The 144,179-nt window shown below is 45.4% G+C and overlaps 1 protein-coding gene and 1 non-coding gene across 5 annotated transcripts; one reads left to right on the plus strand and one right to left on the minus strand.

Annotated features, from left to right (window-relative positions):
- Window positions 1-7,118: 7,118 nt before the first annotated feature.
- On the minus strand, window positions 7,119-111,041 carry LOC139272708 (bifunctional protein GlmU-like). Of its 4 annotated transcripts, none has more exons than XR_011594947.1 (3): window positions 34,247-34,304; window positions 12,043-12,225; window positions 7,119-7,456 (listed from the first exon to the last, which is right to left on the minus strand). XR_011594947.1 is itself a non-coding variant. In XM_070888801.1 (3 exons), exons 1-3 carry the CDS (start codon window positions 110,690-110,692, stop codon window positions 7,205-7,207), a joined length of 438 nt encoding a protein of 145 aa, XP_070744902.1. In that variant the 5' UTR covers window positions 110,693-111,041; the 3' UTR covers window positions 7,119-7,204. The 4 variants fall into 4 exon arrangements, 3 of the variants coding, with proteins under 3 accessions (XP_070744902.1, XP_070744900.1, XP_070744901.1); XM_070888801.1 differs by lacking the exon at window positions 34,247-34,304 and adding an exon at window positions 110,690-111,041; XM_070888799.1 differs by lacking the exon at window positions 34,247-34,304 and adding an exon at window positions 34,003-34,233.
- On the plus strand, window positions 9,259-9,340 carry trnas-aga (transfer RNA serine (anticodon AGA)). The gene has a single exon. It is a non-coding gene; the product is annotated as a tRNA-Ser (tRNA).
- Window positions 111,042-144,179: the final 33,138 nt, after the last annotated feature.

The raw sequence follows: 144,179 nt of genomic DNA on the forward strand, positions 1-144,179 counted from the left end.
CTACCTCTCTTTCCTCCTTCAAGATGCTCTTTGACCAAGCTTTTGGTCACCTGTGTTAATTTCTACTTATGTGGCTCGATGTCAAATTTCTTATCTCATAATACTCCTGTGAAGCACCTTGGGATGTTTCATTATGTTAAAGGCGTTATATAAATACAACTTGTTGTTGTTGTTGACCCACTTCCAACCCCACCTCCTATCTCCTGCCCACAGTTTCTAGCCCCATCTCACCTCCTGCCCTCTGCAATGGCAGCTCTTGGCTTCGAACCTACCTCCTGCATCCTGCCACTAGCCCTCGGCCACCAGCCCAAATTTCTCTCATCAGCATATTTGTGGCTCTTCATCGACATGGCAGTTATGGGACCCGGCATGAGCAAAGGAGAAATAAAAAGGCAAAGAGAATGCAAGACAATCGGAAAAACAGAGCAAGGAAGACAGAAAGAATCGTGTAGTTGGAGAGAACCAAAAATCTATGTTTCTCTCTTTCTACGAAAGAAAGCTGGAAAGAAAAGGAAAGGAAGAACCTGCATTTATATAGTGCCTTTCACAACGTCCCAATACGCTTTACAGCCAATGAAGTACTTTTTCTGAAGTGTTGTCACTGCTGTAGGAAATGCAGCAGCCAGTTTGCGCAGAGCAAGGTCCCACAAACAGCAATGAGATAATATCCAGATAAGCTGTTTTAGTGATGTTGGTTGAGGAATAAATGTTGCCCAGAACACCAGGGGATCTCTCCTACTCTGCTTCCAAGATGCCATCGGACCTTTTATGCCAATTTAACATCCCATCTGAAAGTTGGCACCTCAAACAGTGCAGCACTCCCTCAGTACTGCAGTGGTGTGTCGGCTTGGATTATGTGCTGAAGTCTTTGAAGTTGGACTCTGGACCCACAATGTTCTGAATCAGAGGCGAGAGTACTACCAACTGAGCCACGACTCACAAAAACGAGAGGGACATAGCTTTTTCTTTTATTTTGTCCATGAGGAAAGCTGCCGGAGATCAACTATTAAATAAAAAACGTTTTAAAAATAAATGCTTCAATCCACCATTATTGGCTCAGTGCACAATCTGGGGTTGCAGTGAGCTGTACAACCAAGGAAGGTCCCAGGTTTGAACCTGTTCTGTGCTGAAATAGCTGATCCCAGCAAAAATGGCCCGAGAAACATTCTAATTGGTCGTAGCACCTCCTGACTGTAGAGGGAAAATGAAGCATGCAGAGTTCCCACCTTAATGGTTGAATAGCCTGCAAACATTCATTGTGTAGTGTCGCATATGAGAATGACTACATGGGTGAGATAAGCAAGGTACCTCTATGGAAACAGCATGTGGAACGAGAACCCACTGTCTTTTGAAGACAAGAGGAGAAAGCTGAGGAAAAGCATTCTTTTTTTAAAAATAGAACTGCACGCAATTTCACACAGCAATCCAGATCACGAGGATCACAATGTTAAACTTATAGGCAACATTTTAATGATTGTCAAATGAAACTGTAGAAGAAAAAAGATGAAATTGTGTCATGGTTAGCACCAGTGATGTGTTGTTACTGGTCAGTTCAAAAATGCTGCTTTCATGCCTCCAGGACTTTTAATGCCAAATTGCTCATTGAGTGTCACTTTTGCTTAGCTGGTAGCACTTTGCCTCTTGAGTCAAGAATTGTGGATTTTAACCCAACTTCAGGATTTGAGCACAGAATCTAAGCTGGCACTGCAATGCACCACTCGTAATTTCTCCTTCATTAACTCGGTGTCTATTTACTCTTGCCTCTGTTTTTCTACATTTCTACTTATAAATGCAAGTTATTGTCGATAAAGCTTTTAATTGACAACCAACTTCGTAGTTAATTAATAGGCCTGTTGAAGTAATTTACCAGAACAGTCCTGGTTCGATCCTCAGTCTGGGTTAAATTAGCTAATCTTAACTAAGGCAATTTTGAGGCTTGGGTTGGGAGAGATTTTTGATTCTTGGCCGTTGGTTCCTTGCCTGAAAAACGACGGCCATTTTGAAAGAATTAGGGGGGAACTTTGAGGCAGATCTTTAAAATGAGCCGGAGGCTATTTGAATCTGCAAATCGGAGTCCCGTGTCTGTTGTAAGGCCCCGACTGCATCTTTCAAAGAGAAATTGGTCAAGCACGCACGGCACCTGCCAGTTCCATTTTCTTCAGGATAAAGGGTAGGTTTAAAAAAAAATGATTTTTGTAGAGTCAGGAGGAGAGGGAGTGGTTTCCAGGCCTGACAGAATTTTTCGGTCCGATTCTAGCGTCCCACACCTTATAAATCCTCTCCCCTCTAACAGGCCTTACCTGCCAGCCAGCTATGATTTCTGCCCCTGAACAGACAGGTGAGCTTCAGCCCACCGCTTGCTGAAAAATTGTTAATGAGAAGCTGAAGCTGAAAGTGGCTCAAGCGTCCCGGTTGACGCATGGCACGGGCACACCGCTGATATCATGCCCGTCTGGTGCCCAACCTGAAAGTCCCCCCTCTATAATGCACCTCTGGATCCCTGGGTTCTCACTCATAAATCAATGTCCACTGACCTCTCACACATGTGTGGACATAAAGGGGAAGGATAGGCTTATGCCCCCTTTGGTAACATAGCTGCTCACACTCCTTGGGCTCACACAAGAATAATGGGCACTTGGTTGGAATGGTAGAAGTTAGCCCTTACCCCTTGAATTGAACACAACATGGAGTCAACACCTTCAGGAGAGCGAGGGGAGATAGTGGGAGATTTTTTTTTAAAAGGGGAAAAAATTAACCACAAATATTAGTACTCAGCTGGGAACATGAATAACTAAAATATGAATTCATCTTCTTTATATTAAATATACACATTTTTATTTCCCTAGTTTCATGTATTTAGGTTTTAAAAATTAACCAAAGGAAAATACTTCATTAATGATTTAAAAATAATGATACAAAACGACAGCTGACTAAAAGTTTAAGTTTAGATTTTGCTTTCTTTTTGAGAGATGTGAATGTTGATGCCACTGCCCTGGCTTGTCACCCCATGTTTCTGAGGTGATGAATGCTATGATGGGAATCTATAAATTTAAATGCACCTTCTTCACAAGTGTTAATGGCATTTCATCAAAATGTGATTAACAATCCGCACTCCTCCAAGCCCTTTCGCATTTGTCATGAAGAAACCATCCTTTTCTTGGTTACAAATCACCCTCTGGGAATTTCATGATTGTGTGCTGGGTACACAGGTCACAGACGCCTTCAACGATTTTATTAAATGAAACTGTACAGCAATCAATGTTTCTGTTATAATCCCTCTGCTGTCTCACTGGCCATTTGGATAATCTCTGAGCAATCTGGAATGGTCCAGTTAGTTTTCCAATGGTGAGAGGCTCTCAATGTGATGGCACAGCTCATTCTAGTAAAGACATATCATTGGGAAATAGCAACTGATAGGAACTTTCGTTTGCACAGAATTGACTCCTAGTTCTTTAAAAAAATTATTTAAAGAACACACATGGTTATATTTATTAAATGCCTCATTACTGGTGACAGGGACAGTTTGTAGAGCTGATGCAATTGGACTCACTGCTCCTAGGCCACGCAGAGGAAAAAATGTTTTAAAAATAAATGCTTCAATCCACCCTTAATGGTTCAGTGCACCATCTGGGGTTGCAGTGAGCTGCACAACCAAGGAAGGTCTCAGGTTTGAACCTGTTCTGTGCTGAAATAGCTGATTTCAGCAATCTTGACTGCTACCCAGTAACTCCTGCTGGAAAATGTACATGTGGATGTTGGGAGTGGACATGATCAGCTTCAGCTGCAACACCCTCCAAGGCTCCAAGGTTGAACATTCACTGTCAACACCCGCAACTTGGGCAAAGCATGAGCGGAAAGTGGGCACATGTGGAACTGTTCCCCAGCATAATTAACTACCTTTCAAAGAAGTGGGGGGAAATTAGGGAGGAGAAAAAATATATATCTATCATTTAGTGAGGAAAGGAAAAGATTCCAGGCCTAGACCAATGCAGTCAGCTTGAATGGTGGGGAATATGGGGTAGAATTTATGCATATCTTCTCTGAATTCCTGCTGTGAGTTAAATGGCAGATCAGCAGAGCTGGCCAAATAACCCCATATAAATTACTGGTGTGTGACTTCTTGTCTGTAATGCCAGACATGAGACTCCCAAAGCAAATGCTCTACTCGGAGTTCCCTCACGGCAAACGAGCCAAAGGGAGGCAGCGGAAACGCTACAAGGACACCCTCAAAGCCTCCCTGATAAAGTGCAACATCCCCACTGACACGTGGGAGTCCCTGGCCCAAACCGCCCTAAGTGGAGGAAGGGCATCCGGGAGGGCGCTGAACACCTCGAGTTTCAACGCCGAGAGCATGCAGAAATCAAATGCAGGCAGCGGAAAGAGCGTGCGGCAAACCAGTCCCACCCACCCCTTCCCTCAACGACTATCTGTCCCACCTGTGACAGAGTCTGTGGCTCTCGCATTGGACTGTTCAGCCACCAAAGAACTCACTTCAGGAGTGGAAGCAAGTTTTCCTCGATTCCAAGGGACTGCCTATGATGATGATGATGATGAAAACAAGAGTGACTACACTTAGAAAGTAATTCATTGGTCCTAAAGTGTTTTGGGACATCTTCAGGACATGAAAGGCACCATATAAGTGCAAGTTCTTTCAGCATTCTAATTTATGACCTCCCAAACTTGAACTTGCATAGAATTCCCAACTATTCTGTCTCATATCTTTTCAGAAAGGATCGGAGTTCCATTATTGTGTATGTTCATCTGCCTTGGTGTCTGCATTGACTTATATGGGCGGAAACTCTCCTGAGACTAAGACAAAGCACAAGGAGATGGATGGTCAAATATCGTTACAGTGATGGCATGTTTACTAACTCAATCTTGTTTACAAACAAGAATATAGACCCAAAAAATGGGTTTTTGAAATGCATTTCTACCGGCTTGTTTATGTAGCATCTTTGGAGACTGGCATCAATGAGCCGGCTTACCTGCATTTGACGACTATTTCTGAAGAACCTTCCTCAAAGATAATAAATAGTCCAGAAACCATAATCTGGTAGATTGTGGAAGGAATACATATGGTGGGTCAAATAATTTCTTCTCATTCCATGCTTTATTTCTTTAATGAAACTAGCTGATCTCAATTGCCATGGGGTAATCTGGGAGCTGGAACATGGTCATCCTGTTTAGCTTCTCAGCTGGTGCTGCGTTTAGGGTGGCCTGTGCCTTTAAGACCACTGCTACGGTACTTCCTGCAAAGAACTGGTTTAAAGAACACATCTTGAACTCAAATCAAGGTTTGTGGCTGGAAGTATTTTCTGCAGATTGGCAACCACTTGTAAATCCCTGGCTACTACCCCTGGGAAGATGCTAAGGTCTCAGGGTTCGAAAAAACCACCAGTGTGATGGACTCACACTGGATACAGGACTACACATAGATATATTTTATTAAAAGTAAAGGATCACCACAAGTAGGAAATATTTGAAGATAATGGGTCCTAATTTGCCCCTATGGGCGTGTATGCGCCGGTATGGGCCGCACAAGTTCCGGGTTAAGGCAGGCGCTGCACATGCGTTAAAACCCAGAACTTGCAATCTGTCAAGAATTCTCTTGTCAGATTCTTTGCATCCCCGGGAAAAGAACCTCCGTGGTGGAGCGTTGGGCTATTTGCCCAGCGAACGCTCGTGAAATTCATACGCCTGGTGGTAAAAACAGGCATAAGGCCTGCTTTTACCAGCGCAAGAGTTTTAAAAAACATTTTAAAAAATGTTTTTCATTCATTTAAACATTAAAACATGTAACAACAAGGTAAGGTTGTTTGCAGCCCCTTTAAAACATTTAGATTTATTTTTCAAAAAATTAATTCAAAAAATGTTTAGTCCTATTGCATTTTAATTAATTTTAAATATGTAATTTAAAAAAAATATTTTTTATGTTAAAGGTGCTTTTTTTTATGTGATCCCCATTCATGCTTATGGGGATTCCATACATGCAGAATCCCCATTAGCAATGAATGAGGATTCCGTTCTTTGAGTTGGTTGGGCTGGCCCACGTGATCCCAGGGGCGCTTGCAAATCGCCTGTGCTCCTGGGATACACGGAACTCTACGCAGGCCTACTGATAGAGGTCCAGGAGCGCAAGTCTCCGTGGATCCCGAGGCAGAAGGTATGTGCATAAATTTTTTGCTGATCGGAAGCCTCTGACCGCAAATTCAGCCCCATTGCTTATTCACAGCTGAAGCGCTGTTGTAAAACTATGCTTTAATCTGATGGACTATACCACATCCTCAGAATTGTAGCTGTGCTATTTTGCACATGCTCGCAACTATTCTAACTCTCACTGCGTCTTGTACAAATTTTTGCCGATTGTCATGGTGATTTTTAGCTTATAGTTGAACTGATACTAATAGTGATTAAAGCTTTCGCTAAATAACAGTTTCGGTCTGTATATATTGAAGAGTATGCAGCACTTCCAGATCAATTCATTCAGATCACATATTTTAAGGCTTTACTGTAACGCTGTTTGGTGCCAAGTGTGTGTCCCACCTTTTCCATCAGCTGTTGAGCACTGGGCATCCCAGCCCAGTTTCAGACAGCTGTAAGTCAGTTTGTAGGTTTCTCAGCTAATTTGCTTTGCTCCGACTTCCTAGTTTTTCTGCTTGTTAATAGGTTTCCTTATCAAAAGTGGCCAATTTGAGCAGGATGTGGGCTTGGCTTCCAGCCAGGCTGCAGCGGGAGAGGGGGCTGGGACAAGGCAGCACAGCCAGTTCCGACTGCTTCTTTAAACCCATGTCACGCTTGTGTGACAACTGCTCCTCTGTGCTTGTTTGAACTGTCCCTCCCAATTAGTGGTAATAAGTGAGTCTGTAAGGATGAGCAAACACAGTGTATTCGTCCCTCCAACCCACTAAATTCCCAAGAGCACAACCCTGCTAATAGATGGAGGAAGCCAACTGCATCTTGTGCTCTGCCAACAAGTGCAAGCAAAGAGGCAAATTAATGACAAGTCATTTGAAGAGTTTGGTGGAAATTATGTTACGCTGTCTATCCACTGTAGAATTGATTAGTTTGTGTGTGATCAAAGTGGCTGAATCAATAAGCTAAAGCAAAGAGCAGGCGAAGCATGCTCCAGCCCAATTTATTCACTGCAATGTTTTTTTTTCAAAAATGGCATATAAATTACAGAGTACAAATTGCTGCTGCAGGGCTAGACCTGTTTAGTACGACTACTAATGACAAGCTCAGGGAAACCTGTACGCTCGTCCATCTCTCTGGTGAATTCAAGCCCGCCGCATTCGCCAATGACTATTTCAGCCGTGGTGAAGACTTCCAAGTCGCCCATAACGTGCCCGCCGATAGTCCTGCCATCCTTGTCAGCCAGTGTTATGTGCAAGTGGGCTACTTCATTCAGAGTTCCAACCAGCGACACAATTTCAAATTTTTCATTCAGGTGTACGATCTGACAAAAAAAAAGATGCATCATAAACATGTTTAAAAGTGAGTGGATGATGGATCCGCTAGTTCACGCAACACTACTAATTTAATGTCCCTACATTTAAGGACTACACTTCAAAAGTACTTAATTGGCTGTAAAGCACTTTGGGAAAGGTGCTATATAAATGCAAGTCCTAATGCAAAGTAATGGTCAACAAAAAAGGCAGATCAAAATTCAATTAACCCCGTCCCCAACCAGAGACATATAAGAAATTATGGCAGATGACCAAAAGCTTGGATAAAGAGGTAGGTTTTAAGAAGCATCTTGAAGGAGGAAAGAGAGGTGGAATTCAGGGAAAGGTGGTCACGGATTTGCGAGGTGACAACACGTTCAAGAACTTTGGAGACTATGCTCTGCATGCCCAAGAATGCTGATAAAATATCTGACGAGATATTGTTGCCAGCAGCTCACCAAGCATATAGAAATGAGGCCTGAGGCCTACATTTTGAAAAAACTGATGCTGGCCCCTGTGTTTGGGGCCGAGGAGAGCGAGTGTGGTATCTGATTGAGGCCACAGCTAGAACAGGAGTTCTCGAGTAAGTGCACGGGCTCGCCCAGCATCAGAAGTCGGCAATAAATCAAAATCCTGAGTGTGGATGCTACTGCTTCTCTGTCCTTCTTTTAGAAGCACAGGTACTAAAGTATTGGGGCAATCATTTCATCTGCTGGTCCGACACGAGGTGAGCCTGTGTGCCCACTTATAGCTGGCTTTCTGTTCGCTCCCGCAGCAAAGGTCTCACGTGGCCAGTGGCAACACAGAGATAGACTTGCTGGATTTTTTAAGACTAGCAATACAGGAGGCCTGTTTTTTACTAGCTCTCCCACTGTTCTTCCTCGATCAGTAAATGTGCTTTTCCAGTTACTATAACACATAGCCCAACCTCGAAAGTAATGGCCGCCATACTATATTGAAGAAAAATAGCTTGGTAACTGTTTGACAGATGTAGAAGAAAAGTCACATGTATGTATCTGCACTGGCCAAACTGTCGAGGGCAGTCTATGCATATACAACTTAATGAGACCAACGGTGAAAGAAAGACTGTGCATTTATATAGCACCTTTCACATCCTAAGTATGTCCCAAAATGTTTCCTAGCAAGTGAACTGATTCTGATGCGTAGGCACTGTTGTAATGTAGGCAAATGTGGCAGCCAATTTACACACAGCAAGCTCCCACAAGTAGCAATGAGACAAATAACCAATTATTTCTGTTCAATTTTCTTTATGGAATTATTGAGGGATAAATGTTAGCCAGGACACTGGGAGAACCTCCCCACTCTTCTTCAAATTGTCCCATGGCATCTTTTACATCCATCTGAACAGGCAGATGTGGCTTCAGTTTAACATCTTAGCTGAAAAACAGTGCAGCACTCCTTCAATACAGCAATGAAATGTCAAACTAGATTGTATAGCTAAGGCCCAGAGTGGGACTTGATACCACAACCTTCTGACTCAGAGGTGAAGTGCTAACACTGAACTATTTTACAGGAAAACAGCTATCACTATCTACCTAGCAGTGTCGGAGAGTGGCACGGTTAGATGGCTCTCCCAAGACCCAGGCTGTGGTATAAAAGCAGCCTAAAACTCAAAGTCTGAAGCTGCACTTTCCCTCCACCTGGCACGTGCCACAGTGACATGGTTAAAATCAGGAACTCAGCATGTGGACATGAATCCATATCCTACTATGCCACGGCACAGTGCTCTGGGCTCCACTATGTGTCACTCACAAGCCACGTGACGCAGCATGACACGTTGTGCTAGCGGGTGGTAGTCGTGGCCGAGTGGTTAAGGCGATGGACTAGAAATCCATTGGGGTTTCCCTGCGCAAGTTTGAATCCTGCCGACTACAGGTGTGATGGTGTCGTCTAAAACGACGCGTTTTCCCCATTTAGAACTGAGATGAGGAGAAATTTCTTCTCAAAGGGTCGTAAATCTGTGGAACTCTCTGCTCCAGAGAGCTGTGGAGACTGAGTCATTGAATATATTTAAGGTAGAGTTAGACAGATTGTTGAGCGATAAGGGAGTGAAGGGTTATGGGGAGCGGGCAGGGAAGTGGAGCTGAGTCCATGATCAGATCAGTCATGATCTTATTAAATGGCGGATCAGGCTCGAGGGGCCAAATGGCCTGCTCCTGCTCCTATTTCTTATGTTCTTATGTAAGCCCTAACTGGCGATCCTGGAATCTGCAAATCCATTAGCCACAGGGAGGTAAGAGGAAACCAGAGTTGGAGCATCCTCATGGCCACCCTCCCAGCAGATGGTTACACAGCCAGAATGACAGAAGCCTGCGAGTCAGTCAATGGTGTGAGAAACCAAGAATTGTGGACAAATTTAACCGGGGAATGGGCCAGCAAGTGGGAAAAAAAACTTTTGGCCCCTCTCTTGGCAGACTTTGGTAAACATCCTTATGTATCAAGCACATAATGTGTACTATTGGCTATCACCTGCAAACAAAACTGCAATAGGCATTCCAGGTTCAGGCAGTGTTTCAATGCACAATATCACCGAGCTTTCAAATGCAGCTGTACTGTGGAGAGACGGCGTGAAGAGGTCAGGTGCTTCGCAATGAGTGGAGGGGGAGGGGAGAGAGGAAAAGTGCGATATTGAGATTGGTGCCTCGCTTGTCTCCTTAACAGCTGGCTTCGAGTTGCACTGGAAAAAGCTTGGGGGCAAATTGCCTGCCCACCCTCAGCCGCAATCAGTATGTGGCAAAGTAGTGAGGGACACCAGAGACCAAATACATACACTGTTTTTGAAGTTCCTCAGAAAAAAAATGTCAGCAAATGGAATTAAAAAATCCACAAGCAATTGAGACCATTATACGTCCTATTTATTTGAATATATGAGGGAGTGAGTTCAAGACAAATCTAATCTTCAGCTTTTGATGACTGTTTAAACCACTTAAGACTTACTTGCATCACTTCTGACATAATCTGAAACCCTCAATTAGATTATATGTCTCATAACTCACTGCCAGAAACGCATTAGTCTCAGTATGTACTGTGGTGAATATAGTTGCAACACACGACACAATCTTAGAATTCAGATAATGTAAATAACCCACTATCAGGTATAGATTCTGTGGCTTAAGATCTCATCTGAGCCCCCCTAACCGTAGCTCAATTCTATCTGGTTGATTGACATCTACACTAGTAGTACTGTAAATATTTTTTTTATTGCGTTTGCTTTTGAAGTCACGTAGCTTAATTTGTTCAAAGTTGTCCTCTGCTCTCCTTAGTCTGGGATAAAATTCCACTGGTGCCAAGTATCCATTCAGGAGTAAGACTGGGCAGGTGAATGTTAGCAGGTGGTTTGACCAAGGTGGTTCAGTCCTTCACCTGTTATCCGCACGAGCACACTCTCCAGTAGAGGTCACTGGACAGCAACTAGGAGTGGGAGCCCGGGCTGGTTTATCTGCCATGGGATGTAACTGCCAAATGCAAGTGTCTCAGTGCCACCCTGACTTGGATCAGCAAATTCAGCATAGGCTTTGGGTCAAATCTAGGACCTGTTCATGGTTTCCAGTGCCACCCTCGGCAGACATTTACCCAACTGAGCCACTTGTTTTTCAGTAAAGGACCCTTAATCCGCTTCATTTAACAAGCAGCAGCTTTGTGCACAAAGAGAAAAACATGTATTTTGTTGAAAAAGAATAAAGTTATGCTTACTTTCATTCACAAGTATAAACTGCTTTAAAACTAAAAGACTGCGGATCTAAATAAACCCATGCTTTCCAAGGCAAAGCAGGCTTGTATTAAACCCAGGTCAACCACTGTGATAACAGGTCATATATAAAGTCACATAATTATGCTTTAGCAATCTGGATATTCAGCTCATGAACTTGTCATCATACAAAAGTGAATGCTGCTTTCTTTGTCAAAAGGTTTTCCATGGTTACCTTTATCAACCTTTCTTAATGCTTAAAAAGCCAAACATCCTTAATGGCCTATTAATTTTTTCCCTTTCATTTAAACTTTGATCCACATTTTTTTTTAATTTGACAATTGCTATTAGGATGTTTAAGTTTAAAATTACATTTTATATTGCAGAGAACAAAAAGCACTTTGGACAGCAGATCTTTACAACGCTGTGTTCGCTTATTAAAGAACTGTCTTTCTATGATTGTACATGGTTCAATAGAAAAGTTAATATAATGCAGAGGTCAAAATAAAAAGGAAACCACCCAATAGAATTTAATTAGACTTTCTCATCGAATTTACAGCTCTGAAAAGCTGCTGTGTATTTTGGCCTAAATTTGCATTTTACTTTATTACCATCATTCTGTTACTCTTACTGAACTTTTTGTTAACGTTTAGCACAGCAGAATAGCATAAATTTGTTTACTAAATGATGTTGCTATGTTGGAGATTACTGTGCCTGTACACGACTGGAAGGATTAAAATGGAACATGTTTTGTTCTTTAAAGGTGTTGTTTAAGATTAGACACACAGTAAAGAAAAACTATCTAAAACATTCAGTTTATCTCCAGCCAGCTTTTCACACCCCAGGCACAACAATCACTGCCAATACCACCAACAGTCTTGCCAGTACCTCATTAGTATTTGAAGCAATGGCATTTGCCAGTCTGAGCGTTGCCTTGGTAACGCTGCCCACACAAGTGATGATAAATGGAGCTTTCAGCTTCTTATCCTTCACAAACGTTATCAAAGAAGTTACGATTTCTTCACCAGGGCTCAAACGCAGTGCATAGGCTGAAAGGGAACTTGGTCCAGCCTACAAGAGTAAAACAAGTGGCATATGAGCTTGGGATTTTAATACAGTTGTCACATTTTTCTTGAACAAAATACAGTAGCTGCCTGCTCTTTCTAACGCTCTGATATGTCACGATATCTGATGTAAACACACATTGTTTATAACTCCTTCACTAATTGAGAAACTGTGTAAAACACCCTTTTTTTCACAAGCTCGTTGCTTGAACACGACTTTCTATGGCTCCTACAAGGCTCCACAGCAAGGATTATTCTAATTCAAACGGATTAAGGCAGCAGTTGTTCTGCAGCTACCAGTCTTGCGGCAGACTCTATGGACTGCACTATGCAGCCGGCAGACCAGAGTTATAAGGTCAGCTGAGCATCCTTACAGGTTGCAGTAAAGCCATCAGTGCTCAGGAGCGTGTGCAAAGCCTCACCTCAGTCGGCTACCATTTAATGTTAGGAAAGCGGGGGTGGGAGCATCAATTTCTCAACATTAAAACGATTCCATGCAAAGTTTTAAAAGTTCCCAGCCGCCCAATGGAGTGATAGAACCAGAATTTGTGTTTATAATTTCACAGAAGTTAAGCTTTTGATTCCAGTAATGATGCCAAGAGAGTAAGCAGCATCCAGGCACATTCCCACGGAAAATTTATTTTTTCTTGATTGCGACTGTTCTTACACACCACCTCTAGCTGACAAATGACACCACCATACTGTGAGTTTGATTGCTGTAAATTGTTCAGAGTGGTGCAGCACCAAGTTATACTTCTAGCTCTGCAACTTTCCATATTCAGGCAAAGACGAGCTCTGTATGTGCTTAAAGCTTCACTTACCAAGTTTGGAATGCTGGTGGAATTTTAAATGTTAGTAAAGAGTTAATCCTATTAGTTCTTAACTGATATTAAACCTGGTATTTTAAAAAAGCTTAAAAAGGTGAACTTACACAGCTATAGTTCAAATTCCTGTATTATCTTTGCACTCAGCTATTTGACGTTTAAATTGTTTATAGAATCATAGAAATTTACAGCACGGAAGGAGCCATTTCAGCCCATCGTATCCGCGCTGGCCGACCAAGAGCTATTCAGCCTAATCCCACTTTCCAGCTCTTGGTCGGTAGCCCTGTAGGTTTACTTTACGTGCACATCCAAGTATTTTTTAAATGTGGTGAGGTTTTCTGCCTATACCACCCTTTCAGGCAATGAGTTCAAGACTCCCACTACCTCTGGGTGAAGACATTTCCACTCATATCGCCTCTAAACCTCCCCCCAATTACTTTAAATCTATGTCCCCTGGTTGTTGACTCCTCTACCAAGAGAAGCAGGTCCTTCCTATCCACTCTATCCAGGCCCCTCATAATTTTATATACCTCAATCAGGTCTCCCCTCAGCCTCCTCTGTTCCAAAGAAAACAGACCCAGCATCTCCAACCTTTCCTCATAGCCAAAATTCTCCAGTCCAGGCAACATTCTTGTAAATCTCCTCTGCACCTTTTCCAGTGCAATCACATCTTTCCTGTAATGTGGTGACCAGAACTGCACACAGTACTCCAGCTGCGGCCTAACCAGTGTTTTATACAGTTGAAGCATAACTTCCTTGCTCGTGTATTCCATGCCTCAACTAAGAAAGGCAAGTATTCCATATGCCTTCTTAACCACCTTATCTACCTGGCCTGCTACCTTTAGGGATCTGTGGACCTGCACTCCAAGGTCCCTTTGTTGCTCTACATTTTTCAGTGTCGTAGTATTTAATATGTATTCCCTTGCCTTGTTAGACCTCCCCAAATGCATTACCTCACACTTATCCGGATTGAATTCCATTTCCACTGTTCCGCCTACCTGACCAGTACATTGATATCTTCCTGCAATCCACAGCTTTCTTCTTCATTATCAAACACCCAGCCTATTTTAGTGTCATCTGCAAACTTCTTAATCATACCCCCAGCATTCAAGTCCAAGTCATTATACCACAAAAAGCAAAGGACCCAACACTGAGCCCTGCAGAACCCCACTGATACAGCCTTCCAGTCACAAAAACATCCATCAACCATTAACCTTTGCTTCCTGCCTCTGTTGTTGCTTCATTACAGAATACTACTCAGATATATATTTGAATAAACCAACCTACTCCAAAAGCTTAGTAATTTCTCACCAATTGTTCTCCCCTCCTCGCCTGAAGATGTTTTTTTTTATTAGTTCCTGGGATGTGGGCGTCACTGGCAAGGCCACATTTATTGCCCATCCCAAAGTATCCTTGAGAAGGTGGTGATGAGCCGCTTTCTTGAACCCCTGCAATCCGTGTGTTGAAGGTACTCCCACAGTGCTGTTAGGGAGGGAGTTCCAGCATTTTGACCCAGCGATGATGAAGGAACAGTGATGTATGTTCAAGTCAGGATGGAGTGTGACTTGGAGGGGAACTTGGAGGTGGTGATGTTCCCATGCTCCTGCTGCCCTTGTCCTTCTAGGTGGTAGAGGTCGCTGGTTTGGGAGCTGCTGAAGAAGAAGCCTTAGTGAGTTGCTGCAGTGCATCTTATAGATGGTACACACTGCAGCTACAATACGCCGGTGGTGGAGGGAGTGAATGTTTAAGGTGGTGGACGGGGTGCCAATCAAGCAGGCTGCTTTGTCCTGGATGGTGTCGAGCTTCTTGAGTGTTGCTGGAGCTGCACTCATACAGGCAAGTGGAGAGTATTCCATCACACTCCTGACTTGTGCCTTGTAGATGGTGGAAAGGCTTTGGGGAGTCAGGAGGTGAGACACATGCCACAGATGCCCAACCTCTGACCCGCTCTTGTTGCCACACTATTTATGTGACAGTTAAGTTTCTGGTCAATGGTGACTCCCAGGATGTTGATGGTCGGGGATTCGGCTATGGTAATGCCGTTGAATGTCAAGGGGTGGTGGTTAGACTCTCTGTTGAGCCCTTCATGGGTTGTGATACTACAGGTGCCAGTTACCCTCTGGTAACACACCCAAGAGGTCACTGTCATCTGTGAACCCAGAACGTTAGTGTCATCCGTGGGGCCATCACAGCTGAATCGATTCTGTCCTCACCCATTTTCCAACCAGTGAATTCGCATTTTCCAGTAAGGTGAGGGCTGGGTGGTGGGGGCGTGGGCGGTCGGTCACTGGATAGTGAACAGTGGGATCCCTGCCTGCTTTTCTATGCAGCCCAGAGGTAATGGAATTCTGATCAAACATTTAGCCTCCAAGCCAAAACTCCCAAAGCATCTGCTTCCCTAATACACCAAACCTTGGCTTTTTCTATGTTTGTTTTTCTTTGGCTGAACAGAATGTGTCACTTGCTGTTGTTTGGCCTCTGACTGCCAAGTGCTGATCTGTTTATATGTACTATACTAACATTATTATGGTAGGATTTGGGATCAGCAATCCTGTGTTTTTCCGATTATTATATCAAACATTTAATCACAATCAACTTTTTGTACAACTAAAGATGAAAAGAAAAACGCAAATGCTGGTAACCCGAAATAAAAATAGAAATTGCAGGAGAAACATGTCAAGTCTGTCTGAATCTGTAAAGAGGAAGGACAGGTTAATGATTCAGGTGAAGACGGGATCTGGTGAAGATGAATTCTCTGCCCACAATGTAAACCTGGTCTCGTCTGTTTTCAGAAGCTGTTGTGTGTTTCCAGCATTTTCTTCCTTTGTTTCAAAATGTTATGCACGCCAGCTCAAATAATTAAAGAAACAGGTCACATGTCAGGTCCTGTTGTAATGAATTAACCTGTTGTGGAAAATGTTCAGCAGCAATAAAATGTCAGACATAACAAATAACCTTTGGATTTGTGCTTACTGCATCAGTAGAACCATCTGGTTTTCAATAAGTCCACTCAACTTAGGTGTATGCCCCTAATCTATATATTGTTCAAAAGCTGAAATGTCCCTATTGTTTTTGTGGGAAACTATTAAGTGAAATGTACGATAAGGAAGCATATCATTTTGCAGTCCATAGCCCCACTCTCACAATTGCAATGTCTAATTTGTTAACTGTTGACCTATGAACTGGAGTCAATGGCCACCATCAATATCATAATTCAGCTCTTTAAGGGCTCTAAATTGACATTTAAAATCAGCAATTTTTCTAAAGTTATTTTTTGCACCACAACATCTGACATATTTTGCTCAAACACATACTCCTGCTCAGTTTATAAAAATGGCACAAATCCAATTTGTCCTCAATTTTCTAACCTCGCACCATGCCTTCCCTCACCCCCACCCGAAAGCATCGACTTCCTACTGCTCCACTCACACAATGCACCCCTTCAATACCTCACCTAAGTGCCCATTATCCATATATCTGGACCTTGACAGCGAGGACTAACAGGATATTCAAGTAAAAACTCCGCCTGATTTTCACTTCCTTAACTCGGGGTAGAAGTCCAATTGTTGTGCCCCGACCACCATCCCAGTTGACATTAGCTAACTCAGTACAGATCAGGGATCGGACCCAAGACCCTTTTGCTCTCTATGGCTCAGCTACTCACTGGGAAAAATAGTCAAGGCAATAGGGCAGGAGAAAATGAACTGCCCTATGCCAACCCAGGGCAACAAAACAGGTGTGAGCAATCAATGCAAACAGGTGATCACAGAATAAATAAGGATTTTTCCTCAAATATTTTTCTGACCTTTTTTGCTGAATAAACAAAACAAACTTATTCTGAGTGGCAGGTATCTTAATTGTCAGTGAAGGTCTGAAAGCAGCAATCCATTTATGATATTTAATAACATATTAACATAAAGTGGATGTACCTACTGGTAATGACCCAGACAACCTATCAGAACAAGGCCGAGGCATCCATGGTCCAGTCCTTCTGACAACATCTGGGGACTCTTGCCCAAGCTGGGAGAGCTGTCCCACAGACTAGTCAATCACCAGCTTAACACAGTTGACTCACAGAATCATGTCTATCAGCCAATATCCCGGACTCCTCCACAATCATTCCTGGGTGTGTCCTATCCCAATGGCAGGATAGACCCACCAAAGGCGGGGACACAATGGTATACAGTCAGGTGGGAGTGGTTCTGACACTCTTCATCATTAATTCTGCACACCATGAATACTTGTTGCTTCAGGCAAAACAAAATTGAGGAAGCCGATTGCTAACCTACTGCCTCCATTCCACCCTCCTCCCAGCTGATGATTCAGTGCTCCTCCATGTTAAACATCACGTGGAGGAAGCTCTGAGGGAAGCAAGGGCACAGAATGTACTCTGTGTGGGGGTCTTCAGTGTCCATCGACAACAGTGACTCAGTAGTATCATCAGTCATGAAGGACATAGGTGCCAAACTAGGCCTGCATTAGGACCAATGCAAAGGAACCAACACAAAGACTTGACCTGGTCCTTACCAACCTATCTAGCATAGACACATCTAACCATGAAAGCATTGGTCGTAGTGAGCAATGCACATTGCTTGTGCAGTCTCATTTCCACAAAGGGGACATTTTCCATCCTGTAGTGTGGCACCCCTACTATGCTTAAGTGGGACAGATTAAGGACTAACAGTCCAAAACTAGACTTCCAGAAGTTGTTGTGGGCTGTCAGCAGCCACAAAATTGTATACCATCACAACCTGTAACATTGTACTCCTCAATCACCATCAAGCTGGGCAACCAACCCTGTTTCAATGGGGAGTATAGCAGTGCGACAGTGAGCAGCACCACCAATCTCAGGAACCTCCTATCAACAAGAGCAGGCATCGACAACGAGATCTAACACCGCCTCCAGTGCGCCAGTGCAGCCTTCGGCCGCCTGAGGAAAAGAGTGTTTGAAGACTAGGCCCTCAAAACTGCCACCAAGCTCATGGTCTACAGGGCTGTAGTAATATCCGCCCTCCTGTATGGCTCAGAGGCATGGACCATGTACAGCAGACACCTCAAGTTGCTGGAGAAATATCACCAACAATGTCTCCGCAAGATCCTACAAATCCCCTGGGAGGACAGGTGCACCAACATCAGCGTCCTCGTCCAGGCTAACATCCCCAGCATTGAAGCACTGACCGCACTTGATCAGCTCCGCTGGGCAGGCCACATAGTCCACATGCCAGACACGAGACTCCCAAAGCAAGTGCTCTACTCGGAGCAAAAGGTGGGCAGCGGAAACGTTACAAAGACACCCTCAAAGCCTCCCTGATAAAATGCAACATCCCCACTGACACCTGGGAGTCCCTGGCCTAAGAACACCCTAAGTGGAGGAAGTGCATCTGAGAGGGCGTTGAGCACCTCGAGTCTCAACGCCGAGAGCATGCAGAAATCAAGCGCAGACAGCGGAAAGAGCGTGCGGCAAACCAGTCCCACCCATCCCTTCCCTCAACTATCTGTCCCACCAGTGACAGAGTCTGTGGCTCTCATATTGAACTGTTCAGCCACCAAAGAACTCACTTCTGGAGTGGAAGCAAGTCTTCCTCGATTCCGAGGGGCTGCCTATGATGATGATGACAACCTGGTGAAGCCACTGCACAGGGATAGCTGCATGCTGAACTAAACGGTCCCACAACCAAAAGATGAGCAAAGGTCTGTAACCCTACCACATCCAGATGAGAAAGGTGATGGACAACCATGCAAGTAACAGGAGTACGCTGTGTGAGCATCCCATCCCCATCCATGGTGAAGCGCAGCACAAGAGTGCAAGAGACAAGGTTGAAATGTTTGTAAACATCTTCAGCTAAAAGTGCCAAGTGGACAATCTTACTTTGTCTCCTCCCAACATCAACACCATCATAAATTCCAGTTTTCACCCAATTCAATTCACTCCACCCAGCATTAAGAAGCGGCTGAATGCAATGGACACAGCAAAGGCTATGGACAACATTCCGATTGTAGTGCTGATGACCTGCACACCAGAACTAGCTGCTCCCCTCGCCAAACTATTCCTATAGAGCTGTGACATCTATCCAACAATGAAAGATTGCCACGGTACATCCTGTCCATGAGAAAACACAATGGAGCCGAAATTGCCCCTTTCCTTATGGCCTGTTACCACCTCAAATCGGCGGTCATCCTGCGGAGTTGAGAGGCCGACGACTTTTGGTGGAATGGCCGCTGCTAGCCCAATTGCCCTCCCGCGTTTTCCCGGCGGTGCCCCGATCCCCCACCGCTCCACTGCTGCCGATCGGTGTTAAGCACATCATCACCGTGCGCACTGCTGATCTAACCCCCCCACCCCGACGGTGACATTCTGCTCCGAAAATCTTCGGCCCGCCCAGTGGTGCCAAGATAAACTTCCCCGGTGGTCCAGTCAGGCTGTGATCTTCTGCAGCGGCGGTGCGGCTTCCCTTAAAGGGGAGGGCTCACTGCCGCTGCCACCATGTTTTTTTTTGTCAGCCGACTGCCATGTCGGCCTGACAATTATGCTCCTGGGATCGGCCAGGCCAGACCACTGGCCCGGCCAAAACTCTCCCTGGTGGCCCAGTGGGCTGAATTTTTGAAAGTGCGGAGGCTCTCCCCTTTAAGTGAAGGGGAGAGCCGTGGTGACGCGGCGCCATGATGACGTAATCACGGCGGTGACTCCACACCGCCCCCTACTTCCGCTCCTCAGGTGTAGTCACCGACTTCCAGATCAAAACAAACAAAAGCAAAGAGCAGAATTTCGCGAAAGAGTCGATCTGAACTGCAGCTGCGGTATAAAACCATCGAAACGGGGTGGGGGGTAATTTCTACCACGATAAGTCTAACCCATCCCATTAACACCCTATCAGCCTCCTCCCAATCAGTACATCTTTGCAAGAGAACCCCGGGGGAAAGCCTTGGCCCAACCATCTTCGGTTGCTTCATCAAGGAGCTTTCCTTCATCATAACAAAAGCAACTTGCATTTATATACCGCCTTTAATGTTGTAAAACATCCCCAAGTCATTTCAATTTGACATTGAGGCTCATAAGGAGATATTAGGGCAGGCAACCATAAGAACATAAGAAATAGGAGCAGGAGTAGGCCATTTGGCCCCTTGAGCCTGCTCCGCCATTCAATAAGACCATGGCTGACCTGATCTTGGCCTCAACTCCACTTCCCTGCCCGCTCCCCATAACCCTTGACTCCCTTAGCTTGGACTCCAAAAGTTTGGTCAAAGAGGCAGGTTTTAAGGAGCATCTTAAAGGAGGAAGGAGAGGCAGAGAGGTTTAGGGAGGGTATCATAAGGTCAGGAGTTTACTTAAATCTCCATAAAGCTAGGGAGGAGCTTTGTGGGACACTGACACTCATTATCAGAGAGTAATAAAAAATGTCCCCTGCCTCCAGCAGTGCATGGCCCATGGAAATTTATGCGCATGCGCGGTGTCTACGATTGAAAAGCCAGTTAGCAGCCTGTGCGGGATCTGGCAGATGACTACACGGCCGCGCAGCTTAGCAGGAACATTGGTCATAAGAAACTGGGGAGGTACCAATCGATTGGAAACAGGTGAGTGTGATACCCATAGCTAAAATGGGTGACAAAACAGACACAAACAACTACAGGCCCATAGATCTTGCTTCCATGCAATGTAAAATAATGGAATTGATTATCAGGAGTAAACTGGAAGACTATTTGTACAACAATAACAGCTGTCAACATGGATTCAGAAGGAGACGCTCCTGCCTCATCAACCTCTTTGAGGAAACAACAACCCAAACGGACTGTGGTATACCTCGACTTGAAAGGTTCTACTCAAAGTTGTGGAAAATTCGGATAAACCTGTGATCTGGGAATTCATTTTTAAAAACTTGACTGAAGAAAAGGAGACTATGAGTTTTTGTTGGAGGAGTTAAATCAGAGTGGCATGAAGTACTGAGTGCATTACCTCAGGGCTCAGGGCTGGGACAACTACTGTTTCTAATTAATATAAATGACCTGGATTCAGAAACTCATTGCAATGTGCTCAAGTTTACAAATGATGTAAAACTCAGAAGGGCAGTGGAAGACGCAGCTCAGAAATTACAAAATAAGTTGGACAAAATATTTTAAGTGCGCAGAGCTCTGACGGACGAAATTTAATGAAGACAAGTGTAAAGTACTGCACGAAAGAAGGAATGATAAATGTCACGCATACTCCATGAATATCTAAAGATTAAGCTGAAAGAGACATAGCTGTCTTTGTAGATTCGACATTCAGCATACTCAACCAATGCAGAGTAGCAATTAACAAACCTAATAGGATGTTGAACTATATAGTCAAACAGCATAAGTTAGAGGATATAATGATCAAACTGAATAGTACTCTGGTTAAACCACACAGTGAATACTGTGTCCAGTTCTGGTCTCCAAGTGCTGGAGAAGGGTCACTTTTAGTAGTTTGAATTTGTGCACCATGTGATAATCCTGCAGTAATATTAGGTTATAAAAAAGTTAATCGAATAATCACATATATCGGAATTCATTGTTGGGTCAATATCCTGAAATTCCTTCCCTAACACCATTGTGACAGCATCTCCTCCACAAGGACTGCAGCAGTTCAAGGAAAAGGTCTCGCACCACCTTCTCAGGGCAACTAGATATGGTGACAGATGAGGAATTGCTGGTGCAGCCCACATCCCGTGAACTGAGGCTGGGATCAGGGAATGCAGAGGCTGGGATTGGTGGGTGGGGTAGCAGAGGCCAGCAGCAGCCCTTGTGGCTTGAATGTGGGGTCAGAAAGAGTCCTCCTCCCGGCTCCAGATTCAGATAAGTATATTTTAAACATTTCCCTTTTTGATGGTGTTGAGCTGGCCCTTTCAGGACTGCCTTCAGGCCACGGGTAGACTTGTTTTTTCTGAGCACATCAATGCTGTGCAACCCAGTATTGCACTGAGGGCTCCAAACAGGCATTAGGCCCCTTATTTGAATATGCAATATTCTACATATATGCCAATGACACTCAGCTCTACCTCTCGTCTACCTTGCTCGATCCCTCGACTACCTCTATAGTATCAGACCGGTTCTCTGATATCCAGTCCTGAATGACTTTGTTAAACAGTGGGAAGACAGTCGCTTTCATCTTCAACCTTTGCCGCAAACTCCATGGCCTGAAATTTAATATGGAGGCGGGTTGGGAGCGAGATGGGGCGGGGGGAAACGGGTTTCCTACAAAATTTAACGCAAGGGCCTGATTAGCATTTAAAAGCTCCGTTTACCACCGTGAGCCAGCAGATGGAGCTGGCTATAGGCGGGCAGGCCTGTGGCACTAGGCCACAGAGTGGAGCGAGGGATCGGGGGGGGGAGACCGGTTGGGGGGGCGGGATTGGTGGTTGGGGGCCAGAGGAGGATCAGAGGGGGGAAAGGATCGGGGCCGTAGCATTGGCGTGGGGAGGATTGGGGCCACAGCATCGGGAATGGGATAGGATTGGGGCTGTAGTATCGGGGGGGGGAGGATCGGGGCTGCAGTATTGGGGGGGGGGGAGGGGGAAATCGGGGCCAGAGGAACATTACAGGTGATGGGGGGGGTCTGGGAAGGGGATCGGTTGCCTCAGTGGGAGAATCGGAGGCCTCGGAGGGGGGTCTCTCTGATCGCAGTGAGTGGGTAAGGCACGGATACTGGATCCATCAGTCCTTGCCTTCCTTTAACTAGCGAGTTCCCCAAAGCCTGAGAAACCCGACCAGCCAGAATTAAATTTGAAATGTTGATTAAATCTGAGGCATGCCAGCCTTATTATAATATTTAAATGGACGACACGCCTCCTACACCTCCTGGGAGCAGGTTGGCTGCCTGCCCCACCACTCCTCCCTCCTCCCGCCCTGCCTCCATTATAGCTTATCCAAATCTCCGCTGCCCGTACTCCTATCCTGCACCATGTCCTGATTGCCTATTGCCCCTGTCCTCAATGATCTACATTGCTTCCCAGTCCTCAGTGCCTCCAAAATAAAATTCTCATCCTCGTGTTTAAATCCCTTCATGGTCTCACCCCTCCCGATCTCCATAAACGTCCTCCAGCATGACCAGGCCTCTCCTAAACTCTCCGTTGCTCCGATTCTGGTCTTTTGTGTATCTCCACCTCACCATCAGCTTTCAGCTATCTGGATCTCGCTTCCCTAGAATTCCTGTCCTAAAACCTCTCACCTTCTCCACCTCCCTCTCTTCCTCTAAAACCCTCCTTTGAACCCGCCTCTTTGACCAAGCATTCGGTCACCCTTCCAAATCTGACCTCCTTTGGCTCGGCCTCCATCATCCTTACACCTCTGTGAGGCACCTTGGGATCTTTGTCTACATTAAAGATGCTACATAAGTTCAAACTGTTCTGAGAACACAGCATGAATGACCTTCAGGAGAGGAGTTGAACAAAAACGTCAAAACAAATTATGATCTCCTATTACAGACTATGATTAATCATTTTAATTGTTTGCAAGATGGTAAAACCAAAAAGCATTATTTTTATGTTTCTTTTAGCCAGAGTTTGCATTTCCGTGCATTTTAAGAACACTTGTAATGCAGGTAATTAAAATTAATATTGCTGTTAATTTGATATTCCTGGATAATCCCGTGCTAAAAAAATTAGTTACAATTCAGTAAAATTTGGAGTAACTGTGATGTTTTGTCAGACGCTTTATAATCCAAGGACAGATGCCAGTATTAGTAATCGAATAATATTTAAATTAAATTAAAACTGGATCTTCTATGCAAAATAATTATAACAAGGATATCAATAGATTAACAAATAACTATTTCAATTGAAGTATTGCAATTGTAAATCGGAAGGTTGGCAGACTCCTTCAAAGCAATAAATCTGAACTTGGCCTTTTTTAAGGTTACTCACTATATCCTATATTTTTCAGACTATGCCACTGAAGAAACAGACCCTTTGATGAAACAGATCAGTTTTAACCTGTTATTAGTGCTGTCAGTCACGGAGGGTACAATTTAGTCACAGTCCAGTTCTTCGCAAACACTGTGAAGTGATTGTCAAATAACATCAGTTTTCAGCTGGGAATCTGAAATTCAACAACAGATAAAGCCTGGATCCTGTCCCATTATAATTCACAGTGCCTTTATTATGTGCCAACTCAAATGGGACAGGTTGTCAAGTATTAAACACAAGCAATGTAAGCCATGTAAGCTCGGTAATAAGCATTCAATTCAGCAGTCATCTGTAATGAGTAAATAAATTAGAGGGGGGTCTTTAAAGTGCTCTCATCAGCTGTCATCTTCCCCACCCCTGAGGAACACACAGAGTCTCCTTAAATCAGCCCTGCACACACACAACAATAATGGTCCCTAATCACAGTGTGAATATCTTTCCCTTTAGCTGTTGGTTAAACAGAGGAGAGACTCATAACACTAAAAATGTGTTAAAACAGTTAAAGGAGATTAAATTAAAAAGGTAGCCAACCATTCTAACTCCATAACAAGAGCCTGATAATGTGATTGTATTATCACTGCTCACTGTAGGGGAAAAGTGAGTCCACAGGTGTTCAGATGGAGTCTAACCTTTCCATTCTGCTCTTCGGTACACTGCAAATTCTCTCCGCACCCACTACAAGTTACTCTATTCCTCCCCTATAATTTACCTTCATTTGTTGTTGACCTATTAGCTTTGCCTCTCATTTCTATACAATTTAAAGACGGTGAAATGGGTAGGTACTTGTTACAAATATAAAACATGGCTAAACACTGTGAAGATTATCTAATATTATTTGAAAGAACAAACGTGGTTTATGTAATTTGATCACAAAGACGACTAATGATCGGATGGTGCATTAGCCCCATAAGTGGTTCTCATTAATGATACATTAATTAATGAACAACAATTTTTAAAAGTTAAAATTTAAACTTTTTCATAACTAAAGCTTTAATAACTTAAATTGCAGGTAATTATTTTGTGCGGCTTAATCTACATTGCTTATGCCAGTAAGTGCAGACTAGCACTCATGTGACAAGGATCTTTATGTATCAAAGATAAATTAATACTTGTTCACCTTTTTAAAAAAAAGATAAAACCCTATCCTTTCACTTTTAGTGCCACCTACACCCATCTTTCGTTACTGTGGTTACCTCTTTAATAAAACATGCAATCTAAGCATAGAATTCCAGCGAGTTCCTCTCGCTTGCTTGTCAAACCTGCTGCTTGTTGCCATCTCAAACATCCAGAACAGAAAGGTGCCAGATTTAATCTCTGCTCTGTTTTTAGCTAGCTGATCTCAGTAGGGTGACAATAGGGGTCACTGGGTTAGGGAAAGGGAAAGTCGGCCAGGATTCTCAATCCTGATTGCTCTACAATGATCCTTGGTAGAATGTGCGTGTGTGTGTGTGTGTGTGTGTGTGTATGTGGACATTGGGTGAGGATAGGAACGAGCTGGGCTGTGATTCCCTCTCATACAAATCCCCTGCTGGCACACACTGTCTAGGCCCGTGAATGAAGACACGTCACTTGGGTCTGGACGATGGATGGCAAGGGAGAAAACTCGAGGGACAATAAAACAATTCGAATGATCTAAAACACCCATCATGTCCTTTCATGGGTGATTGGGGTGTATTGCAAGAAAGTTGGGAAAATATGTCTTTAATGATTGATTAAATTGCTAGTAGCATAATGATCTGGAAATAGTTGCTTTTATCTGCAATTTATACAAGTCCTGAATCAAATACAACTTTTTGTGACAAACCTGTCAGAATTCAGCAGCGAACCGTATCAAGTGCAAAGTGCCTGCTTCCAAAACAGATGGTGGAAGTGTAGTTCCCGGAGCAGCACATTATTCAAACCCATCTGCTACCGACCGGTGAGAGTGAATTTTGATTGCTCTCAGACAGCCCACTAGATTGCAATAGCAGAACACGATCTCTGCTGGAGAGTGTTGGTGGCACTTTTCACAAATGGCTCCTGGACTATGTGGGGAAGCACCCGGTCACTGATAAAGACCTCCCGGATACTGCACCTCTGTTAAAATCAGGAACTCACCACATTGAAAATCACAGGCATGAACGAGCTTGCTACCACCCGTGCTGGAGGAAATCGAACAAGCTACCGCTGCAGTCTAACATGCTGGAGCTGCAAAGTGCTCACCCAATAATAACTATTAGGATGACCTCCCCTTAATTCATTACAGCAAGTTTAGTTTGTATTTCTCTCTTCTTCTCAAGCCATTGACTTGAGGATGGGTGAAGTTCAATTCGCAACTAGCTCTACCAGGTAACTCACTCATGTCTGGACAATGGGATTCATTTTGCTTTTTGACCGTGGGGTCATCAGAGTCAAGCGCATCCCTGTCCGTACAAGCAAATACTCCAGCAGGAGGTCACTGGATAGCATTGAGGATCAGGATCCCTGGCTTCTTTTGGTCAATTGTGTTCCTCTTTCTCTCCAGTTATCCTGATGGGGTAAGACTCCACAGATGCCAGGCACCATCGAGTACCTCACCCGTTCTTCATGGTACGAGTGTAGACAGTGTGTGCTGGGAGGTTATTTAACTACTGGAAGGCGAGACAAGGCATTAAATCTGAGCCCAATCCTGTTCTTACCCGATGACATTATGCAGACATATTTAAGCAGCGGCACTGGATATTGCTCAGTAGCAGAAACTTTGCGGAGCATCTCTGCGCTGGATTTTACCAATCTCGGTGGGTCCGTGGTGGGCAACATCAGTAGTGGGTCCCGGCCTCGCTGCTGGCTCCAGCCAACTGTGCAGAATGATTTTCTCCTGTTTGGGCTTGTTAAGCCCACCCAGCACGTTTCCAGGCCAACTGAAGGAAGCGGCTCTGCTGACGTCAGGTGATGACATGTCATCAGTCGGTTTCCTTTAAGGTGCCGAGCGCAAATTAATTTTGACATTTGTGCTATAAGTGTTCTACAGCATTGAGGTGCTGCAAACACTGACAAGCACTGCACAGAGGTGCATGGCCGCACCCAGGCTCTCCCATCACTCCCTCCATATGCTTATGGAGGGAGTCACAGCACGCAGGGAGGTTCTCATCCCTTCCAATTGGCGGAAGAGACCTCCCCAGGAGACCAATGCAGCCTGGTTGCACATTGCACAGGACACAAGCAGGGATGTGGTCAGGAGGACCAGGCTGCAGTGGCACAAACCTTTCAATCATCTCAGTAGATTCTGAAATGTTACTGCAAAGCCACACTCAACCTTATCCTGCTAAATCACTCATCACAGCCCCATCACTCTGCTTTCCCTGCCCTACTCCTGCACATCCTTACTCACACCAACTAACCTTGCACCTCCACCCATCCCTCTCTATCCACATTATCAAATCCCCATCTCACTAGCTAGCCCTCACACTCACCCTCATCCTTGTCCAATCATACTAACTAACAACATATAAGGTTAACGTGCCTGTTTTATGCAATGTTCATGTAAAATTTCTGTTAAAAGCGGCGTCAAACATTGAAACTTTTATTTTCAACACTTTGCGTTTTGGAAGTGGCTTAGTTAATTGCAGTGAAGGGTGAGACATAACGCTATCCCCCACAATGGTGATGAGTGTGAAAGGAAAGGCTTGGGCATTGTAGGGATGCTTTATGGTGTTGGTGTGGGGTGGTACCAAGCTGGCGCATCATGTAGCAGACAGGGCATACAGCATCAAGTGAAATAAATCTAGCTATGGTGAGGCCATCCCTGGCTTCCCGGGCAGTAATGTAATCAGGTGCTGATGCCCTGTGTCCTGTGCAGTGTCAGGTGACTGTGGAGAAGGCTGGTGTCGTTGTTGGTGTTGCTGGTTGGCCTGGTGCTGCTGGTGTTGGGGCTGATCGTGGTGGGATTTTGAGGACCAAGATGAAAGAGTTTCAAGGGCACTGATGCTGATAGAATAGATGGAAGAAAACTGATTCAGCTGAGAGCTTTGACTTGATATTTGAAGCTGTCAACTCATCAGCTGAAACAATGGTAAGTCAACCCTCGCCTCAGCTTCACAGACGAGGCACAGGCATAGCAGGAAACTGGTAGGGCGACCTGTCCAAATCAAAAAGCTAGGGGAAAAAAAGCATTGTTAAGTGGATGTAAACATGCCACTAATGATTTCAATTGCCTCCCCCACTGCTACGTGTCAGGTCTGCTCAGCACTGGCATACCCAACATTTGAGCCCAACCCGCCACCGATCAGGCCTGTTGACCCCTCCCCCCTCCACCACCTCCCCCACCCCCTCCCCCTGCTCCAGAAAATTCTGCCCTCTGAGTCACAAAGTTGTGGGTTAAAGTACCCCCTCCTGAGCACATGACGAAGGCTAACATTTCAGTGCAGTGCTGAGGGAGTGCTGCATAGTTACAGGTGCTGTTGTTCAAATGAGATGCCAAACTGCAGCCCAGTCTGCCAGTTCACGTGGACATATAAGATTGCAATGCGCTTTTTCAAAAATGAGCAGAGAGTTCTCCTGCTTTCCTGGCCAACATTCATCCCTCAGCCAAAACCACTGAAAGAGATTAATCAGTAGAAATTGGACCATATCACTTCTGTTTTACAATATTGGGTTGGCCCATTTTTCAGGCGTCTCTGGCGACAACCTAAAACAGGCATTAGGCCCAAATGCCAATTTTAGGCCCCCTCTGGGATGAGCAGAGTGTGGGCGTGATCCACTCAGGATTCTTCATCAGTCGCCAAAACCAATACGTTTTCTTTCTTTTTTTAACTTTTAAAAATTATTCTTGTTGAACCAGAAGGAGCAGGAATGCTCCCCTGACTCCACAAGATTGCCCCCCTGCCGCCCCCCCCCCCCCCCACTACCACCTCCCATGACTTACCTCAGAGCCACTGCCAGCAAGGCATTCGGCCCGATATTCGCCTTCTTAAAATGGGCGAGCTGCCTGCAGAGTCACAACAGGTTCCACCAGTGCCCAGATAATATTAATGAGGCCAAATTTTAAGTCAGCCTGGGGCCTTTGGATTGGACCACACACTCCGTGTGCGACACCCATTTCAGACTCGAAAATGGGCCCAAATCAATTTCCACCCCAAAATGGCACTTTACCTCACTGCAGTTTGGTGTATGCAAAATCGTCGTCCTGTTTTCTTGCAAAAATAACACTGAGTGCTCTACAAAAGGCTGCAAAGCACTTTGGAACATCCCGAGGATTTGTAACCAACCATATAAAAGCAAGTCTTGCTTAATTATAGTACCTATACTACCACGCCAGTTGAGATTAGCTAACCCAGCACAGAAGAGAAACTGAACCTGGACCATTTGTGGCCCATATAGTTCAGTTCCACACTTGTCTTAACCAACTCAACCAATGGGACAACCTCACTCTGCAGTTCTAATGTGCATTCATAATCTGCTGAGATCACATCATAGGTTATTAGAAAGTCTTATTTTATCCTCAATCATTTGCTACATTAGCGGAATAAAACAGAATGTTGCCTCAAAGCACCAGTGTATCTTGGCCCAATGATGACATTTTGATGACATTCTGATTATGAATATACTTTCATTTTCACATAGAGGACAGGTCATATCCGGTACTGACACCTATGATTTATGAACCTCCATGAGTGAGGTGGACTAGAGAAAGCAATAAGGTTACCAGTAATTTAAGACCTGATGCACAAGCAACTTCAGATACTTTTTTCCTTTTGCTGTTGCCCATGGTATTTTTAAATTACACATGGTTTTGGGTGGGGTGGAGTGTATATATTGTGATACACAAAGTATCGCAATTGTGTGGAACAGGCTCGATAGACCAGATGGTCTTTACCTGTTCGTCCATGTTCGTATGTTTGTAACACTAAGAGCTCATTTTTAGCAGTAGGAGCACTACATTGGGCCCCAGCATTTCCAGTCGGGAAAAGAGAGAAAAATAATTGCCAGGGTTGACACCCTTGACTGCTATTCGCCCTTGCTGGAGTGCTTCGTGTATGGACTAGGCTGCAATGTTCGTCACTATCGAATGGCCTGCTGATAAGATTTAGGTGGGGCCTGTTATATATTGTCCAGGTACATTTAATGTATAGTTACAATGGTGCGCCACAGGGGGCGCTGTGGTGGGAGACCCGAAAGTAGCTGCAAGACAGAATATAAAAGGCTGCCCACCACACCTGAGAGGCACTCTGGAGTTACACAATAAAGGACTAAGGTCACAGCAGTTACTACAACACCATACTGTGTGGAGTCAGTGATTTGAGTGCTACATACATCACAGGGCCACATGCACCATTTGGTGGCCTGGTATACCTGGTCTCGCCAAGCCTACTGCTGCTGACGATGCATCCACCAACTGAGAGGCCATGGATGCAGGAATTCCTGCCAAAGGGAGATCCAACATCCAATACCTGTCCCCTTTTATACTGTTGGCCTTGTAAAGCGCGGGCAAAGACTCCACTCCATACAATACCCCACAGAATTCCCGAGGTAAAGCTGGGAACCTGGATACACCAACAGATGGGGGCCGTGACGTAATTAGCAGCCCTTTTAGCACACGCCTGCCAGCGGTATGCAGGTGTACTCGAGAAGTGCCGAGGATTTTCAATCGCATACGTTTTCATTCGATCAAGTTCGGCACAAAACATGAACTGTCCCCTTTTCAGAAGCTGACTGGCCTGCTGTGTACTTCCAGTATTTTAATTTTTTTGTTTAATTTTGATGTTAAAACGTATTAGGCAATAAATTGTTTTAAATCAGTACCATTGCAGCAATATCTAGACTATTAGGGACCACTGTGCAAGCTCATTCAATTCAATAAATGTGCTTTCCCTTCCCCCCTCTGAATCTGCACAGATATATTATTGGTATCTTATATATAGATACATTATTGGGTTGCTACAGTTACTGTGGCTCCTCTGTGTCCCACTAACTGCTATTTCTGAACTCGGTGAGTGAAATAAGTTCACAATCATTTGCACCATTGCTCTCTTCATTGCACTGCATCAATAATTAAAAAACAGGTATTTTTTCCCCACTAGATTTAGTAGGCAGGCAAAATCGGACATGATTATAAAATGATATATATCGCTTGCCTGACTATATTTCAGAGATACCTGCAAAAGCATGTGTATTATTCTACGTGCTAATACTGGAAAACATCCGATCATTGTTAACATGCAGCCATAAAAATTCTTGTGAATTCGAAGACAAAAGTATGGAAATTGGAGTTTGCACGTCAAGGGTTACTTGTTCTTTTTAAATGATGTGTTTCACATTTGAAGCTTATCTCTTCTCTCTCCATCTACCAGCCCTCTCATCAACGCCCCCCCCCCCCCCTCACTTTCTTGGCCATTTAATCTCTTCTTTTCCTCTTCTCAATGGCTTCCTCTCACTTGTTGTGCCTGTGTAAGCACAGCCTTTTCTCTCTTCTTTTAAAGCCACCACAACACTGAAAGGCCCAACTTGAGTCGGCCACCTGGAAGCAGCAATGTAGCTTTCTCCCAGGCCTGGCTCCCTGCCAATTGCCAGCTGTGCCATTGTATGCAACCATCTTCCTTAATCTCATGCACTGTGATTGTATGAGCACTGTTTACAACAACCTCCTGCCCCTCCTGTGCCCCACTCCCAATTGTCCTCACCTCCTCTTGTTTAATTCTGTTTTGCAAGTTATTAAGCCCTGGAAGTCCATTAATCACAGTTCATGGCTTGTGTAGGCCCACACAAGGAAGGGAGAGAGGGAGGGGGGGGGGGGGAAGGGAAGCCACGCTCATTGCGTTGAATGAGCTTGGACGGTGGTCCATTCAGATCCCTAACGAGATCATTACCGCTAACTAAATACAAACCTGACCCCTTGACCCACTGGGAAATTATGTCGGCCTGGTGCAAGACATTAATATGCTTCCCCACCCCCATCCCTGATAAACAGAGAACTAAATGTGTGATCAAAAGAGGCTTAATCACTGCTGTGATTGTGGCAAACCAAGCCTGACAGGCATTTCTGCAAAGCTCTCAATAGCTGCATCAGTGCCACCCACCCCCACACCACCGCCTTATCTAAATGCTTTCTGCCAGGCTCGACCACAGCCAGCAGCAGCCCCCACAGTCTATCACTGTGTCTAGTGTGGAGACCACCTGGTATGCTGATTTCAATACGACACCATCCTACTATTGCTACTTTGTCCCTAATACACCCTCTCAGCCTTAGCTGCTAATATGAATTCCACTTAATCCACTGAACCCAGCTGAACATTCCAGTTTTACACCACTCTGAAGAGGCCAGTTTTTACAAGGGATTACACGCTTTTACTCCTGCCCAATAGCACCTGAAAGCAGTCACTGGAAAATAATTATCGTTCCTGCCACCGTCCTCTCACTCTTTGCAGTCGCTCGACCCAATTCGCGGTGATCGACTTAATCCGCACCTGGGTACAGCGCGAAGGCCCTTTCATTGTGGGGAAAGCTGGCATGTCAAATAAGGTAGCTCTCGCCGCAGGGTAAATGGTGGGAATGGTCGCTGCAGAAATTTGTTTGGCGAGCACACACATTTCAGGTGCTGCCACTTTCGCTCCACCAATCCATTTCCGACTGCCCTAGGCCAGATCACTCGCCATAGTTTGAAAAAGGGGCCACAAAAATAAAGGCTTCAGAACTAAAGTAGCAATGCCGCGTGTTTACTTGTTTTTCACCTCACAGCCACCTTTCCTCCTTAGGTAGCAATCTGCTATGTGATCTGATAGGACTAAAGGTCAGAGTGACACGGTGATTAACATTTATCACAGCCTGCTCCAACCTCTCTTTTCTCGACAGGTGAGTATAAACCACCCCCCATTCAGTAATTAAATGGAGCAGAAGTGATGGGAGTATTTGTTTTCCTTGACTTTCCTCAGCCTGCCTGTGAATGTAAAGCTGTGAATATGAAGTGTTAATTTGATGTTCCCACTGAGGATGTCACTGTCAACAAAGGCTTCAAAACAGAAGGGAGGAAAAAGTTAGCTCATGCAGAAAATGACCCTTATAGGTTTGATTGTCTCCGGACTTTGGCTGGCAGTGAGCAAAAGCCAACACTGCTAAACGCATCCTCTGGCAATTAATGAAGCTCACGTACCTCAGTGCACAGAAAGAATCACCTGAAATGCTCACTTATTTACCTTCACAGCACTGCACAAAACCCAGTGAAAAGCTGCTGCTCCTTTCCAATCCGACGATTAATTTGACAAGGGCGAGAAAGTTAAACCCTTTATTTGCCGAAACTTAAACAAAACTCTTTCTCCTCTCAAAAGGATTAAAACACGGCATTAACAAAGGAATGAGTTGTGAAATTGCTTTCCCCACCTGGGTCTTCATAATTCTATCCCTGTTCACGGCACCAAAGCAAAAGCTTATTTATCAGCCACATAGCACTTGAAGTCATACATATTTCTATTAAGCATATATAGACCAACAAGGGCTCTCATGAAAACAATAAAAACAAATTAAAGGATGCTGCTCTTCGTAATTTTATTATACACACATATATAATAGCTGAACAATATAACTAGCTCCATTAAAGTGCATTAGATTCGCTGTGGCAGGTCTCACGTAATTAGTGAACTATTTGTGTAAATCAATAATAAACACTAAAGTGCGAATAAAAGTGGATAAATACCCTGTACCAAAACAACATTTAAAAATACCGGTGGATTATTCCAGATTTTAAGACAAATTGAAGTTCATCTCATTTCATTTTAGCAGAAATTCTGTCAGCCAGTTTCAAAATACCGTTTATGCCATTTCTCCACTGGTTGGACCGCTCTTCTGCCGAAATTAAATGGAAACCCAGTGGAAATTCAACTCCATTATATCATATTTAACTCTAAATTAATTTCCATTTATTTACTTTTAAAATTCGAACCACTGAATAAAACTGAGGCTTGCGCGAATTTAAAAAAAGAAAAAAATGTGAAAACATTTTTAAAAGAAGAATTCTTCTCCACTGCATATTTCAATAATTTACAATATCACCAAATTTCCTCAATATCTACAATGTAGTCAAATGTAGCTCACATCATTGCAACTCAGGACAGAGTTCGCTCCTTTCCACGCAATACATTCTGGGTAAGAGGTCACAGCGACTCCATTTTTACATGTACAACATTGTATAGAATTAAGGCCAGAACCTCCACTATTGAGCTTATCGCCCATAAATGAGCGTTATTTCCGGCGTGGGCAGTATGAAAGGGTTTTCAGATCGCCGACTTCTCGCCCATTCTCAAAACACTTAGCTTACACTTTTGAAAATCGGCATTACCGTGAGTGATATCAAATGGGCGGTAGCGTAAATTTTTTTTCACCTTCTGCCGTAAAGTGTGGCCGTCCTTAGCAACGGCATGGCAACACTCGATTCCCTCATTCAGGAGGTCAAGGGTCACCATGAAATGTGCAGAAGAGGAGACAGAGAGAGAGGGAGCTCAGAGAGACTGAAGGCGTGGCTGGATGTGGTGTGGCTGCTTTGGGAGGAAGAAGGGAAACTTTAGAGCTTCACAGCAAGTAGGGAAAGAAAAATTAGCTGTTAACAGCCACATATTTGACCGAATTTGGCTTATAATGGAGGGAGAGGAGGAGGCATCACAGCACGCTGTAGAGACTGACGCTGGAGAGAGCAGTGAGGTAGGAGCGGAGCACATTGGAGGCCGCAAAAGAGCGAGGAGGTTCTCGGACGAGGCAAATGCCTCCCTCCTGTGTCGAGTCACGCTGGAGTGGTTTGACACAGGGAGGGTGTGGGAAGTACACCACAAAGGTCTACCAGAGGATATGGACTGAGATAGCAGAGGCAGTCTTGTTGGCGACCAACGAGGTGTGTGAGGGCAACCAATGCCACAAACTGTTGTGTATAGAAGAACTCCATGAGGCTGAGTACTGTGAGCTAAACTTAGTGTGACCTTAGTTGTGATATATTCACAGAGCACAAGCACACACAGCTTCCTACATGGCAGGCAGCTCTCTGGGAAGCCGCCGGAATCTGCCTGGTTCTGTTTATTATTAACCCTGCAGTTGCAGTACACAATACGTCCACATCCACAGTGTGGCGCTACAAACATTACAAGCTTACAGACATTACACTTCTCCCTCCTTAATGAAGAAGTTATTATAACAAACATCATACATAACTTTCATGTTTATACATAACACAGGATATAAACTTATTTTTTTCCATATTTACAAATTTAACTTTACCACTTGTTTTCTGTTTCGAAGAGGATGCCTTCACTCTCGAACAGAACCTTCCAAACCTGGTGTCAATTTCACACTCATTCGAGGCTCATCCTGAGGAACGTTTTCCTCCATGGAATTTCCTTGATTTTCACTCTAACTTCAGGCTCTTTGTTTTCCTGACTCGGCTCAGACTTTCATTCTGATTCTCTCCTGGATTTGTTTCCAGTACATTGGATTTAGGATTTGCTCCTAGTGTATCAAAACTATCTGATGAGTCAGAAATAATTGAATCATTCCCACCTGCAACTCCTTCCATGTCTGTAGGTAAAATATGATCAATATGAACAAACCTAACCTGTCCATTATCAAACATCTTTACCAAATATGTGCGAGAACCACATATCTTCACCACTCTTCCTGGTAACCACTTTACCCATTTATGGTGATGGTTCTTCACTCAGACTTCTGGTTTAATTTCACACTTCTCTCTTTTACTCTACCTTTATCATGATTCTCTTACTGTCTTAATTGTGTCTCTTCCACGGACTGTGCCAAATTTGGTTTTAACAACGAGAATCTGGTTCGTGGCTGTCGTTTGATAAACAACTCTGCTGGTGTTCTACCAGTAGTTGTATGAGGAGTATTTCGATATGTAATCAAAAAATTAGCCAATTTGTGATTCAATGACAACTGTCGTTTCCTTGGATTTGGATCTAACATTTGTTTTATGAGGGCACGTTTTACAATTTGTACAGTGCGCTCTGCTGCACCATTCGAAGCAGGGTGGTATGGTGGAACCTTGGTATGTTTCACACCATTTTTGCTCGTGAATTGTGCAAATTCTTCTGAACGAAATTCTGGTCCATTATCCGAAACAATTTCTTCAGGGAGGCCAAATGAAGAAAATAATTTTCGTAAAATGTCCAATGTTTTACTTGTTGTTATTTTCCACATTGGAAACACCTCAACCCACTTCGAATGGCTATCAATCACAATGAACAATTGCTGTCCTTCTAACTCAGCAAAATCAACATGTAGCCTTTGCCACACCCTGGGAGGCCATTTCCGTGGCTGTAATGGTACTGGTGGTGGTTGCTTACTTACCGATTGACATGTCGTACACTGACTCACAATGTATTCTATATCTTTATCCCAGTGGGTCAAGGGGTCATATTTTCTATGTCTATGTTTCTATGACTGATAATTCATTCCTACGAATGAAGAATGGATGTGTATCTTTGCCTGTTACCTGGTTTGGCCATCCATTTGCAATATACTCATACACCTATGACATCACTGGGTCCCGTTTTATTGCTCTACCAATCTCCTCAGCTGTGACTGGCAGTTCATCAATGTATGAAAAATAAAACACTTCTTCCCTATCGGGTGTAACTTGTGATGAGGAAGGCAATCTAGACATTGCATCAGCATTTCTGTGATCAGCTGATCATCTGTATTCAATATCATATGTATATGCTGACAAAATCAAAGCCCATCTCTGCATTCGGGCTGCAGCTAATGTTGGAACTGGGGACTTTGGATGGAGGATTGCTGTTAGGGGCTTATGGTCCGTAACGATGGTAAACTTACGACCATACAAGTATTTGTGAAACTTCTTGACCCCAAAAATTAATGCCAAAGCTTCCCTTTCAATTTGCGCATAATTACTCTCACTGGCACTGAGAGTGCATGAAGCAAAAGCAATTGGTCTCTCCTCCCCACTATGTGATACATGAGAGATCACTGCCCCAACTCCATACGAAGAGGCATCACATGCTAGCTTAATCTCCTTAGAACTAACATGGTGCTCTCTACCAATTTGCTTTCACACTCCTTGAATGCTGTATCGCATTCTTTTGACCACTTCCAATGGACCTGTTTTTTCAAAAGTTCATTCAGTGGATATAATACTGTAGCCAAATTTGGTAGGAACTTCCCATAATAGTTCAAAAGACCCAAGAATGAACGAAGTTCAGTGACATTCCTGGGAGTGGGTGCATTTCTGATTGCATCCAGTTTTTCCTTGGTCGGATGTAAACCATCTTTGTCTACTCTGTACCCTAAGTACTCCACTGAGTTTTTAAATAACTCAAACTTACTCTGTGCTTCTCTAGCCGTTTGAGGACTTAATTCATTATGTTATTATGAATTTGCCTATTTGGTGCTGAAATTAGTATGTCATCCAAATAACATACTACCCCTTCAATACCTTGCAAAATCTGGTTCCTCACCCCTTGGAATATGGCAGGGGCAGAAGACACTCCAAACGGTAGCCTATTAAATTGATATAGGCCTAGATGAGTATTTATAGTCAAACATGACTTGGACTCCTCATCTAGTTCAAGCTGGAAGTAGGCATTCGTAAGATCCAGTTTTGAGAAGATCTGACCACCTGTCAGTGTTATGAACAAATCTTCTATATTCGGCAATGTATTGGGGACATTACACTCTAGAACCTGGTTTACGGTTACTTTATAATCACCACACAATCTTACCTTACCATCAGACTTAGGTACAACAACAATTGGGTATAGCCCAATTACATCGATCTATCTTACAAATAATGTTCTCAGTCTCTAGTCTTTTGAGTTCTTGCTCAACTTTCTCCTTGAGTGCATATGGTACGGAACATAGCTTGTAGTAAACAGATCTAGCATCCTTCTGTACCCTGACACTCGCCTTGAAGCCTTGGATCGGACTGCCCGTTTCGCAGAACACCTTCGGATACTTCTTGATAACCTCATGCGTTGATGATAATCTCGCTTCCTTACAGAAAATCTTACACCAATCCAGCTTCAGTGAGCTCAACCAATTTCTTCCTAGTAAGGCAGGCTTGTCTCCTTTCACTACTATTAGAGGCAAATTCTGAAATTGATCTTTATATTTCACCGGTACGGTGATACGACCTACCACAGGAATTTTCTCTCCCGAGTAGCCTCGCAACTCTTTCTTGGATTTCTCCAGTTGGAAATCACGCAATTTGTCGTGATTATAGTGACTCCGGTACTACACTCACGGATGCACCCGTGTCAATTTCCATTGGTATCTTGAATCCCGCAACATCTATGTGGATTTTGATGCTTTCCGAATCGCTGTCCGTTAACCTCGTGCTCCTGATGACATGTAACTCTAACGTCTCCTCGTCCTGTTGTTGTTCTTCCATGCTATGTAGTCTCTTGGGATTTCTACTCATAGCTTTGAATGCTCGACTCATAGCTTTGAAAGCTGGTTTACCCTTCAGTCGGCATACCTTCGCAAGATGCCCAGTCTTCCTGCAGAAGAAACACTCTGCCTTCACGTATGGACAACTTTGAGCAATGTGTTGTCCCAGGCGCCTATAGCACGACTTCGGCGCTCTGTTAGAATTTCCAGTTTCTGAGACTTTGGGTCCCCACCATCTCGGTTTACCTCGGTTGACTGACGACCGTAATCATTATTTAATTCTCGGGAATATTGTTCGGCCATGCCCATCGACCTCGCTGTCTGACAAGCAATCTCAAAAGTCAAGTCATCCGTCGTCAATAACTTCCTTCTGATCACTTCATTTTTCACCTCACAAACAAAACGATCCCGTAATGCTCGGTTTTGAAAGTTTCCAAAATTACAGTGCATCGATAGCTTTTTTAATGCTACGATGTAATCACTGATACTTTGATCACGCTTTTGATTCCGAATCCCAAAACGATAGCTTTCAGCAATTTCTAACGGTTTGGGGTTATAGTGCTGCTCCAGCTTCATTAAAATCTCTTTAAGCGTTGTGTCCTTTGGCTCGTCAGGCACAAGCAGATTTACAAGAGTGTCATATAATGCTGGACCTGCCTCCAATAAGAAGATCGCTTTCTTACGTTCCAACACAGCCTGGTTCTGGACTGCATTGTCTGGAACTTCGATTATGTTATTTGCAGTGAAATACATTTCTAGCCGATCCACATACACTTTATAACATTCCTGGTCGTGTCTATATTCCCCCAAATGTCCGATTACATCTGCCATTTTAATCACTAGCTGTTCACATCGTGTGCTGTATTTTATCTTGGATTTTTGTAGCTTTTTCCAAAGACAGAAACTTCCAAAGTCTCTCTGTCGGCTGGCTGAATCCTTCACTAACAAAATTTAAGCTTTAAATCATCCAAAAAGTCTCATCTCGCCGCCAAATGTGATATATTCACAGAGCACAAGTACACACAGCTTCCTACATGGCAGGCAGCTCTCTCAGAAGCCTCCGGAATCTACCTGGTTCTGTTTATTATTAACCCTGCAGTTGCATTACACAATATGTCCACATCCACAGTGTGGAGCTACAAACAGTACAAGCTTACAGACATTACATTAGTCTTTTTTATTACAACTCCAGAGTGCCTAAACAACATGGCAACCAACCTTTTATATTGGCCCTGCACGTGTGTGCAGGTGACCATTAGGACTCCAACAGTCGTGCCCTCTGGTGGCAAGTATTACATAATTACATACATAACATCACTCCCCCACCCCCACCAAAGTCTTCGGTACAAGTTAATTACAAGTTGAGGCGATCCGGAGCCCTTCGCTCCCTGCTTGATCATCCAAGTTCAAACCCTGGCATGTGTGAGTTGGTCGGACCATTGCTGCATTGCACCATGGCTGGTCTGACTGGACTGTCAGGAATGGTGGGTTCATCCTCGTGATTGACAGCGAGGTCGATTGCTGGTTGGGTGTGTGTTGGTGAGTTATCGATGGTGTTGTCAGTAAATCGCAATTTGTTCTGATCTAAATGCTTTCTGCACGTTTGGCCATTTAACATTTTGATTATGAACACCCTATTCCCTTCCTTGGCCAAAACAATGCCAGCAACCCACTTGGGACCATGACCGTAATTCAGGACAAACACAGGGTCGTTAACATCAATGTCACGTGAAACAGCCGCGCGATCGTGGTACATGTTCGACCGGTGTCGCTGGGTTTCCACATGATCATTAAGATCCGGGTGGACTAGGGAGAGCTTGGTTTTGAGGGCTCTCTTCATTAACAATTCTGCCAGGGGAACCCCGGTGAGCGAGTGGGATTGTGTCTGGTAACTGAGCAGAATGCGAGACAAGCGGGTCTGCAGGGAGCCGTCCGTCACGAACAACCTTCCGGTTATAAAAGGGGTCGGGGGGTCTAGTAAGGAGGAGGAACTGAGGGAAATCCTTATTAGCCGGGAAATTGTGTTGGGAAATTGATGGGATTGAAGGCCGATAAATCCCCAGGGCCTAATGGACTGCATCCCAGAGTACTTAAGGAGGTGGCCTTGGAAATAGTGGATGCGTTGACAGTCATTTTCCAACATTCCATTGACTCTGGATCAGTTCCTATGGAGTGGAGGGTAGCCAATGTAACCCCACTTTTTAAAAAAGGAGGGAGAGAGAAAACAGGGAATTATAGACCGGTCAGCCTGACATCGGTAGTGGGTAAAATGATGGAATCAATTATTAAGGATGTCATAGCAGTGCATTTGGAAAGAGGTGACATGATAGGTCCAAGTCAGCATGGATTTGTGAAAGGGAAATCATGCTTGACAAATCTTCTGGAATTTTTTGAGGATGTTTCCAGTAGAGTGGATAAGGGAGAACCAGTTGATGTGGTATATTTGGACTTTCAGAAGGCGTTCGACAAGGTCCCACACAAGAGATTGATGTGCAAAGTTAGAGCACATGGGATTGGGGGTAGTGTACTGACATGGATTGAGAACTGGTTGTCAGACAGGAAGCAAAGAGTAGGAGTAAATGGGTACTTTTCAGAATGGCAGGCAGTGACTAGTGGGGTACCGCAAGGTTCTGTGCTGGGGCCCCAGCTGTTTACACTGTACATTAATGATTTAGATGAGGGGATTAAATGTAGTATCTCCAAATTTGCGGATGACACTAAGTTGGGTGGCAGTGTGAGCTGCGAGGAGGATGCTATGAGGCTGCAGAGCGACTTGGATAGGTTAGGTGAGTGGGCAAATGCATGGCAGATGAAGTATAATGTGGATAAATGTGAGGTTATCCACTTTGGTGGTAAAAACAGAGAGACAGACTATTATCTGAATGGTGACAGATTAGGAAAAGGGGAGGTGCAAAGAGACCTGGGTGTCATGGTACATCAGTCATTGAAGGTTGGTATGCAGGTGCAGCAGGCGGTTAAGAAAGCAAATGGCATGTTGGCCTTCATAGCAAGGGGATTTGAGTACAGGGGCAGGGAGGTGTTGCTACAGTTGTACAGGGCATTGGTGAGGCCACACCTGGAGTATTGTGTACAGTTTTGGTCTCTTAACCTGAGGAAGGACATTCTTGCTATTGAGGGAGTGCAGCGAAGGTTCACCAGACTGATTCCTGGGATGGCGGGACTGACCTATCAAGAAAGACTGGATCAACTGGGCTTGTATTCACTGGAGTTCAGAAGAATGAGAGGGGACCTCATAGAAACATTTAAAATTCTGACGGGGTTAGACAGGTTAGATGCAGGAAGAATGTTCCCAATGTTGGGGAAGTCCAGAACCAGAGGTCACAGTCTAAGGATAAGGGGTAAGCCATTTAGGACCGAGATGCGGAGGAACTTCTTCACCCAGAGAGTGGTGAACCTGTGGAATTCTCTACCACAGAAAGTTGTTGAGGCCAATTCACTAAATATATTCAAAAAGGAGTTAGATGAGGTCCTTACTACTAGGGGGATCAAGGGGTATGGCGAGAAAGCAGGAATGGGGTACTGAAGTTGAATGTTCAGCCATGAACTCATTGAATGGCGGTGCAGGCTAGAAGGGCCGAATGGCCTACTCCTGCACCTATTTTCTATGTTTCTATGTTTCTATGTCACGCATTTCAAGCTCTGCTTGATTGTTTGGACTGCCCGCTCCACTTGACCGTTAGACACGGGCTTAAATGGAGCAGACCTGACATGCTTGATGCCATTGCGGGTCATAAACTCGTTGAATTCCGAGCTGGTGAAACACGGTCCATTGGCGCTGACAGGGACGTCGAGCAAGCCATGGGTGGCGAACATGGCCCGGAGGCTTTCATTGGTAGCTGTGGACGTGCTGGATGACATGATTACACATTCAATCCATTTGGAGTAAGCGTCCACAACTACTAAAAACATCTTTCCTAGAAAGGGGCCGGCAAAATCTATGTGGATCCTGGACCACGGTTTGGAGGGCCATGACCACAGACTCAGTGGAGCCTCCCTTGGTGCATTGCTCAGTTGCGAGCAAGTGTTGCACTGATGCACGCATGACTCCAAGTCCGAGTCAATCCCGGGCCACCAAACATGCGACCTGGCAACTGCCTTCATCATGACAATGCCTGGGTGGGTACTGTGTAGGTCGCGTATAAACATTTCCCTGCCTTTTTTTGGCAAAACCACGTGATTACCCCATAAGAGACAATCCGACGGGATGGACATTTCATCTTTGCGTCGGTGCAACGGCTTAATTTTATCTTGCATTTCCCTGGGAATGGCCGACCAGTTCCCATTCAGGACACAACTCTTTACTAATAATAGCACTGGATCCTGGCTGGCCCAGGTCCTGATCTGGCGAGCTGTGATGGGTGACCCCTCGCTCTCAAAAGCATCCATGACCAGTAGCAAGTCTGCGGGCTGCACCATTTCAACCCCAGTGGTAGGTAATGGTAGCCGGCTGAGAGCATCGGCACAGTTTTCAGTGACTGGTCTGTGGCGGATAACATAATCATAGGCGGATAATGTTAGTGTCCATCTTTGGATGCGGGACGAAGCATTGGTATTTATACCTTTGGTCTCTGAAAACAGTGAAATGAGCGGCTTGTGGTCAGTTTCAAGCTCAAACCGGTCCAAATAGGTATTGGTGCATTTTCTTAACCCCCTATACACATGCTAACGCCTCTTTCTCGACCATACTATAGGCTCTCTCAGCCTTAGACAGACTTCTAGACGCGTATGCAATTGGTTGGAGGTTGCCTGATACATTGGCTTGCTGTAACACACAGCCGACCCCGTACGATGAGGCATCACAAGCTAGCATTAAACGTTTACATGGGTCATAATGTACAAGTAACTTATTTGAACATAGCAGGTTGCTGGCCTTCTCAAAGGCTGTGTCTTGAGATTTGCCCCAAACCCAGTCGTCACCTTTACGTAGCAACATGTGCAAAGGCTCTAACAATGTGTCAACCCGGGTACAAAGTTACCAAAATAGTTGAGGAGTCCCAGGAACAAATGCAGCTCCGTCACATTCTGTGGTCTGGGTGCATTCTTGATGGCCTCTGTCTTTGAGTCTGTGGGCCTGATGCCATCTGCTGCAATCTTTCTCCCCAAAAATTCGACTTCTGACATCAGGAAAACACACGGAGCATTTCAGCCTGAGTCTCACTCTGTCTGGGCGACTAATAACCTCTTCCAGGTTGTGTAGATGTTCAATGGTATCACGACCGGTGATCAGGATGTCGTCTTGAAACACAACGGTGCGCGGAACAGATTTCAGCAAACTCTCCATGTTTCTCTGGAAAATGGCTGCAGCCGAGTGAATCCCGAAAGGGCACCAGTGGTATATAAACAGCCCTTTGTGTGTGTTGATGCACGTCAGTTCTTCTCGAAGATTCAGCCAACTCCTGTGTCATGTAGGTGGAGGTTAAGTCCAACTTGGTGAACGACTTGCCCCCCTGCTGCTAACGTTGCAAACAGGCCATCCGCCTTGGGCAGCGGGTACTCGTCCTGTAGTGCGACTCGGTTAATCGTTACCTTGTAGTCTCCGCAGATTCTGACCGTGCCATCGCTTTTCAACACTGGAACAATTGGACTGGCCCACTCGTTGAACTCGACTGGCGATACGATTCCTTCGCGTTGGAATCTGTCCAGTTCGATCTCGACTTTCTCCCTCACCATGTACGGAACCGCCCGAGCCTTGTGATGGACAGGCCGTGCATCGTGGCCTAGATGGATCTGTACCTTGGCGCCTGTGAAGTTGCCGATGCCTGGTTCGAATAGCGAGGGAAACTTGATCAGCACTTGAGCACACGAGGCATCATCCACTGAAGATAGTACTTTGACGTCATTGCAATTCCATCTAATCTTTTCTAGCCAGCTTCTGCTGAACAGTGTTGGGCCATTGCCTGGAACAATCCACAATGCTAGGTCATGCACAGCTCCATCATACGATACCTTCACTGCTGCACTTCCAATGGCTGATATGAGCTCTTTGATGTAGGTACGCAGCTTTGCATTAATCGGGCTCAGTTTGGCCCTTTGTGCTTTATTGTCCCACAGTTTCTCGAAAGCCTTCTGGTTCATTATTGACTGACTCGCACCCGTGTCCAACTCCATGGATACTGGAACTCCATTTAATTTGACTTTCAGCATTATAGGCGGGCTCTTGGTGGTGAAGGTATGTACTCCATACACTTCTTCCTCGGGTTGAGTTGCCTGTGCTGAGTGACCCGCGCCGGATCGATCATCCTCTGCCACGTGGTATGTCGCAGCACGTTTGCACATTCTCTGGAGGTGCCCCATTGTTGCGCAGCCTTTGCACACGTAGTGCTTAAATCGATATTGATGGGCCCGATAATTACCCCCGCACCGCCAACACAGTGCTAATGGATTCACATTCACCCGCGATGGCGGACTCTGAGTTATCATAGGTCTTGCAGCCGCAGACGCATAGGTCCTGCCATATGCAGTTCAGCCTGCTAGCAACGTCATTTTATGCACAGTACTTGCCGGTGAGCTTCAATGTCGAGAAGCTATCTGTTTGGTGTTATCATCCGTAGCCATGCATGCCTGGGCGATCATGATGGCCCTGCTCAGGTCTAGGGTTTCGGCAGCCAGCAGCTTTCGAAGCATGACCTCGTGGCCGATGCCCAGCACAAAAAAGTCCCGCAGCATTTGCTCCAATGCAACTCCAGAATCGCAAAATCCCGCGAAACGTCTCAGATCAACGACATAATCCGCCAAATCCTAGCCCCCGAAACGATGGTGCGTGTAAAAATGATATCTGGCCATGAGGATGCTCTCCTTCAACTTGAGATGGTCCCGAACCAGCATGCACAACTCTGTATATTCCTTCTCCGTTGGCTTTGTCGGTGCGAGCAGATTCTTGATGATGCCGTATATTTTAGGCCCACAGACGGTGAGGAGAACCGCCCTGCGCTTGGCCACATTAGTGTTTCCTTCCAACTCGTTGACCACGAAGTACTGGTTGAGACGCTTGACGAAGTCTTCCCAATCATCACCCTCTACAAATCTCTCCAATATTCCAACGGCAGCCATGGTTGCATGAAGGTACGTATTCTGTTACTCGTCGACAGTTGTTGTGTATAGAAGAACTCCACGAGGCTGAGTACTGTGAGCTAAACTTAGTGTGACCTTAGTCGTCTTTATTACAACTCCAGAATGCCTAAACAACATGGCAGCCAACCTTTTATACTGGCCCTGCACGTGTGTGCAGGTGACCATTAGGACTCCAACAGTTGCGCCCTCTGGTGGCAAGTATTACATAGTTACATACATAACACAAACAATGGAATGACCTTGTGGGATCTGTAAGAGTAAGTATTACATTGATGTACATGTACTTATGTATTTATATAATTTGATTTGGAACAGTCATGAGGGACTATCAGCAGATGTGAGGTCTTGCACTTTTACTGGCAATGTTTTACTCAAAGCTTGCGGTCACGGTGTATGTCTTTAGGTAAAGAATGATAATAATCATAATAATCATGGTTACATCTGTTGGTTATGTGTTGCATCAGTGTCCGTGACAGTAACTAGCAATGATATCACGCAATGATCTCATGCCATGTCGTCCTGTCATCTTTTAGCGAAGAAGCTATTGACGAAGAGGTCTATGCAGAGGCAAATGGGTGGGGGGCCACCAGACCCCAGTGACATCACTGACATGGAGGAGCAAGTGCTAGCACTCGTGGGGAAGCACCCCCGGACAGCCAAGGACGCATCTGCAGACCCTGAAGTGATGCCACGTGAATAAAGCTTACACCATTGAGTGATGTAAAGTCAATAGGTGCCACAGCCACTCATATCCAACCAATCATATATGACAGATGATTTCTAAAAGTGCAATAGAAATAATGCTGGCCTAATGAAAATCATAGCAATCCACAATGTGTTGATGGTCATGAAATGTGATGTCTGCGATGATTTTGAGAGCGGTGGTGCTTTTGTCGTGCATATGCTGCGTGTAGCGCTGGACTCACCTTGTCACCCTCGCACCCGCTTCTCCTCTAACAACTTCATTTGTGTCTTGCAGCTCATCCAGCAGCATACTCTCAGCCAAGGCCACAGAGGCCAGAAGGTGGGGGCGCGGGGCAGGAGTCGGTGGACGCTCCTACTACATCTGGTGCTGAGGAGCTCCGATTGTCGCCCGTCAATCCGCTGGGTCTGTTCTCAACGGATGTGAGCGCGGACTTCGAAGAACCTGCATCGCCACGCTCCAGAACCCATTCCACCCCAAGGCCATCTATTGGTCCTCCGGTCATTCCCACCTCCACTCTGGAGGTGCCGGCCCCAAGCTCTCCACAGGGCACCGCATTTTTCCCCAGGACAGCGCCGACCCCGCGGAGGCCTCGTGGACGTGTTCCATGAGCGTGACATGACAATGGAGAGATGGTTCAGTTGTCCAGGAGGACTGCAGACATTGGTGACCAGCTCATCGAAGCTTTGGGGGGCATATCCCAACACCTGGTCACCATGTCCGAGTACATTCCGCACATGGCGGAGTCACTGGATGCGATAGCCAGGAAAATTGCTGCCACAGCCCTCCCAGTAGTCCCAGAGCGCGGTACTCCACCCCTAGGTTCCGCGCCATCACTGTGAACAACAGATGCGAGCAACGACCAAGATCCTGCTTCTGCATCAGAGAATGTTGCCCCCTCGGCATCCCCCGCTCCCGTACCCATCCAACCAACGAATCTGCCTTCATCCCCCCCCCCCTCCCCAATGAGGCACCGCCTGAGGAGCTCCTTGGTCAGGTGCCGCGGAGCGAGGAGGGGAAGGGATAGAGGTGGGGAGAAGAAAGAGAGGGGGGAAGGAAAGTGAGGTGCATGTGCGCAGGTGATGACTGTGTTATATCTCCATCTGGGTATATGCAATTTTTTGCAATGTATGGGGGCTGGGGACCACGCTCCTGCTTTGCCTTTGTATTCCGTGTTGCTGGACATGCTGACTATGTGATTTATGTCAATGGTGGAAAAAGTGGGAAGTGGGCGGGGTTTGGGCGTTATTGGCTGTGTTACTTATGATTTCAGACTAATATTGGTATTAAACTTTTGTTATTGAACATAACCTTGTTGCGCATTGTCTCAGATAGCTGGACTGTTGCACACTGGTGATTTCTTACCGTGAAAAGGTTAAATACAATTTAACATCAATCATCGTAAACTTTAACTGTCACCAAGGTGATGGGCACCATTGATGTCTGAGCTGCACACACACAGCAGTGTGTCAGCGTTGTCACTCACATCAGCGCTCTTTCAGGCAAATCTTTCCGATGTCAGCTCCTCACATAAGAGTGGGATTTAACAAATGCCAACCACATCGCTGGCGTCCGTCCCGGTTAGTTCCACTTTTTGTGGGCGGTTTTTTGAGCGGGCGATATTCTGGGTGATATGTGTGCGAGGTGGTGAAATTGACGGTGGGTGATCTCCATGGCCGCTAGTTTGAGTAAATATGCCCTTTACAACAAAAAATAGTCACCGGACGTTATTATTGAACTTCGGCGTTAAGTCCGTGAGGAAAGTAACGCTGGGTGATAATATGGGCGTTGAAATCGCCCATTCTGCTGATTCCGCCCAAAAAAGTAGGCGGGTGGTAATATTTTTTCTCGGCGTTAAGCACATGGGGAAAATAACGCTTGCCGATAAGTCTCCTAAAAAAGCAGGTCAGTTTCCATTTTGTGTGGTTAAATGGGCATTAAGAGGCCATTAAGCAGGCAGGAAAAGTGGAGGTTCTAGCCCCATGTATCATAGGGAAATAGGTTTTACATAAACCAAAAGATATGATATAAAGTTCATATTTTTTCTACAAATTGCAAATGCATAGGATATACTTGGCCACGTGTAGTGCTCAGTATAGAATTACATTGAACAACTTCTCCTTTGACTCCACTCACTTCCTCCAAATAAAGGATGTGTTATTTTGCAACACCTAAAGCTCTGATTGGGTCCCTTTGATCACACGACCTGATTGCTGATTGGTCCCCTTGGAGGATAAGACACACCCAGCAGTTTCTCTGAAATGTGTAATTAGAACCTCCCTGCCTACGTAATCAGTGACTTTGCAAAGTGTAATTCGAGCCATTCTGACTGCCGACTCCAGACAGAGGAGAGCTCATCCTCAGGGTTTAAGACCTTCACCACCGCCCAAACAAGTTCTTACGATACCGCCCAAGTTCCTGAACTAACCCCACGCTTACCCCACCCAAGTTCCTGACCTACTCACCCACCCCCCTGCCCAAGTTCCTGAGTTACTCACCCCCCAGCCTAAGTTCTTGACCTATTCCCCTGACACCACCCCCACCACCGCCCTCCCCCCCACCCCCCGCTCACGTTCCTGACCTACTCCCCCACCCCAGCCCAAGTTCCTGACCTACTTCCCACCCAAACGATAGATGGGGCATTGTGTGTGGGTCACAGATTGTTAACAGGTTTATTGGGTATGACGTGAATAATGTCAGTGTCGAGACTTCCGGATTTCGTCCAGTCTCACCATTTGTTCTCGCTCTCAACCCCCCTCCCCTTTAGACCTGGATCACGTTCTTCCGTCATCCCCACTGTGCTCTCCATATTCTTTACTGCCCCCCACCCCCGCCATGAGTTCCTGACCTCCACTCTCCCTCCCCCTCCACTTCCCCGATCTCCCCCTCTCCCTCCCCCTTTCTCTCCCTCCCGTCTCTCCCCTCTTATCTCTTCCGCCTCTCTCACCTTCCCCCTCACTCTCTCCCTCCAATCTCTCCCCTCTCTCTCCCCCCCTCTCTCCCTCCGATCTCTCTCCCCCTCTCAAACCAATCTTCTCTGGCGCCTTCTCCCACGGACCCAGTGAGGGGTCCTCTCCCACAGACCCAGTGAGGGGCCCTCTCCCACGGACCCAGTGAAGGTCCTTCTCCCAGGGTCCCAGTGAGGGGCCTTTTCCCACGGACCTAGTGAGGGGCCCTATCCCACAGACCCAGTGAAGGGCCTTCTCCCACGGTCCCAGTGAGGGGCCTTCTCCCACAGACCCAGTGAAGGGCCCTCTCCCACGGACCCAGTGAAGGTCCTTCTCCCAGGGTCCCAGTGAGGGGCCTTTTTCCACGGACCTAGTGAGGGTCTTTCTCCCACGGACCCAGTGAGGGGCCTTCTCCCACGGACCCAGTGAGGGGCCTTCTCCCACGGACCCAGTGAGGGGCTTTCTCCCATGGACCCAGTGAGGGGCCTTCTCCCACGGACCCAGTGAGGGCCCTTCTCCCACGGACCAAGTGAGGGGCCTTCTCCCACAGACCCAGTGAAGGGCCTTCTCCCACAGACCCAGTGAAGCGCCTTCTCCCACAGACCCAGTGAAGCGCCTTCTCCCACAGACCCAGTGAGGGGCCCTCTCCCACAGACCCAGTGAAGGGCCTTCTCCCACAGACCCAGTGAAGGGCCTTCTCCCATGGACCCAGTGAGGGGCCTTCTCCCAGGGTCCCAGTGAGGGGCCTTCTCCCACGGACCCAGTGAGGGGCCTTCTCCCATGGAGCTGAGGAAAGCCAGGCCCACGCTGTACGGCAGCTGCAACTGTGAAGTACTGCGCATGTGCGACTGGACCTCAGTGGCAGCGTGCATGCACAGAAGGAGATGGTGTGCGCATGTGCAAAATGGGGCAGACTGGCAGCGAACATGTGCAGAAGGACACAGAAATGTTCGTGCAGATAATCACTTCGCCAAATAAAGAGTGTTGCTATGGGTACCCGCATGGGTCATAGCTATGCTTGCTCTTCCGTGAGATATGTGGAACAATCTCTGTTCCAGTACTATTCAGGTCCCCTCCCTCACCTCTTTTTCTGGTACATTGATAATTGTAGCGATGCTGTTTCCTGTTCTCACCCTGAACTGGAAAATGTCGTTCATTTTGCTTCCAATTTTCTTCTTTCCTTCACATGGTCCATCTCTGACTCTTCCCTTCCCTTCCTCAAATTCCCGGGGGATAGGCTATTGACTAACATCCACTATAAGCCCACTTCCTTCCACCCCACTTCCTGTAAGGACTCTATTCCATTCTCCCAGTTTCTCCATCTCCGTCGTGTCTGTTCTGACAATGCCACCTTCCCTACTAATGCTTCCGATATGTCTTTCTTGTTCCTCAATCGAGGATGCCCCTCTACCGTAGTTGACATGGTCCTCGACTGTGTCTGTTCCATTTCCCGCACTTCTGCTCTCACCCCTTCCCCTCCCTCCCAGAACCACGATAGGGTTTCTGTTGTCAACAACAATAACTTGGATTTAAATAGCGTCTTTAACATAGTGAAACATCCCAAGACTCTTCACAGCAGTATTATAAGACAAAAGATTTGATACTGAGCCACATAAGGAGAAATTAGAGCAGATGGCCAAAACTTTGGTCTAAAAGGTAGGTTTTAAGGAGGATCTTAAAGGAGGAAAGAAAGGTAGAGAGGCGGAGAGGTTTAGGGAGAAAATTCCAGAGCTTAGGGCCTAGGCAACAGAACGCATGGCCATCAATGGTTGAGCAATTATAATCAGGGATGCTCAAGAGGGCAGAATTAGAGGAGCGCAGCTATCTCGGGGGGTTGTGGGGCTGGAGGAGATTACAGAGATAGGGAGGGGCGAGGTCATAGAGGGATTTGAAAACAAGAATGAAAATTTTGAAATCGAGGCATTGCTTAACTGGGAGTCAATGTAGGTCAGCAAGTAGGTGATGGGTGAACGGGACTTGGTGCGAGTTAGGACATGGGCAGCCGAGTTTTGGATCACCTCTAGTTTACGTAGGGTAGAACTTGGGAGGCCATCCAGCAGTGCGTTGGAATAGTCAAGTCCAGAGGTACAAAGGCATGGATGATGGTTTCAGCAGCGGATGAGCTGAGGCAAGGGCTGAGACGGGTGATGTTACGTTGGTGGAAATAGGCAGTCTTAGTTATGCCACGGATATGTGGGCTGAAGCTCATTTCAAGGTCAAATCTGACACTAAGGTTGCGAACAGTCTGGGTCAGCCTCAGATAGGAGTTGGGGAGAGGGATGGAGTCAGTGGCTAGGGAACGGAGTTTGTGGTGGATTCTTCCCAATATTTCACTGGAGAAAATTTCTGCTCATCCAGAATTGGATGTCGGACAAGCAATCTGACAATTTAGAGACCGTGGAGGGGTTGAGAGAAGTCTTGGTGAGGTAGAGCTGGGTGTCGTCAAGGTATATCGAAACTGTACGTGTGGAAACTGACGCCGTGTTTTTGGATGATGTCACCAAGGAGCAGCATGTAGATCAGAGATAGGAGGGAGCCAAGGATAGATCCTTGGGGGACACCAGAGGTAACGCTGCGGGGGCGGGAAGAGAAGTCATTGCAGGTGATTCTCCGGCTACAATTAGATAGATAAGAATGGAACCAGGCGAGTGCAGTCCCACCCAGCTGGACGATGGTAGAGAGGCGTTAGAGTGGTCAACCATGTCAAAGGTTGCAGACAAGTCAAGAAAGACGAGGAGTGATAGTTTACCTTTGTTACATTCACAAAGATGTACTTTTGTGACTTTAATGCGAGCCGTTTCGGTACTATGGCAGGGGCGAAAACCTGATTGGAGGGATTCAAACATGGGGTTGCAGGAAAGGTGGACACGGATTTAGGAGGCGACAACACGTTCAAGGAGTTTGGAGAGGAAAGGGAGGTTGGAGATGAGGCGCTAGTTTGCAAGGATTGAGGGGTCAAGGGTTGTTTTTTTGAGGAGAGGTGTGATGACGGCAGATTTGAAGGAGAGGGGGACAGTAGCTGAGGAGAGAGAGCCGTTAACAATGTCATCTAACATGGGGGCCAGAAAAGGAAGTTAGGTGGTCAGCAGTTTGGTGGGAATAGGGTTGAGGGAGCAGGAAGTGGGTCTCATGGACAGGATGAGCGTGGAGAGGTCAAGAGGGGAGATCGGAGAGAAACTGGAGATGTGGCTAGGGCAGGGGCAGAACCTTAGAGGAAATTTAGCCCGGTGGGCTAAGGGAAGGAAGGGAAGTTCTCACCTGTCACCCCACCAGCCTCCACATTCCTTAGGATGTTTTACTACGTTAAAGCCGCTACATGAATATAAGTTGTTGTTGTTGTTGCTACACAGGGTCAGCTTCCACATGTATGCCAATGACATCCAGTTCTGGCTCCTCTAATAACCAAAAGGTTATTACCACACTTTCAAATTGCCTGATATCAAGACCTGGGTGAGCCAAAACCTTCTCCAGCTAAATGCCATCCACTTCGGCAAGTCCATCAACTTCCAACTGCAACCTCAAGTTGACCCAAGATATGAGGAACATTGATCGTACTGCTTGACTCTGAGCTAAGCTTACTCTCCCACATCCGTTGTTACTAAAACTAATTTCTTCAACTTCTGCAATGTTGCCTTTCTCCGCCCCTATCTCTCCCCTTCTGCTGCTACCACTCTAGTCTTGCCTGCATCACCACAAGGTTTGACTTCTCTAATGTCCTGCTAGCTGCTTTCCCGTCTTCAACCCTCTGCAAGATTCAATTCATTCAAAATGCCACAGCTTACTTCTCATCCGCACTAAATCCCACACTCCAGTCACCTTTCTGAACATCGCTGGCTCCAAATGCCCCAGCAAGTGGATTTCAAAATTCCTGTCCTGTTTCAAATCACTCTGACTTTCACAGAAATGAAAATCGGGAGAGATGTATAATTGACAGCTGATTTAATATCGGTCACTTTACACTATCACCTAAAGTCAAAGCCCAAGTTGTTGTTGAGGCCTGACAGAAATTTTGTGAGCTATTAACTGTGGAGGAAGATGGAGGAGAGTTGGGGGGTGGGGGGGGGCTGTCAACAAGGATGAGCCCAATTCTGTCCTCCAACAGAGGTCACTGAAAGCACTCTGGGACAGGAACCATGGCTGAATTTTCCACCATCTACAGTCCACAGCACTGAGACTAATTGTAACACCTAAACTTTTGGCATAGCTGAGATCAGCTAACTTTACCTAAAAAGGGCTCAAAATTGACCCACCCCTTTTTTCGGCGCACTCACCAGAGATGCGCGCTTTTCTGCGTTGTAAAGTGGTCCGAAAAAAATCGGTCCCCACTTTGGCTGTTGTCCAGCCTCTCCCGGGTCTTCGCGTAGTGTGGCCAGTCGGATCGGGAGCGGAGCCAGCGTCCCGCGCTGAAAACAGTGCCGGGACATCTGCACATGTGCGTTGGATGCGCAGTAGCTCCTCGCCCCCAGCCTCTCTGTGTACGTGCCGCAGCGTGGGACCCGATCATCATCATTATCATCATACCGGCTACTGATGCATCCCGCCCCTATCCCAGGCCAAGTGGTCTACCGCATAGGCCGGCCCGCTGCCTTCCCGGGCTGAATTTGAAGGTAGGCTAGGACTTACTTACTTCTAGTTTTTATTTGGATATTTTGAAAAAATTATGTAAATATGTTTTGTCTCTTGTGAATAGTGGTGACCATTTGTCAAGCCTCTTTACCTGGTGCTATTGTGAAAGAAGAACATAAGTGATGGAGGAACACTGAGAGAATATCTTATTTATTGAAGTAGACTTTATTTAGATAATATGGGCTCAATTTTGGCCCAGTATAATCGTTGCAAACAAATAGTTGTTTAAATTAGTTGTGAGATTAGGGTAATTTAATTCAACTATCTTTTACTTCTTTTACTTTTGTAGTTTAAGCTTCCATGAATGCCTCTGTTGTATAGTAAATTAACTTTGCGAAGTTAGTCATATGATGTCCTGTATAACTGTTTGATCCTATTCACATTCCTTAGTCAAGTCATTAAGTTCTGCTGGCCTCCGATGTACCTACCTGCGCTGATTTCTTAACTCTCCGCAAGGGGTTTGTGAAGTGGCCACATCAGCTGGCCTAAGTAGATTTGAAAGAAATATTAGCTGGCCAAAGTGGCCTAAATGGCCAAAACTGGCGTATGTGGCTGCTAATGCCCCCTTTTGAGAAAAAATAAACTAAACTTAAAAAATCCTAACTAACTCACTTACACTGGCGCAAACTGAATGTGCAAAATGGGGGTTTTTAAGATACTCCAGAAAAATCAAGTTGCTCCAAAAAAACCAGAGCAATTCCTGGCCAATTTTGAGCCCAAAGGAACTAACTGTCAGTGGCTAACTGCACTGCCCGAGGTGGTACTTAAACCATCCAGACTACAACGGTTCCTCTAGCTTAGACTTTTTGTGCCGAGTTAGTTGATCCCAAAAGTGGATGTACAAGCACGCAGCAATTGGTCTCATTGCTCCAAGGTTGATTCCCAATCCCGATCACTACAGAAAGGTCTCTGCTGGAAAGTGCAATGGTGTGGAGGATGGGTAAGGGCAGAATTGGCATCTTTTGTGTTGGCACCCCTGCCCCTTCCCCCAGTTAAACAACTTTTCAACACTAACTAGCCATGAAGTTCCTCCCCAGCCAGATCCAAGGTATATGTATGGCAGGCCAGGCTTAGTGCCTGCCTGAATGACTTGCCACCGACACTGCCAAAGTTGCTGGAGTCAGCCTTCTATTAACTTTTTCAATGGGATTCCAGTCTACACATCACAGGGGGTGGAGGCTAGAAATGACTGACACTGCAAGAGATGGATGCCTACACCAGCTTATAGGAGCAGATAGTCTGGCAGGTAGAACGTTATTTGCTGGTCCCCAGTGAATTGGGACAATCTACTGATGTAGGACTGCAGATCCATTGTGCCTAAATCCATTTTTCATCCTGCTTTCACCTTTTACATGTTTTGTGTCACTCTGCCTCTCTTATCAATGCTGGGCAGCTTTTGGGTGAAGCTGCAAGTAATGTGCAGTGTTGCCAAGGCAGTAATGAGGGAAAATGTGTTGCCAGTCCATCAATACCAACTCATTAGAATACAACTGCTCACATTTGGATGTGCACACCCATTGTGCAGGAGTGTCAATGGAAAATACAACAGGACCAAAATGGTTAGGAATTTGGTGTAACGGGTCCCAACCAAATTTTCTACCCTCACCTGTCACATTGCCAACACTAAACCAGCAGAAAAAACACCTGAAGGAAGGAACTCAGATGAGGCACTAAAGAGCTGCTTAGTCCTATGCCTTCGACATTTCTTTAAAAAGAACACAACAATGATGTGTCCCAGTTTCGACAATGTTTGCTTAGGACTCCTTGGTTCATACAGGATTCCCTGACCAAAGGGGAAGGCAAAACGGGTCTTTGGCTTCTCCCAATACTGCCCCTCAACTAACTGCTAGATGGTTCACCCAATCAAGCAGCCCAGGTATCGTTCATGCACATTTACCTAAATGTGGAGGGAAATACCCAACTTTTGTTTGACACCTCTTAATAACAGAAAGTTGGATACAGAGAAAATGTTTCCACTTGTGGGGAAGAGCATAACTAGAGGCCATCAATATAAGCTAGTCACCAAGAAATCCAATAGAGAATTCAGAAGAAACTTCTTTACCCAAAGAGTGGAGAGAATGTGGAACTCACTACCACGGAGAGTGGTTGAAGTGAATAACATAGATGCATTTAAGGGGAGGCTAGATAAGCATATGAGGGAGATGGGAATAGAGGGTTATGCTGATAGATTTGACGGGAGGAGACTCGAGTGGAGCATAAACGCCGGCATGGACTGGTTGGGCCGAATGGCCTGTTTCTGTGCTGTAGTCCTATGTAAAGTTATTAAATGGTGAATTCCTGGCACAAACCTGTCTGTTACAACACTGTAGTATGGAATGTTGAGCACTAATCTTTAACATAAAAAAAAATCAGTATTACTAAGCCCCCTCTTATTGTTGATTATTAAAGCAAACAATCTGCCGCCACGACATCCTACAGCAGATTTGTACACTTACTGGACTACAAATTTGCATAAAAGTCCCAGAGGCTGTGAAAAGGCAGTTTGAATGGATGCAAGCAATCACAAATCATTTGCATCACTGATTAAGTCCTGAAAATCGTCCATTACTGTGAATTTAGCACAGGTGTGGTGCATGTTCAGTATTAGCATGAAAGATTGTGGTGCAGCTATACTAAAGATGCAGTACAACTGCTGCACACACAAAAAGGTCACTTTACTGTAGTAGCACCAATAATACTGCTTCATAAACCTTACATCAATTCTTAAGCAAACAGAAACAGGCTCACTGGTATTCATGCAATAGTTTCATTTGCCTTAGTCTCACGTGTTTTTCAGAAGGGAGAACTGCTGGAGAGATAAATATTGATTCAACATAATTTCATTTACAAAAACAATAATTAAGCTTGCAAATCTTCACTCAACAGAAAGCTTATTCAGCAGACTTGGTAAATAATATCACTTCTCTCCCTCAACCAACCATTCAATCATCAGGTGGTGTTAAAACACCATGGATGCAGAGCTTAAAGAAACAAAGACTGCGCCAACTTAAGTTTAGATGATCACATGTCACTGGTCATTTTTGAGATTGGAATGCGCAATGAATAAAATACCAATGATATATGAATAAGTGGGAAAAATGGACAAATATTTTTAGTGAAGGGAATTGCTCATTTTTAGGTATAATATTTTCGTTCTTCATAAGTTGTCGCTCTGATCAATCAAATCCAGTGTGAAAAGTCATAGCGGTAGGTTAATCAATCAGAATTGTTTAATGCACCAAGGAATTTAGATGTCTTATATAAAGGAACAAATAAAGACACCCTTCTGTACGTTTTCTTTTTAAATTGGAAACAACAGCTTGTTCAATGACCAGATTTAAACTAAATGTAACCAACTAATAAACTGTTGTTTTGTTTGGTCAATTTAAACCTTTACACATATACAAGACTGGGAGATCTCTCATGACATTGCTCCTGAGCAGTCTGAGATCTTAAGTGTGCTATTTTTCTTTATTCATTCCGGATGTGTGCGTCGCTGGCAAGGCCAGCATTTATTGCCCATCCCTAATTGCCCTCGAGAAGGTGGTGGTGAGCCGCCTTCTTGAACCGCTGCAGTCCGTGTGGTGAAGGAACTCTCACAGTGCTGTTAGGGAGGGAGTTCCAGGATTTTGACCCAGCGACGATGAAGGAATAGCAATATATTTCTAAGTCAGGATGGTGTGTGTAACTTGGAGGGGAACATGCAGGTGATGATGTTCCCATGCGCCTGCTGCCCTTGTCCTTCTAGGTGGCAGGGGTCGTGGTTTGGGAGGTGCTGCCGAAGAAGCCTTGGCGAGTTGCTGCAGTGCATCTTATAGATGGTACACAATGCAGCCACGGTGCACCGGTGGTGGAGGGAGTGAATGTATAAGGTGGTGGACGGGATGCTTTGTCCTGGATGGTATCGAACGTCTTGAGTGTTCTTGGAGCTGCACCATACAGAATCCTACACGGCAAGCGAGCCCCAGGTGGGCAGGGGAAACATTTCAAGGACACCATCAAAGCCTTCTTGATAAGGTGCAACATCCCCAACGGCACCTGAGAATCCCTGGCCCAAGACCACCCAAAGTGGAGGAAGAGCATCCGGGAGGGCACTGAGCACCTCGTGTTTCGTCGCCGAGAGCACGCAGAAATCAAGCGCAGACAGTGGAAGGAGCGTGCAGTAAACCCCTTTCCTTCAACCACTGTCTGCCCCACCTGTTACAGAGACTGTAATTCCCATATTGGACTGTAAAGCCACCTGTGAACTCACTTTTAGAGTGGAAGCAACTCTTCTTCGATTCCGAGGGACTGCCTATGATGATTCATCCAGGCAAGTGGAGAGTATTCCATCACATTCCAGACTTGTGCCTTGTAGATGGTGGAAAGGTTTTTGAGGAGTCAGAAGGTGAGTCACTCACCGCAGAATACCCAGCCTCTGACCTGCATGGTCCAACTGGTGGGGGTGTTTCGCGGCAGCATGGCCAGACCCATCCTTCGCAACACCGGGGACAGGTAGAGCCTCAGCACGTAGTGACACTTGGTGTTTGCGTACTGGAGGTCTGTGCAAAGCTTGATGCAGCCGCACACAAAGGTGGCCATCAGGATGAGGGCCACGTTCGGAACGTCCTTTCCTCCACTGTCCAGAGATTTGTACATTGTGTCTCTGCGGACACGGTCCATTTTGGACCTCCAGACAAAGTGGAAGACGGCCCGGGTGACTGCCACGGACAGGAGCGAGGGATGAGCCAGACCTGTGCCACATGCAGCAAACCCGAGAGCACCTCACTCCTGATGACCAGGTTCTATCCTGCCATGGAGAGGAAGCGCATCTTCCACCATCCCAGTTTTTGTTTGACCTTGGCGATACGCTCGTCCCAGTTTTTGGCGCACGCCCCGTCCGCTCCGAACCATATTCCCAACACCTTCAGGAAATCTGGCTTGACGGTGAAGGGAATGGAGGCTCGGTCGGTCCAGTTGCCAAAGAGCATGGCCTCGCTCTTGCTGCAATTGACCTTTGCTCCCGAGGCCAGTTCAAACTGGTCGCAGATTGTGAGCAATCTGCGGACCGACTGCGGATCCGAGCAAAAAACGGCGACGTCGTCCATGTACAGGGAGGTCTTGACCTGATCACCTCCGCTGCCTGGGATCGTCACCCACTTGCACCTGTTTGGAGGCCGCTACACCTTGTGGTGAAATTGGTCTTGAGCTCTAGCATCAAATGGGCAACAGGGAATCCGCAGCCCATTTTAAACTACAACTGATATCCTTTTTTATTGAGAAAAGTCAATTTTACGGGTAAATTTACAGCTCATTTATCCATATGTTATTTCTAGCTGTATAAACTGACCTCAATGAAAAAGGAACACAGCATCTGAAAATAGCATAAAGAAATGACTTGAGTAATTTAACTGATGAGTCTGTGATGCTTACTGATTTGTCAGAGGTTGCTTTGAAAAAAATTGAAGGATTTGATTGAGGATCGATCCTGGGCCCTCTCCTATTTCTCATCTGCATGCTGCCCCTTTGTGACACAGCGTCAGTTTCCACATGTTTGCTGACGAACCCCAGCTCTACCTCATCACCACTACTCTTGATCCCTCCACTCTCTCTCAATTGTCAGACTGCTTGTCCAACATCCAATACTGGATGAGCAGAAATTTCCTCTAACAAATTATTGGGAAGATTGAAGCCATTGTCTTCAGTCCCCGCCACAAACTCAGTTCCTTAACCACCGACACCAACCCCCTCCCGAGTATCTGTCTGAAGTTGAGCCAGAATTGTTCGCAACCTTGGTGTCAGATTTGACCCTGAAATGAACTTCTGACCACATATCCACGCCATCACTAAGACCACCTATTTCCACCTCTGGGATATCACCAGACTCCGCCCCTGCCTCAGCTCATCCGCTGCTGAAACCCTCATCCATGCCTTTGTTACTTGACTATTCCAATGTACTCCTGGCCGGCCTCTCACATTCTACCCTCCATAAACTTGAGGTCATACAAAACTCTGCTGCCCGTGTCCTAACTCGCACCAAGACCCATTCACCCATCACCCCTGTGCTCGCTGAGCTACATTGGCTCCGGTTAAACAACGCTTTGGTTTCAAAATTCTCATCCTTGTTTACAAATCTCTCCATGACCTCGCCCTTCCCTATCTCTGTAATCTCCTGCAGCCTCACAACCTCACGAGATCTCTACACTCCTCTAATTCTGTCCTCCTGAGCATCCCAGATTTGAATCGCTCCACCTATGGAGGCCGTACCTTCAGCTACAAAGGCCCTACGCACTGGAATTCCCGCCCTAAACCTCTCCGTTACTCTACCACTCTTTCCTCTTTTAAGACGCTCCTTAAAACCTACCGCTTTGACCATCTGCCCTAATTTCTCCTTGTGTGGCTCGGTGTAAAATTTTGTGTCTTTTAACACTCCTGTGAAGCCCCTTGCAGTGTTTTACTATGTTAAATACAACTTCTTGTTGTAGTAGGAGGGAAGAACAACTTCCATGTCATTACGATGAACTAATTTGCTATTAAAAAGCTTGGCTCAGTTAATAACACTTTTGTCTCCAAGACATCAGCAGTGGATTCAAGCTCCTCTCTTGGACTTGAGTACGTAATTTAAACTGACAATTTAGAACAGTTCTGAGGGTGCGGCCATTGCATTAAATGCTCAGCTGGTCTTTAAGGATCCCGTGGATATTATACAAAGAAGACAGGGTGTTCTACTACTGGCCCCCACCCATACCGCAAAAACTGGTTGTAAGGGGGGTTTTATTGCAGTTGTGGGAAGTCTGTGTGTAAAATGGCCAGACGTTTGCCTATATAACAGTCTTTACACTTCAAAAAATATATCAAGACACTTGGGCCCAGATCACACTAAAATGGACTAAAGCTGGAGTCCATTATTAAGGAAGCAGTAGCAGGACATTTGGAAAAGCGTGATTCAATCAAGCAGAATCAACGTGGTTTTATGAAAGGGAAATCATGTTTGACAAATTTGCTGGAGTTCTTCGAGGATGTAACGAGCAGGGTGGATAAGAGGGAACCAGTGGATGTGGTGTATTTGGATTTCCAGAAGGCATTCGATAAGATGCCACATAAGAGGTTACTCCACAAGATAAAAGCTCACGGGTTTGGGGGTAATATATTAGCATGGATAGAGGATTGGCTAACTAACAGAAAACAGAGAGTCGGGATAAATGGGTCATTTTCCAGTTGGCAAACAGTAACTAGTGGGGTGCTGCAGGGATCGGTGCTGGGCCCTCAACTGTTTACAATCTATATTAATGACTTGGATGAAGGGACCGAGTGTAATGTAGCCAAGTTTGCTAATGATAAAACGATGGGTGGGAAAACAAGCTGTGAGGAGGACACAAGAAATCTGCAAAGGGATAAAAAAAGGCTAAGTGAGTGGGCAAAAAATTGGCAGATGGAGTATAATATGGGAAAATGTGAGGTTATCCACCTTGGCAGAAAAAATAGAAAAGCAAATTATAATTTAAATGGAGAAAATTTGCAAAGTGCTGCAGTATAGAGGGACCTGGGGGTCCTTGTGCATGAAACACAAAAGGCTAATATGCAGGTACAACAAGTGATCAGGAAGGCCAGTGGAATGTTGGCCTTTATTGCAAAGGGGATAGAGTATAAAAGCAGAGAAGTTCTGCTGCAACTGTACAGGGTATTGGTGAGGCCACACCTAGAGTACGTACAGTTTTGGTCACCATATTTAAGGAAGGAGATACTTGCATTGGAGGCTGTTCAGAGAAAGTTCACTGGGTTGATTTCGGAGATGAGGGGGTTGAGTAGGTTGGGCCCATACTCATTAGAGTTCAGAAAAATGAGAGGTGATCGTATCAAAACATAAAAGACAATGAGGGGGCTCGACAAGGAAGATGCAGAGAGGATATTTTCACTCATAGGGTAAACTAAAACTAGGAGACTTGGGCTAGATTTTCCATTATTTTTGCATGCATAACGCCCACTTAATATCCATTTTAACGCTGAAATGAGGTCTAATGCCCATATACCGCCCACTTAGCCACAAAATGGAAACTGATAGCCATTTTTTGGACACTTATCGCCGAGCGTTACTTTCGCCATGTACGTAATGCTGGGAAAAAATACCGCCCGCCCACTTTTTTGGGGCGTAATCAATGAGAATGGGCGAAACCAACGCTCATAACATCGCCCAGCGTTACTTTTGGCACATAATTAACGCCGAGATTTAATCATACCAATACATTTTTTTGTCGTAAAGATCACATTTGCCGAAACTAGCACCCTGTATATCGCCCAGCGTCTATTTCAGCACCTCGCACACATCTCTCCCACAATATCACTCGCCGAAAACATCACTCTGAAAAAGTTGAACTGTTCTGAACTAATCACAGACATCTTTTCATACTGTGGACGATTGGGTTTTACTGTAGGTGTCTTTTAGTGCGGAAATTTATTGCTTGTGAACAATCGGCATTATACTTTTATTGGAATGGGGCCAGCCATTTCTCAGCCTGCATCGATTACAACGCAGATGCTGCAGAGTGCAAATGGCATAACGTTTAATGCACAGCATTATGTGCCCAGTCTCAGACGTGGCAGACTGAGGAGGAGGTCCAGACCATACATACCCTGCACTTACAGGGAGAACGGTCTTACCTCGACTTAGCTGAGAACACCTGCCTTCGGAGACTGCGCTTCCACAAAGTGGTTATCAGTGAAATATGCCAGCTCATCAGGGCAGATCTGCAGCCTGCCAGCACCTTCAGGACATCACTGTCCGTCGAGGTCAAGATCACCGCGGCACTGTCGTTCTACGCTTCGGTTCCTTTCAGGCCTCCGTGGTCGACAGTTGCCCTATGTCTCAGCATGCCACACATTGCTGCATTAGACAGGTCACGGAGGCCCTGTATGCGCGTAGGATGGACTTTATCAGCTTCCCTATGACCACGGAGGCTCAGACTGACAGGGATGGAGCATTCTACCGCATTGCTAAGTTCCCCAAGCAGCAGGGAGCAATAAAGTGTACTCATATCGCCATGCTGGCACCTTCTCAGGACCCAGAGGTTTTTCGCAACAGAAAAGGATTTCACTCCCTGAAGGTCCAACTAGTTGTCGACCACAACCAGATAATTATGGCAGAGAAGGCCAAATATCCGGGCAGCTTTGATGAGGCTCACATCCTGCGTGAGAGCGCTGTCTCTGACATGTTTACCAGTCAGCCACAAGGACAATGCTGTATGCTTGGTGACAAATGATGTGGCCTAGCCACCTGGCTGATGACCCGCCTGCGTGTCACCACACCGAGGCCGAGAAGCGATGCAACGAGAGCCACAGAGCCACACGCAATGTGGTCCAGAAAACAATTGGAGTGCTGAAGCAGCACTTTGGATGCCTGGACCACTCAGGAGGCAAGCTCCAATACCACCCTAAGCAGGTAGCTCAATTCGTGGTTGTGTGCTTCATGCTGCACAACCTGGCTATCAGGAGGGGACAAGAATTGCCAGAAGACACTGATGATCCACCTCAGAAGAGAGAGGAAGAGGAGGAAGAGGGGCTGGACGCTGACCTCGGGCCAGACAATCAGGCTGACTATACAACCATGCCCACTCCCCCCTCCAGACTGCAGGAAAGGGCCCGTGGTGTCTACATAGCTGCAAGACTCCTACGTCAGGAGCTTATAAATGAGCGATTTGCCTGAAAGAACGTTGCTGTTATTGACAAAGCTGACACACTGGCATCACCTTGGTGCCAGTTAAAGTTTAAATTGATTCAAGTTAGGTGTAATTATTCCCTTTCATGTTAAGGAATCACCAGTGTGTAACGGTCCAGCTATCTGAGACAATGCGCAACAAGGTTACGTTGAATAAAAAAAATTTAATATGACCATTGGTCTGAAATCATAAGTATCATGGGCAAAAACACCCCACCCCCACTTTTTCGAACATTGACATCAATCAAATGGTCAACATGTCCAACAACACAGAACACAAATGCAAACCAACAGGGTGGCCCCCTCCCCCATACATTACAACAAATTGCATACACCGAGATGGAGATATAACAAAGCCATCACCTGCGGACATGTACCTCACTTTCCTTCCCCCCCTCCCCTTCTTCTCCCCACCTCTACCCCTTCCCCTCCTCACTCCACGCCGCCTGGCAGAGGCGCTCCTCAGGCGGTGCCTCATTGGGGGGGGATGAAGGCAGAGATTGCATGGATATGGGAGCGAGGGGTACCGAGGTGGGAACATTCTCGGATCCAGAAGCAGGAACTTGCTCCTGCCTCTCATATGTCGTTGGCACTGGGGGTGCGGAACCTAGGGGTGGAGTGCCGCGCTCTGGGACCACTGGGAGGCCTGTGCCATGAGTGTTCCTGGCTGTCGCCTCCAGGGCCTCCGCCATCCGCGGAACGTACTCAGTCATGGTGCCGGAGATGCTGGCCAGTTGTCGGGATATGCCCCCCAATGCATTTTGGATCTGGTCACCTATATCCTCCTGGACAACTTTACCATCTCTCCGCTCTCATCTGGCACTCGTGGACCAGGCCTGCCGCGTCGACGAAACCTCCGCGGTGTCGGCACCGTCCTGGGGACACCTGGGGTGCCCTGTGGCGAGGTGCTTGGACCCGGTACCTCGAGAGCGGAGGTGGGAATGGCCGGAGGAGCACTAGATGGCCTTGGGGTGGAATACCTTCTGGAGCCTGGCGATTCAGACTCCTCAAAGTCCGCGCTCTCATCCGTGGAGAACAGACCCAGCTGTTTGACGGGCGAGAATCGGAGCTCCTCTGCACCAGATGCAGGATCGTCCGGAGAGTCCGGTCCCGCGTGCCCCATCTTCTGGCCTCTGTGGTCTTGCCTTGTGACGCGCTGCTGGCTGAGCTGCAAAACACAACTGAGGTTATTAGAGGAGAAGCGGGTGCTAGGGTCACAAGGTGAGTCCAGCGCTACACACAGCATATGCACGACAAAAGTACCACCACTATCAAAATCATCACAGACATCACATTTCATGACCATCAACACATTCTGCCTTGCAATGATTCTCATGAGGCCAGCATTATTTATAGGCAATTTTAGAAATCATCCATTATATATTACTGTTCGGATATGAGTGGGTGTGGCAGCTATTGACTTTACATCATGCAATGGTGTATACTTTACTCACATGGCATCACTTCAGAAACTGCAGCTGCCTGCGTGGCCGTCCAGGGGTGCCTCCCCACGAGTGCGAGCACCCGCTCCTCGATGTCAGTGAGGTCGCTAGTGACTGATGGCCCCCCACCCATTCGCCTCCGCTCGGACCTATTGGTCGAGAGCTTCTTCTGTAAAAGGTAACAGGACGACATGGCATGAGATCATTGTGTGATACCATTGCTAGGTACTGTCACAGAGACTGATACAACACATAACCGACAGATGTAATCATGATTATTATGATTATTATCATTCTTTACCTAAAGCCGTGCACCGTGACCGCAGGCTTTGAGTACAACATTCCCGGTAAAAGTGAAAGACCTCACATCTCATGACTCTTACAAATCAAATTATATAAGTACATGTAAATAAATGTAATACTTACTCTTGCGTATTCGACAAGGTCGTTCCATCGTTTTCGGCATTGGTTGCCTCACGCACCTCGTTGGTTGCCGACGAGACCACCTCTGCTATCTCGGCCCATATCTTCTGGTAGGCCTTTGGGGTGGGCTTCCCACGCCCTCCCGTGTCAAATCACCCCAGCGTAACTGGACCTCCTGCATGAGGGAGCCTCGTCCGAGAACCTCCTTGCTCTTTTGCGCACTCCAATGTGTTCCTCTCCCAGATCACTGCTCTCGCCAGCGTCAGTCTCCACAGCGTGCTGTGTCACCTCCTCCAATCTCTCCATTATAGGGACCAAATTCGGGAAAATATCTAATTGGCAACAGCAAAGTTTTTTTGCACAATTTGTTATAAAGCTCGAAATTCCCCCTCCTTCCTCCCAAACAAGCACATGCCACACCCACACACGCCTTCACTCCCTCTCAGCTCCCTCTCTCTCTGTCTCCTCTTATGCGCATGTCATGATGACCCTTGACCTCCTGAATCGCGGGAATTGAGCGTTGCCATGCCATTGCTAAGGATGGAGACACTTTATGGTCGAAGGTTAGAGAGATTTAACGCTAACGCCCATTTCAGATCGCTCGCCTAATTTTGAAAATGAACGACAAGCCGGCAATCTGAAAACCCATTTTTACCGCCCACGCCGGAAGTAACACCCATTTTTGGGCGATCTGCACAAAAGTGTAAAATCTAGTCCATAGTCTCAGAATAAGGGGCTGCCCATTTAAAACAGATGCGGAGGAATTTCTTCTCTCAGAGGGTTATAATCTGTGGAATTCTCTGCCCCAGAGAGCTGTGGAGGCTGGGTCATTGAATATATTTAAGGTGGAAATAGACATATTTTTGAGCGACAAGGGAATAAAGGGTTATGGGGAGCGGGCAGGGAAGTGGAGCTGAGTCCATGATCAGATCAGCCATGATCTTATTAAATGGTGGAGCAGGCTCAAGGCTTGCTGCTGTGCCTATTTCTTATGCTCTTATGTTCTTAAATGAGGTAGAATTTCCGCAGGGATTCTCCCAATTTCCCACTTTAGCAGAAGATCAGCAGTAAATCCTGAGAGGACACATTAACATTAACAGGAGCAAAAGAACACTGCTAAAAATAGAGTTTTTGTCCATTAAAATAGAGGATATCCATTGATATGTCTCAAATAAAGCAATGTGACTGAGTACTGAAGACTTGAGTAAGTATGACCTTAGTCTCTTTATTCTGACTCCAGAGTGCTGGCATAGCATGGAAGGCCTGCTGATATGCAGTTCTCCCAAGGGATGCTGGTATCCCTTGGGACTCCAACAGATGTGCCCTCTGGTGGCAGTAGAATGCTGGTTACAAGGTGTTGCATACATAACATCACTCCCCTCCCGCCCTCCCCCCCACCGCCCCCCACCAAAGTCAATAGTACACTTATTTACAGGGTGAGACGATCTGGGGCTTTCTGCTCCCTAGTCGATCGTCTCGGTACAAACACAGGTGCAGGTAAGTTGGTTGGTTCTTCGCTGGGCTGCTGCGCAGTTGGCCTCGCTGGGCTGCTGGGGATGATGAGTTCTGCTTCGTGGTCAACCGTGATGTCGGTTGCCACTTGTATGTGTATCGGAGGGTCAAAGTTGGTGGTGTCCTCTTCAAGTTGCTCGTGGCTGTCTGTAAATCGCAGTTTGGTTTGGTCCAAATGCTTCCTGCAAGTTAGTCCATTTGCAAGTTTGACTCAAACACTCTACTCCCTTCTTTGGCTATGACAGTGCCAGCAACCCATTTGGGACCATGTCCATAGTTGAGTACAAATACAGGGTCATTGACTTCAATATCGCATGACAAATTTGCGCGATCATGGTACATGCTTTGTTGATGCCACCTGGCCTCAACATGATCATGGAGATGAGGGTGGACTAGAGAGAGCCTTGTTTTGAGTGCCCTTTTCATGAGCAGTTCGGCAGGGGGATGTTATGTATGAAGAAAGAGTCTGACTGGATACTGTGAGCTCAAAGTAAAGTGTGACCTTAGTCTTTTATTGCAGGTCTCCAGAGTGCCTCTCCAACCTGTGAGGCCTCCTTAAGTACCTGTGCTCCCAAGGGATTATGGGATCCCTTGGGACTCCAGAGGATGAGCCCTCTGGTGGCTGTACAGGGTATATACAAGTTTACATATATAACAACACTCCCCCCGCAAAAGTCAACAGTGTAACTATTTACAAGGTGAGTCGATCTGGGGCCCTTCTTTCCCTGGTTGATCGTCTCGGGGCAAATGCTGGTGTTGGCAAATCATCTGTTGGGCCCTCGCTGGGCTGCTGTGCAGCTGGCCTTGCTGGGCTGCCTGGTGTGTTGGGCCCTGCTGGGCTGCCGTGGATGATGGATTCTGCTTCGTGGCCAACCGCGGTGTCGGTTGCCACTGATGCGTATGTTGAGGGGTCAAAGAAGGTAGGGTCCAAGGTGGGTTGCTAAGGATAGTCCGTGAATCTGAGTTTGATTTGGTCCAAGTGTTTCCGGTGAATGAGTCCATTTGAAAGTTTGACCCAAAACACCCTGCTCCCCTCTTTGGCCACTACAGTGCCGGGAAGCCACTTGGGACCTTGTCCATAATTCAATACAAATACAGAATCATTGATTTCAATCTCGCGTGACACATTTGCGCTATCATGGTATGTACTTTGTTGAAGTGCCTGCTCTCTACCTGTTCATGTAGATCAGGGTGAACTAACAAGAGCTTTGTCTTAAATGCTCTTTTCATGAGCAGTTCAGCAGGCGGGATCCCAGTGAGCAAATGTTTTTTTTTGTGGTAGTTAAGCAGGACTCGGGATAGGCGAGTCTGCAGTGAGCCTTCCGTTACCCTCTTCAAGCCTTGCTTGATGGTTTGCACTGCTCTCTCTGCCTGACCATTGGATGCTGGTTTAAATGGGGCAGATGTGACATGTTTGATCCCGTTGCGCGTCATGAATTTTTTGCACTCGGCACTGGTAAAACATGACCCATTGTCGCTCACCAGGACATCGGGTAGCCCGGTGCATGGCAAACATGGCCCGCAGGCTTTCAGTGGTGGCAGTAGATGTGCTTGCCGACATGATCTCACATTCAATCCATTTGGCGTATGCATCGACAACCACAAGAAACATTTTACCCAAGAACGGGCCTGCATAGTCGACATGGACCCTAGATCACGGTTTGGAGGGCCAAGACCATAAACTTAGTGGCGCCTCCCTGGGTACATTACTCAACTGCGAGCATGTGTTACATCTGTGCACGCAGGACTCTAAGTTCGCATCGATACCGGGCCACCATACGTGGGATCTGGCTATCGCTTTCATCAGTACAATGCCTGGGTGGGTGCTGTGGAGGTCACTGATGAAGGTGTATCTGCCCTTCTTGGGAACTACTACTCGATTTCCCCACAGAAGGCAGTCTGCCTGTGTAGACTCATCTCTGCGCCACTGGAACGGCTTTATCTCTTCCTGCATTTCCACTGGGACACTGGACCAGCTCCTGTGAAGCACACAGTTTTTAACTCGGGACAGTAAGGGGTCCTAGCTCGTCCAGGTTCTAATCTGTCGGGCTGTGACGGGTGATTGCTCATTCTCAAATGCTTCCATAACCATGACTAAATCTGCGGGCTGCGCCATTTCCACCCCCGTGGTGGGTAATGGCAGCCTACTGAGAGCATCGGCACAGTTTTCTGTGCCAGGCCTGTGGCGGATGGCGTAGTTGTATGCGGATAACGTGAGTGCCCATCTCTGGATGCGGGCCGATGTATTAGTATTTATCCCCTTACTCTCGGAAAACAGGGATATAAGTGGCTTATGGTCAGTTTCCAATTCAAATTTTAGCCCAACATGTATTGATGCATTTTCTTTACCTATAGACACGCGCTAACGCTTCTTTTTCAATCATGCTGTAGGCTCTCTCAGCCTTAGACAGACTTCTGGATGCATAAGCAACCGTTGCAATTTCCCCAAATCATTAGCTTGTTGCAATACACACCCGACGCCATATGACGACGCATCACATGCGAGTACCAAACGCTTACATGGATCATACAACACAAGCAATTTGTTTGAGCATAACAATTTTCTAGCTTTTACAAAGGCATTTTCTTGGCATTTGCCCCATACCCATTCGTCTCCTTTACGCAGTAAGGCGTGCAGTGGTTCTAACAGTGTGCTGAGACCCGTTAAGAAGTTACCAAAATAGTTCAGGAGTCTTAGAAACGACCGCAGCTCCGTCACGTCCTGTGGCTTCAGTGCATTCTCGATTGCCTCCGTCTTCGAATCGGTGGGCTTGATGCCGTCTGCCGCGATTCTTCTCCCCAAGAACTGCACTTCAGGCGCCAGGAAAATGCACTTTGAGCGTTTTAACCTGAGCCCCACGCGGTTGAGTCGACTAAGAACCTCCTCCAGGTTCTGCATTGCTCGCTTGTGTCCTCTCAAGAAAGAATGGATCAACTGGGCTTGTATTCACTGGAGTTCAGAAGAATGAGAGGGGACCTCATAGAAACGTTTAAAATTCTGACGGGGTTAGACAGGTTAGATGCAGGAAGAATGTTCCCAATGTTGGGGAAGTCCAGAAGCAGAGGACACAGTCTAAGGATAAGGGGTAAGCCATTTAGGACCGAGATGAGGAGGAATTTCTTCACCCAGAGAGTGGTGAACCTGTGGAATTCTCTACCATAGAAAGTTGTTGAGGCCAATTCACTAAATATATTCAAAAGGGAGTTAGATGAAGTCCTTACTACTAGGGGGATCAAGGGGTGTGGCGAGAAAGCAGGAATGGGGTACTGAAGTTGCATGTTCAGCCATGAAGTCATTGCATGGCGGTGCAGGCTAGAAGGGCCGAATGGCCTACTCCTGCACCTATTTTCTATGTTTCTATGTTTCTATGTCATCCTAGAAGACCACAGTGCACAGGATCGACTTCAATAAGCTTTCCATGTTTCTCTGGAATATCGCTGCCACTGATCAAATTCCAAACGGGCATCTGTTATAAATGAAGAGACCTTTGTGCGTGTTGATGTAGGTGAGGGCCTTCGAAGATTCCTCCAGCTCCTGCGTCATGTAGGCTGAGGTCAAGTCCAGCTTCGTGAATGTCTTTCCGCCCGCCAGCGTAGCAAAAAGGTCGTCGGTCTTTGGTACTGGGTATTGGTCCTGCAGGGAGAAATGATTGATAGTTACTTTGTAATCACCACAGATTCTGACGGTGCCGTCTCCATTCGATCGGCGAAATGATGCCCACTCGTTGCAGCCGGTCTAGCTCGATCTCTACCCTTTCTCTCATCATGTACGGTACTGCTCTCGCCTTGTGATGGATGGGTCGCGCTCCTGGAATTAGGTGTATCTGCACTTTTGCTCCTTGGAACTTCCCGATGTCTGGTTCGAACAGCGAAGGAACTTGATTAAAACCTGGGTACACGAAGTGTCGTCAGCGAGCGATAGCGCTCGAACGTCGTCCAAGTTCCAGCATATCTTTCACAGCCAGCTCTTGCCGAGCAGCGTGGGGCCATCGCCCGGTACCACCCAGAGTGGTAGCTTGTGCACCGCTCCATTGTAGGAGACTTTTACAGTAGCACTGTCGATTACAGGAATCAGTTCCTTTGTGTAAGTTCTCAGTTTCGTACGAATTGGAGTCAAGACTGGCCTTGAGGCCTTGCTACACCACAATTTTTCGAAAGTCTTTTTGCTCATAATGGACTGGCTCGCGCCCGTGTCCAACTCCATTGACACCAGGAGTCCATTTAGTTCAATCTTCAGCATTATCGGGGGACACTACGTGGTAAATGTATGCATCCCATAGACCTCTGCCTCCTCGGTGTCAGGTTCTGCTTCGTCGTGATCCGCCGTGGATCTGTCCTCCTCTGCAACATGGTGGTTTGCAGGATTAACAGGATTAACAGCTCGCCTGCACATACATTGGAGGTGTCCCACTGTTCCACAGCCCTTGCAAATGTTCCCTTTGAAGCAGCATGAATGGAAACGATGATCACCCCCGCAACACCAACAAGGTGTTAATGGCCTTGCATTCATCACCCTTGATGGTGGACTCTTGAGTCATCTGCGGGTGTGCAGTTGCAGGCATGTTGGACCTGCCCTGTACATTGTGATTTTAAAACACACTTTATTCACAGTATTTGTAGCAGCACTCGTGTGCCGAGAGATTTGCTTAGTATTGTCACTGGTGGCAATGAACGCCTGGGCGATCGCTATGGCCTTACTCAAGGTTGGGGTCTCCACAGTCAAAAGCTTGCAAAGTATCATTTCATGGCCAATGCAAAGTACGAAAAAGTCTCTGAGCATATGCTCCAAATGTCCTGCAAGGCGTCTTAGCCCGGCGACATAACTCGCCACTTCCTGGCCTTTAGACCTTTTGTAGGTGTAGAATCGGTACCTCATCATCAGAACGCTTTCCTTCGGGTTCAGATGCTCCCGGACCAGTGTGCACAAATCATCGTACGATTTCTCTGTGGGTTTCGCTGGCGCAAGCATGTTTTTCATGAGGCCATATGTTGGTGCCCCGCAGACGGTGAGGAGAATAGGCCTTCGTTTGGCAGTATTCGCTTCTCCTTCCAGCTCGTTGGCCACGAAGTATTGGTCGAGTCGCTCCACGAAGGTTTCCCAATCACCTCCCTCTGAAAATTTCTCCAGGATGCCCACTGTTCTCTGCATCATTGCAGTCGAGTTCGTTATCTATATCTCGTCGCCAGTTATTATGTATGAAGAAAGAATCTGACTGGATACTGTGAAATCAAAGTAAAGTGTGACCGTAGTCTTTTATTGAAAGTCTCCAGAGTGCCTCTCCAACCTGTGAGGCTCCCTTCAGTACCTGTTCTCCCAAGGGATTATAGGATCCCTTGGGACTCCAGGGGATGAGCCCTATGGTGGCTGTACAGGGTATATACAAGTTTACAAATATAATAGATGAACCCCATTGAGCATGTGGGGTCTTGTGCGGTAGCTGAGCAGGACTTGGGACAGACGGGTCTGCAGGGAGCCTTCTGACACGCGTTTCAAGCTTTGCTTGATGGTTTGGACTGCCCGTTCTGCCTGGCCGTTAGATGCGGGCTTGAACGGGGCAGATGTGCGTGCTTGATCCCATTGCGGGTCATGAATTCCTTGAATTCAGTGCTGGTGAAGCACAGTCCATTGTCGCTGACAAGGACATCAGGCAGGCCGAGTGTGGCAAACATGGCTGGTAGGCGTTTGATGGTAGCAGTGGACATGCTTACAGATATTATTACACACTCAATCCATTTTGAATAAGCATCCACAGCAAAGTCAAGGTGGATCCTAGACCACGGTTTGGAGGGCCATGACCACAAACTTAGCTGTGCCTCCCTGGGTGCATTGCTCAGTTGAGAGCAAGTCTTGCATTGGCGCACGCAAGATTCCAAATCTGAGTCGATGCCGGGCCACCACACATGGCTATAGCTTTCATCATTACTATGCCTGTGTGGGTACTGTGGGTACCACGTAAGAACGTTTTCCTGCCTTTCTTAGGCAAAACCACGCGATTACCCCACAAAAGACAGTACGCCTGTATAGACATTTCGTCTTTGTGCTGCTGGAACAGCTTGATCTCTTCATGCATCTCCGCTGGGACGCTGGACCAGCTTCCATGGAAGACACAGTTTTTTATAAGGGACAGTAAAGGATCCTGGCAGGTCCAAGTCCTGATCTGGCGGGCCGTAAGGGGTGACTTTTCGTTTTCAAATGCATCCATCACCAAGAGCAAGTCTGCAGGCTGTGCCATTTCCACCCCAGTGGTGGGCAATGGTAGCCGACTGAGAGCATCAGCGCAGTTCTCTGTGCCTGGCCTGTGGCGAATTACATAGTTATATGCAGACAGCGTGAGCGCCCATCTTTTGATACGAGCAGAAGCATTGGCATTAATACCTTTGTTCTCTGAGAATAACGATATGAGCGGCTTATGGTCAGTTTCTAACTTGAACTTAAGCCCAAAAAGATACTGATGCATTTTTTTCACCCCGTAAACGAGCTTCTTTTTCAATCATGCTGTAGACCCTTTCGGCCTTGGATAAACTCCTGGATGCATAAACGACCGGTTGCAATGTTCCCAATTTGTTTGCTTGTTGTAACACACACCCGACCCCGTATGAAGACGCATCGCAAGCTAGCACTAAACATTTACATGGATCATACAGAACAAGCAGTTTGTTGGAACATAACAGATTTCTGGCTTTCTCAAAAGCAGTCTCTTGTGATTTCCCCCATACCCAGTCATCTCCCTTGCGTAGCAACATGTGTAGAGGTTCTAGCAAGGTGCTTGATGCTTAACCCGGGTAGGAAATTACCAAAATAATTGTGGAGTCCCAGGAACGACTGCAGCTCCATCACATTCTGTGGTCTCAGCACGTTCTTGATGGCCTCTGTCTTGGCGTCGGTGGGTCTGATGCCGTCTGCCACGATTCTTCTCCCGAAGAACTCGACCTCTGGCGCCAGGAAAACACACTTTGAGCGTTCCTTTGAACAATAGCCACGGCTGATCGAATCCCAAACGGTGATCTATTGTAGATGAACAGACCTTTGTGCGTGTTGATGCAGGTGAGGCCTTTCGAAGATTCCGCCAGCTCCTGTGCCATGTAGGCCGAGGTCAGGTCCAACTTGGTGAACGTCTTCCCTCCTGCCAGCGTCACAAATAGGTCGCCTGCTTTGGGTAGCAGGTACTGGTCCTACAGCAAAAAACGGTTAATTGTTACTTTGTAGTCCCCACAAATTCTGATCGTGCCATCGCCCTTGAGAACCGGAACAATCGGACTGGCCCACTCATTGAACTCAACCAGCACGATGATGCCCTCTCATTGCAGCTTGTCTAGCTCGATCTCCACTTTCTCTCGCATCATGTATGGCACCATACGTGCCTTGTGGTGGATGCGTCGTGTACCGGGAACTAAGTGGATCAGCACCTTCGCCCCAGAGAAATTTCCGATGCCTGGCTCAAACAACGACGGGAACTTGCTCAAAACCTGGGCACGAGACATCGTCGATGGACGAAAGCGCTCGGATGTCATCCCAGTTCAACGGATTTTTCCCAGCCAGCTTCTGCCAAACAGTATGGGGCCATCTCCTGGTACAATCCATAGTGGTAGTTTGTGCACCGCTCCATCATAGGAGACTTTCACTGCTGCACTGCCAATTATAGGGATAATCTCTTTAGTGTACGTTCTCAGCTTGGTATGCATAGGGCTCAGCTTGGGCCTTGGTGCCTTGTTGCACCACAGCCTCTTGAAGGCCTTTTTGCTCATGATAGACTGACTCACACCTGTGTCCAATTCCATGGATACTGGAATTTCGTTCAGCTCAACTTTTAACATGATCGGTGGACATTTCGTGGTGAAGGTGTGTACCCCGTACACTTCTGCTTCCTCGGTTCGAGTCTCTAGTTCAGTTTGATCCACCATGGATCGGTCTTCCTCTGCAACGTGGTGGTTTGCAGGGCTTGCAGCTCATCTGCACATTTGCTGGAGGTGTCCCATTGTTCTACAGCCTTTGCACGCATAGTGTTTGAAGTGGCATTGATGGACTCGATGACCACCTCCGCAGCGCCAACAAGGTGTTAATTGTCTCGCATTAACGCTTGATGGCAGACTCTGAGTCATCTGAGGTCGTGCCATATGCATTCCTGCCTAAAAACGACATTACTTTGTGTACAGTACAGTATCTTTATGCTGCGAAATTTGTTTGGTGTTATTGTTGGTGGATATAAATGTCTGGGCTATCGTTATGGCTTTGCTCAGATTTGGTGTTTCAACAGTCAATAGTTTGAGAAGGATTACCTCATGGCCAATGCCAAGCACAAAAAAGTCTCTTAGCATTTGCTCCAGGAATCCACCAAATTCGCAATGTCCTGCAAGGCGCCTTAGTTCGACGATGTAGCTCGCCACTTCCTGGCGTTCAGACCGTTGACATGTATAAAATCGATACCTTGCCATCAGAACGCTCTTCTTTGGATTTAGGTGCTCCCGGACCAGCGTACACAGGTCTTCATACGATTTGGCTGTTGGTTTGACCGGAGCAAGAAGATTCTTCATGAGGCCATAAGTTGTTGCCCCGCAGACGGTGAGGAGGATCGCCCTTCGTTTGGCAGCGTTTTCATTCCCTTCCAGCTCGTTGGCCACAAAGTATTGGTCGAATCGCTCCACGAAGGCTTCCCAATCGTAACCTTCTGAGAATTTCTCTAGGATATCAACAATTCTCTGCATTTTTGCTTGATGGTTCGTTATCTATTACTCGTCGCCAGTTGTTATGTCTCAAATAAAGCAACGTGACTGATTAATGTAGACTTTAGTAAGTGTGACCTTAGTCTCTTTATTCTGACTCCAGAGTGCTGACACAGCATGGGAGGCCTGCTTATATGCAGTGCTCCCAAGGGATCCTTGGGACTCGAACAGATGCGCCCTCTGGTGGTGGTAGAATGCTGGTTACAAGGTGTTGCATACATAACATCCGTCATTGCCCAAAACTAAAATGGAGGCTGGGAGGTGAGGTGTCTACATGACCAGGCCTGGTTGATTTCTCCAGAAATCAGTGCTTTATTCTAGGTGCTAATTTACTTATACATTGTATTAGCAGGTATGAGAGACCTGGCGGAGGTGTGAACACATGCTGTTTGGTGTAGTATTCAATATGACCTACCATCGTGTCGTGACTATTGACAGGTCTGTCTTAGAATCATAGGGGCCGAAGGTGCCCACCGCTGGAAACGCGGTGCACTTACCCTGTTTCAGTTGTCTTTACCGGCGCAGTGGATGCGGCGGCCTCTTGAGCGAGATTCCGCTCTTTGGCTTTTTTTTCAGTGGACCGGAAGTTGATCATAATGGGGGCAGGTGTGCGGCGGCGAGCGGAACACTAGAGGGGTGGAAGTTGGGGGCGGGTGGAGTGTCCTCCGCTGTCAGTCATCAGCGCAGCACTGATGACATCATCACGGTGCCACGTCACCGCGTTTCTCGCCTGCAATTAAAGGTGAGAGACGCTGAGATTCTTTAGGTTAGGTCCATTGGGCCATCAGGGAGGGTTTCGGCCAGGCCAGTGGCCTGGCATCCAAGAGGGATCGTCAGACTGCATGATGGCGGCCCGGCCGAACCTAGGGGTATAATTGTCGGCCCGACACAGCAGTCAGCCGACAAAAAAAGATGCCGGCCACGGCAATAGATCCTCCCCTTTAATGGTAGCCACACTGCCATTTTGCAAGTACTCCAAGCACTGTGCACCGGCAGGAAAAGCTGCCGGTTGTATTGAGCGGCGGCAGCAGGATTTTCTCGGCTGAATTTCGCGATCGAGGGGGAACATCGGCAGTGCGCGTTCTGATGACGCACTTAGGACGGATCGGCAGTAGCAGAGCGGTAGTCATGGAGAGCAGGTCATCGCCGGGATACCACAGGAGCAGAATTTTCAAAATGGCGGCCATTCCACGAAAAATCGGCAGCTATTGCACTCTGCAGCGTGGTCGCCTTTTCCCGGCAGTAACAGGCCTTAAGGGAGGGGACTATTTTGGACCTATAGAATCATAGAATGGTTACAGCACGGTAGAAGATCATTCGGCCCGTCGAGCCTGTGCCAACTCTCAGCTAGTCCCACTCCTTGCCCTTTCCCCGTAACCTTGCAATTATTTTTCCTTCAGGTACTTACTAAATCCCTTTTGAAAGATAATATTGAGTCTGCCTTACAGGCAGTGCATTCCAGATCTTAACCACTCGCTGCGTAAAAAAGTTTTTCCTTACGTTGCCTTTGGTTCTTTTATGAATCACCTTAAATCTGTGTCCTCTGGTTCTCGACCTTTCTGCCAATGGGAACAGTTTCTCTCTATCTACTCTGTCCAGACCCCTCATGATTTTGAACACCTCTATCAAATCTTCTCTCAATCTTCTCTGCTCCAAGGAGAACAACCCCAGCTTCTCCAGTCTCTCCATGTAACTGAAGACCCTCATTCCTGGAATCATTCTTGTAAATCTTTTCTGCACCTTCTCCAAGGCCTTTACATCCTTCCTAAAGTGCAGTGCCCAGAATTGGACACAATACTCCAGTTGGGGCCGAACCAGTGTTTTATACAAGTTCGTCATAATTTCCACATTTTTGTACTCTATACCTCTATTTATGAAGCCCAGGACCCCGTAAGCCATTTTAACCGCTTTCTCAACCTGTCCTGCCTCCTTCAATGATTTATGCACACATACCCCCAGGTCTCTCTGTTTATGCACACCATTTAGGATTGTACCATTTAGTTTATATGTTCTCTCCTCATTCTGTCTACCAAAATGCTTTCTGTCTACACTTCACACTATTCTGCGTTCGCCCATTTCACCAGCCTGTCTATGTCTTCCAGAAGTCTATCCCTCTCCTTCTCACTGTTCACTATACTTCCAAGTTTTGTGTCATCTGAAAATTTTGAAATTTTGCCCTGTACACCCAAGTCCAAATCATTAATATATATCAAGAAAAGCAGTGGTCCCAGAACCAACCCCTGGGGAACACCACTGTATACCTTCCTCCAGTCAGATAATCAACCATTCACCACTACTCTTTGTTTCCCATCACTTAGCCAATTTCATATCCAGGCCGCCACTGTCCATTTTATTTCATGGGCTTCAATTTTGCTGGCAAGCCTATTATGTGGCACTTTGTCCAACGCTTTTTGGAAATCTATGTACAATACGTCAACCACATTACCCTCATCAACCCTCTCTGTTACCTTATCAAAATACTCGATCAAGTTGCAGACTCGATACAGACACTGCTGTTGCGGAGGAGGAGTGTGAAATATTAGATGAAATAAACATAGTGAGAGAGGAGGTATTAAGGAGTTTAACATCTTTGAAAGTGGATAAGTCCGCAGGCCCGGATGAACTGTATACCAGGCTGTTAAGCGAAGCAAAAGAGGAAATAGCAGAGGCTTTGACCATCATTTTCAATCCTCTCTGGTTTTATGTGTGGTACCAGAGGACTGGAGGACTACTAATGTGGTTCCTTTATTTAAAAAGGGAGAAAGGGATAGACTGAGTAATTACAGGCCAGTCTGCCTAATCTCAGTGGTGGGAAAATTGGAAAAAATTGGAAAAAATTATGAAGGACAGGATTAATCTTCATTTAGAAAGACAAAGATTAATCAAGGACAGTCAGCACAGATTTATTAAGGAAAGGTCATGTTTGACTAACTTGATTGAATTTTTTGAGAAGGTAACAAGGAGGGTCGATGAGGGTAGTGCATTTGATGTAGTATATATGGATTTCAGCAAGGCTTCTGATAAGGTCCCACATGGCAGACTGGTCACGAAAATAAAAGTCCATGGGATACAGGGCAAAATGGCAAGTTGGATCCAAAATTGGCTCAAAGGCAGGAAGCAGAGGGTAATGGTTGATGGGTGTTTTGTGACCAGAAGGCTGTTTCCAGTGGGGTTCCGCAGAGCTTAGTGCTAGGTCCCTTGCTTTCTGTGATATATTTCAGTGATCTAGACTTGAATATAGGGGGTATGATTAAGAAGTTTGCAGATTATACTAAAATCGGCTGTGTGGTTGATAATGAAGAAGAAAGCTGTAGACTGCAGGAAGATATCAATCAACTGGTCGGGTGGGCAGAACAGCAGCAAATGGAAATTAATCCGGAGAAGTGTGAAGTAATGCATTTGTGGAGGGCTAACAAGGCAAGGGAATACATGTTAAATGGTAGAACACTGAGAATGGTGGAGAAACAAAGGGACCTTGGAATGCATGTCCACAGATCTCTGAAGGTAGCAGGCGAGGTAGATAAGGTGGTTAAGAAGGCATACAGAATGCTTGCCTTTATTAGCCGAGGCATAGAGCAGCGGGGTTATGCTTGAACTGCATAAAACACTGGTTAGGCCACAGCTGGAGTACTGTGTGCAGTTCTGGTCAACGCATTACAGGAAGGATGTGATTGTACCGGAGAGGGTACAGAGGAGATTTACGAGGATGTTGCCGGGAGTAGAGAAATCTTAGCTACGAGGACAGATTGGATAGGCTGGGTTTGTTTTCCTTGGAACAGAGGAGGCTGAGGGGAGACCTGATTGAGGTGTATAAAATTATGAGGGGCCTAGATATAGTAGATAGAAAGGGCCTATTTCCCTTAGCAGAGGGGTCAACAACCAGGCGGCATAAATTTAAAGTAATTGGTCGAAGGTTTAGAGGGGATTTGAGGGAAAATCTCTTCACCCAGAGTGTTGTGGAGGTCTGGAACTCACTTCCTGTAATAGTGGTAGAGGCAGAAACCCTCACATTTAAAAAGTACCTGGATATGCACCTGAAGTGCTGTAACCTGCAGAGTTACGGACCGAGAGCTGGAAAGTGGGATTAGGCTGGATAACCGCTTGTTGACCAGCATGGACATGATGGGCCGAAATGGCCTCCTTCTGTGCTGTAAATTTCTATGATTCTAAGTACATTAAACATGATTTGCCTTTAACAAATCCGTGCTGGCTTTCCTTAATTAATCCACACATATCCAAGTGACTGTTAATTTTGTCCCTGATTACTGTTTCTAAAAGCTTCCCCAGTACCGAGGTTAAACTGACTGGCCTACAATTGCTGGGTTTATTTTTACACCCTTTCTTGAACAAGGGTGTAACATTTGCAATTCTCCAGTCCTCTGGCAACATCCCCGCATCTAAGGAGGATTGGAAGATTTTGGCCAGTACCTCCGCGATTTCTGCCCTCAATTCCCTCAGCATCTTAGGATGCATCCTGGTGCTTAAGCTACTTTTAGACAGTTTGACCTCGATATTAACATTCGTGTAACAGGCAGGAAAGGGAGAGGAGGGGGGTTAAAAAATTTAAACCAGGGAACGCATCCCCAACCCGCAACATATGCGGCAGTGACATGCCGTGCGAATGTCCCGCCTTGGAGAGATGGGGCAATTTATTAACATATTTGAATCAGACGCCCACGCATAATTGGGAGCCTGGTTTAAATTTAGCAGTTGCTGCACATGTTTCCCGGAGCTCGGGAAGCCTGGCTGTGTGAGGGAGGCAGGAGCTGTCGACTCAGGAAGGCAAGTGCCTTTTACTGCAGTCTTGGTGGGGCAGGAGGAGCAGCAATGCTCCCCACCCCCCCCCCCATTCCCCCCACCCGCCGGCTGCTCAAGGAAGTCTTCGGCCTCCCCTCAGCTGGACGCGGACTCTCTTTCCTTCCTGCCCCACACCCCTCCAGCCCTGATCTCCAGCTCCCTCCCTCCCTCCCTCCCTCCCAATTTCCGCTCTCATTCCCCCCCCCTATCCTCAATCTCTGGCCCTCTGTCTTCCATTTACCGCGGCCTCCTGCGGCTGGTTTTTCCACTGGCCAGCCTGACAATTTGGCTAGCTGTCAATCAGGAAACGGAAGAAAAAAATTATAATGCGGCCCTGCCTTTAAATTCGGCAAGACCTCGGTATCCCCAGCTTTGTCAGTATCTCCCCTGCACTCCCCCACAGCCTCCCCGTAAATATTCAGGCCTTTAAGTATGGAGACTACTTCCACTGGCTTTAGTTCTGGCTGGGGATCCAAACTCCGTGGATCTACTGGAAATTTGCATCATCTATATACAACGTTACGCAGGTCTCCAAAAAGGCTGTTTCACCCAAGAAATACTTTCTGAGAGAGGTACTTTGTGGACTGATTCTATTTTTATTGCTTTTAAAATATTGTACTATGCCTTTTGCTTATATTAGTACTTCTACGTATGATTGAACCAGAAGACTCAAGATGGCACTTGTGATGGCAGTACCCTCTTGAGCTTCCCTCTGACTAGAAATCCATTCATGGCCATCCTTTGCTATCCCCATCTATTCCTTTCCCAGCCTGCTTTCAATCATTTCCCAGTGAAATTTTAAAGTTTTCCTCGATTTAAGTTCAAGTTTGTTGACCCTGCTTCCCGACCTCATTGTCCGTCTACCCGCAGACCTCGGATGGGGTTTCCATGGCATTACTGGCTCCACCACCAGGTCTTGCTTGCTCATTATTTGGCTTCTCTTTCATCTCAACACTTATAAGAATATAAGAATTAGGAACAGGAGTAGGCCATCTAGACCCCTCGAGCCTGTGCCGCCATTCAACAAGATCAACACTTCTTACTGCTTTGGTTGCTGCTCCTTCTTCATGCTAGTTCTGCCAATGCCAATGTTCTGCCTTCACCTGGAAGGCTGGCCGGGGGGGGAGGGGGGGAGGGGGATGGGGGGGGAGGGGGGTCACTGGCCCATTTAACCTGCTGCCATTTCCCAATTCTGGACATGTGCTCCAGTTCACTGGGCTCCTGCTGCTGCCGATCCTCAGATTCTAGACTCCATTGCCTGCAAACTCTTTGGTGGGATAACTGCCCCACCTCCAACAATTCTTACTGTGGTCTTCTTGTGCTCTACTCTATTCCTACATTCCTACCAACCTTGATCTGGCCAATAATCCCCTGCCTCTAAACTGCAATCTTCATCAGCACAGAAGAAAACATAGAAGCTTAAAGAAAACACAAAAATTCTTCTGAGCAACACAGAAACAAACAACTAATTCTCTCCTAGTTCAGATTTATGGAGTCCAATGCTCCACTGGCCTCAAAGCTGAACAACACTGATCCAATGGCTTCTAGGCTCATCAATTCGGACTGTGTTGGTCTGCTGGGTTGAAGTGCACTACCTCGCTTACTCCTGGGCTGATCACCATCTTGGTCTTCACTCCACTGTTACATTGGGCGCCATTCCAAGTCCACTGTTCCATTGGTTTCCTCGGGTTACCTCAATTTGACCACTGGCTCCTGGATTGGCCCACGTATTCCCCCACTATTTTCCTGGGCCAGTCCCCACTCTTTCCAAAAGGACATGGAGGGAAACCTCAGATTACATGAGTTATTGGTGGGGATCTCAGCATAGCAAGGAGGGAACTTGTGGCTAAGCGAGATAACTCGTCCACATGAAAGGACATTACTTGAGGGGAGAGGAGCTTCTACACAGGAAGCAGAGGTGGAGTAACTCCTGGATCCATACCATTCCTTCCACAGTTTATTGGGCTGTGCACCACTTCTCTATCAGCAGTATGCTTCCTAAACATCACTTTGCTCCCCCGTTACACTCCTGAATCACTGTACACTTCTCCATTGGCCTCCTGAATCAACCTGCTCCTCAAAGGTTGACTTGGATCAAGCTGCACCTCCCCACCAGCTTCCGGGTGCAATCTCTGCTGGCTCCTGGCCAGTTACCCTGGCCGAACACTTCAATTCTCTTCACCGGGAGAACGCGGAAGCTAAGTACAGTGGAAGAAGCGTACGACAAATAAAGCACCCCACCCACCCGTCCCTCCAACCACCACCTGTGACAGAGACTGTAGATCCCGCATTGGTCTCATCAGTCACCTTAGAACTTATTCCAGTGTGGAAACAAGTCATCTTCGACTCAGGGGGACTGCCTGAGAAGAAGAAGAAAATGTACTCTTTTGACGGCTGATCCTCTGGATCAACCACCAATCCTCTGCTCTGGTTCCTGAACTGGCTTCATGCCTGGAGGAGCGGTGACTGATGTCGCCGGCTTCAAATTGTGCCGGCATTTGTCCTCAAATTGGATTTACTCCACTGCTGGCTCCTGCTCAGAAGCTCCTACCTGGGCCGGGTCTCTGTGACTCTTCCGCCAAAGTTACAGCAAGTGAGCGTGAGGCCCCCATGGAACTTGGATAGGTTAGGTGAGTGGGCAAATGCATGGCAGATGAAGTATAATGTGGATAAATGTCAGGTTATCCACTTTGGTGGGAACAGAGAGACAGACTATTATCTGAATGGTGACAGATTAGGAAAAGGGGAGGTGCAACGAGACCTAGGTGTCATGGTACATCAGTCATTGAAGGTTGGCATGCAGGTACAGCAGGCGGTTAAGAAAGCAAATGGCATGTTGGCCTTCATAGCGAGGGGATTTGAGTACAGGGACAGGGAGGTGTTACTACAGTTGTTCAGGGCCTTGGTGAGGCCACACCTGGAGTATTGTGTACAGTTTTGGTCTCCTAACTTGAGGACGGACGTTCTTGCTATTGAGGGAGTGCAGCGAAGGTTCACCAGACTGATTCCGGGATGGCGGGACTGACATATCAAGAAAGACTGGATCAACTGGGCTTGTATTCACTGGAGTTCAGACGAATGAGAGGGGATCTCATAGAAACGTTTAAAATTCTGATGGGTTTAGACAGGGTAGATGCAGGAAGAATGTTCCCAATGTTGGGGAAGTCCAGAACCAGGGGTCACAGCCCAAGGATAAGGGGTAAGCCATTTAGGACCGAGATGAGAAGAAACGTCTTCATCCAGAGAGTGGTGAACCTGTGGAATTCTCTACCATAGAAAGTTGTTGAGGCCAATTCACTAAATATATTCAAGAAGGAGTTAGATGTAGTCCTTACTACTAGGGGGATCAAGGGGTATGGCGAGAAAGCAGGAAGGGGGTACTGAAGTTGCATGTTCAGCCATGAACTCATTGAATGGCGGTGCAGGCTTGAAGGGCCGAATGGCCTACTCCTGCACCTATTTTCTACGTTTCTATGTCTATGTCTATGAAATTCCCTCCCTGGTGTCGGAGGGAAAAGTCAGAACCACAAGATATACCTTCTTTAATTAGAGAACTCGCTATTTTTTTTATCGGAACCTCAAAATTCTTCCAGTGTGCGAATTCTCTCGAACAAATTCCCAGTATGGTTGAATACCCAATATTACTAAGCAGGTTTCTACATCGAATAAACAATTGAAAATTACAATGGCTGTTTAAACTCTTCCGCAAGCTATTTCAAATGGATAGGTTGTACAATGTAATGGGGAAAGAGGTTGGTGCCATACTTATTTTTGTTGTAAGATGCTCCTTGTATATGTTTAATAAATACTATACAGTGGAGCACGGTATTTACAAAGTGCAATAGAGACAGCTTGTGGCAGAGTATTAGCAATGCACTTTGACTCCTGAAACACAACAGTAGAATTTGTTGATTTGATAGTGGCACCAGTTTATTGCATTTGATTCTTTTTGACTGCAGAGTATTAAAATAACAATTTGTTCCTTAATAACGTAAAGGATCAATAGCAAGTAGTGAGCAACATCATATGATGCAATTCAGATTTTAAAACAATTATTAGGCAACGCGGATGAGTGTAAACATGTTTGGTGCTCAGCCTGTGTAATCATTTAAAAACAGAAATTGATAATGGATCTGGAGAGTTAAAAACAGAAACACAAAGAGCCCATCTCAGTTTCAAATTGTCCTTTTATAAGATCGAATTGGTTTATCTAAAAAAGTTATTTATTTGCACTGAGGAAACAGAAAACGAGGTTACATGCTCACTTGAATAGATTTCACCAGGACTGTTATGTGGTCCATTAAGCCTTTTAAAGTCAACTCCTCCCATGATGAACTTCAAACAAACATGGATTGTGGTAATCAATGGACTCCGCTCAAGAGAAACAATTTGACTGCGTCCACTGATGCCTTATTTCTGAAGAAAACAAAGCAAGCATAAAATGGATCTCTGGGGGCGATTTTAAGGAAAGACGGGATCAGTGTAGCCAAGGGCCGAGGTTGATGGGAACCCAATTGGTCCTCCGCAGCCTGAGGCTCAGGAGATTTTAACTCCCGGGCTTCATCTGCATGACCATTGTCAGTCTCCTGTCTGAGCTGCATGGCCAGAGGGCGAGAGCGGGATTTCGGGCGGCAGCATCTGATCGAACCTGGCACCAAGGTAAATGTTTGTGATGGCGTTTGGATGTTCAGAGGGGTGAAGAGAGGCCCAGGGCAGGGAATCTGTGAAATCACTGACGAAAACTTACTCCTTTCAGAACAAATATAGCTGTTTTTAATGGCGATCTGAATAATAACTACTGATAATCAACCGTTCTGGCCCTGAAAAACTAATTTTATATTGGTGGAATGTCAAATTTCTTCATTAAGTTAAAAATTAGATTTTAAAATGAATTTAAAATTAATTTCAAGTTTTTTTAATGATATTTTAGCTTCTACCATAACCCAATGTCTATGTAAAAAATTCTTTATTTCACTTTGTAATTTTTTTTGAAAGTGATTGATTATTAGTGCTTTCTATTTCCTGGTTCTCTCTCAATGAGAATTCTGCAATGTGATTGGCTGCTTAGATAGCTTGTTGCCATCACAGCAGCTCACTCTATGGGATTCTCACTAAAGCACGCTGATTTGAACTGCATGTCGGAAAAGTCGAACTTCTCGCCACAGAGATCGCGAGATCCTTGTGCGAATCTTACTTCTGGACCAGCGGTGAATGCCTTTGCTTCGCCACTGACCGCAAATTACGGGCCAATAATTTGGGCCTCTTCCGCCCTGGGTCAACTTCTTAACAGGTTTGGCCGATTGGGAAAGGCACCAATGTTCCCCCACGTAGGCCTGGGGTTAAGATTGCAGTCAGGCCCTGATCACATTATCGAGACCCCCATCTGCATATTTAAACAAGGACCCGCCGGCTTAGGGTGGGGTCCTGGTCACGTGCAATTTTGAGTGGTCATTTGTATGGAGATCAGGCAAGGGCTGGATAAAGCTCAACTGTAATGCCCCACAATCAAAGAGCCTGGAAACACACACTGTCTAGGCCACAGAAGTAAGCAAAGACCACAATAAAGGTGAAAAACCAGAGGACTACCAGCACCCGTGGACTTGTACCTCAATGAGCTATGGCCTTCAGGAGAGGCAAGAGCAGAAATTTGAAGCCCGACTTACTGTAACTTCACAGAGCAAAATGTATTCTTTGTGATCAGTGGCTGCTTTGTTTCCCCAGCATTTATCCAATATCTTTGTTTGATGCAACATAGACACACATAAATATTTTTTCTGTGAATTTGTAAATTTAAAATGCAAACTTCTGATGTTTGCATCAGAATCCAGTGGTTACGGTGCCATGAACATTCCAGTTAGAAAGAAAGCAACAGAGGTCAGTAAGTCCACAATACTAAACAGCTCACAAATTAACTGTTTTAAAGGCCTGCCTGTATGCATTGTGGGAAAAGCATTCGGCACATAGGGAGGTAGGGGAGTAAGCCCCATAAATTTCTTGTGTTTTATTTCTCTGAGCTCTCTTCAGCTGGGTGTGAGATACAGTCACTGAGGAGCAGCATATAGATGAGAAATAGGAGCGAGCCAAGGATAGATCCTTGGGCTCCAGAGGTAATGGTACGAGGGTGGGAAGAGAAGCCATTGCAGGGGATTCGCTGCCTTCAAGTAGATAGGTAAAAGTGGAACCAGGTAAGGACCGTTCCATTCAGCTGGAAAACGGAGAAGAGGCATTGGAGGAGGATTGCTAGGTCCACCATCAAAGACTGCAGAGAAGTTGAGAGGAATGAAGAGAGATCATACACCGCGGTGATTTGTGATTTTGATTATAGCCATTTCAATGCTGTGGCAGTGGCCTGGTTGGAGCGGTTCAAACCTGGAATTGTGGGAAAGATGGGCACAGATTTGTTAGGTGACAACACATTCAAGGATATGAGGGAGATTGACGATGGCGTAGCAGTTTGCAAGGAGTCAAGGGTGTTTTTTTTGAGGAGGGGGCTGATGACTGAAGATTTAAAAGAGAGAACAGTACCTGAGGGGAAGAAACCATTTAGAGTATCAACTAGCATGAGGGGCCAAGAAGGGAAGTTAGGTGGTCAGCAGTATAGTGGGAATAGGGACAAGAGGTGACTCACATGGAGAAGATGAGAAAAGTTGAAATGTGATTTTTATTAAATACTGTATTTTTATATGTTAATAATGTTTGCCCCACTTTAAATTAGGGCCACTGAAAGCACGATGGAGTCATTTTGTGATGGTCCCGTCCCAATGGAGCTCAGTTAATGGTGAGCACAGATCAGAGAATCGGGGCTACAGGAAAGCCTTTCCTATCTCTACATGGGAGATCGAGTGACTAGGGGACAGGTCTCTGATATATTGAGGCTGCACCATTTCTCAATGGAGCATGTGACTTTTCCCCCATCCTATCGCATTGTTTTGTAATGCACTTGCCCCTGGCAAAGCTCTACCCCAGAGTGGAGCCTCTCGAAATTACCACCTGTATCGATGATGGGTTTTATTCAGTTTTAAAACAAGAGGTTTGAGGAAAAGGCAGGAACACTTCCTTGTATAAGATGCACAAATGATGCCGTTTGTGAGGAAATTAATTTATTATCAAGGATGGATATGTCTCGTGAGTGAGTGGAAGGTGGGCTTAAAAAATAGTTTCAAAGAAGAATTTCTCCTCCAGAGCTTCAAGATTCTGCTCCAGAAAAATTACTCCTTGATCGGAAGTTGCAGAATTATGTCAAAACGTAATACTGTAGTCCAAACCCAGAAGAGCCACAACTAAATTCTGAAGGTCTTTCGCACCATTGAAGGAACAGCACCAACAATGTGAATGTTGGACTAGTCACTTCAGCAAAACGATTTTAACTTCTTTGCTGGCATAATGTCACAACAACATGCAACAGATCTCTTGAAGATTGTCAGATATAAAGACCAGTTATGTATGTTCTGTACTGAGGACACACCAAGTGGCCATTGCCTGGATTGTTGCCACATGCAACGGCAAGGGCAAAAATGTACCAGTCATATCACAGTGTGGTACAACCCCATTAAACCACAAATCAGATGCACTCAGCTTTAAGAACTCAACTGATCTTAAGGGATTGATCTGTTCCTAAATAGCAATATTTTAATGGATTGAGGCAGTAGAAAAGTTGTTCTTAAAAGTGCAGCGACAGCATCAAAGTTGTTGATAGAAAGCGTTTGTTGCAAACCTGTGATTTTCTCCCAACTCTGCACAGCACTGTTTAAAAATAAGCGATGACAGTTGGCCTCTTTCCCACTGACAATAGCTGTTACTCAGCAGGAATGACTTGATTTTGAAGTAATTTATCAATTTACAATTCAATTTTGCATTTCCACATGCAGATTTTATATATCAAACAGTGAGGATAAACAGTGTTGTTAGCTGATTACCTCTTAGCTATCACGGTTATTACTGAATGTTACACCATTTTCAATGCCCGTGGCATAATAATGAAATCAAATGGCTTACTTAATAAATATTTTACATAAATTCTCCACAAAATTTTCCAGCCATCAGTAATGGCTTCTCCAAATGTATTAACACACTTAGGTGATTAAATGTGGGTGACTTAAAATGTCAAACTATTACTAGCTTGATGTTTGCTACAGGCTTTTAAGGCAAGGTCATCTTCCTCATGGGGAATAATTTGCCTAATCATGTGCTTTGTATCTGTACAATGTTTAATGGGCCATCTAAAAGGTGAGAACACTCTTAATCTGCTGAAAGAAAATCACTACCTCCAATAACAAACACTCATTCATACTGCTGGTTGTGACAAACATCTTCTACAATGTTATCATCATTCTCGATGGGGTAGTTCCAAAAATGTTGCAATGTCCAGTAAGTGAATTTATCATTAAGGCCTTGATTCTCCCCCTCCCCCCCACCCCGGGATTTGTGCTATGTTCAGTTCCTCGGGCGCTGGCTGCACTCCTGTAGCTCCTCTCTGCGGGAACCTGAGCTGAGAGTATTTGAAGATTATTCAATTATGTGGACAACCAAGTATGATCCCAGTTGTCACCAGATGCCCAAATACATGTCCTTCCCAGTAAGAGAAATAAGATGGAGATCAGGAGTGAGATAGTCTCTTCTCTGCTTGCTCGGCACACCCCTATCACTGCCCTAGCCCGGGAACGATCCTGGGATCTATCTTGTTTGTACAGCTCAGTTTCAGATTGGGCATGGTATTTACCAACTGAGCTATTGCTTTGGGAGTTTTGTGTCAGGCATGTGAACAATGTGGCTCGCCCAGCGGAGCTAGTCGAGTGTGGTCAGTGCTTCCACGCTGGGGATGCTGGCCTGGTCGAGGACGCTAACGTTGGTGCGTCTGTCCTCCCAGGTGATTTGCAGGATGTTGCGGAGACATTGTTGGTGGTATTTCTCCAGCAATTTGAGGTGTCTACTGTATATGGTCCATGTCTCTGAGCCATTCAGGAGGGCGGGTATCAGAATAGCCCTGTAGACTATGAGCTTGATGGTAGATTTGAGGCGCTCTACTCGGAACTCTTACATGGCAAGCGAGCCCAAGGTGGGCAGAGGAAACGTTTCAAGTTTAGAGTGGAAGCAAGTGTTCCTCGATTTTGAAGGACTGCCTATGATGATGATATTGAGTTAGCATATTTTTGGGAGAATTTTTCCCCCCCTGCCAGTTTTCCTCCTCCCGTCCTGAAGACATCTTGCTGGGATACAGTTCCGTGATTACCAGTCATCTGCCGATACATAGCCCAAGGAGGCATTATTCATGTGTGAGCCTTGACGGTGATTGTGGGTAGGCCATTTGATCATGGGGCATCGCAACAATGCATGATTCTATGCTCATCTTGACGTCTACACGTGGGCAAGTCCAGCAGGTGGTCACTGGGGAATAACCAAGAGAGGAACTTTAGCCAACGTTCTGCTCCCTAACCCATAGTGGTCCATTGTGAACACCCTACCTCTGCTTGGCTGAGATCAGCTAACACAGCACAGACTGGGGATGGAACCTGCAAACTTCCTCAGTTAGATAAAAGCAGACACATCAGGAGAACTGCAAACATTACTTACTTATTTTTAATTGCTTGGTGCATTAAAAAGGAGTTTTGAATGCTCCCGCCTATCTAAAGCTTTTACTGCTGAAGAGCTGAACACTTTTAAACTGTACAAAGGCACAGGAATGCATTACACAAAACCTAATAAAAACATACAAACCAATAGCCTGTCTGCACCCAAACAGCTATTAGCTCCTGTTGATGGAAATGTTCCATTTAAACTGCAGCACAGTGTCAGTAAATGGGGAAAAGACACCAACCACCCATCTCCCATTCAGAAGCTTTAGACACTCTTTCCTAAAATCAAAATTCTCTGCTAGCCATTTTGAGAGTGCACTGACAAACACCCCCCTGCACCTGGACCATGTCAAGATCCTATCAATGTGGCCTTCACTCCTGCGGCATATCAGGGGCTCGGAGACAAAGGGCTGCAGAGACCCTAAAGAGCAGTCAATACCTTGGCCATCATTCAACAGAATTAATCAGAATAGAGGTAAAACAAAATAAGAAATAAAATGATGGGGAAATTAGAAATGATCAACAGATAAAGAATCTTACCACATGGAAAATAATCAATAACAACTTGCATTTATATAGCGCCTTTAACGTAGTAAAACTTTGATTACGTTCCTGTGAAGTGCCCAAAAAGATTGGCCACCAGCCAAAGAAGGAGGCATTAGGACAGATGACCAAAATCTTAGTCAAAGACGTAGGATTTGAGGAGTGACTTAGAGGAGAGGTGGAGAAGCGGAGAGGTTTAGTCAGAGAATTCCAGAGATTAGGGTCTAGACGACACAGCTGCCAATGGTGGGGCAAATGGGCATGTAATGTATTTGCTTCATGGGTTCTTTGCTTAAGAATTCATAGCAATACATTACTATTGAGAACTAGTTGATTTATTAGCAAAGATTTAACAATCACACTATACATTACCAGTTCATCCGCCAGGCTCACAACCACCTGCCTCATCGTGGATCCCCTGAACCCAACTGGCTGGGGTTTTATTGAGTCTTGTGAACATCACGTGACTGGCTAAGCCACTCACAACTTAACAGCTCTACAACTATCTTAAATTAAACGATAAAGTCGAGTGCCCCCTTATTAAAGGGACACTAGAACCCACAAATTAACAAATTAACTGGGAACGTTGCCAAATCAAATTAAAATTCTGTACCCGGAGGTGATGATGCAGTCCAGTCCCTTCGGTGCCCACCTCTCGCGGAAGGCCACAAGCTCAACAGCTCTACAACTATTTTAGTTGTATCAGTAATCAAGTGTCCCCCTGATTAAAGGGGGGGCGGGCACACTCCAAAAACTTTCCAAGTGCCCCCTTGTTTTCTTTTTGAGGGCAGTAAAAACACAAATTATACAACTGCCCCCTGGCTAAAGGGGTGGGGGGCCCAAAATCGGCAAATTAAACAAATTAACATTTAGACATAAAATCAAATTAAAATTTGGTTGCCGGGGGTGATGATGCACTCCAGTCCCTCCGGCGCCCACTTCTTCAACAGCTCTACAACTCTTTTAGTTGTGAACAAAATAAGCATTAAATCAAGTGTCCCCTGATTAAAAAAGGGGGGGGGGACACTCCAAACACCTTGCAAGTGCCCTTTTTTGGGGGGACACTAATAACACAAATTATACAAGTGCCCCCTGGCTAAAAGGGGGGGGGGACACTAAAACAAATTAAACTTTAGACATTAAGATCAAATTAAGATCGGGGGTGATGATGCACTCCAGGCCCTCCGGCGCCCACCTCTTCAACAACTCTACAACTATTTTGTATAAACAAATCATCAAGTGCCCCCTGATTAAGGGGGGGGGTGGGGGTGGCACACTCAAAAAAAACATTTCAAGTGCCCCCCTGTTTTTTGGGGGGGGGGGTTTTGAGGGCACTGAAACACAAATTATACAAGTGCCCTCTGGCTAAAAAGGGGGGTGGGGGGGGGGCACTAAAACCAGTAAATTAAACAAATTAACATTTAGACATAAAATCAAATTCAAATTTGGTTGCCGGGGGTGATGATACACTCCAGTCCCTCCGGCGCCCACCTCTTCAACAGCTCTACAAACCTGTGAGCATACTCACAGGTGCATACATGACAGAAGTCAGATAGGAATGCAAGCCATAACTGCACAAGGGAAATACTTCCAAGTTGCACAAACTGGAAAAACTACTCAACAATAAACATGAAATAATAGCACACATAAGAAGGTGACTGTGTAGTTCAAAGCAATAATGCTCTACTTCACTGTCGAATATGAAAGCATGAAATGAAGAAAGGTCATTTGGTCTATCAGAACTGCTCCTTCTGCATAACATATACGATCTTTTGCATCATGGTCTCTAACACACCTATATCAACTCCTGAGAGAAAGTTCTGCATAAATACATCCTCATCTCTAAGATTATTGAACAAACTGTAAAATGGCATAGTTTTTGGTCTTCACTGCACAGGTGGTCTGAGCCCGGTTGTAGACTTTCATTCCATTGAAATCAGGTGGGTTCTATAATGGGCGAACGATGCATTCTACCAGATTACTGCCCGGGCAATTAAGACGATAATCTACTCCAATATCTGTCCATCCCCACATTTCCACTCCTCTGACTGACTGTCCGCCACACTCATACATTCAATTCCTACAGTATAAATAGCCGTCAATCTTTCCAAGTAGCTGCCTGCATCATGTCATCACTCAAATTCCAAACCTTTTTAATTATATGTTGACTGCTCAATAAAGCACCAAGGTTGTTGTTGTATCTTCACACTCTTCCCTGGGAGAATAATGTGAAGCAGTGGAAAGATTTGCAGGCTGATTAACAAGCTGAGAGTGTGCGACGTGAACACTCCTTGCATGGCTGCAACCGTCTTTATACCAGCCGATATGGCGGTTAATCCCATAGGACAGTGGGTTTATGGGTATCCCATACCATGACGGGAGGAAGGATACACACCCACTGGACGCACCTATCCCGCCGGGACTGTCTGGAGTGAGATTTGGACCCTACAACTTCTGACTCAGAGGTGGGAATGCTACCACTAACCCAAAGGCTCGCCCCAGCACCAAGGTGATGTTGGCAAAAGGGTAGTTGACTCACTAGAATCTCAGACTGACAGAAAAACACTAGAGCTGCGGATTTGAGCTCATCGCTGTAATGCCTCTAACTGGTTTCGGACTAAACCCTGAAGGTGCAATATCATTCTTGTAACTAGAAAACTGGAATATGAAATTCAGCAGGATTTACATTCCCTGGTTCCTAGGGAGGTGTAAATGACAAAAACAGATAATTTGTGCATCACAGTTATAGCACACATTTTATATCTTTTGGATTTTAAACCGGAAGCTTTAAAATCGGTTTGCTCAACTATGATAGAGCTGCAGCTTATGCAAACGGAACACTTTGAGTGCAATGTGCACTAAATACTATGGCCACTATGATGCTGTACATATATTCAGAGGTCATCTGTACATGTCCATAATTCCCCACATTGAGGTCTATTCTCAAAGCAATTGCAGCACCACAGAAACTGCAATGTTTAAGTGCTCATTTCCCATCATCACTTGAAAGAAACGTATTGAGAAGTAATATAAAGAAACATCCATACACAACTATGAGAGCCAAATAAGAACCAAGGCTAAACAAGAGGCAAGGCCAATGTCTGGCATCCTTTTGTAGTTGTTTATCCAATGAGATGCACTCTGAAGATATATAGGAGAGTACAATACTGCTACTGATCAATAACTGGCCAAGAATGAATTGATAAAATAAGGTCACTATATGAAATGTGAGACAATATGTTTTTGTCTAATAGTCTTACTTTATAATTTATCAAATAATAATATAATACATAACATTGGCAAGCAACTTCAAAAAATATTAATGCCTTTACATTTAGTAACAAGAAATGAAAAAAAATCAGTAGACATCTAGGGCCACATTAATTTACCTTCACTATGGTGGAAATTCACATAATTCTCTCACAGGTACTTCTAGAGTTTTTACTGCATCTTCCCTGACAAAGTACAGGACTTCCAGAGAGATTGGTAGCACAGGATAAAACAAGTGTGCTACAGTTGCTGTATATGGCTGACCTACACTGACTCCTGGACCCCCAACACCTCCAATTTAAAATTCTCATCCTCATGCTTAAATTCCTTCGTGGCTTCTTCCCTCCCTACTTCTGTAATCTCCTATAAATTTACAACCTCCCCAGAACTCTCCTTTTCTCCAACGCTAGCCTCTTGTGCAACTGCGCCATTTTTCTTTGGGGGGGGGGGGGCGTGCCTTCTGCAGTCTCAGTCCTACACTCATACTATTCGTAGTCGATGTGTACACCCCCACATGTCTAGAGCAGGGGTCAGCGGGCAATGCTCAGGACTGAGAGCCCAGGCTGTTTTTGATATTGAACAGTGAATCATTGTTCCTCATTAAGTAGACTACACACCAAGAATTTGGAGCAAACACATTTTAGTCTTTATGAACAGCTGTAAGAAGCATTATCAAACATGTACAGAATATTGGATGAATTACAAACAAGCAGGAGTCCTGAATTTGTATCAATGTGCTATAAGGGGGACAAACATCTTTGCACATAGAAACCAGATACAACATGAGAACCCCACGAACGTCTAGGATTCATCGTGTGACAAGTTACCGGCAGACTTAATACTTTGGTTTACTATCTCACTACAGAAGGGCTCAAGTCTACAGTTCCATACATAGGGGTCAAGTTTCGGGCTGCGCCGCCCGCGAGCCACGCCTGATTTCCGCGCTCAAAAGCGCGTCAAAAACTTACGGAGCAATTCTCCGGTACCCTGCTGCTCCTGTCCAGCTCAGCGCGGCGTGGCGAGATCTGCGGGGGCGCGGGTCCAAAGCGGGGCGCCGATTCTGAGACCGCAGGGGGGCGGGGCTACATCCGAGAAGCAGACGTCATGCCGGCAACCCTGCACACACACGAGCATGCGCACGTGCGCAGTGAGACACAGCTTGCTACCGTCCCGCCTCTGTCCCGTGGCCGAATGGCCTGATGCTCCGCCGCAGCTCGAAGGCTGCTTGCTGCTGCTGCTGCTGCTTCACACAGGTAGGAAAATGAATGTATTTTTTATTTGCTTTATTTATAATTTTTTATTCGGGATGGCTCTTTACTTATATAAGTGAGACTGTTGAATGCTTGTAAAATTTAATTACTCCACCCCCCCTCCCCCCATTCCCTATGCCTGATTTGTAACCTACGCCTGATTTATAAGTGTAGGCAAGATTTTTCTGAGCGTACAAAAATCTACACTTACTCCATCCTAAGTTAGTTTGGAGTAAGTTTTTACTGCCTAAACTTGCAAAACAGGCGTAAGTGGCCGGACACGACCCCTTTTGAAAAAAAAAATCTGTTCTAAAATGAAACTATTCTAACTGACTAGAACTGGAGCAAACTAAATGCCGAGAATTGCAATTTCTAAGATACTCCATTCTAAACTAGTTGCTCCAAAAAAATAGGAGCAACTCAGGCCGAAACTTGACCCCATACTTTCCACAAAAGCAATTAAAATGTGCCACGATAGGTATGTTTCACACATCTAGCAGCCTGATACAGACCAACATTGACGAGGAGCCCGTAAGCAAAGAATGATAGAAGGTATAGTCTGTCTAAACAAAGGAAGAAAATAACTGAGAATGGGAAGCGGCACAATAACATCAAAACAAAAATTGCCATGATGATAAAAATAAGTTGAAAAAAAGCATGAAAAGCAGTAATATTTTTGCAATCCCTTTATCTTCTTACAATAGGAACTTATGCTTTTGGTAGTTTTTGATGGAAAGGATTTTCACTGTAGGAAATACATCAAATTGCACTATACAAAACAGCTAGTTTTATAAATCCTGATCATCAGACATGCCAGCTCTGTGCCTGTTTTATACCACCTTGTATTACAATTTTCGATGCACTCAGTTTTAGTCATCTGTAAATATAAGTTAGATGCAAGTATCCATTATGTGGCATGAACAAGAGAGGGGAAGCATTGTCAACATGTGATGCCCAAATGAAATGCTAAGACAGTCAATACATTTTCTATTTGAAAGAAGGGCAATTTGTCTTTCTAACTGCTCACTTCTTAACGATAGTGACTTCTTGTTAACTATCAAGCAGTCCCTCAGTCTCCCCTCCCAAGTCTTGTCATCCATCAACAGAAAGACATTGAACAATGGAGCACGTAGAAGATTAGAGATAAGTAAATGCAATCAGTAACACGCAGTAAATATTCATTCAGTCATTGTCAGAACCTCAACTGATTTGGGCTCCCAAAAAGAGAAGGAACCGCAGTGTTATTTCTGTATCTGAAAATATTGATCAGAGATCTCAAGGAAACACTCCACAATACCGACTCTATCACAGTAAACTCATTGAGCCTTGAACATTGGATGGCAAATATTAAAAACGGTGCTATCTTATGTATTGGAGCTTGTAATGAATGCACAAAATCATAGAAGAAGAAAAGGCTCTTTGGTCAATCAAGTCACTCCTTCCACAGACCAAGAATGGTTTGCCCTTTCGTGAACCCTGAGTCGATTCTATATGGTATCTACAGGAAAAAAAATTCCTTTTAAACTAGAATCTTGCTTGAACCTCGTTAACTTTATATTCCTCTGTATTTTATCTTTTTTTTGACAGTATTATTCTCTTTTGAGAGTCTTTTTCCTCCAATTTTCTTCCCTTATCCAGTCACTCCTATGTTAAGTGCCGGCTGTGTTGAGAAATATAAAGCAAATATATATATATATATATATATATATATTCAACCTTTTCCAGAAAGCCCAAATCACATACTTTATTTTCACAAAAACAAGACCTAAGATACTGGGTTTTAGGTTTAGACTTGGCTCAATGGTAGCCCTCTCACCTCTGAGTCATGAGGTCATGGTTTCAAGCCCTACTCCAGGACTGAAGCAGTGACACTCCTGTGCAGTATGGAGGGAGTGCTGCACTGTCACAAATGTTAAATCAATGTCCTTTCTGCCTTTCTAAGGAGACGTAAAAGATCCCGTGGAAGTATTTGTATAGAAGAGTTCTCCTGGTGTCCAACCTAACATTTATTTTAAAATGTTTTCAAATTTCCTACATTACAATAGTGACTGCATTTCAAAAGTATTTTTTGGGCTGTGCGGCGCTTTAGGACATCCTGAGGTCATGAAAGGCACTATATAAATGCAAGTCTTTCTTTCTTTCAACGGACACCAACAGAAGCAGATTGTCTGGTATCTCATTACTATGGGAGCATGCTGCGTACAAATTGGCTGTTGCGTTTCCTACATTACAACAGTGACTACACTTCTGAAGTACTTCATTGGCTGTGAATTGCTTTGAGAAGTATTGAGGATGTGAAAGAATCTATATGGCTGTAAGTTCTATCTATCGTTATTTGATTAGAGGCAGGCTGCATAATGACAGATCTGCCTGGCTCATCCCACCATCCCACTCTCAAACCGCGGCGACCACCTCATCCCAAGGGATTCCAGATCCCAATGCCGACAGTTGACATCTTGGCAATGCTACGGACCTTGAGACTGATCTGCAAAGATTTTCCCAAGTGATATCATAAGGCACAGTCTGACAAATGATGGGGACACCTTGAAAAACAGCAAGGAGAGTAGACTGAAGAATACTGCAATAAAACGTGCAAAGTGAACAAATAGAAAAGGCAACATCTGATGGGAAATGATCACTCGTTTCTTCGCTTTTGAAAAGTCCAACTATTTATTCTTTGAGGAATAAATCCTTTAAAATAAATGATACACTTTTTTTCTTCTACGTCCTTTGGCCTAAGGTCCATTTTCCAGGCCTTGCCACATCTGAACTGCGCACCTTCAAAGAAAAAGAATGTCCCCTCCACACAGTACCTATCCTACATGACCCAGCTGAGGTCACAAACTCCAAAGGGCACCTACCCACTGTGATGCACCACGAAAGTGTTTGCTAACGCAACAAAATCAACAAATTATAGTTTCAAGACAAGTTGATTTAACGGGTTAAATCCAGAAGGCAAAATAAATCCCCAATGCAACTGGAATTACAAACAGGCCATTTCAAGACTTCAGCATTTGATTGTAAATGATATCAGTGATTCAATTTATTAAATCTGAACTATAGCTACTAATGTGAGGCACTTGAAATTTAAGAAATAATGTTTACAAAGTTGAAGAATCTGTAATGTAACTGGGAGGCGACCTCAGGCATGCAGAGCTATTCATCTCGAAGAGGTGAGAGAGATTTAAGCACAGGATTTCTATTCAAACCTGTTCCATATTCCTACCTTCAATAATACTGTCAGATATTGATTTTTTCACCCCGTTCCAAGGCCAGGAGTGAATGGTGAATACTGCAGTTTTCAAATTGAAGTTCTCTGAAGCCAGTGTGCAATAATACTCAAAAATTCACGTCAACAGACATTATTTCCAACAGTGAAATCACATTTTAAGCTCATAATAGTTTTCTCCTTTAAAACTTCCTATTCGGAACATACCAATTGACCAGTATTCTGCAGAGCGTGTACATTCAATAATTCAAGCCATTTGGAATAGATTTTACTTTAATGTCCATTGCACATAATATATATTGTTGTAATAAATCTTCGAGTACAGGATTACAATGTTGTATTAGAAACAAACCTAAGAAGTGTTTCATATCACTACGTATCTTGAACATGCATTATTGTGCAAAAGGTGAGCGCTTAAAATATGTTTTTAAACAGAAAAATATAGGGGAGAAATTGGTCCTCATTATGTGGATTTTACTGGTGGAAAACAGGGGGTGCAAAATGGGGGTGCCTCCGTGTCCGATCTGTGCCTGTAATCCACAACCTGTTGACCTGTGCCACAACCCCCCCCCCCCCGAGATGTCTGCACTCCTCTAATTCTGCCCTCCTGAGCATCCCTGATTATAATTGCTCAAACATTGCTGGCCATGCTTTCTGCTGCCTAGGCCCCAAGCTCTCCCTGCCTAAACCTCTCCGCCTCTCTACCTCTCTTTCCTCCTTCAAGGCGCTCCTTAAACCTGCGCTAATTTCTACTTATGTGGCTTGGTGTCAAAATTCTTACCACATAATATTCCCATGAAGCGACTTGTGATGTTTCACCACGTTAAAGGTGCTATATAAATAATTGTTGTTGTTGTTGTTGCATTGGGGATGCTACCATTTTGGCAATGATGGCTTTTCAGGCGTCCCTGGCACCTGCCGGAAACAGGTATTAGGCCCCTTGCAAACATCTGTTGCCCAGGGTAGATGCAATTATTGAACCACTTCACTAATATAAAAGGGAGAAGGGTACTCCTGCACAATGTTTAAACTAGCCTCAAAAAGGAGCTGGTTTGGCTGGAGACACAGTGCCATTTCAGTGACATTAAGATCATTGTTATGAATTGACTTGTGCTATTGATCTCAGAGAATGTTCTAGCCCTAGGAGCAAACACTTGTCGGAAGTTGTTCTGCCATGTGGTCAACTGCAATTGTCTCACCTCCTCTGAACAATAATCATGTAACAATATCCATTTAATTCTAATTCTTGTTACAAAAGAAAACGCATAAAATAATGGATTAGTGTGAATTGCACAAGCATATTCTGATTTATTTTGCCAGTATGCACATAAGTGTCACAAAATGACCCACAGAGGTTTCCATACACCTGATCTACATTTTATCCTCTGATTATATGTCACTTTTTATAACATTCCTGAAATACTTTCTCTCTTGTCAGCTGTGGCTCAGTGGGTAGTACACTCACCTCTGAGTCAGAAGGTCGTGGGTTCAAGTCCCACTCTAGGCTGACACTCCAGTACAGTGCTGAGGGAGTGCTGCACTGTCGAAGGTGCCATCTTTCAGGTGAGATGATAAAACGAGATCCCGTCTGCCTTCTCAAGTGAACGTAAAAGATCCCATGGCACTATTTCGAAGAAGAGCAGGGCCGCTATCTCTGGTGGCCTGGCCAATATTTATCCCTCAATCAACATAGCAAAAAAAGCTGATTATCTGGTCATTATCATGTTGCTGTTTGTGGGAGCTTGCTGTGCGCAAATTCGCTGCCGCATTTCCTACATTACAACAGTGACTACACTCCAAAAGTACTTCATCGGCTGTAAAGCGCTTTGAGATGTCTGGTGCTCATGAAAGGTGCTATATAAATGCAAGTCTTTCTCTTTCTTGTTCTTATTTTCCATTCCACACCACAGGTAATAATTACGAGAGATATTCGATTGTTCCTGAAAATGGGCGCGTAGGGGGCCTCGCTCTGTTCACATGGGCGCAGGAACTACCTGCAATTTATGCTGGGATATAATTATCATGGGCTGGGCGTTCAGCCAGCGCGACCCACGCTGCTTATTGGCTGCATGCCTGTTTTCAAGGAAAAGGAAATTGGACATCTCTTAAAAGTTATCCTGTATCTCTTAAGACTTGAATTTATATAGCACCTTTCACAACCACCGGATAGCAACTGTAATATTTGTACATTGCATGACTTCATGCTGGTCTGCTACGAATTCTATCTGCAAGACTCATAAATCCACTCTCTTCCCCGTTAAAATGTCAACATGTTAAATAATCAATTCATTCCCATTGCTCTAATGCAGGCAGCAACTCCCCCTACAGCCCTCGAACGGGTATGCAGAAAACAATAGAGTGACACCTGGTGGATATCATTTGCTTGTACAGTACTGAGAAATTAAATGATCCAACAATCAATATTATACTTTTATAAACTCATTATTACTGATGAGTATATCAGAACTTAATTCTAAAATGGATAATAACTTTATATTGTTCTTAAACTCGAACTTTATAACAGAATTGAAGCTATGTACAGAAAGTTAAACATTTAAAAAACTGGCATTAAAACAAACTCTGCTATTGTGTTCCTAACACAGATAAGGCTGCACACAGGGAGGTTAAAGTAACAGTGACCTCAGTCTTTATTGAGACACTCCAGAGTGAGGAACAGGCCTTAGGGGCCGGCTTATATACAATGCTCCCAAGGGATGCTGGGATCCCTTGGGACTTCAGGGGATGAGCTCCCTGGTGGCGGAACATGGGAGTGCATGCTTTACAGATACACATCACTGCCGCCCCCCCGCAAAAGTCAAGTATTTACAAGGTGAGGCAGTCGGGAGCCTTTCTTTCCCTGGTGGACCGCCTCGGTACAAATGTCTGTTCTGGTGTGTTGGCTGTGGCCTCGCTGGGCTGGCGTGTTGTTGGCCCTGCAGGACTGCTAGGTGAGTCTGGCCTTGCTGGGCTGTGGGGCGTGATGGGTTCAATTTCCTGTTCCGGCGTGGTATCGTTAATCCTTTGGGTATGTGTTGTGGGCTCGAAAAAGGTGGTGTCTGTTGTGGGTTGTTCAGGGCAGTCTGTGAACCGCAGCCTTGTTTGGTCCAGGTGCTTTCTGCAAATTTGTCCATTGTCTAATTTGACTACAAATACCCTATTCCCTTCTTTAGCTATCACCGTGCCCGCGATCCACTTGGGACTATGTCCATAGTTTAGCACATACACAGGGTCATTCAGATCAATTTCCCGTGACACAGTGGCACAACCATCGTTTACATTTTGTTGCTGCCGCCCGCTCTCTACCTGATCATGCAGGTTGGGGTGAACCAGCGAGAGTCTGGTTTTAAGTGTCCTTTTCATGAGTAGCTCAGCCAGGGGCACCCCTATGAGCGAGTGGGGTCTCGTGCAGTAGCTGAGCAGTACTCAGCCATGAACTCATTGAATTGCAGTGCAGGCTCAAAGGGCCGAATGGCCTACTCCTGCATCTATTTTCCATGTTTCTATGTTACTCGGGACAGGCGGGTTTGGAGTGAGCCTTCTGTGACTTGTTTAAGGCTCTGTTTGATGGTTTGTACTGCCCGCTCTGCCTGCCCATTGAAGGCTGATTTAAACGGGGCCGAGGTGACATGTTTGATCCCATTGCAGGTCATGAATTCTTTAAATTCAGCACTGGTGAAAGATGGCCCGTTGTCACTGACCAGTATGTCAGGCAGGCTGTGGGTGGCAAACATGGCCCTCAGGCTTTCAATGGAGGCAGTGGCAGTGCTTCCTGACATTATTTCACATTCAATCCATTTTGAAAAAGCATCCACCACCACCAGGAACATTTTACCGAGAAACGGGCCCGGATAGTTGACATGGATCCTCGACCATGGTCTGGAGGGCCAGGACCACAAACTTAGTGGTGCCTCTCTGGGCGCGTTGCTCAACTGAGCACATACGCTGCATTGCCGTACACAGGACTCTAAGTCAGAGTCGATACCGGACCACCACACGTGGGATCTGGCTATCGCTTTCATCATTACTATACCCGGGTGTGTACTGTGGAGATCCGAGATGAACGTCTCCCTGCCCTTATTTGGTAGCACTACGCGGTTACCTCACAACAGGCAGTCTGCCTGAATGGGCAGCTCATCCTTTCGCCACTGGAATGGCTTGATTGGCTCTTGCATTTCAACGGGGATGCTGGCCCAGCTCCCATGCAGTACACAGTTTTTTACTCGGGACAGCAGAGGATCTTGACGGGCCGTGATAGGTGATTTATCATTTTCAAACGCTTCCATGACCATCAACAAGTCTGCAGGCTATGCCACCATCAACAAGTTTGCAGGCTGCGCCATTTCCACCCCCGTTGCGGGCAATGGTAGTCGACTGAGAGCATCCGCACAGTTCTCTGTGCCTGGCCTGTGGCGGATGGCATAGTTATACGCTGATAGCGCGAATGCCCACCTTTGTATGCAAGCTGAGGCATTAGTATTTAGCGAACAGGGATATGAGGGGCTTGTGATCGGTTTCCAGCTCAAATTTGAGGCCAAACAGGTACTGATGCATTTTCTTTACCCCGAACACACACGCTAATGCCTCTTTCTCAATCATGCTGTAGGCCCTCTCGGCCTTAGACAAGCTCCTGGAAGCATAGGCGACAGGTTGCAACTTCCCCGCAACATTAGCTTGATGTAATACACACCCGATTCCGTACGACGATGTGTCACATGCTAACACAAGTCTTTTACATGGGTTATACAATACAAGCAGTTTGTTGGAGCATAAAATGTTTCTGGCTTTCTCAAAAGCAATTACTTGGTTTTTTTCCCCATACCCAGTTCTCACCTTTGCGCAATAGCACATGTAGGGGCTCTAAAAGGGTGCTTAACCCCGGTAGGAATTTACCAAAATAGTTGAGGAGTCTCAGGAACGATTGCAGCTCTGTGATGTTCTGTGGCCTGGGTGCGTTCCTGATAGCCTCTGTCTTGGTGTCTGTGGGCCGAATGCCGTCCGCCGCGATCTTTCTCCCAAAAACTCCACTTCTGTTGCCATGAAGGCGCATTTCGACCTCTTCAGCCGCAGCCCTACGCGATCCAGTCGCTGGAGGACCTCCTCCAGGTTTTGTAGGTGCTCGGCAGTGTCCTGACCCGTGACCAGTATGTTGTCCTGAAAGACCACCGTGTGTGGTACCGACTTGAGTAGGCTCTCCATGTTTCTCTGGAAGATCGCTGCAGCCGACCGAATTCCAAACAGGCATCTGTTGTAGATGAACAGTCCCTTGTGCGTGTTGATGCAGGTGAGGCCCTTTGAAGACTCTTCCAGTTCCTGCGTCATGTAGGCCGAAGTCAGGTCGAGCTTGGTGAATGTCTTGCTCCTGCCAGCGTCGCAAATAGGTTGTCTGCCTTAGGTAGCGGGTATTGGTCCTGTAGTGAGAAACGATTAATAGTTACTTTATAATCACCGCAAATCCTGACTGTGCCATCACTTTTGAGTACTGGGACAATCGGGCTGGCCCACTCGCTGAATTCCACTGGGGAGATGATGCCTTCGCGTTGCAGCCTGTCCAGCTCGATTTCCACTCTCTCCCTCATCATGTGAGGTACCGCTCGCGTCTTGTGGTGAATGGGTCGTGCCTCTGGGACCAAGTGGATCCACACCTTCGCCCCAGAAAAGTTTCCAATGCCTTGCTCAAAAAGGGAAGGAAATTTGTTAAGAACCTGGGTACATGAGGCCTCATCGACATGTGATAGCGCTCGGATGTCATCCCAGTTCCAGCGTATTTTGCCCAGCCAGCTCCTTCCAAGCAGTGTGGGGCCATCGCCCGGGACAATCCAGAGTGGTAGTATGTGCACCGTGCCCTCGTAGGTGACCTTGACCATTGCGCTGCCCAGGACAGTGATAAGCTCTTTGGTGTACGTTCTCAGTTTCGTGTGGATGGGGCTCAGGGCTGGTCTGAATGCCTTGTTGCACCATAGTCTCTCAAACATCTTTTTACTCATGATGGATTGGCTAGCACCAGTGTCCAGTTCCATGACTATGGCCATTCAATTTTAGGTTTAGCATTATAGGTGGACATTTCGTCGAAAATGTGTGCATCCCATGTACTTCAGCATCTGCCTCCTCTCTCTGAGGCTCGAAATTGCTTTGATCCACCATGGACCGATCTTCCTCTGCCACGTGGTGGTTAGCAGGTTTTGCAGAGCTTGCAGCTCATTTGCAAGTTCGTTGGAGGTGCCCCATTGTTCCACACATACCCTTTGAAGCGGCATGAATAGGCTAAATGGAAGCCTCCACAACGCCAACAAGGTGTGAATTGCCTTGCATTCATCCTTTGTTGGGGACTCTGAGTCATCTGGGTCACCTGCGGCCTGCTGGCAGTTGCAGACTCGTGGGTTCTGCCCTGTACATTTCTGCTCGCAAACACAATTCCAGTTAATTTATGAACATTGCTAGCACTTCTGTGCTGAGAGATTTGTTTGATGTTATCATTGGTGGACATAAACGCCTGTGCTATCGCAATGGCCTTACTGAGGCTCGGTGTCTCTACAGTCAAAAGTTTTCATAGGATGGTCTCGTGGCCAATGCCCAGTACAAAAAAGTCTTTGAGCATTTGCTCCAGCTAGCCATCAAACTCACACTATCCTGCAAGTCACCTTAGCTCAGCGACGTAGCTCGCCACTTCCTGACCTTCAGATCGCTTGCACGTGTAGAACCGATACCTCGCCATCAGCACACTCTCCCTCGGGTTAAGATGCTCCCGAACCAGTGTACACAGCTCCTCATACGACTTATCTGTGGGTTTCACCGGAGCCAGAAGATTCTTCGTGAGGCTGTAGGTTGGTGCCCCGCAGACTGTGAGGAGGACCGATCTCTATTTTGCAGCGCTTCCTTTTCCGTCCAGCTCATTGGCTACAAAGTACTGGTCTAGCCGTTCAACATAGGCTTCCCAGTCCTCACCCTCCGAGAACTTCTCCAGGATGCCCACAGTTTGCTGCATTTTTGCGTTGGATTTGTATTCTCATCGCCAGTTATTGTGTTCCTAACACAGATGATGCTGCACACAGGGAGGTTAAAGTAACAGTGACCTCAGTCTTTAATAAGACACTCCAGAGTGAGGAACAGGCCTTAGGGGCCGGCTTATATACAGTGCTCCCAAGGGAAGCTGGGATCCCTTGGGACTTCAGGGGATGAGCTCCCTGGTGACGGAACATGGGAGTGCATGCTTTACATATACACAACACCTGCTACGCTACATTTAAATGTAAAATCAACAGCAAAGCTCACTCCCACTGAATGCGAGTGGCAGCTTTTACCTTTACTCTCAGCACGATGTAAGTGCCCAACTGTGAGCCAGTATTACAGCACTAGACTGAACACGTGAGGCTGCTAACTTTATTCTGTCACCATCATGTCCTCTCCAGTGGCTGTGGAGTGCCCAGGAGATCATAGTGCTGGCCCTCGCAGACAGTCTGAGCACTCGCCCCTGCCACTTCCTGAAAACTGTCCGACTGCACCGCTGGAGGCAATGCTCACTTAGCTTCTTCCAGCAGCACCTGCAGGAGCACCTCTTCCATTGGGACTCGGCAACTCTCGAATGCCAGCACTGCTGCCAGGATGTGGATGGAATGCGTTACAAAGCGGCCACACACGGAAGGGTTCAGATGTCCCTCTCATGAAGTGCCTCACACTGTTTCACTGCATTAAACATGCTATATGTGTGTAATAAAAACAGAAAATGCTGTAAACACTCAGCAGGTCTGTCAGCATCTGTGGAGAGAGAAACAGAGTTAATGTCTCAGGTCGATGATCTTTCATCAGAACCCAGGTCATCGATCTGAAACATTATCTCTGTTTCTCTCTCCGCAGATGCCACCTGACCTGCTGAGTATTTCCAGCATTTTCCCTTTTTATTTCAGATTTCTAGCATCCGCAGTATTTTGCTTCTATATTTGTGTAAGTTGCTCTATCAATTGCAACAGTGAAGTTTGATTTGTTTGTCCAAGTCATCCGAACCCTGGGATGTGTTACGTCCTTGATGCACGCTCCATCCTGCGCTGTTCTACATAACAAACACAGGAAGAGAGCAGACTAGATTACTGGCAGACAGAGTGTTAGAATGTGAAATCAGTTACAATCTTTCATTCATTTAGGGGTATATTTTCCCCTCATTCTCTAATGTTAGGCCATGAACTCAACTTGCTTTTGAGTTAATCTTAACACCCGAAAGAAAATACACTCCTCAGTTACTGATCTTTATTGCTTCACTGCTGTCTCGGCAATTCCCCACTGAGAAGCAGCACAAGCTGGAAGGAGAGTGATCGTGGACCGTTTTCCCCATCACCTAACACTGAGAGCAGCACTGATGAGCGATCTGGGACCCCCAGCCCTCCCACCCCCGTATAGGCAGTGATCAGGGGAAAGCTTATGGAACGAGCAACGGTTACAAGACACGCAAGGGTAGCTAATCTAGAAGAGAGACAACAACAAAGCACCATCAACAAATGCTAGAAGGAACCACGAGGGGAGGCAGCACTGCCATGGTTACTCATGGAGAAGTTGTGTGATATTATACTCACAAAAGATATGGAACAAAAAATAGGTTTGTATTTATGTCCAAAAAAGTAGTTATTCACCCACGCTCCCCGTCTCTTGTGTATCCTGGCAACTAGTTTCAGAGCAGCATTGCTGAAGGTCTTTGGTTACCACACATTCTCATACTCACAGAAGAAAAACAAGCTAAATATAGCCCAACTCTCAATTTTCCATGATTTATTTTCTAGTGTCAACAGTTGGAACCATGTAACAGTGACAAATGTCATTCGCAAAAGGCAGATCCTGAATATATTTTAAGACTATAATGGAATCAGTTTATGTTGTCAAACTGCAAGAATGTCTCCCAGGAGAACTCAATCTAATCTAATTTCTCTTTTAATCTAACAATTGCAGCAGAAATATTCAGAAAGTTTCCTAGACTTGTAGAATATGACATTGCATATTGGACATTGACTGACTTCTGAAAATGGTAAAGAAAAATGTTTGCATTGCAAGATAGGAAGATGGGCACATTAAATACATTTTAATGGAAGCTTTCATCAAAACTCTTTCCTGGCTTAGCTAGTAAATGCACCAGTCAGTGAGAAACTACAGCACACAGACCAGGAATGTCTGATGGCCGATCATTCATCTGTACTGAGTTAGCTGATCTCAGCCATTGTGAAAGTAAGGACACTGCAATTGATCTTAACACACCTGGGCCAAGGAGGAGAAATAGAAAATTAGCCAGAGTTCTCATTCCAGTCAATATGCACCATGCTGTGGACCCTAGCTGAGGATAGGCTCAAGCTCAGTTGTCTTTCCCTCTGTGATCAAATAGCTGATGAGTGCACAATAGGGGAGTGCTCAATACAAGAAGGACGGCCATTTGGGTAAGGGGCAGGACTGAAGCTGGCACAAAGGAACCATATCCCAGCATGAATCAACGCCTTCATGTGCGGAAGGAAGAGACTGGAGGGGGTGAATTCTAAAAAAAGACTTTTCTCATTGTTGGACAGGAAGAGCCTCAAATACCAGCAATTATTTTATACTGTGATATGGAATAATTAAATGTCCTGTACATGAGAGACCATAAAGGCTTTAATTGTACCATACTTAGAAAAAGTGAAGTATTCAGTATTGCATTCATCTGAAATTGTTGATTAATATTTCTGCCATTGCAAAATCACTTCACAAATTAATTGAAGATAAAAATAGAAGATACCTGGAAATGATTACTAGACAATAATTTTATGAACTGCCTGAGCCCCATCAGATCAATGATCTGACCTCAAGATAGGATACCATTTTGAAATTAAGCTTATATAGGAATAATGATGCTATTTGCATCTGTATAATGCCCTATGATGTCAAAATGTCTAAAATTGCAATACAGGGACTGCTGTCATGTGGGAGTTGAATAAGGGAGGAGAGCGATGTAGGTTGATGGCACAACAAATGTTGCGGAGAGGTAGAGGAGCACAAGGAGGATACATGGACTACAGTCACAGTTACAGATGATGACCTTCAGCCAGGATAATCATGGTGCTGTGAGAAGGGTAGAAGTCGGACTGGACAGAATCAAATAGGGAGTTTCGAGCAAGGCAGGCATGAAACTGGGAGATAACAATCAATTCAAGGACAACAGAGAGGAAACGGAGTTTAGGGATGTGGTGTGGTTGGGGATGTTGGGCAAACGGAGCCTCGGTTAAATGTTTTAACTATAAAGGAAGAGCTTGCACAACATACCAAAGTTCTAATGTAAGGAAATGTGGTAGCCAATTTGTGCACAGAAATAACAATGCGATAAATGACCAGATAATCTGTTATTAGTGATGTTGGTTAAGGGATAAATATTGGCCAGGAAACCAGGAGAACTCCTCTACTCTTCTTTGAATAGTGCCAGGGGATCCATCTAAGAAGGCAGATAGGGCACTGGTTTAACATCTCATCTGAAAGACAGCACTTCTGACAGTGCAGCACTCCCTCAGTCAACTAGATTATATGCTCAAATCTCTGGAGTGGGGATTGAACCCATGACCTTCTGAAGCAAGAATGATAATAGTAAGCCAAGTCATACACCTGTCAACACAGGCTATAGGATGAGAATAAGCCTTAAAGAACCATAACTTCATAAAAAAGGTCACAAGGTAATTACGGATGAGGAAGGCTATTCAGCCTCTCTCGCCTCCTTCAAGTTGCTCCTTAAAACCTACCTTCTTAGCCAAGCTTTTGGTTATCTGTTCTAATATCTCTTTATGAGGCTCAGTGTTGAATTTTGTCTGAAAACACTCCTGTGAAGTGGCTTGGGACGTTTTACTACGTTAAATGCAAGTTGCTGTTGCAGTTTAGCTAAGAAACTGACTAAATCCTGGTGGCATTGTAACTTCTGCTCCAGACTCTAGTCAACTGGTTTTATTATCCTAGAGAAAACCATTATTTTAAACATCTTTAATCCTTCATCCAAAAATATGTAGATGTAATTGCTTCGCTCTTTTATTTCTCAGGTGTTCCCTTTTGGTGGCTGAGATTTAGGGATCCCAGTCCTGTGGTATAGATTCCTACCTTACATGTCCAGCAACAACTATCCCACAAACTGCCCATGCAAAAAACGGAGTTCCAGAACATGAGCACAGCCAAGTCACATCAGCAATCCCTCAATGTTTTGGAATTCCGCATCCCTCCTCCCTCTTCCCCTCCCGATGAGAGTTAGAACAATGCTACTTCCAGCTGCCTGTGGATTTAATCAGTTTCCTTCAAGCTCACTCCAGGAACTTTCCTTCCAGGCAAGAAACCCGAGATGGATTGTGTTGATATGTTCTTTCCATCCGCAGGAACCGTGATACATTCATGTTTTTTATTAAAAGGAAAAGACATTTAAGGAAACAGATTAGTCAAATTAGAGGAGTTGCAGAGTATTTAATTTTTTTTAATTCGTTCCGGGATGTGGGCGTCGCCGGCAAGGCCAGCAATTATTGCCCATCCCTAGTTGCCCTTGAGAAGGTGGTGCTGTGGGGGAGGTAGTTCCAGGATTTTGACCCAGCGACGATGAAGGAACAGCGATATATTTCAAAGTCAGGATGGTGTGTGACTTGGAGGGGAGGTTGCAAGAGATGGTGTTCCCATGCACCTGCTGCCCTTGTCCTTCTAGGGGGCAGAGGTCGCGGGTTTGGGAGATGCTGCCGAAGAAGCTGTGGTGAGTTGCTGCAGTGCATCATGTAGATGGTACACACTGCAGCCAGTGTCGAGTTTCTTGAGTGTTGTTGGAGCTGCACTCATCCAGACAAGTGGGGAGTATTGCATCACACTCCTGACTTGTGCCTTGTAGATAGTGGAAAGTCTTTGGGAAGTCAGGTGAGTCACTCGGTGCAGAATATCCAGCCTCTGACCCGCTCTTGTTGCCACAATATTTATGTGGCCAGTCCAGTTGAGTTTCTGGTCAATGGTAACCCCCAGGATGTTGATGGTGGGGGATTCAGCGATGGTAATGCCATTGAATATCAACAGGCGGTGGTTAGACTCTCGCTTGTTAGAGATGGTCATTGCCTGGCGCTTGTGTGGTGCGAATGTTGCTTGCCACTTATCAGCCCAAGTCTGAATGTCATTCAGGTCTTGCTGCACGTGGGCACGGACTGCTTCAATATGTGAGGAAACCTACTTTTTTCCTATTTGTTAAATGACCGGGAGGCAACTTCTTAAAGGGTTCGTGAAAAAAGTTTTGCTTGATCGCAAACAAACACACGAAGTAACAACATTAAACTATCTGTGGCAGAGTTATCTGCCCCTTGTGTGTAACATCACAATAACGTGATGCAGGGTTTTTCCTTGTCTGTCGTTAACCAAATAATAGAATTGTATTTGCTCCTCTGTGGGGTGATCTGTCGTTACAAGAATTTCCAAAATCTTCCAACCAGGAGAGGCGGGTGTACAAAATGAGTTTTCCTCGCTGCTGTACTTAAAACATCTATATATACACACACATTTTATATGGAGACGAGCTGAACAAATGATAAAACAGGAAACATCCCGAAGTTACTCACCATTTCCTGGCAACAACTATTCCTGAGAGTGAGAGTCCCCGGGAGCCCAGGCGAGCTGTCAATCACCGGGTCAGGATAAAGCTCAAGGGCACGTCTGACCAGCGGAGCTTTGCTGTTTATTCCAGTGTGAATAACAGGAAAAGACCAACTCGCGTCCACGACACTCGCGCAGTTTATTTACCGATATCATTTAGTGTTGGCAAATTTTACTTTAACAAAATATAAAAGTTCCCCGAATCCATATTGATGAGGTTCGCGTTTCTGATCTGATCTTTTCTATTACGATCTTCTTTAACTTACAATTATTTTGGGTCCCTGCCTACCACCTTAAGATATTCCGGGTCATTGCATGGGAAAGTTTCCGGCAGTCTGGGGAGATCAATAAATTAATCTTGTCAGCTGATTTGTGCGGGCTGCACTGCTCGAAACACTTGCAAAGTGAGCAGATAGTGAATGGTAATATCCTCATTCTGTGAGTGCAAAGGGCCAAGCCTCAAAAAACCAAACAGAAGAATTTGTGAAACATATTTTGAGAAGTTGGAAGAGATCAATGATCAGTAGAATCGAGGTGTAAATTGGGATCCCAAGGTTTCAAATTAATTTAGAGATACCATTTTAGCATTTGGGAGGCCCAGGGGTGTTGGTAAGAGGAAAGTGCAGCTTAAGTTAGACCACAAGGGGGCGAACAGCGCTGATTTCTGCGGCCTCCAGCCAGCGGCAGTGCATGCCAGATTCTGACGGGACTGGACAGGGTAGATGCGGGAAGAATGTTCCCGATGATGGGGAAGTCCAGAACCAGGGGGACACAGTCTTAGGATAAGGGGTAGGCCATTTAGGACTGAGATGAGGAGAAACTTCTTCACTCAGAGAGTTGTTAACCTGTGGAATTCCCTACCGCAGAGAGTTGTTGATGCCAGTTCATTGGATATATTCAAGAGGGAGTTAGATATGCCCCTTACGGCTAAAGGGATCAAGGGGTGTGGAGAGAAAGCAGGAAAGGGGTACTGAGGGAATGATCAGCCATGATCTTATTGAATGGTGGTGCAGGCTCGAATGGCCTACTCCTGTACCTATTTTCTATGTTTCTATGGTGATTGTGGGGAGCTGAGCTCAGATTTTCCAGTGTGAGATTGCAGTCAGTGCACCACGATACTGACAGCCTGCTGCATCCCAGTGGGAAATTCTAAATGATCATAATCATGTTGATCTCTGGTGGCCCTGCTCCCGGGAAGGTGGAGGGTTTGATTAAGCTCAAGGCCACTGATTGGTGGGCAGCAAATTAGTGTTCGGCTCAGTGGGCAGCACAGGCACATCCGAGGCAGAAGGTTGTGGGTTCAAGTCTCAAACGAGGGACTTGTGCACATAAGTCCAGGCTGACACTCCAGTGCAGTGCTGAGGGAATGCTGCACTGTCGGAGGTGCCGTCTTTCAGATGAGACGTTAAGCCAAGGCCCCGTCTGCTCTCTCAAGTGGACATAAAAGATCCCACGGCACTATTTCGAAGAAGAGCAGGGGAGTTATCCCTAGTGTTCTGATCAATATTTAACCCTCAATCAACATAACAAAGAAATAAGATTATCTATCATTATCACATTGATGGTTGTGGGAGCTTGCTTGTGCGTAAATTGCCTGCCGCGTTTCCCCCATTACAAGTGACTACACTGCAAAAGAACGCCATTGGCTGTAAAGTGCTTTGAGACGTCCAATGGTCGTGGAAGGCGCTATATAAATGTAAGTTTTTTCCTTATACGATATGTTATTGGTGTTATGGCCCCAGATTCCACAACCGTGTTCATGTTTCCGCCAGCCCTTGTGTCAATCTTTAAGATTTTGCCAGATTGCGGGAGGGGGAAGCACACAGTCCTGGAGTAATCCGGGCTTTTGGAAGTACAGGAGGTGCCAGTGCTGTTGGTGTGCTGGGAGTGTGGTTCGCAGCGGTATGGGGGACATTAGGCTGAAGATTTGTGGGCTTTACAGGATTGTAAATGGGCAGGGGAGAGTGTGGAATCATTGGTGGCTGGATTTTGGCAGCACTGGGAGGGAGTGCTGGGAATACTGGGCAAGGAAGCAGTGTGGGCTTTCCGGCACCAAAGTCCCACATAAGAGTCGGTTAACCAGGTAGAAGCCCATGGAATTGAGGGCAAATTATTGACCTGGTTAGGAAATTGGCTGAGCGGCTGGAGACAGAGAGGAGGGGTAATTGGTAGGTACTCAAACTGACAGGAGTTGACTAGTGGTGTCCCGCAGGGATCTGTGTTGGGGCCTATTCACAGTATTTATTAACAACTTAGATGATGGCATAGAAAATCATATATCCAAATTTGCCAATTGTAATTGTAGGAAGTGTAGATGAAAGCATAAAATTACAAAGGGATGTCGACAGATTAAGTGAATGGGCAAAACTGTGGCAAATGAATTTCAATATTGGTAAATCTGAGGTCATCCACTTCGGACCTAAAAAGGATAGGACAGGGTACTTTCTAAATGGTGAAAAACTAGAAACAGTGGAGGTCCAAAGAGACTTGGGGGTCCAGGTATATAGATCATTAAAATGTCATAAACAGGTACAGAAAATAATTAAAAGGGCTAATGGAATACTGGCCTTTATATCTAGAGGACTAGAATACAAGGAGGGGGGGGGGGGTAGAAGTTATGCTGCAGCTATATAAAACTCTTTAGACCACACCTGGAGTACTGTGAGCAGTTCTGGGCACCACACTTTAGGAAGGATATATTGGCCTTGGAGGGAGTGCAGTGTAGGTTTACCAGAATGATACCTGGACTTCAAGGGTTAAGTTACGAGGAGAGATTACACAAATTAGGGTTGTATTCCCTAGAATTTAGAAGGTTAAGGGATTTTCAAGATATCAAGGGGAACAGGTAGGGTGGATAGAGGGAAACTATTTCCGCTGGTTGGGGAGTCTAGGACTAGGGAATATAGTCTAAAAAAAATAGAGCCAGACCGTTCAGGAGTGAAATTGGGCAACACTTATAACATACAAAGGGTGGTATAAGTTTGGAACTCCCTTCCACAAACGGCAATTGATGCTAGATCAATTGTTAATGTTAAATCAGACACTGTTAGCTTTTTGTTAACTAAAGGTATTAAGGGATATGGGTAAGGCGGGTAAATGGAGTTAGGTCGCAGATCAGCCATGATCTCATTGAATGGTGGAACAGGCTCGAGGGGCTCAATGGCCGACTCCTGTTCCTATATTCCTATGGTATGGAAGCATTTGGGAGGGGTCCTTAGGGCTTCCAGCAGTGGGAAAGGCATTTCCACAATATGTGAATATTGGATGGGGGAGGTCGTGGATCTGGGAGCGGTGTGTCAGGCATCTGGTGGTGGTGGGATGTGGTTCTGGAGTCTACGAACACTGGTGGGGAGTGGGGGGGGGGGGGATGAAGAGTGTCATGGCGCAATCTGGGGGCAAAGAAAGGGATGTGTGATAATTGGGGAGAGGATCCCCAGGAGATATGATCAGGTCGAGTGGTTCCAAGATGCGGTATTATTGGGAAGGATTATCTGAAGGTCTGGCAGGATCGGGGAGAGAAGTCTTGGGATTTGGGAACATTGAGAGCAATAGGACATGGAACTAATTTCCCCCTTCGTCCTTATGTGATGATCTTAAATTTATGCCCAAAAGTGTCCAACTGACCAACCAGTGGAATTGTTTTCCCTTTTAACCGTATCAAAACCCTTCATAATTTGCAACACCTCTGTTAGATCTTCTCTTCGCCTACTCTGTTCTAATGAAAAGAGACTGTCTACTCATAACTAAAGCCTCTAATCCCTGGTGTCTGCACAGTGAATCTCTTCTGTAGCCTCGCTGTGGTCTCTTTACCTCCTTCCTAAAGAAGGCCACCCGAACTGAACACAACAGGCTAGAATTTCCATCGGGGGGGTGGGAACGGTTCCTGCTCTCCCCATGCGCAGAGCATGGAGACCATTCTGTCCAATATGGAGGAAGTGGTCAGCTCCATCATGTTTGGCAGAAGATCAGCGAAAACCACGGAGAAATTATTATTTACGCCATTCCTCAGGGTTTCTGCTGAAGTTACTCCGGAAGATCAGGAGTTCCCGGCTTCTCTTTGTTTGGTCTAATAACACTCCTGTGAAGCACCTTGGGATGTTTTCCGATGTTAAAGATGCTATGTACATGCAAATTGTTGTTATTTAATTATAAGTGATATTAAATCAATATATTATATAAAATGTATGAATTTGAAATAGGGACTGAATTACATCCTGTGTGCCCTGGTCCAATTGTCCCCACCCTCTAACTCTACCTGGAGATTACACTAGTGTTAACTCCCCATGTACAGTACCACAGGAGATTGACTGGTATAATTATCATTTCATTGAGAAATGTTTATCTTCATATAAATGTTGTTCTTACAAATTTAGTATAATGTACTTTACATAAGGACATGAGAAATAGGAGCAGTAGTAAGCCATATGGCCCCTCGAGCCTGCTCCGCCATTTAAAACAATTATAGCTGATCCGATCATGGACTCAGCTCCACTTCCCCACCCGCTCCCCATAACCCCTTATCCTTTTATCGTTTAAGAAACTGTCTATTTCTGTCTTAAATTTATTCAATGTCCCACCTTCCACAGCTCTCTGAGGCAGCGAATTCCATAGATTAACAACCATCAGAGAAGAAATTTCTCCTCATCTCTGTTTTAAATGGGCGGCCTCTTATTCTAAGATCATGCCCTCTAGTTCTAGTCTCCACCATCAGTGGAAACATCATCTCTGCATCCACTTTGTCAAGCCCCCTCATAATCTTACACATTTCAATAAGATCACCTCTCATTCTTCTGAATTCCAATGAGTAGAGGCCCAATCTACTCAGCCTTTCCTCATAAGTCAACCCCCTCATCCCCGGAATCAACCTAGTGAGGTCATCGTCATCGACCCACTGGCGATTGTTTCTGATACTAGACTGTTACACCGCAGCATTATCCCACTTTCTAATTCTCCATATTTGTACAGAACTTCACAATATGTTGAGATTTCATTATAAACCAGTTTGCCTGTACTGTATTTTTTTTAAATCACTATCTAAGTTCTTTAGTTTTATTATAACTCATAGATTATTTAAAATCTAAATATAATGTTTGGGTCGTCCTCAGGATGAAATTTGTACAAAGGAAAATCTTTCTTCAATTTCTGCTTGAGCACATGATCCTCACACAATGATCATATTTTAAAATCATCCTCTCTTACAATAAAACAACAGTGCTTAAATAGTTTTGACAAAGGGTCGACATCCACAGATGTCGCCTGACCGGCTGAACGTTTCTAGCATCGTGTTTCAGATTTCCAGCATCTTCAGTATTTGGTCCTTTGCTCTTAGTGTTTCAGTAATGTTAGAATAATGTATGCAACCTTTACCGATATTATAATCCATATTTTGAAGTTAAGTACAAATATGTGCAATGAAAATATAGAATATTACTGCTGTGCTCCTTGAGATCTGTCTCTCAGCTCTTCATTAGACTCAGCTGAGACTGGACCAAGGACTGTTTAATGTATCACAGCCAAACTTTAAATGTGAAGCTTAACCCACATTTGCTGGTAAACACTGCCACCTGCTGGTGAAACGGTTGATTTTAAACACAGGGTAACAACGTGTGTGTGTGTGATATGTGCTTATTGGGCCTAAATTTCTGGCCTCGCAGGGTCCGAAACCCTATTAAAACACATTTTTTTTTAAATCGAAAAATATATATATTTTCTAAAACATTTAATTAACTTTAATTTCAATTAATTTTAAATATGTGAGGTGTTTTAAAATTTATTATGTTGTGTTTCTTGTTTCAGGGGTTTATTCTCATTGACAGTAATGGGAACTTGTAAAATCGGAGTTCCCATTATTATCAATGAGAATACGGCATCGCGTTTGGTGGTCCAGGCCCACATGACTCTAGCTTTTTCGTACATATGGGGAAGTTAACCCCCTTTACGTTGCACTGCGAATGAAGGCCTCCGACCGGAATCGAAGGCACCTCCGGGAGCACCAGGTATTTTCGTTAAAATTTTTCGGGTCGGGGGCGTTCATCCGAAGGAAGCCTCTGACCAGAATTTTACCCCCTATATATTGTTAAAAATAACAGTAGAAAAACTGTATTTAGCTTTCCAAAAGAACATTAAAAAAATCTGCTTTTAATAAAGAATTCAACAACTACATGGAAAGATTTTAAAAAACGTTGGTTTAGAAAAATCAATCGAACTCGAAAATGGGCATGCAGGGCATGGGCACACATCTCTTCACATGGTCCCTGGAACCACATTCAATTCACTAAAATGCCAGCGTTGGAGGCACTGGTCGAGGCAGAGGACAGGATGAGGGTGATCCTGTTCCCTCTGGGGAGCAGAAAGCCCTCCAGGCAACACCCCCGCCGCCAGTAGAAAGGGATCGTTGATGAGGTCAATGCCAAGAGCCAGGTATTAGCTGCAATCTTCAAAGTAGTTCAATGACCTCACCAGGGTTGCCACGGTGAGAATCCTGCTCTGTTCTTCACTTCCCCACACCTCACACCTTGCACACTGCATACCAACTATTCAATCTGGACAGGCAGAATGTCTAAACTCATCACAATAACAATAGAAAAACTGTATTTAGCTTTCCAAAAGAACATTAAAAAATTTGCTTTTAATAAAGAATTCAACAACTACATGGAAAGATTTTTAAAAACTACCACTAACACACTCCATTTTTTCTTGCAGGGGAAGGTCACATACAACTCAAGACAGGAGGCCACGACTGGACGAGACCGAGCCTGCCTGCAGACTCTCTCGCGCCACCCCCCCCCCCCCCCCCCCCCGCCTGGGCGAGTGGCAACGTTGGAGGAGACGCCGCGCAGGGCTTCTTCGCCCCTTATCCTTTTTTCCTTTCTTCCATTTTTCGGATGAGACGTTAAACCGAGGCCCCGTCTGCTCTGGCATGTGGATGTAAAAGATCCCATGGCATTATTTCAAAGAAAAGCAGGGGAGTTATCCCCGGTGTCCAGGCCAATATTTATTCCTCAATCAACATCACAGAAACAGATTATCTGGTCATTATCACATTACTGTTTGTGAGAGCTTGCTGTGCGCAAATTGACTGCCGTGTTTCCCACATTACAACAGTGACTACACTCCAAAAGTACTTCATTGGCTGTAAAGCGCTTTGAGACGTCCGGTGGTCGTGAAAGGCGCTATATAAATCCAAGTCTTTCTTCTTTCTTACTTTTATATCACACGACACAGTCTGCATGACAAACTGAAGATGCTTCCATCAGTAACTCCTCTCCCTCTGTTCTTCCTTCACACTAAAAGTTAACCCTTGTCCTTCTCTTTCATTTCCGGTGCTGAAAATATGGAGATACCTCTTCCTTAAGGAAGAGGAGGCCAGCCTTCCTGAAGATTTCTGGGCCAATAACTTTTACAAGTTAATCCACTTAAAAAAAAAATACTTTTATTTTCCTATATTTCTCCCCTCAAAAGAGAGAGCCAGTATCACGTCAAACCAGGATCCAGAAGCTGTGGGCTAGACTGCCCCTAAAGCCCCTCAACGCCTGATTGCCGCCCAGAAAAACCGCTAGCGTTCTGCAACTAATGCTGGTGAAAATGTCCATAATTAAGGTAAAAAATATCTCCCGCCGAGAAAATGAATCTTGCACCAATATTCTTGGCGGTTAAAGGCGACACTAGGTGAAACGGGCAGTTCTTTCCGGAATGGACGCTAAGTACTAAAATTTAGTCCGAGGCTGCGGTTGGGCCTAGGGAGGGGGGAAATCTCAAAAAATAATTTTCCAGTTAAAAAATAAAAAATTATAAAACATTCTCAAGACACTTTTTCACGTAATCACTGTTTTAGAATTTTTAAAATAATTTTAAAAAACCTATAACTTACCTTTCCTTGCAAGGTACTCACTTACTTCCCTGTTCCGGCAGCTTTTCGTGGGCGGTTTGTATGCGTCCTCCGCTGAGGCAAAACTTGGATCCTGGCGGTGTTCTCGGTGGTACATGTGGGCGGTTTGCTACCCGGCGGTCTTTTCAAAATGTGGGCGGAACTCTTTAAAAAAATAAAGAGGAAACTTTCGCCAAGCGATTTGTCATCAAAAAACAGCTGTACCACCGAGAAAACCGCCAAAAATGAAGGAGAAAGTCTAGCCCTGTGTTACTTGGCTGGACTGGGTGTTTATACTTTGCAGTTTGCTCCCATAGTCAGCAAACTACAACACATAGAGTCTCATTCCTTCAGACTTTAATTATTGTTGGAGATTTTTAAAATTAAATAATTTTTAAAAAATTATTTCTGTCCCTTTTATCTCTCTCTTAAATCCATCTTTCTTTTTCCCTTTTTATTTTGCTTTCTGTACATGATTTGGCATTGAATTAACTATTCTAACTGACACTTCCTGTTTCAGACTGCATGCCTCAGTAAGGATTCTTCAATCTGATTGGTTAAGGAGATATACAGGTCCCAGATCTCCTGTAGAGGGTGCTGTTTTTACTCTCTAATCACCACAACTTCCAGTGCATAAGACCACAGAAAGTGTGTGGCAAGTGTAAGTGTAATGAACAGCTGGCGTCGTTCGTTCACTGCTGACTGAAAAATCAGAGCCAAGGTCAAATATCGCATTCTCTTCACCTAGAGAAAACAAACTTGTACATTTGTCACTAACAAGCAAAATAACTAAAGATATTAATCAAAACACTTCAAACAGAATACACCCCCTAATTGTCTCCCCTCCTCTGGCCTAGGCTTTCCTTCCCCACCCTTTAATTGGTTGGGAAGTATGTTCGCCTCTGAGTCAGAAGATTGCGGGTTCAATTCCCACTCCAGAGACTTGATCTTATAAATCTAGGCTGACTCTCCAGTGCAGTGCTGAGGGTGTGTTGTCTTTCGGATGAGACGTTAAATGTCTGCTCTCTCAGGTGGACATAAAAAATCCCATGGCACTATTTCAAAGAAGAGCAGGGGAGTTATCCCCGGTGTCCTGGCCAATATTTATCCCTCAATCAACATAACAAAAACAGATAATCTGCTCATTGCTGTTTGTGGGAGCTTGCTGTGCACAAGTTGGCTGCCGCATTTCTCACATAACAACAGTGACTGCACTTCAAAAGTACTCCATTGGCTGTAAAGCGCTTTGAGACATCCGGTGGTCATGAAAGTTGCTATATAAATGCAAATCTTTCTTTTGCATCTCCGGGCAGACGAGGTTCCTTCTGATCCCAGCTGTATCTCTGGCCTCAGGGTCACCTGCAGGCAGGAGGCAAGCTTCTGTTGGGGAATCGCAGCAGTCTGTGGTCTGCTGCAGTGGGAAGAAGTAACCAGCGAACTGCCTGCTAAGAAAATGTTTTTTCTATTTCAATGACATACTGACAATGTCAGACTCAGAAGCTTCTATTAAACCATTCTGCAGCCCAAAGTATCAATTTAAAAAAATTAATTCTCAAGATGTGGGAGTCACTGGCAAGGCCAGCATTTATTGCCTATCCCTAGTTTCCCTTGAGAAGGTGGTGGTGAGCCTCCTTCTTGAACCGCTGCAGTCCGTGTGGTGAAAGTACTCTCACAATGCTGTTCGGGAGGCAGCTCCAGGATTTTGACCCAGCTACGATGAAGGAATGTCGATATATGTCCAAGTCACGATGGCGTGTGACTTAGAGGGGAACTTGGAGATGAAGGTGTTCCCATGCACCTGCTGCCCTTGTCCTTCTGGGTGGGAGGAAATTTTGAAGAAGACTTGGCGATTTGCTGCAGTGCATCCTGTGGTTAGTGCACACTGCAACCACGGTGTGTCATGATGGAGGGAGTGGATGCTTCGGCTGGTGGATGAGGTGTTGATCAAGCGGACTGCTTCGTCCTGAACATTGATATTGCAGCTGCACCTACCTAGGCAAGTGGGGTGTATTCCGTCACACTCCTAAATGGCGTTCGGAGAGAGATGGAAGAGGTGAATGTTATTGGAATGAGAAAGAGAGGTAATGCAGTGTGCCACTGTGATTGTATGTGGAAAAAAGGTGTGATGGAGAGGAGGGAATTCTTGAGAGTGATGGGGGAGAGGGTGAAAGGAGTGTTGTCAGAGGTTATTGGAGGAAGATGGAGAGGTGAAGAACTGTATGCAATCTTGCTGCTCTTGTGAGGCATGAACTTCTCCCTATTGAAGCCAGGTCCTGGGGGTGACGCTGCTGGCACTGACCCTGTCAGCCACCTCTCTCCAGACCCACTGAACAGTAACATTACTCTGTTCACTGGTACTCACTGAACAGTGACCCTGAAGATGCTTCCGTGGGTGCTGGGGAAGAGCACCTCCCTCCTTGCCCAGACTTCATCCAGTAGGATCTCCGGGGAGATGGGGAGGACCTTCTACTCTTTCCAGTAGCCAGGGTATCTTCCAGTGTCCTTCAATGAAAAATCCAAGCAGTGGAAGCAAACTCCCTTTAAAAGGTGCATCCCCATTTTAAATAGGCTTCGGGCATCGAGCAGTAAATTGTGGACGCCAGAATCCCGATGCAATCTGGAGTCAAATGGAAACAAAGCCCAGGAGATGAATTCACCCGAGCTTCACATCAAAGACATCATGGGGGCTTCCTGCCTGCCCCGCCCACCCGATTGGAGTTAAAATCGCGGCTTAGAAAGATCTCATTTGCACTAATTAATGCAAAGGATTAAACGGAATGCAGTCAAAATTGAAATTATATATAAGAGTTTTATTGAAGTTATACATGCACTAATTACCTTTAAATTCTGACCAATATTGCTCAGCGCTGATCAAAATGGCTGGTTAACTGAAGTAATCCTAAGTGACTGTGGTTTGTGGGCTGAGCTCTCCTCAGCCAGGCTTAAATAAATGAACACAACTAAAGTTACGAATACTAAATTTCAAATGTACTGTCATTTCCCCCACCAGAAACAAACATGTTCTGGATTTCTTTGTTGTGGCAATATAATCTATAGAGGACAGCTAGTAACACTTTTATATTAGACAGTGGTCTCGTCAGATAGATACTTTGTTGAGCTTCATACTGTCAACTCCACATAACTACGTATAATCCAGTTTTATCACCTGTGTAGCTGATTGTAATATATGCGCCTGTGACTATGCTCACAGGTTTCTAGAGCTGTTGCATTGTGAGTGGCTTAGCCAGTCATGTGATGTTCGCAAGACTCAATAAAATCCCAGTCAGTTGGGTCTAGGTCAATCACAATGAGGTATGCAGTTGTGAGCCTAATGGGTGAACTGGTAATGTGTGGTGTGATTATTAAACATTTGTTAATAAACCAACTAGTTCTTAATAGCAATGTGTTGCTATGAATTCTTAAGCAAAGAACCCATGAAGCAAATACATTACACTAGTCAATGCAAAAAGAGAGTGAGAGAAAGAGACTAAGAGATAGAAAATAATACTGAACTCAGTCAAGGAAAAGGGCAAAAGTCACCAGGAAAAGGGAAGGTTGTGTTGCACCTGCAGTTATACCCACATAACCTGTCAATTAAACGCCTGGTACCACCTATCTTCTTTCCCAATGCATTACCCATATATTCTGGAGTCCATGATGTGGCTTCCACAGCTTTATGCCTTAGGAGTGACTTTTGGTCCCACTGAAACTACAAATATTTTGCTATTGTATGCTGTAAATGTCGCAGTAACACCCAAGCACCCCTGCAAATAATGATTAAAAAAGCTCTGAGCCGTTTTGAAAAGTCAGCTAGATTGTTCTGATAGTCACGCAAGGGAAACATAAACAAATGGGTTTAGGGAGCAGATTAATTATATAAAAATAAACAATGTTGCAGAGAGAAGAATACCTTACTATATAAAATGGAAAAGGGTTGATAAACAGGAAATTCAACATCTCTGCTTTATTGCTTGCGTTAAAAAAGATTTGTATTTAAATAGTGCCTTATCACACCTCCCAAACTGGTTCACGTACAGGTTAAAGGGCCCTGACTGTTATGTGGGTAAATGCAGCAGCAGCTCCTGCTGTACCTGCCCAAGCTCCAATCACCAACCTGGACCTTGATGATGTCACTCTTCGCTGCCATCGCCCTCCTGCACCAGCTCGCACTGCTCCCTGAAGTGGCCTCCACGTTGCTCCCAGGCCGTCGCACCTCCGCTCCTTGTATGGCCCCGACCTGCCGCTGGTGTTCTCATGCAGGTCGGGGCTTCCACGCTGCTCTTGGGCCACCGCACGTCCACTCCATGCAACAGAACAGGTCGCCAGTCGTCTTGATTAAACCTTGCCACTGGATGAGAGAGGATTAATTAGTAATCTCATTGTGCGAGGCCCCTTGGGGAAGAGTGACCATAATATGGTGGAATTCTACATTTGGATGGAGAATGAAACAGTTAATTCAGAGACCATGGTCCAGAACTTAAAGAAGGGTAACTTTGAAGGTATGAGGCGTGAATTGGCTAGGATAGATTGGCGAATGATACTTAAGGGGTTGACAGTGGAGGGCAATGGCAGACATTTAGAGACCGAATGGATGAACTACAACAATTGTACATCCCTGTCTGGCGTAAAAATAAAAAAGGGAAGGTGGCTCAACCGTGGCTATCAAGGGAAATCAGGGATAGTATTAAAGCCAAGGAAGTGGCATACAAATTGGCCAGAAATAGCAGTGAACCCGGGGACTGGGAGAAATTTAGAACTCAGAAGAGGAGGACAAAAGGTTTGATTAGGGCAGGGAAAATAGAGTACGAGAGGAAGTTTGCAGGGAACATTAAGACGGACTGCAAAAGTTTCTATAGATATGTAAAGAGAAAAAGGTTAGTAAAGACAAACGTAGGTCCCCTGCAGTCAGAATCAGGGAAAGTCATAATGGGGAACAAAGAAATGGCAGACCAATTGAACAAGAACTTTGGTTTGGTATTCACTAAGGAGGACACAAACAACCTTCCAGATATAAAAGGAGTCAGTGGGTCTAGTAAGAAGGAGGAACTGAGGGAAATCCTTATTAGTCAGGAAATTGTGTTGGGGAAATTGATGGGATTGAAGGCCGATAAATCCCCAGGGCCTGATGGACTGCATCCCAGAGTACTTAAGGAGGTGGCCTTGGAAATAGCGGATGCATTGACAGTCATTTTCCAACATTCCATAGACTCTGGATCAGTTCCTATGGAATAGAGGGTAGCCAATGTAACCCCACTTTTTAAAAAAGGAGGGAGAGAGAAAACAGGGAATTATAGACCGGTCAGCCTGACATCAGTAGTGGGCAAAATGATGGAATCAATTATTAAGGATGTCATAGCAGCGCATTTGGAAAGAGGTGACATGATAGGTCCAAGTCAGCATGGATTTGTGAAAGGGAAATCATGCTTGACAAATCTTTTGGAATTTTTTGAGGATGATTCCAGTAGAGTGGACAAGGGAGAACCAGTTGATGTGGTGTATTTGGACTTTCAGAAGGCTTTCGACAAGGTCCCACACAAGAGATTAATGTGCAAAGTTAAAGCACATGGGATTGGGGGTAGTGTGCTGACATGGATTGAGAACTGGTTGTGAGACAGGAAGCAAAGAGTAGGAGTAAATGGATATTTTTCAGTATGGCAGGCAGTGACATGTGGGGTACCGCAAGGTTCTGTGCTGGGCCTCAGCTGTTTACATTGTACATTAATGATTTAGACGAGGGGATTAAATGTAGTATCTCCAAATTTGCGGATGACATTAAGTTGGGTGGTAGTGTGAACTGCGAGGAGGATGCTATGAGGCTGCAGAGTGACTTGGATAGGTTAGGTGAGTGGGCAAATGCATGGCAGATGAAGTATAATGTGGATAAATGTGTGGTTATCCACTTTGGTGGTAAAAACAGAGACACAGACTATTATCTGAATGGTGACAGATTAGGAAAAGGGGAGGTGCAACAAGACCTGGGTGTCATGGTACATCAGTCATTGAAGGTTGGCATGCAGGTACAGCAGGCGGTTAAGAAAGCAAATGGCATGTTGACCTACATAGCAAGGGGATTTGAGTACAGGGACAGGGAGATGTTACTACAGTTGTACAGGGCCTTGGTGAGACCACACCTGGAGTATTGTGTATAGTTTTGGTCTCCTAACTTGAGGAAGGACATTCTTGCTATTGAGGGAGTGCAGCGAAGGTTCACCAGACTGATTCCCAGGATGGCGGGACTGACATATCAAGAAAGACTGGATCAACTGGGCTTGTTTTCACTAGAGTTCAGAAGAATGAGAGGGGATCTCATAGAAACGTTTAAAATTTTGATGTGTTTAGACAGGTTAGATGCAGGAAGAATGTTCCCAATGTTGGGGAAGTCCAAAACCAAGAGTCACAGTCTAAGGATAAGGGGTAAGCCATTTAGGACCGAGATGAGGAGAAACTTCTTCACCCAGAGAGTGGTGAACCTGTGGAATTCTCTACCACAGAAAGTTGTTGAGGCCAATTCACTAAATATATTCAAAAAGGAGTTAGATGTAGTCCTTACTACTAGTGGGATCAAGGGGTATGGTGAGAAAGCAGGAATGGGGTACTGAAGTTGTATGTTCAGCCATGAACTCATTGAATGGCGGTGCAGGCTCGAAGGGCCGAATGGCCTATTCCTGCACCTATTTTCTATGTCTATGTTTCTATGGACCAAGACCTAGCTCTGTCGAGCCCGTGTGGTGCCTGGTGTGTAATGGCCACCACACATTAAAAAAAATCCATGCACAGGCATCTTCCACCTTTCAACATGTAATTTGGGACCTAGAATATCAGGTCCTTCATTGAAACACCTGTGAACTCATCCTTTGTTTGGCATGGAGGCAAGTCATCCTCATTTCGAGGGACTGCCTATGATGATGATGATGATGATGAAATGCAGCAGCCATTTGAGTGCACAAAATCACACCAACAGCAGTGAGCTGAATGACCAGTGGAGTTGGTTAGCTAGACGTAACCTTAATTCTTTTTGTAGTATCTGGAGCATGTTTTATTTATGTAATTTAGCATGGTTTATTTAAAGAAGCGTTATAAAATAAGATATAGAGTGAGGAACTACGGGATATAGCTCAGTCCAAGAAATTCATACACTCCCTCAGATTAAACCAGGAGAAGTTCTTTCAAATCTGGCCCTCATACCTGCCCATTGCCAGTAGTTGGTGTCAACACAGCGTCAGCAGAGGCTGCCCGCCACCTCACCGAAACAGAGTGAGTAGCACAACGAAACCCAGCAGGCACGAACCCAACAGATGAGTACCAGAGAAACATAGAAACATCGAAAATAGGTGCAGAAGTAGGCCATTCGGCCCTTCGAGCCTGCATCACTATTCAATAAGATCATGGCTGGTCATTCCCTCAGTACCCCTTTCCTGCTTTCTCTCCATACCCCTTGATCCCTTTAGCCGTAAGGGCCATATCTAACTCCCTGTTGAATATATCCAATGAACTGGAATCAACAACTCTCTGCAGTAGGGAATTCCACAGGTTAACAACTCTCTGAGTGAAGAAGTTTCTTCTCATCTCAGTCCTAAATGGCTTACCCCTTATCCTTAGACTGTGTCCCCTGGTTCTGGACTTCCCCAACATCGGGAACATTCTTCCTGCATCTAACCTGCCCAATCCCGTCAGAATTTTATATGTTTCTATGAGATTCCCTCTTATCCTTCTAAACTCCAGTGAATAAAAGCCCAGTCGATCCAGTCTCTCCTCATATGTCAGTCCAGCCATCCCAGGAATCAGTCTGGTGAACCTTCGTTACACTCCCTCAATAGCAAGAACATCCTTTCTCAGATTAGGAGACCAAAACTGAACACAATATTTCAGGTGAGGCCTCACCAAGGCCCTGTACAGCTGCAGTAAGACCTCCCTGCTCCTATACTCAAATCCCCTAGCTATGAAGGCCAACATACCATTTGCCTTCTTCACCGCCTGCTGTACCTGCATGCCAACTTTCAATGACTGATGAACCATGACTCCCAGGTCTCATTGCACCTCCCCTTTTCCTAATCTGCCGCCATTCAGATAATATTCTGCCTTCGTGTTTTTGCCCCCAAAGTGGATAACCTCACATTTATCCACATTATACTGCATCTGTCATGCATTTGCCCACTCACCTAACCTGTCCGAGTCACCCTGCAGTCTCTTAGCATCCTCCTCACAGCTCACACCGCCACCCAGTTTAGTGTCAGCTGCAAACTTGGAGATATTACACTCAATTCCTTCATTAAATCATTAATGTATATTGTAAATAGCTGGGGTCCCAGCACTGAGCCCTGCGGCACCCCACTGCCTGCCATTCTGAAAAGGACCCATTTATCCCGACTATCCGCTTCCTGTCTGCTAACCAGTTCTCTATCCACGTCAGTACATTACCCCCAATACCATGTGCTTTAATTTTGCACACCAATCTCTTGTGTGGGACCTTGTCAAAAGCCTTTTGAAAGTCCAAATACACCACACCCACTGGTCCTCCCTTGTCCACTCTACTAGTTACATCCTCAAAAAATTCCAGAAGAATTGTCAAGCATGATTTTGCTTTCATAAATCCATGTTGACTTGGACCAATCCTGTCACTGCTTTCCAAATTAGCTGTTATTTCATCTTTAATAATTGATTCCAACATTTTTCCCACTACTGATGTCAGGCTAACCGATCTATAATTACCCGTTTTCTCTCTCCCTCCTTTTTAAAAAAGTGGTGTTACATTAGCTACCCTCTAGTCCATAGGAACTGATCCAGAGTCAATAGACTGTTGGAAAATGATCACCAATGCATCCACTATTTCTAGGACCACTTCCTTAAGTACTCTGGGATGCAGACTATCAGGCCCCGGGGATTTATCGGCCTTCAATCCCATCAATTTCCCTAACACAATTTCCCGCCTAATAAGGATATCCTTCAGTTCCTCCTTCTCACTAGGCCCGGGGTCCCCTAGTACTTCCAGAAGGTTATTTGTGTCTTCCTTTGTGAAGACAGAACCAAAGTATTTGTTCAACTGGTCTGCCATTTCTTTGTTCCCCAATATAACTTCACCTGAATCTGACTGCAAGGGACCTACGTTTGTCTTCACTAATCTTTTTCTCTTCACATATCTATAGAAGCTTTTGCAGTCAGTTTTTATGTTCCCAGCAAGCTTCCTCTCATACTCTATTTCCCCCCTCCTAATTAAACCCTTTGTCCTCCTCTGCTGAATTCTAAATTTCTCCCAGTCCTCAGGTTTTGCTGTTTTTTCTGGCCAATTTATATGCCTCTTCCTTAGATTTAACACTATCCTTAATTTCCCTTGTTAGCCACGGTTGAGCCACCTTCCCCGATTTATTTTTACTCCAGACAGGTATGTACAATTGTTGAAGCTCATCTATGTGATCATTAAATGTTTGCCATTGCCTATCCACCATCAACCCTCTAAGTATCATTTGCCAGTCTATTCTATCCAATTCACGTCTCATACCATCGAAGTTACCTTTCCATTAGTTCAGGACCCTAGTCTCTGAATTAACTGTGTCACTCTCCATCTTAATAAAGAATTCTACCATATTATGGTCACTCTTCCCCAAGGGGCCTCGCACAACAAGATTGCTAATTAGTCCTTTCTCATAACACATCACCCAGTCTAGGATGGCCAGCCCTCTAGTTGGTTTCTCGACATATTGGTTCAGAAAACCATCCCTCATACACTCCAGGAAATCCTCCTCCATCGTATTGCTACCAGTTTGGTTAGCCCAATCTGTATGTAGATTCAAGTCGCCCATGATAACTGCTGTACCTTTATTGCACGCATTCCTAATTTCTTGTTTGATACTGTCCCTAATCTCACTACTGCTATTTGGTACACAACTCCCACTAGCGTTTTCTGCCCTTTGGTATTCTTCAGCTCCACCCGTACAGACTCCACATCATCCAAGCCAATGTCCTTCCTTACTATTGCATTAATTTCCTCTTTAACCAGCAACGCTACCCCACCTCCTTTTCCTTTCTGTCTATCCTTCCTGAATGTTGAACACCCCTGAATGTTGAGTTCCCAGCCTTGGTCACCCTGGAGCCATGTCTCTGTGATGCCAATTATATCATATTCATTAATTGCTGCCTGAGCAGTTAATTCATCCAGCTTATTACGAATACTCCATGCATTGAGGCACAGAGCCTTCAGGCTTGTCTTTTTAACACACTTTGCCCTTTTAGAATTTTGCTGCAATGTGGCCCTTTTTGATTTTTGCCTTGGGTTTCTCTGCCCTCCGCTTTTACTTTTCTTCTTTCTATCTTTTGCTTCTGCCCCTATTCCCTCTGTCTCCCTGCATAGGTTCCCATCCCCCTGCCATATTAGTTTAACCCCTCCCCAACAGCACTAGCAAACACTCTTCCACAGTAATGCTACTGTCACTACCTGGAATCAGTCCCAGGTCTATCCAAAACACCAACTACTCAGTAAGGCCTACTCACCATCACAATATACCAAGTTTGCAGTATATTATGAATGTAATATATGACATAATGTTATAAACCAAACAGTAAGAAACACAAAACAACTACAACAACAATAACTTGCATTTATATATGTAGTAAAACAACCCAAAGCATTTGACAGGAGTGGCTATCAAACAAAATTTAACACTGAGCTACATAAGGAGATATTAGGACAGATGACCAAAAGCTTGGTCCAAGAAGTAGGTTTTGAGGAGCGAGAGAGAGAGATAGAGAGGCCAAGAGGTTTAGGAAGGGAATTCCAGAGCATAGAGCTTAGATAGCTGAAGGCACGGCCACCAGCGGTGGAGCGAGGAAAATCGGGGATGCTCAAAAGGCCAGAATTGGAGGAGCGCAAAATTCTCAGAGGTTTTAGGGATGATTTCAGTGGGTATTTTCATGGGAGGGGCATCATAGGTCAAATTTGGCTGGTCATTTTGTTTTGAGTTGTTCATATGTTTCGGTTGTTCTCACTTCTGAGACAGCAGGTCATGGGTTCAAGTCCCATTTCAGAGACTTCAGCCCATAAGCCAGGCTGCCACTCCAGTGCAGTACTGAGGGAGTGCTGTCTTGCTGGAGGTGCTGCCTCTCAGAGGAGCTGTTAAACCGAAACCCCATCTGGCCTCTCAGGTGGATGGAAAAGATTCCATGGCACTTTTCAAAGAAGAGCAGAGGTGCTCTCCCAGTCAACTAGCCAACATTTATCCCTCAATTAACATCCTTAAAATAGATTATTGAGTCAATTATCTCATTACTGTTTGGGGGACCTTGCTGTGCAAAAATTCTGTTTCCTTATATTACAACAGTGACTGCACTTCAAACGTACTTCATTGTTTGTAAAGCACCTGAGGTTGTGTGTTAAAAAGTCAGACAGCCAGGAGGTGAAGGGTAGAATACTGGAGTCTAGTCTTCAGTTGCTGACACCTGTTATATGTTGATTGCAGTGATTGATGGCTGGTGCCATGACCAATAAGAAAAAGGAAGCAACACACAGGCACGCGCGCACATACCTTCTCCCTACTTTCCAGTCGAGCCATTAAGAATACTAAAGCTTAATCTTTGGAAGCCTTTATTTACAGAGGCACACAGTACATGCTATGCACCCGCAAGATAAGCTTTCTTCCCTTCCTCAGCCTGTTCCCATATGTATGATCACAAGAGAGTCCCCAATTGATTCCTATCACTTGAATACAATTAACATCATGGACGGTGCTATAGAAAAGTTATTATAACAGGTTAGAACCAATAGCAAAAGAATAAGAATGATAAAAATGCTGAAGTTAGATGGAACATATATTACCTTTTTACAAATAATCATCAGGATTTGAAATAAAAATGTGTGCCAGACTTCCCTCACTATAAAACGCTGTGACACTCTCATACGCAAAAAGGTGCTAAATTATCGGAATGTATATTCAGTAAATTTATCAGAGATACCATTCAGATTTTGAAAAGCGAATTTCCAGAATCTACGCGTTAATTTTCTCTCCCAAAATCGAGAGCATACTCAATAATGATATTGCATTTGTTCAAAAAAGCAGATGCGTTATGTACTGTTTTTGTAATTTTGTCTTTGTTTTTTATGCATTCTGCTTGATTTTCTTTCTTTTTGTTCCTTTCATCCTCCATTGTCTTCCCTCCCAGGCTACATTCTCCAAAATTGATGTTCTCAATTGACAAGTTGGCATTTTAAATGTTTTCACTTAATACGTCAACTGCACGTAATTATTTTGGGGACCATTTGCAGATTATAAATCAGTTTGCAATCATATATACAAATTATTAGTCAAACAGTGAAGTAATAACAAAATGAATATTCAAGTTATTTCTGCACCTTTAACATGATGTGTAGAAGAATTGCCAGATATTTAGCTGATAAATCAACAGATGTATCAATAAATAAACCTGATTTCTTGGTTAATTAAAAAAAATATTTTAAGCAGTACTGCCTGGTAGCACTTTGATTCAAGCTGCCTTAAAATGACACAACAACAACTTGGCTTTATATAGCACCTTTAACGTAGTAAAACGTCCCAAGGCACTTCTGTTATAGCAGCATGGTATTGTCAGTAAGAATGTGCTATTAAAAACTTTTAGCTACGTTTTTGCACAGCTCAAAGGTCCAGGTGCTGACGTGTTCTTATATTATTATTTGGCTCTTATAAGTACTCAGTGTATCAGAATGTTGCCTATATAGTTGTAGCTATAGTTTTAAAAGTTGAGAATTAAGAAATAAAACTTGCCCTAAATGTAAATAAAACATTAATTTGGTTATTATTGGGACGCCTGATTCATTTTTACACCTTTTTAGTTCTAACACATTTGAGCACGAAAAATGCACCAGATGGTGACAAAGAGCAGTTTATATATGCGAGGAATTAATTGTCTTCCGAAAAAGGCATTTGGAAAATCCCTTTTTTATTCGTAGGGAGCATCTTCAGAAGAGTGATGTGTCACTTTGATAATAGTACAGGCAACTCTCGATTATTCGGGTCCCTTGGGGATTGGGCTATTCCGGATAAACAATTTTTCCGTTAGGGCGAGTCTACATTTTAAAGTTAAAACTTTAATGAATAAATACAATCGTTAGGGCGAGTTTACATTTATAAGTTAAAACTTTAATGCATCAATACAATCAGCTACAAAAGATGGACATTACCAGCATGCATGTACAGGTTCTGTGCCTGGAACCCAACGTCAGCGGCGGCCACGAAAGACAGCAACTGTAGCAGTATGCATGCACACACACCAGCAAAGCGAGGGCAGAGAGGGTGATTTTTACGGTGACTGAGAGTGTGTGAGAGAGAAAATGTGCGAGTGTGAGAGAGAGAGTGAGAGAGAGAATGTGCAAATACATATGAGCAGAGTTTGGAAGGCGATTTTTCCAAATTATTTGGAGCTTTCTTTTCACTTGTTCGCAACAGAATTTTAAATCCCGTTACAACGGTTTCCCATTGGATCCATGTACGGATAATCGAGAGTTGCCTGTAAATAAATCACAAGTTTGGGGAATGTAACTTGGGAACAAATAGCTAAAGTAAAGAGAGAAGTAAACAGAATGAGAGACAAAACGAATGAAAGAACTTGCACTCTCAGGATGTCCCAAAGCTCCTTACAGCCAATGAAGTATTTTGGAAGTTGTACTGTAGGAAACATGGCAGCCAATTTGTGCACATCAAGCTCTCACAAAAAAGAAATAGCAATGCGATAAATGATCAGATAATTTGTTTCAGTGATGTTGGTTGAGGGATTAAATATTGGCCAGGACACCGGGGAGAACTCCCCTGCTTTTCTTCAAAATAGTGCTATGGGATCTTTTGCCTCCGCCTCGGTTTAACACCTTACCTGAAAGATGACACACCTGACAATGCAGCACTTCCTCAGTTCTGCACAGGTGTGTCAGCTTAGATTTTTGTATTCTAGAAATATCTAGAATAGGACTTGAACTCACAATCTTCATGACTTCACAGAGGCAAGACTCCTATCCATTGAGCCATGGCTGACACCTAAAACAGTACAATTGAATGCACAGTGAATATCCTTACATCTGATACACAAACAATTCATTTTAACTTGCCTTACATCATTGTGTGGTATATTTATAAACAATCAAGTTTTAAAAAAATAAGTTTTCACAATGAAGTGTTACTTTAAATGCTGTACTGCTATTGCAGTAAAATTTGACTTTACTATTTTGCCTTCATACACACCATCTAGGATGCTCATGTCAGAGGATCAATTCTCAGGCATTAAAGCACATCTATCCAGATTTATGCCCAGGCAGAATCTAATTATTCAAACCTGCTTATGTGGATTAACCCTGATGGCAGCATTTTGCAATACAAGATGCAAGGCTTCAGATTGTGATTATCAGCTAAATTCAGCGCCCTCATGCTCCTGACATTGAGCAGCACTCAAAGGTTGAAGAATTAAGACTACGGTGTAATAGTCCTATCTCTATCCCGATCTTCCTCAATACTGGGAGCACAGGATTGCAGATTTTACCGACATGGTACTACGGTGGTTTTTCAGATGGTTTCCGTTGCATTAGCCAGTATGAATAGGCCAGAGTAGGAAAAGGATATGTCAATGTTTCATTGTCAGAGGAAGGCAGTAGGAGCACAAATTAAGACATGTGCGTTAAAGGAATTCGATCCTCAGTACAAGCCATCTGAAACAAAATACTGACGGGCACTGATAAAACCACAAAACAGAAATATTCTGATTCATTCTATCCCTTTGTCCACATTGACAGCTTGGAGTTGATCACTGTGACTTAACTGGAAAGTGTACTCCTTAGGTATCAGCTGTGGCTCAGTGTGTAGCACACTTGCCTCTGAGTCAGAAGATTGTGGGTTCAAATCCCAGTCCAGAGAGTTGAGCATAAAACTTAGGCTGACATGCCAGCTCAGTGCTGAAGTAGTACTGCACTGCAGAAGTGCTGTCTTTTGGATGAGACATTAAACCAAGGCCCCATCTGCTGTCAGAGGTGGATGTCAAAGACCCCATGGCACTATTCGAAGAAGAGCAAAGGGGAGTTATCCCTGGTGTCCTGGACAACATTCCTCCCTTAACCAACACCTAAAAAGGGATTATCTGGTCATCATCACATTGCTGTTTGTGGGACCTTGCTGTGCACAAATTGACTGTGGTGTTTCCCACAATACAACAATGACTACACTTCAAAAGTACTTCATTGGCTGTGAAGCGCTTTGGGATATCTTGAGATTGTGAAAGGTGCTATAATTGCAAGTCTTTATTTAACAATGCACTCATTAATCAGAAATATGAGCACCTATCAAGACAGTGACGAAGCAGAATCTTATCAATTCGGCCAGTGTCTGCTTCATGTGCTGAGTTGGCTAATTCCAGCTGGAGCAGTGCTAGAAGTGCTATAACTATCCTGAGTATCCACTGTTAGCCATAGTTGAAAGAAATTCAGCCATAGTTGCCACTCCTGATCACATTCAGTGACCTCTGCTGGAAATGCACATGTGTTGCTGTCAGGTGAAGTAGGATTGGGCTTGACCTTGGTGCACTTGTGGTTACATTTTTTAAAATACACCTTTAAATAGTGCTTTTTATGACATCAGGGTGCCCCAAAGTGCTTGACAATCAATGAAGTACTTTTGCAGTGTGGTCACTATTGTAATGTAGGATACACAGCAGACAATTTTCACACAGCAAGATCCCACAGGCAGCAATTTAATAATGACCAAATAAATTGTTTTTAGTGATGTTGGTTGAGGGATACATTTTGGTTAAGAACTTCCCTGCTCTTCATCAAACAGTGCCATGGGATCTTTTATACCCACCTGAGAGGGCAAATGGAGTGTGGGTTTAACATCTCCTCTGAAAGATGGCACCTGCAACAGTGCAGCACTCCCACAGTGGAGTGTCAGTCTAGATTTTGCGCTCAAGTTTCTGAAGTGCGATTTGAACCCACAATCTTCTGACTCATGGACAAGTGTGCCACCCACTGAGCAGCGGCTGACACCCAAGAAAGGAACTCGAGGAATGTAATATTCCCGCTGCAAAGTGAGAGGACACGGCACTTGATGGACCACAATGGAGCGCCAGCAGGTCAGCTGCTGTCTCTCACTTCGAAAGCACACTCCTGAGCAGAAACGAGAAAACCACACAGCAGCTGCAGCAATGACTGACTCCACTCAGACCGTCCTGCGCAGATCGCTACCTGTGTGAGACCACCTGTGGTTCTCCCACCACCAGTGGATGCAGGACTTGAGTAACTTCCGATGATCTATTTATCATGAACAGGAGGGAGTATGGTTCATGGATAGACAGCGTGGTGATGCTCCAATACATAATCAAAGTGATACAAGCACCAAAACTTCAATTTCCCAGAAATAGATTCCCAATACAGATACAAAGTGGTGGCATTTGATGCTCTGTACAAAGGTACACATGAACTATAAAGGCACCCTTGTACTCGGAGAGCAATTTACTGCCTCCTGTTAATTGGGCAGCAAAGTTACTGACAGTCTGAATTCTGGCCACTTTGTTTTTGTTCATTTGCTATCTGGTTAATAGCCGTACATAGTTTTACATGCCATGACAAACCCTCTTATTTTCACGACCTACCACAGCAAGTGTGATTTTCCTTGTCACGCTCATCATAGTTGGTTGAGAGGCTCGTTTCGGCTGTGTAATCATTGTGGGAGAAAGCCAAGTGGAAAATTATTCCCGAAGGGGTATTAAAAGGGGAGCAATATATCCCCAAAGGTATAATGTGATGACCTGTAATTTCAGAAATAATTTCATCATTCGAAGCTGCCTGTCTCTTGAGAGTTTCCCCAGCACGAATTCAGCTGACTCTCATTGTGAGGAGCTAACACCAGTAAAATTGTTTTCCTGTGGGCTAACGTGTTGGGAAATTAATTTTATCTGATTATCACAGTTGCACTGGTGCCTTTCACTCTGTAATCATGTGTGTTCTGTCAGCTTGTGATTTCTTTAGGTGTGGGGGAATTATAAATTCTTCTAATAATATTTGTTCTTTGCCAAGGATGGTTCACAAGAATACAAAATATTCTTGCACAGCAAACAGAACTTATCCTGTGGATAATAGAATATAAGAAAGAAAGAAACAAAGAAAGACTTGCATTTATATAGCACCTTTCATGACCTTCATCATCCTAGGCAGTCCCTCAAAATTAAGGAAGACTTGCTTCCACTCTAAAAATGAGTTCTTAGGTGACTGAAGTCCAATACGGGAATTGCAGTCTCTGTCACAGGTGGGACAGACAGTCACTGAAGGAAAGGGTGAGTGGGACAGGTTTGCCGCACGCTCCTTCCGCTGCCTGTGCTTGGTTTCTGCATGCTCTCGGCAATGAGACTCGAGGTGCTCAGCACCCTCCCGGATGCTCTTCCTCCACTTAGGGCGGTCTTTGGCCAGGGACTCCCAGGTGTCGGTGGGGATGTTGCATTTTATCAAGGAGGCTTTGTGGGTGTCCTTGAAACATTACCTCTGCCCACCTTGGGCTCGCTTACTGTGTAGGAGTTCTGAGTAGAGCGCTTGCTTTGGGAGTCTTGTGTCAGGCATGCGAACAATGTGGCCCGCCCAGCAGGGCTGGTCGAGGACGCGAATGTTGGTGTGTCTGTCCTCCCAGGGAATTTGCAGGATCTTGCGGAGACATCGTTGATGGTATTTCTCCAGCGATTTGAGGTGTCTACTGTATATGGTCCACATCTCTGAGCCATACAGGAGGGCAGGTATCACAACAGCCCTGTAGACCATGAGCTTGGTGGCAGATTTGAGGACCTGACCTTCGAACACTCATTTCTTCAGGCAGCCGAAGGCTGCACTGGCGCACTGGAGGCGGTGTTGAATCTCGTCGTCGATGTCTGCCCTTGTTGATAACAGGCTCCCGAAGTAGGGGAAATGGTCCACGTTGTCCAGAGCTGTGGCGTGGATCTTGATGATTGGGAGGGTAGTGGCTGTGTTGCGGGGTCAGGCTGATGGAGGACCTTTGTCTTACGAATGTTTAGTGTAAGGCCCGTGCTTTCGTACGCCTCAGTGAAGATATTGACTGTGACTTGGAGTTCAGACTCTGAATGTGCGCAGGCGCATGCATCGTCCGCGTACTGCAGTTCGATGACAGAGGCTGGGATGGTCTTGGATCTGGCCTGGAGGTGACGAAGGTTGAACAGGTTCCCACTGGTTCTATAGATTAGTTCCACTCCAGCGGAGAGCTTGTTGAGTGTGAGGTGGAGAATTGCAGCAAGGAAGATTGAGAAGAGGGTTGGCGCAATGACACAGCCCTGCTTGACCCCGGTCCGGACGTGGATTAGGTCTTTAATGAATCCATTGGTCAGGATCACGCCTTGCATGTTGTCATGGAGCAGGCGGAGAATGGTGACGAACTTCTGAGGGCGGCCGAAACAGAGGAGGATGCTCCATAGGCTCTCGCGGTTGACAGTGTCAAAGGCCTTTGTAAGGTCAAAGAAGTCCATGTATAAGGGTTGGCGCTGTTCCCTGCATTTTTTTTGCAGTTGTCATACTGTAAAAATCATGTCCATTGTACCCCATAGAGGACAAAATCTGCACTGCAACTCCAGGAGGAGCTCCTCAGCCACTGGGAGAAGACAGTTGAGGAGGTTTCTAGTGCCGACTTTCCCAGTGGCTGATAACTGGGAGATTCCTCTGTAGTTGTCACAGTCAGACTTGTCCCCTTTTTTAAAGATGGTCACGATTATTGCATCTCTGAGATCTCCCGGCATGCTCTCCTCCTTCCAGATGAGAGAGATGAGGTCATGCATTCGTGTCAATAGTGCCTCTCCACCATACTTTAGTGCCTCAGTGGGGATTCCATCCGCTCCCGCTGACTTGTTGTTCTTAAGCTGGCGGATGACCTTATCTACTTCGTGCAAGGCTGGGTTTTTGCTGAGATGGTGGCGGGTAGCATGCTGCGGGATGGAGTCGAGGACACTCGAGTCAAAGGCAGAGTCTCGGTTAAGGAGATCTTCAAAGAGCTGCTTCCAGTGGGTCCTGACTGCCACAGTGCCCTTGATGAGTGTACTATAAGAAAGAAAGAAACAAAGAAGCAAAGACAGACTTGCATTTCTATAGCACCGCTCAAAGCACTTTCAGCCAATGAAATACTTTTTGAAGTCTCCAGGCCAGGTCCAAGACCACCCCAACCTCTGTCGTTGAGCTGCAGTAGGTGCTTGATGCCTGCATCTGCGCACATACAGAGGATGATCTCCAAGTCATAGTCAATGTATTCACTGAGGCGTACAAATGGGCCTTATAATAAACATCCGTAAGACAATGGTCCTCCACCAACCTGTTCCCACCGCACAGCACTGCCCTCCAGTCATCAAGATCCACGACGCGGCCCTGGATAACGTGGCCCATTTCCATACCTCGGAGCCTCTTATCAACAAGAGCAGACATTAACGACGAGATTCAACACCGCCTCCAGTGTGCCAGTGCAGCCTTCGGCCACCTGAGGAAAAGCGTGTTTGAAGACCAGGCCCTCAAATCAGCCACCAAGTTCATGGTCTACAGGACTGTAGTAATACCCGCCCTCCTATATGGCTCAGAGACATGGACCATGTACAGTAAACACCTCAAGGCGCTGGAGAAATACCACCAACAATGTCTCCTCAAGATCCTGCAAATCCCCAGGGAGGACAGACACACAAACGTGAGCATCCTCGACGAGGCCAACATCCCCAGCATTGAAGCACTGACCACAATTGATCAGCTCCGCTGGGCAGGCCACATTGTTCGCATGCCAGACACGAGACTCCCAAAGCAAGCACTCTACTCGGAACTCCTTCACGGCAAACGAGCCAAAGGTGGGCAGAGGAAATGTTACAAGGCCACCTTCAAGCCTCCCTGATAAAGTGCAACATCCCCACCGACACCTAGGAGTCCTTGGCCAAAGACCGTCCTAAGTGGAGGAAGTGCATCCGGGAGTGCGCTGAGCACATTGAGTCTCATTGCTGAGAGCATGCAGAAAATAAGCTCAGGCAGCGGAAAGAGCTTGCGGCAAACCAGTCCCACCCACCCTTTCCCTCAAAGACTATCTGTTCCATCTGTGACAGAGACTGTGGTTCTCGTATTGGACTGTTCAGCCACCTAAGGACGCATTTTTAGAGTGGAAGCAAGTCTTCCTTGATTCCAAGGGACTGCTTATGATGATGACTTTTTGAAGTTTAGTCACTGCTGTAATGTGAGAAACGCGGCAGCCAACTTGCGTACAGCAAACTCCCACAAACAGCAATGTGATAATGACCAGACAATCTATTTTTGTTATGTTGATTGAGGGATAAATACTGGCCAGGCAACTGGGGATAACTCCGCTGCTCTTCTTTGACATAGTGCCATGGGATCTTTTACATCCACTTGAGAGAACAGATGGGACTTTGGTTTAATGTCTCATCTGAAAGACGGATATAACTTGAATACAGTACTTCTGTCCAACCAATTTTCTTAATTTTCCTTGTACTTTGTCTAATTTATCTTGTGATTACTGATGTATTGTACCATGATAAATCACAGACATATCTGAAAATTGTATATGTAAACTTGTATTTACTCTGTACAGCCACCAGAGGGCTCATCCCCTGGAGTCCCAAGGGATCCCATAATCCCTTGGGAGCACAGGTATTTAAGGAGGCTTCACAGGTTGAAGAGGCGCTTTGGAGACCAGCAATAAAAGACGACTGTCACACTTTACTTTGAGCTCACAGTGTTCAGTCTGACTCTTTTTCCATACACAACAACTGGTGACAAGATACAGATAGCGAACCCAAAGATGCAGAGAACAGTGGTCATCCTGGAGAAATTCTCGGAGGGAGATGATTGGGAAACTTTTGTGGAGCGATTCGACCAATACTTCATGGCCAATGAGCTAGATGGGGAAGAGAGCGCTGCAAAACGAAGGGCGATCCTCCTCACCATCTCTGGGGCACCAATGTATGGCCTCATGAAGAATCTGCTCACTCCAGCGAAACCCATGGAGAAATCGTACGACGATTTCTGCACACTGGTCCGAGAGCATTTGAACCCGAAGGAAAGCGTTCTGATGGCGAGGTACCGGATCTACATCTACAAAAGGTCTGAAGGCCAGGAAGTGGCGAAGTATGTCACCGAGCTAAGACGCCTTGCAGGACATTGGGAATTTGAAGGACATTTTGAGCACATGCTCAGAGACTTTATCATACTTGGCATTGGCCACGAAACCATACTTCGCAAACTTTTGGCTGTAGAGACCCCAACCTTGAGTAAGGCCATAGCAATAGCCCAGGCGTTCAGTGCCACCAGTGACAATACGAAGCAAATCTCTCAGCACACAAGTGCTGCTACAAGTACTGTGAACAAAGTGGTGTTATTTTCGAATCGTAACGTACATGGCACATCACACATGCCTGCAACTGCACATCCACAGATGTCTCAGAGTCCACCATCAAGGGTGATGAATGCAAGGCCATTAATACCTTGTTGGCGCTGTGGGGATGATCATTGTTTCCATTCATGCCGATTCAAAGAGTATACTTGCAAGGGTTGTGGAACAATGGGACACCTCCAACGAGTGTGCAGGCGAGCTGCAAAGCCTGCTAAACCTGTAAACCACCATGCTGCAGAGGAGGACAGATCTACGAAGGATCACGATGAACCAGAGCCTCAGATAGAGGAGGCAGAGGTACATGGGGTGCACACATTCACCACGAATTGTCCCCCGATAATGCTGAATGTTGAACTAAATGGACTCCCGGTGTCAATAGAGCTGGACATGGGTGCGAGCCAGTCCATCATGGACAAAAAGACTTTCGAAAGGTTGTGGTGCAACAAGGCCTCACGGCCAGCCTTAACTCCAGTTCGCACGAAACTAAGAACTTACACACAAGAACTGATTCCTGCAATCGGCAGTGCTACCCTAAAGGTCTCCTACGATGGAGCGGTGCACAAGCTACCACTCTGGGCGTTACCGGGCGATGGTCCCACGCTGCTCAGCAGGAGCTGGCTGGGAAAGATACGCTGGAACTAGGATGACCTCCGAGCGCTATCGCCCGCTGACGACACTTCGTGTGCTCAGGTCTTAAACAAATTTTCCTTCGCTGTTCAAACTAGGCATCAGGAAATTCCAAGGAGCAAAAGTGCAGACCCACCTAATTCCGGGGGCATGACCCATCCATCACAAGGCGAGAGCAGTACCGTACATGATGAGAGAAAGGGTAGAGATCGAGCTAGACCGGCTGCAAAGAGAGGGCATAATTTCCTCGATCGAGTTCAACGAGTGGGCCAGTCCTATGGTCCCAGTCCTCAAGGGAGACGGCACCATCAGAATCTGTGGCGATTACAAAGTAACTATCAATCGTTTCTCCCTGCAAGACCAATACCCACTATCAAAGGCCGATGACCTCTTTGCAACACTGGCGGGAGGAAAGACTTCAGCCTACATGACGCAGGAACTGGAGGAATCATCGAAGGCCCTCACCTGCATCAACACGCACAAAAGTCTTTTTGTTTATAATAGATGCCTGTTTGGAATCCGATCGGCGGCGGCGATATTCCAGAGAAACATGGAAAGTTTACTGAAGTTGGTCCCGCACACCGTGGTCTTCCAGGATGACATCTTGGTCATAGGTTGTAACACAGTCGAGCATCTGCAGAACCTGGAGGAGGTTCTTAGTCGACTCAGCCGCATGGGGCTCAGGTTAAAACGCTCGAAGTGCATTTTTCTGGCACCTGAAATGAAGTTCCTGAGAAGGAGGATTGCGGCGGATGGCATCAGGCCCACTAACGCGAAGACGGAGGGAATCGAGAACACAGCGAGGCCACAGAATGTGACGGAGCTGCGGTCGTTTCTGGGACTCCTGAACTACTTTGGTTACTTCTTACCGGGTCTCAGCACACTGTTTGAGTTTGGGGCAAAAGCCAAGAAAATGCCTTTGTAAAAACGAGAAAATTGTTATGCTCAAACAAATTGCTTGTGTTGTATGATCCATGTAAGCATTTGGTACTAGCATGTGATGCATCATCATATAACGCAGGTGTGTATTGCAACAAGCTAATGATTTCGGGAAACTGCAACCGGTTGCTTATGCATCCAGGAATCTGTCTAAGTCTGAGAGAGCCTACAGCATGATTGAGAAAGAAGCGTTAGCGTGTGTCTATAGGGTAAAGAAAATGCATCAATACCTGTTTAGGCTAAAATTTGAATTGGAAACTGACCATAAGCCACTTATATCTCTGTTTTCCGAGAGTAAAGGGATAAATACCAACGCATCGGCCCGCATCCAGAGATGGGCGCTCACGTTGTCCACATACAACTACGCCATCCGCCACAGGCCAGGCACAGAAAACTGCGCAGATGCTCTCAGTAGACTGCTATTGCCCACCACGGGGGTGGAAATGGCGCAGCCGCAGATCTAGCCATGGTTATGGAAGCATTTGAAAGTGAGCAATCACCCGTCACTGCCCGGCAGATCAAAAACTGGACAAGCCAGGACCCCTTATTATCTCTGTGTGCTTCACAGGAGCTGGTCCAGTGTCCCAGTGGAAATGCAGGAATAGCTAAAGCCGTTCCAGCGGCGTAAAGGTGAAATGTCTATACAGGCAGACTGCCTTCTGTGGGGCAATTGAGTAGTGGTCCCCAAGAAGGGCAGAGACACCTTCCTCAATGACCTCCACAGTACCCACCCAGGCATCGTAATGATGAAAGCGATAGCCAGATCCCACGTTGGTGGCCCGGTATTGATGCGGACTTAGAGTCCTGCGTTCACAGTTGTAATACATGCTCGCAGTTAAGCAATGTACCCAGGGAGGCGCCGCTAAGTTTATGGTCTTGGCCCTCCAAACCGTAGTCTAGGGTACACGTCGACTATGCAGACCCGTTCTTGGGTAAAATGTTCCTTGTGGTTGTAGACGCATACTCCAAGTGGATTGAATGTGAGATAATGTCAGCTTGCACGGCTGCTGCCGCTACTGAAAGCCTGCGGGCCATCTTTGCCACTCACGGCTTACCAGATGTCCTGGTGAGCGACAAAGGGCCATGTTTTACCAGTGCTGAGTTCAAAGAATTCATGACTCGTAATGGGATCAAACATGTCACATCTGCCCCGTTTAAACCAGCGTCCAATGGTCAGGCAGAGAGAGCAGAGCAAACCATTAAACAAGGCTTGAAGAGGGTAACTGAAGGCTTACTGCAGACTCACCTATTCCAAGTCCTGCTGAGCTACCGCACGAGACTCCACTCACTCACTGGGATCCCACCTGCTGAACTGCTCATGAAAAGAGCATTCAAGACAAGGCTCACGTTAGTTCATCCTGATCTACATGAACAGGCAGCGAGCTGGCGGCTTCAACAACGTGCATACCATGATAGCGTAAATGTGTCACGCAAGATTGAAATCAATGATCTTGTATTTGTCTTAAATTATGGACAAGGTCCCAAGTGGCTTCCCGGCACTGTCGTGGCCAAAGAGGGGAGCAGGGTGTTTTGGGTCAAACTTTCAAATGGACTCATTCACCGGAACACTTGGACCAAATCAAACTCAGATTCACGGACTGTCCTGAGCAACCCATCTTGGACCCTACCTTTTTTGATCCCCCAACATACACACCAGTGGCAACCGGCACCACGGTTGACCACGAGGCAGAACCCATCATCCACAGCAGCCCTGCAGGATCCAACACACCAGGCAGCCCAGCAAGGCCAGCTGTACAGCAGCCCAGCGAGGGCCCAACAAATTATTTAACAGCACCAGCTTTCAAACCGAGACGATCAACCAGGGCAAGAAGGGCCCCAGATCGACTCACATTGTAAATAGTTACACTATTGACTTTGGGGGGGAGTGTTATTATATATGTGGACTTGTATTTACTCTGTGCAGCCACCAGAGGGCTCATCCCCTGGAGTCCCAAGGGTTCCCATAGTCCCTTGGGAGCACAGGTATTTAAGAAGGAGTCACAGGTTGGAGAGGCACTCTGGAGACCCGCAATAAAAGACTACGGTCACACTTTACTTTGAGCTCACAGTGTTCAGTCTAACTCTTTCTGCATACATAACAAAAATAATGTTAATATGTCCTTACTATACAGTACAAATGCACACGAGGCCCATCCTAGAGAGAAGGTCACTCTGTGACCAGTAATCTTTATTTGCCAGACTGAAGTGATGAAGGTGAAGATGAAGTGAGTTCACCACCTAGTGGTCAGTGTTCTCATGGTGTACAACTTAGGTCAGTTTATACATGGATTACAATGACAGTTGAACACATGACATCACCTGCCCCCCAAAGTCATATTGGGATCACAGGTTAAGTCTCTCTGGTAGTTTACGCTCCCTTGTAGAGCGCCTGAGTTGGGGCTCCAGTTGTTGGGCGTTAGCCTGAGTGTCTGCTGTTTGCGGTGCCTCAGGCCTATCCGGACTGCCTACAGTGACTGGGCTCTCCTTCACTTGGTTCCGGTGTTCGGTCACCTCTGGTGGAATGAACTCTACATCGTGTTCTTCCTCTGCTTCTTCTATGGGGTTGCTGAACCTCCTTTTTGTTTGATCCACGTGTTTGCGGCAGATTTGTCCATTGGTAAGTTTAACTACCAGAATTCT

The sequence above is a fragment of the Pristiophorus japonicus genome, chromosome 9 (assembly GCF_044704955.1).
Source record: "Pristiophorus japonicus isolate sPriJap1 chromosome 9, sPriJap1.hap1, whole genome shotgun sequence".
Classification (NCBI taxonomy): domain Eukaryota; kingdom Metazoa; phylum Chordata; class Chondrichthyes; family Pristiophoridae; genus Pristiophorus; species Pristiophorus japonicus.

Coding starts and splice junctions, on each gene's coding strand:
- LOC139272708 (XM_070888799.1), bottom strand. CDS start 34,140: ATGGGCGATAAGCTCAATAGTGGAGGTTCTGGCCTTAATTCTATACAA. Junction 12,226..34,002: donor CTGTCCTGAGTTGCAATGAT/GTGAGCTACATT, acceptor TTACTCTTGTAG/GCTGGACCAAGTTCCCTTTC. Junction 7,457..12,042: donor TTGCTTCAAATACTAATGAG/GTACTGGCAAGA, acceptor TTTTTTTGTCAG/ATCGTACACCTGAATGAAAA.